The sequence below is a fragment of the Bos taurus genome, chromosome 4 (genome assembly GCF_002263795.3).
Source record: "Bos taurus isolate L1 Dominette 01449 registration number 42190680 breed Hereford chromosome 4, ARS-UCD2.0, whole genome shotgun sequence".
NCBI classification, from domain to species: domain Eukaryota; kingdom Metazoa; phylum Chordata; class Mammalia; order Artiodactyla; family Bovidae; genus Bos; species Bos taurus.
In genome coordinates this window covers 5,330,035-5,474,213 of record NC_037331.1, presented here as the reverse complement: position 1 = coordinate 5,474,213, position 144,179 = coordinate 5,330,035, and the positions used below count along the sequence as shown (strand labels likewise).

General features: G+C 45.9%; 2 protein-coding genes across 13 annotated transcripts; both read right to left on the bottom strand.

Annotated features, from left to right (window-relative positions):
- Nucleotides 1-15,183: 15,183 nt before the first annotated feature.
- On the bottom strand, nt 15,184-19,812 carry FIGNL1 (fidgetin like 1). 6 transcript variants are annotated; one of them, XM_005205094.4, is made up of 4 exons: nt 19,590-19,700; nt 18,610-18,685; nt 17,881-17,975; nt 15,184-17,405 (listed from the first exon to the last, which is right to left on the bottom strand). In XM_005205094.4, exon 4 carries the CDS (start codon nt 17,393-17,395, stop codon nt 15,362-15,364), a length of 2,034 nt encoding a protein of 677 aa, XP_005205151.1. In that variant the 5' UTR covers nt 17,396-17,405; nt 17,881-17,975; nt 18,610-18,685; nt 19,590-19,700; the 3' UTR covers nt 15,184-15,361. The 6 variants fall into 6 exon arrangements, with proteins under 6 accessions (XP_005205151.1, XP_005205152.1, XP_005205154.1 ...); XM_005205095.5 differs by lacking the exon at nt 19,590-19,700 and adding an exon at nt 19,085-19,476; NM_001206714.1 differs by lacking the exon at nt 19,590-19,700 and adding an exon at nt 19,707-19,745 and having other exon boundaries at nt 15,212-17,405.
- Nucleotides 19,813-32,910: 13,098 nt separating this feature from the next.
- On the bottom strand, nt 32,911-138,694 carry DDC (dopa decarboxylase). 7 transcript variants are annotated; one of them, XM_024990403.2, is made up of 16 exons: nt 127,802-127,906; nt 126,831-126,936; nt 114,366-114,594; nt 111,989-112,102; nt 109,192-109,311; nt 98,618-98,752; nt 95,486-95,629; nt 84,873-84,939; nt 77,798-77,892; nt 72,702-72,769; nt 51,148-51,224; nt 45,982-46,001; nt 43,898-43,996; nt 41,298-41,399; nt 36,398-36,605; nt 32,911-33,476 (listed from the first exon to the last, which is right to left on the bottom strand). In XM_024990403.2, the coding sequence occupies exons 3-16, from the start codon at nt 114,564-114,566 to the stop codon at nt 33,463-33,465; spliced, it is 1,464 nt and encodes a 487-aa protein (XP_024846171.1). In that variant the 5' UTR covers nt 114,567-114,594; nt 126,831-126,936; nt 127,802-127,906; the 3' UTR covers nt 32,911-33,462. The 7 variants fall into 7 exon arrangements, with proteins under 7 accessions (XP_024846171.1, XP_059741358.1, XP_024846172.1 ...); XM_059885375.1 differs by having other exon boundaries at nt 126,831-126,873; nt 127,802-127,903; XM_024990404.2 differs by lacking the exons at nt 126,831-126,936; nt 127,802-127,906 and adding an exon at nt 138,588-138,694.
- Nucleotides 138,695-144,179: the final 5,485 nt, after the last annotated feature.

Below are 144,179 nucleotides of genomic sequence, written 5' to 3'. Positions count from 1 at the left end.
TTCCATACAAATTGTGAAATTATTTGTTCTAGTTCTCTGAAAAGTACTGTTGGTAGCTTGATAGGGATTGCATTGAATTTATAGATTGCTTTCAGTAGTATACTTATATTCATTATATTGAGTCTTCTGATCCATAAACATGGTATATTTCTCCATCTATTTGTGTCAGGGGTGGCGGCCGGGAGGAGCTACCCGACACCCCCACACCCAAGGCCAGGGGCGGCAGCCAGGAGGAGCAACACACGCCCGAGGCCAGGGGCGGCGACGAGAGGAGTTACCCGGAGCTGTGGCTGCACGGGCACAGGAGGGCCTAGAGGAGCTATCCCACATTGAAGGTCAGGAAGGGCGGCAGTGAGGAGATACCCCTCGTCCAAGGTAAGGAGCAATGGCTGCGCTTTGCTGGAGCAGCCATGAAGAGATACCCCACGCCCAAGGTAAGAGAAACCCAAGTAAGATAGTAGGTGTTGCAAGAGGGCATCAGAGGGCAAACACACTGAAACCATAATCACAGAAAACTAGTCAATCTAATCACACTAGGACCACAGCCTTGTCTAACTCAATGAAACTAAGCCATGCCCGTGGGGCAGCCCAAGATGGGTGGGTCATGGTGGAGAGATGTGACAGAATGTGGTCCACTGGAGAAGGGAATGGCAAACCACTTCAGTATTCTTGCCTTGAGAACCCCATGAACAGTATAAAAAGGCAAAATGATAGGATACTGAAAGAGAAACTCCCCAGGTCAGTAGGTCCTGATCCCAATATGCTACTGGAGATCAGTGGAGAAATAACTCCAGAAAGAATGAAGGGTTGGAGCCAAAGCAAAAACAATACCCAGCTGTGGATGTGACTGGTGATAGAAGCAAGGTCCGATACTGTAAAGAGCAATATTGCATAGGAACCTGGAATGTCAAGTCCATGAATCAAGGCAAATTGGAAGTGGTCAAACAAGAGATGGCAAGAGTGAATGTCGACATTCTAGGAATCAGTGAACTAAAATGGACTCGAATGGGTGAATTTAACTCAGATGACCATTATATCTACTATTGCGGGCAAGAATCCCTCAGAAGAAATGGAGTGGCCATCAAGGTCAACAAAAGAGTCTGAAATGCAGTACTTGGATGCAATCTCAAAAACGACAGAATGATCTCTGTTTGTTTCCAAGGCAAACCATTCAATATCACAGTAATCCAAGTCTATGCCCCAACAAGTAATGCTGAAGAAGCTGAAGTTGAACGGTTCTATGAAGACCTACAAGACCTTTTAGAACTAACACCCAAAAAAGACGTCCTTTTCATTATAGGGGACTGGAATGCAAAAGTAGGAAGTCAAGAAACACCTGGAGTAACAGGCAAATTTGGCCTTGGAATAGGGAATGAAGCAGGGCAAAGACTAATAGAGTTTTGCCGAGAAAACGCACTGGTCATAACAAACACCCTCTTCCAACAACACAAGAGAAGACTCTATACATGGACATCACCAGATGGTCAACACCGAAATCAGATTGATTATATTCTTTGCAACCAAAGATGGAGAAGCTCTATACAGTCAGCAAAAACAAGACCAGGAGCTGACTGTGGCTCAGACCATGAACTCCTTATTGCCAAATTCAGATGTAAATTGAAGAAAGTAGGGAAAACCACTAGACCATTCAGGTATGACCTAAATGAAATCCCTTATGATTATACAGTGGAAGTGAGAAATAGATTTAAGGGCCTAGATCTGATAGATAGAGTGCCTGATGAACTATGGAATGAGGTTCGTGACATTGTACAGGAGACAGGGATCAAGACCATTCCCATAGAAAAGAAATGCAAAAAAGCAAAATGGCTGTCTGGGGAGGCCTTGAAAATAGCTGTGAAAAGAAGAGAAGTGAAAAGCACAGGAGAAAAGGAAAGATATAAACACCTGAATGCAGAGTTCCAAAGAATAGCAAGAAGAGATAAGACAGCCTTCTTCAGCGATCAATGCAAAGAAATAGAGGAAAACAACAGAATGGGAAAGACTAGGGATCTCTTCAAGAAAATCTGAGATACCAAAGGAACATTTCATGCAAAGATGAGCTCAATAAAGGACAGAAATGGTATGGACCTAACAGAAGCAGAAGATATTAAGAAGAGATGGCAAGAATACACAGAAGAACTGTACAAAAAAGATCTTCACGACCCAGATAATCACGATGGTGTGATCACTCACCTAGAGCCAGACATCCTGGAATGTGAAGTCAAATGGGCCTTAGAAAGCATCACTACGAACAAAGCTAGTGGAGGTGATGGAATTCCAGTTGAGCTATTCCAAATCCTGAAAGATGATGCTGTGAAAGTGCCACACTCAGTATGCCAGCAAATTTGGAAAACTCAGCAGTGGCCACAGGACTGGAAAATGTCAGTTTTCATTCCAATCCCAAAGAAAGGCATTATCAAAGAATGCTCAAACTACCGTACAATTGCACTCATCTCACACGCTAGTAAAGTAATGCTCAAAATTCTCCAGGCCAGGTTTCAGCAATATGTGAACCGTGAACTTCTTGATGTTCAAGCTGGTTTTAGAATAGGCAGAGGAACCAGAGATCAAATTGCCAACATCTGCTGGATCATTGAAAAAGCAAGAGAGTTCCAGAAAAACATCTATTTCTGCTTTATTGACTATGCCAAAGCCTTTGACTGAGTGGATCATAATAAACTGTGGAAAATTCTGAAAGAGATGGGAATACCAGACCACCTGATCTGCCTCTTGAGAAACTTGTATGCAGGTCAGGAAGCAACAGTTAGAACTGGACATGGAACAACAGACTGGTTCCAAATAGGAAAAGGAGTTCGTCAAGGCTGTGTATTATCACCCTGCTTATTTAACTTATATGCAGAGTACATCATGAGAAACGCTGGACTGGAAGAAACACAAGCTGGAGTCAAGATTGCTGGGAGAAATATCAATAACTTCAGATATGCAGATGACACCACCTTTATGGCAGAAAGTGAAGAGGAACTAAAAAGCCTCTTGAGGAAAGTGAAAGTGGAGAATGAAAAAGTTGGCTTAAAGCTCAACATTCAGAAAACAAAGATCATGGCATCCGATCCCACCCCTTCATGGGAAATAGATGGGGAAACAGTGGAAACAGTGTCAGACTTTATTTTTCTGGGCTCCAAAATCACTGCAGATGGTGACTGCAGCCATGAAATTAAAAGATGCTTACTCCTTGGAAGGAAAGTTATGACCAACCTAGATAGCATATTAAAAAGCAGAGACATTACTTTGCCAACAAAGGTCCATCTAGTCAAGGCTATGGTTTTTCCTGTGGTCATGTATGGATGTGAGAGTTGGACTGTGAAGAAGGCTGAGCACCGAAGAATTGATTCTTTTGAACTGTGGTGTTGGAGAAGACTCTTGAGAGTCCCTTGGACTGCAAGGAGATCCAAGCAGTCCATTCTGAAGGAGATCAGCCCTGGGATTTCTTTGGAAGGAATGATGCTGAAGCTGAAAGTCCAGTACTTTGGCCACCTCATGCGAAGAGTTGACTCATTGGCAAAGACACTGATGCTGGGAGGGATTGGGGGCAGGAGGAGAAGGGGACGACAGAGGATGAGATGGCTGGGTGGCATCACTGACTCGATGGACGTGAGTCTGAGTGAACTCCGGGAGTTGGTGATGGACAGGGAGGCCTGGCGTGCTGCGATTCATGGGGTCGCAAAGAGTCGGACACGACTGAGCAACTGATCTGATCTGATCTGATTTCTTTCATCGGTCTTTTATAGTTTTCTATATATAGGTCTTTTGTTTCTTTAAGTAGATTTATTCCTAAATATTTTATTCTTTTTGTTGCAATGGTGAATGGAATTGTTTTCTTAATTTCTCTGTTTTCTCATTGTTAGTGTATAGGAATGCAAGGGATTTCTCAGCGTTAATTTTATATCCTGTAACTGTACTATATTCATTGATTACCTCTAGTCATTTTCTGGCGGAGTCTTTAGGGTTTACTATGTAGAGGATCATGTCATCTGCAAAGAGTGAGAGTTTTACTTCTTATTTTCCATCTGGATTCCTTTTATTTCTTTTTTTTCTCTGATTGCTGGGCTAAAACTTCCAAAACTATGTTGAATAGTAGTGGTGAGAGTGGGCATCCTTGTCTTGTTACTGACTTTAAGGCAAGTGCTTTCAATTTTTCACCTTTGAGGATAATGTTTGCTGTGGGTTTATCATAGATGGCTTTTATTATTTTGAGGTATGTTTCTTCTATACCTTCTTTCCGGAGGGTTTTTAATCATAAATGGATGTTGAATTTGGTCGAAGGCTTTCTCTGCATGTATTGAGATAATCATATGATATTTATCATTCAAATTGTTAATGCAGTGTATCACATTGGTTGATTTGCAAATATTGAAGAATCCTTGCATCCCTGGGATAAAGCCCACTTGGCCATGATATATGATCTTTTTAATATGTTGTTGGATTCTGTTTGCTAGAATTTTGTTGAGGACTTTTGCATCTATATTCATCAGTGATATTGGCTTGTAGTTTTCTTTATTTGTGGCATCTTTGTCTGGTTTTGGTATCAGGGTGATGGTGACCTCATAGAATGAGTTAAGAAGTTTACCTTCCTCTGCAATTTTCTGGAAGAGTTTGAGTAAGATAGGTGTTAGCTCTTGTCTAAATTTTTGGTAGAATTCACCTGTGAAGCCATCTGGTCCTGGTCTTTTTTTGTTGTTGTTGGAAGATTTCTGATTATAGTTTGGATTTCTGTGCTTGTGATGGATCTGTTAAGATTTCTATTTCTTCCTGGTTCAGTTTTGGAAAGTTATACTTTTCTAAGAATCTGTCCATTTCTTCCAAGTTGTTCATTTTATTGGTATATAGTTGCTGATAGTAGTATCTTATGATTCTTTGTATTTCTGTGTTTTCTGTTGTGACTTCTCCATTTTCATATCTAATTTTGTTAATTTGATTCTTCTTCCTTTTGTTTCTTGATGAGTCTGGCTAATGGTTTGTCTATTTTATTTATCTTCTCAAAGAACCAGCTTTTAGCTTTGTTGATTTTTGCTATGGTCTCCTTTGTTTCTTTTGCATTTATTTCTTCCCTGATTTTTATGATTTCTTTCCTTCTACTAACCCTGGGGTTCTTCTTTTTCTAGTTGCTTTTTGTATAGAGTTAGGTTATTTATTTGATTTTTCTCCTGTGTCTTGAGGTAGGCTTGTATTGCTATGAACCTTCCCCTTAGCACTGCTTTTACTGAATCCCATAGGTTTTGGGTTGTTCTGTTTTCATTTTCATTTGTTTCCATGCATATTTTGATTTCTTTTTTCATTTCTTCTGTGATATGTTGGTTATTCAGAAGTTTGTTGTTCAGCCTCCATGTGTTTGTATTTTTAATAGTTTTTTTCTTGTCAGTTCAATTCAGTTCAGTCACTCAGTCGTGTCCAACTCTGTGCGACCCCATGAATTGCAGCACACCAGGCCTCCATGTACATCACCAACTCCCAGAGTTCACTCAGACTCACGTCCATCGAGTCAGTGAAGCCATGCAGCCATCTCATCCTCTGCCGTCCCCTTCTCCTCCTGCCCCCAATCCCTCCCAGCATCAGAGTCTTTTCCAATGAGTCAACTCTTTACATGAGGTGGCCAGAGTACTGCAGTTTCAGCTTTAGCATCATTCCTTCCAAAGAAATCCCAGGGCTGGTCTCCTTCAGAATGGACTGGTTGGATCTCCTTGCAGTCCAAGGAACTCTCAAGAGTCTTCTCCAACACCACAGTTCAAAAGCATCAATTCTTCGGTGCTCAGCCTTCTTCACAGTCCAACTCTCACATTCATACATGACCACAGGAAAAACCATAGCCTTGACTAGACGGACCTTTGTTGACAAAGTAATGTCTCTGCTTTTGAATATGCTATCTAGGTTGGTCATAACTTCCCTTCCAAGTTTTGAAGTTCCTTCCAAGTTCCTTCCAAGTCCAAAACTACAACTTTTCTTGTAGTTGACATCTAATCTTACTGTATTGTGATCAGAAAAGATGCTTGAGATGATTTCAATGTTTTTTAATTTACCAAGGCTAGATTTATGGCCCAGGATGTGATCTATCCTGGAGAAGGTTCCGTGTGCACTTGAGAAAAAGGTGAAAATCATTGTTTTGGGGTGAAATGTCCTATCGATAGCAATTATGTATAAGTAGTCCATTGTGCAATGGCACCCCACTCCAGTACTGTTGCCTGGAAAATCCCATGGATGGAGGAGCCTGGTAGGCTGCAGTCCATGGGGTCGCACAGAGTCGGACACGACTGAAGCGACTTGGCAGGCACGCAGTCCATTGTATCATTTAAAGTTTGTGTTTCCTTGCTAATTTTCTGTTTAGTTGATCTATACATAGGTGTGAGTGGGGTATTAGGTCTCCCACTATTTTGTGTTACTGTTAATTTTCCCTTTCATACTTGTTAGCATTTGCCTTACATATTGCAGTGCTCCTATGTTGGGTGCATATATATTTATAATTGTTATATGTTCTTCTTGGATTGGTCTTTTGATCACTTTGTAGTGTCCTTCGTTGTCTCTTTTCACCGCCTTTATTTCAAAGTATATTTTATCTGATATGAGTATTGCTACTCCTGCTTTCTTTTGGTCTCCATTTGTGTGAAAGATCTTTTTCCAGCCCTTCACTTTCCATCTGTATGTGTCCCCTGTTTTGAGGTGGGTCTTTTGTAGACAGCATATATAGGGGTCTTGTTTTTGTATCCGTTCAGCCAGTCTTTGTCTTTTGGTTGGGGCATTCAACCCATTTACATTTAAGGTAATTATTGATAAGTATGATCCCACTGCCATTTACTTTGTTGTTTTGGGTTCGAGTTTATACAGTTTTCTGTGTTTCCTGTCTAGAGAAGATCCTTTAGCATTTGTTAAAGAGCTGGTTTGGTGGTGCTGAATTCTATCAGCTTTTGCTTGTCTGTAAAGCTTTGGATTTCTCCTTCATATTTGAATGAGATCCTTCCTGGGTACAGTAATCTGGATTGTAGGTTTTTCTCTTTCATCACTTTAAGTAGGTCCTGCCATTTCCTTCTGGCCTGAAGAGTTTCTACCGAAAGTTCAGCTGTTATCCTTATGGGCATCCCTTTGTGTGTTATTTGTTGTTTTTCCCTTGCTGCTTTTAATATTTGTTGTGTTTGATCTTCATTAATTAGATTAATATGTGTCTTGGGGTGTTTCACCTTGGATTTAACCTGTTTGGGACTCTTTGGGTTTCTTGGACTTGGGTGGCTATTTCCTTCCTTATTTTAGGGAAGTTTTCAACTATTGTCTCCTCAAGTATTTTCTCAAAGCCTTTCTTTTTGTCTTCTTCTTCTGGGACTCCTATGATTTGAATGTTGGGGCATTTAACATTGTCCCAGAGGTCCCTGAGTTTGTCCTTATTTATTTTAATTCTTTTTTCTTTTTCCTTCTCTGCTTCATTTAATTCTACCATTCTATCTTCCACCTCACTTATCCTATCTTCTGCCTCAGTTATTCTACTCTTGGCTCCCCCAGAGTGCTTTTGATCTCAGTTATTGCATTATTCATTATTGATTGACTCTTTTTTATTTCTTCTAGGTCCTTGTTAAACTTTTCTTGCATCTTCTCAATCCTTGTCTCCAGACTATTTACCTGTAACTCCATTTTGTTTTCAAGATTTTGGATCATCTTTACTATCATTATTCTGAATTCTTTTTCAGGTAGACTCCCTATTTCCTCCTCTTTTGTTTGTTCGCTTTTATCATGTTCCGATACCTGCTGAATATTTCTCTTCCTTTTCATCTTGTTTAGATTGCTGTGTTTGGGGTGGCCTTTCTGTATGCTGGGAGTTTGTGGCTCTTTATTGTGGAGGTTCCTCCCTGTGGGTGTAGTTGGACGAGTGTCTTGTCAAGGTTTCCTGGTTAGGGAAGCTTGCATCGGTGTTCTGGAGGGTGAAGCTGGATCTCTTCTTTCTGGAGTGCAATGAAGTGTCCAATAGTAAGTTTTGAAGTGTCTATGGGTTTGGTGTGATTTTGGGCAGCCTGCATTTTAATGCTCAGAGTTGTGTTCCTGCATTGCTGGAGAATTAGCGTAGTATGTCTTGCTCTGAAACTTGTTGGCTCTAGGGTGGAGCTTGGTTTTAGTGTAGGTATGGAGGCTTTTGCATGAGCTCTTGTTGATTAATGTTCCCTGGAGTCAGGAGTTTTCTGGTGTTCTCACGTTTTGGAGAACCTCCTGCCTCTGGCATTCAGTCTTATTCTTACAGGAGCCTCAGGACTTCTCCATCCATACAGCACCAATGATAAAACATCTAGGCCCATGGTGAAAAGATTCTGCATAGTGAGGGACACCCAGAGAGGTTCACAGAATTACATAGAGAAGAGAAGAGGGAGGAGGGAGATAGAAGTGACCAGGAGGAGAAGAGGGGGAATCAAAAGGGGAGAGAGCAATTTAGCCAGTAATCAATTCCCTATTTGCTCTCCACAGTCTGGAACACCCAGAGAGGTTCATGAAGTTACATAGAGAAGAGTAGAGGGAGGAAGGAGATAGAGGCGACCAGGAGGAGAGGAGGTGGAGTCAAAACAAGAGAGACCAATCTAGCCTGTGATCAGTTCCCTAGGTGTTCTCCACAGCCTGGAACACCCAAAGAGATCACACAGTTAAGTAGAGAAGAGAAGGGGGAGGGAGGAGATAGAGGTGACCTGGGGGAGAAAAAGGAGAGTCAAAAGGGGAGAAAGCAATCAAGCCAGTAACCACACTCCTAAGTAAAAATGGGTTCTGAAGAATGGATTCTTAAAGGTATAAAATTGATAACAATTACCAAAAAGCAAAGATTAAAAATCTAGAGTTGAGGTTAGACTCTCAAAAATACATTACTTAAAAAAATCGCAAAAATTATGAAAAATATATATATTAAATTTGCTTTGATAATAGGGTCTTTTTTTTTTTACAGCATGTAATAGTAGGTTTTAAAAATGAAAATCAAAGGAGTAAAAGAACTTAAAAATAAAAAATTTTTTTAATAAAAAATGATAATAGTAAAAGTGTCAGGCTTTATTTTTTTGGGCTCCAAAATCACTGCAGACAGTGATTGCAGCCATAAAATTAAAAGACACTTACTCCTTGGAAGGAAAGTTATGACCAACTTAGATAGCATACTCAAAAGCAGAGACATTACTTTGCCAACAAAGGTCCATCTAGTCAAGGCTATAGTTTTTCCAGTGGTCAGGTATGGATGTGAGAGTTGGACTATAAAGAAAGCTTAATGGCACCCCACTCCAGTACTCTTGCCTGGAAAATCCCATGGACGGAGGAGCCTGGTGGGTTGCAGTCCATGGGGTCACTAAGAGTCAGACACGACTGAGGCGACCTAGCAGCAGCAGTCGGACATGACTGAAGCGACATAGCTGCTGCTGCTAAGTCGCCTCAGGCGTGTCCAACTCTGTGCGACCCCATAGACGGCAGCCCACCAGGCTCCCCCATCCCTGAGATTCTCCAGGCAAGAACACTGGAGTGGGTTGCCATTTCCTTCTCCAATGCATGAAAGTGAAAAGTGAAAATGAAGTCGCTCAGTCCTGTCCGACTCTTAGTGACCCCATGGACTGCAGCCCACCAGGCTCCTCAGTCCATGGGATTTTCCAGGCAAGAGTACTGGAGTGGGGTGCCATTGCCTTCTCTGAAAGAAATCTGAGCGCCAAAGAATTGATGCTTTTGAACTGTGGTGTTGGAGAAGACTCTTGAGAGTCCCTTGGACTGCAAGGAGATCCAAATAGTCCATCCTAAAGGAGATCAGTCCTGGGTGTTCTTTGGAAGGACTGATGCTAAAGCTGAAACTCCAATACTTTGGCCACCTCATGCAAAGAGTTGACTCATTGGAAAAGACCCTGATGCTGGGAGGGATTGGGGGCAGGAGGAGAAGGGGACGACAGAGGATGAGATGGCTGGAGGGCATCACCGACTCGATGGACATGAGTTTGAGTGAACTCCTGGAGTTGGTGATGGACAGAGAGGCCTGGCATGCTTCGATTCATGGGGTCACAGTCAGACACGACTGAGCGACTGAACTGAATAGTAAAATATATCTAGGAATTCCTCTGGAGCTGTTGAGGGCAGTGTGGGGTCTGTTCAGTTTCAGACAGTTCCTTTTTCCAGCTTATACCTCTTCTCAAGGTCTGTAGGCCTCTTCCAATGTAGTCAATGCTAACTACAGGGTTTTATTTGTTGCACCTGTCACTTCCAAAACAGTCCCCTCTTCTCTGCTTATTTTGGCTTCCTCTGTTTGCAAGTATTTTCAGTGTCTAATTTCTGCCCTGACACAAGGGCAGTCACTTATTGAGGCTCACTTGTTCAATTGTGCTGTGGGGAGGGAGGAACATTGCAAACAAATATCACTGGCATGTGTGGGGAGTGCTCACAGTGTCTGGGCCACACTGGGTTTGCCCCTGCTCACGGCAAACTCTAGGTTGCTCTGCAGGGGAACTGTCTAGACTGGGCCCTGGGTTGTGTGCACATCCCAGGTCTAAGCCACTCAGGTTCAGATTCTCGGGTATCCCACAAATGCACAGACTTGGTTGGGCTTGTGTTTTGTGCCGTTTCCAGGTCTGAGAAGCTCAGGTGACCAGGTGCTTAGCAAGCACACACTCCCCAGGTGGGCAGTGCATCTTATCAACGCCCCCCACCCCGCCCTTTTCCCTGCTCTGTTTCCTGGGAGCACTGTCTCAAGTGTGCCGTGTATCTTCTCTGGGGAGCTGATCTCTGGCTGCAACCCTCCTGGCGGATGTCAACCGCCAGGACTTGGTTAGCAACTGTGAGCCTGCTCACCGTTTGGTAGAGGATGCCATCTCTGGGGCCGAGTTTGCCCCCTCGCCTTCCAGCTCTGGCTATCGCTCACCTGCCTCTCTGCCTCCAGTGGGGGAAGGACTGGTCTGTAGCTGGCTAGGTCTCCTCTGGTACTCGCTCAATCCTTTATTCTGTGAGCGGCCCAGCAGTGCCTTAGGTTAGACCTTTTCATGGGAAAGTTCTTTTTTACTCTCTCTCTCTGGCTATCCCACGGTTTGGGTTGTTAGCTCCCTCAGATTGTCCTCAGGGCATTCAGGCCTGGTCCTTACCCTAAGCAATGAAGCCCAAGCCTCCCTGTTCAGCCCCTGCTTGATGGCGGTGCATGTGAGCATCTGTCTGGGCTACTTCTCCTCTGGGAGTTGCAGTTGTGTGTGTAATCTGTGGGTTTTATTTTTTCCTCCCAGTTATGTTGCCCTCTGAGATTCCAAAACTCCCCACAGAACCACCGGTGAGAGGATTTCCTGGTGTTTGGAAACTTCTCTTTTACGATTCCCTCCCTGGGACGGGCCTCCATCCCTCTTTTGTCTCTTTTTATCTTTTATATTTTGTCCTACCTCCTTTCGAAGACAATGGGCTGCCTTTCTGGGTACCTGGTGTTCTCCAACAGCGTTCAAAAGTTGTTTCGTGGTGTTTGCTTAGCATTCAAATGATCTTTCGATGAATTTGTCAGGGAGAAAGTGATCTCCCCGTCCTATTCCTCTGCCATCTGAGGACCACCCCCTATTGGTAGACTTTTTGATCATGGCCATTCTGATCAGTGTGAGGTGATGCCTTAGTTTTCATTTGCATTTCTCTAATTACTGGTGGTGAGCATTTTTTCATGTGCCTGTCAGCCATCCATATGTCTTTCAGTTCAGTTCAGTCACTTAGTCTTGTCCGATTCTTTGTGACCCCATGAATTGCAGCACGCCAGGCCTCCCTGTCCATCACCAACTCCCAGAGTTCACTCAAACTCACGTCCACTGAGTCAGTGATGCCATCCAGCCATCTCATCCTCTTTCATCCCCTTCTCCTCCTGCCCCCAATCCCTCCCAGCATCAGTCTTTTCCAATGAGTCAACTCTTCGCATGAGGTGGCCAAAGTACTGGAGTTTCAGCTTTAGCATCATTCCTTCCGAAGAACACCCAGGACTGATCTCCTTTAGAATGGACTTGTTGGATCTCCTTGCAGCCCAAGGGACTCTCAAGAGTCTTCTCTATGTCTTTAGAGAAATGCCTATTTAGACCTTCCAAGTAGGTTTTTTTTTAATTGAGCTGTATAAGCTGCTTATACATTTTGAAGTTTAATTCCTTGTTGATTGACTCATTTGCAAATATTTTCTCCCATTTTATAGGTTGTCTTTTTCTTTGCTTGGGTCCTATTTATTTTTATTTCTATTTGGGAGACTGAACTAAGAAAACACTGACAAGATTTGTCAGAGAATGTTTTGCCTATGTTCTCTTCTAGTTTTATGGTGTCATGTCTTACATTTGTCTTAAAGCCATTTTATTTCTGTGTATGTTGTGACAGTGTGCTCTCACTTCGTTGATTTATGTGTCACTGTCCAACCTTTCCAGCACCACTTGCTGAAGAGGCTTTTCTTTTGTCCATTGTATATTCTTGTCTCCTTTGACACAGATTAATTGACCATAGGTGTGTGGGTTTATTTCTGGGCTCTATTCTGTTCCATTGATCCATATATCTGTTTTTGTGCAATACCACACTGGATTAAGGTAGAATTAAGAATAAGCTAGAATGAACAACCACATGAAACAGTTGAAAAGAAAATGATCCTTCAAAGCAATGAAGGCAGAATCAAGCTAGAAAGAGGAGGATGCACAATTATTGAGCAATCAGGCTTTGTAAAACCTATATTGTACCACAGGATTCTCATTCTCCAACAAGATAGGTACAGATTACTCTCATTTCACAACCAAGACTGAAGAGTCATGGGGGCTATAGTCCCAGTCAGTCAGTGACAGACTCAGAGTCTAACAACATGTCCCTCTGGTTCCAGTCCATGCCCTTTACAAGTACTCCACCTTATCAACTGGTTGACATGGAGGTAGACTGGATAAGTATTTTGGAAGTGAGAAAATGAATTAGAATTTCAAAAGGATGGCAAAGACAGTAAGTTGGAATAGAATTTCCCAAAGAATACACACTAAAGAACCATAATCAGATGAAGAAGAAAAACATTTAAAAATCCCTGATACTAAAAACGCAGATACTGTACCTACCAATATTTTTAAGCATTGATATACAAATGAGTTACATCTGTTGGTAAAATGTGTGTATTTCCACAGAGGAAATGTATCTTTCAATGACATTAAATACAGGTAATGTTTACTTCTCAAAAATAATGGATAAGGATAGTGACACACAAAACACTTGGAAGCAAAGAATTCAACCAAACAATACCATATTCAATCAAGAGAATACTCATAATGTAGAGATACAAAGAAATTTCAAGTCTAAGTTTCAGGAAACTTCCTACCCAAATGCCTCAAGAAACATACTGCAAATCACAAAAAGCTGACAGAAAGAATGCTTCTAGTATAACGTAGAAACAACTGCCAAGTAACTCCCTAGCTCAAATTTTCTACAAAAATCCAATGTTATAGTGCTGTTATGTTGAATGGAAAGGGACATACATAGATAGTAAGAAATATGGTGAAATGCTTAAAGCTTTTAAAAGATACAACAAAAAATTAGGACAAAAGATTTAATACCCAAATTATAATAAAAGATATATCTCAAAGGCAAAAATTAAAAGTTGGAGAAATAAAGCTTTTAAAAGAGCACAAAAACAGCAGGCAGACCAAGAATAAAAATTAATATATAAATTGCCTAAATTCATCTACTAAAAATTTCAAATTTCATTTCTAAAGTTGTATTGTTCTCAAAACATTAGAACATGAAAGTAATCTCCATGAAAACTGTGTTGTTCACCGGTCTATTTTCACCACCTAGAACACTGCCTGGCATCTGATAGTTTTTTGAATGAACAGATGCAAAAGAATGCTAACAAAACTTGAATCTGTCCAGCTGGTACAGGTAAACAGGCACTTTGATTCAGTGCATGTGGGAATTTTACACAGGGTGTCACTGTTTCAGAGGGCAATTTATAATAGAGCACATGCTAGAAGCCTGAAAAATCCTTAATCCAAGAATTTTACTCAAGAAATGTATATAATTTTTAAAAGATCACCAAGGCATTTAATATATCTTTGTTTACAATAAACAAAAGGTGAACCTAATGACCTGATTTAAATGTCCTCCAACAGAGGGCTGAATAAATTATAGGCCACTCATACCACAGGATCCCAGGCACTTACATAAGGAAGATGTCATAGATGTCAATGTGGAAGATGATGAGGACTCATATACTTTAAAGAAAAAAGTGAACTACAAACGGGAACACAGAGCACAACCCTACTGCCATATAAAACATCTGGAAGAAGCAATACAAATGTTAATAGTGTGTTCTTCAAAATGGTAAGGTAACAGTGATTTTTATTTTCTTTTGTTCACCTCTATTTTGTAATGTTTCTACACAGAACATATATTATTTATAATATGAAACAGTCTATTTGAAAAACCTAAAAACATTTTTCAATTAGATGGACCCTACAGGCTATAAAGTAGTGTCAAATAAAATATTAATTGTAAACATCACCTACCCCCTGGAAAAACACATTCTTCCCCTTTCTGTTTTGTGGATGCCTCTGATATTAGATTACACCCATTTCTGAACACGCTTAGTCTTGGTAAAGGAAGGAAACCATAAGAGGTTACATGGCAGAACAAAGTAAAAACTAGCACTTTTACTCTAGCTTTGGTTGAGATCATTAAACAACAGTAAACAACAGTTTCTAATGTAAACCACTACACTAGGCAACACTATGGAGAAGGCAATGGCACCCCACTCCAGTACTCTTGCCTGGAAAATCCCATGGATGGAGGAGCCTGGTAGGCTGCAGACCATAGGGTCGTGAAGAGTCGGACACGACTGAGCGACTTCACTTTCACTTTTCCCTTTCATGCATTGGAGAAGGAAATGGCAACCCACTCCAGTGTTCTTGCCTGGAGAATCCCAGGGACAGGGGAGCCTGGTGGGCCGCCATCTATGGGGTTGCACAGAGTCGGACACAACTGAAGCGACTTAGCAGTAGCAGCCAACACTAAGCATGATGTGATCCTCACAAGAAACCTTCTTCAATAAAACATGCATGTAAGTCAGATACATTCTCATACAGAAATCACATTTTTTTTAAGTTTCTGTTTGAGCTTACTATTCATCACAGTATACATCGTGAAAAGACCTCTTAGCAACAAAACAAAAAAGTGCATTCCTATCTTGTATGTATAGGCTTAAATATCAGGAAACAACTGGAATGAAAATTGAGCTTATATTAATATAGTCTAAGTCAATCAATTGTAAAAGTCAACATATTGTTATCCTATTTTAAGGTACAGATTCAGAATATACATTTCACAAACAATTCATTAATTTCCTTGCTATAATAAAAAGTGGAAAGACAAGACTACAAAGATGCCATCCTAAGTGTCCCATTTATTTTCCACAACCAAAAGTCCTGTTCCAGTTTTCATAAAGCTCTAAATCTTCAGGAGATACACTAGGTCGCACAGTTCTGAAAGCATTTTCAAAGTCACTGTAAGCTATTGGGCGAACTTGATCAGGTGTTATGGTGGCAATGTCAACAGCCTGCAAACTGCGAATAGGACCCAGAGATGCCTCCCGGCACAGCTGAGTCATGTCTGCCCCAGAGAACCCATCAGAATGCTGCACCACCAGCTCGAGCTCCTCCTCACTGAGGCAGCACTGCTCCTTGGACATCAGATTAACTACTATCTGTTTCCTGGCTGAAGCTTCTGGGAGGGGAATATACAGCCTTTTCACCAGCCTTCTCCGGGCAGCCTCGTCAATTTCTTGTGGCCGGTTGGTCGCTCCCACCACTAGAATACGGTCTTCAGAAGATGTGGCTGCCCCATCTAACTGAACTAGAAATTCGGTTTTTATCCTTCTAGAAGATTCGTGCTCACCATCTCCGCGTTGAGATAACAAGGAATCAATTTCATCAATAAATATCACAGCTGGTTGCTGACATCTTGCTACAGCAAACAATGCACGGACCATTTTCTCCCCTTCACCCACCCACTTGGAAGTCAAGGAGGAAGCAGAGATACTGAAGAATGTTGCCCCAGCCTGACTAGCAATGCACTTGCCAATCAGAGTCTTACCAGTGCCAGGAGGACCGAAGAGCAGAATGCCTTTAGGGGGTCCTCGTAGGCCAGTGAATATGTCTGGCCGCAACATGGGCCACACAACTATCTCCTTTATTGTGGTCTTGGCAAATTCCACGCCTGCGATATCTTCCCAATTTACTGGAGGTCCCTGATCCATAATCTCATTCATAATAAGTTCAATCATTCTGGGCTCCAAGTTTTTCAGACGCTCGTCCATGGGATGTGCTGGGTCTGCAGTACCTGCACCCTGAGGCTTATACTGCATCCCCCCACCCGGATCTCCCCCATCTTGCTTAGGTACAGGAGGAACAAACTTTCCAAATATCCCTCGGGATCTACCAGCCCCCAGAGACTTTTTCACTCCACCATATGAAGACCCTGATGCACGTTGGGGCTGGTGGTGCTTTTTCTGCTGATCTACCCATAACTGTTCCTTTGCAGTTTTAAAAGCAGGCAGGCTGCTCTCCCCTCTTTGGCCATTATCTTCTGTTTTACTAAAAGCCTTATTCAGTATTGGGGTGGAAAGTGCATCAATGGTGCCAGCACCATAAAAAGCTTTTTTGTCCCGTGCATTGTCACAGAAAGAAGGAAAACAAGACTGATTAGATGAGAACACATTGAGACCTATATTGCCTTTTACAAAGCTGTTATTTTCCTTTTTGACATTCCCAAATAATGGTTTGGCATGGAACTTTGCAAGGCCTGACTCACCAAAAGGTGCTGAGGCTACAGGACACGTCTTAGTGGTGTTATTGACCAGAGGTGGCTGGGCACTCTGAGGGCACGTCAAAGAAGGACCACCCTCTGGAAACTCTTGAGTCCTGTCAGCACTATGGGCTGAGTTAGTCAACAGGTTGCTCTCCCCAGAACCACCACAAACGCTAAATGTAGGAAGGTCAAAGACAGTGGCCTCTTTGTGGATGACTAGTGATGCATCAGCAGGCGCCAACAGAGAGTCTTTGGATTTCTTGCCAGCACGCATCATCTCCTGCACACTGCTCAGTTTGAACACATTATTTACTGACAATCCAGACTTCCATTTGTCACTGTCAGTTTGCTGAGATCTTGCAAGAGTTAAAATGCTTTCTGCATAGTTATTCAAGCCAGTTTCAACATTGTCAGAATCAATAACTGCAGAATATTTCTCTGCGTATTTTCTGAACAGTGTAGTAGCACAGACCTGGGAGATATCAGAGTTTGCCCATGCATACTGAATGCGGAGTATTTGCGCTCGGTAGGCATCTGCCTTCTGTCCAGGTGTACACGTACCAGATGTAAGTGCAAAGTAATTCTTCTGCCAGTCACTCAGGTGTACAGACCTGGAGCTGGAGGCCTGCATTTTAGAGGCTCTATGATAAATAACAAAGATGAAAAAAATTCAGTTTAGAAGGAAACAAAGACATAACACTTTAAACATACTTTTAAAATCTTTGCCCATCTTAAGGAAAACACACTGGACTTTTTATTTATAAATTTATAAAGAAAGGCTATTTATAGTGGAAACATCTATTTAAAACATTAAAGAGTTAATACTGCTCTGTTATGGGTTAAACTGTTTTAGTTATATAACAATTTTCCATGTGAATAGGAAAAACATTCACAAGGTTTAGAGGGTGGTGTTAGTGACCAGAGGTGGCTGGGCATTCTGAGGGCACTTCAAAGGACCGCCCTCTGCAAAGTCTTGGGTCCTGTCAGGGCCATGGGCCTAGTTAGTTAATAGGTCACTCTCCCCAGAACCACCACAAACACTAAATGCAAAAGATCAAAGACAGTGGCAGCAACATGGAAAACAATGGAACCAGAGATAAGCAAAGCAAAACAAACCAAGTCAAGCAGATAGGTGTAAGTCTGGTCTCTAAGGACAATCAGAGGAACAATGTCATGGTAGCTTCTTCCTATTGCTGGGCCATCAGTTTTATCTGTAAAATGAGAGAAATCATTGTGAGAATCAAGTCAAATAATGAATACGAAAATACCTGAAAATTACTATTTGCCTCTTTACTGCACAAATGCACACTGAGGCTGAGAGTTCAGAAACTTAAGTTGAGGTCACACAGCCATTGAGCAATGGTGCCAGAATTCACACATGAGCAGTTTCACGAAGTTCATGTCCACTTTACCCTGGACAAAATGCCCCTTCACAGTGCCACCAAAAGTCACAGATAACAAACATGAACAATTATCACATACTAAATGTTTCCAAGGATTTGGAACAGGTAGATGAGCACTTAAAACAGGATGCCCCAGAATCTCTCACCATTTCCCAGTTTCACAAGATGCTTTATAAAGCGAAGCTGTTGTGATGAAATGAGAACGAGTGGGTAGTAAGGTGCTTTATTTTAGATCTTTTTCCCCTCATGTTAGTCTTACAAGCCTCCTTACATTAAGTTAAAATTATTTTTACAGAACTGTAGATGAATGTTGGTGGATGTGTAGAATTCACCTGACAATCCACAAGAAAAATGTGAAGAAAATGTTGAAGCTTCCTAAGGGTACTGCAGTGAAGTAAAAACCAAGAACTTTATGTATTTTAAATTTTACCTTCGAAATTACCTGTAAATATAGCTTAATAATCAGCAGGTTCTTTTGGTGCAAGAGCCATGCTTAATACAGCTTTCTCCCATGAACCCTACAAAGAACCAGTCATATTTTAAGTAGGTGTTCATAAACCTCTGTAATATTTTTGGAAAAAATAAACTTAACACTCAGAGAGATCCTAATTTGCTTACAGCTATAAAGTCAAAACTAGAACTGACATCTCGTGACAATTTATCCCTCTTTCCACTATTCCATTTTACCCTATTTTAATCCCACAATACGAGAAATGAGAAATTGCAAGAGAGGTGACTTGGAAGTCACTTACAACCAACTTTCTTGTTACCATGAACATCCTATTCCTCTCCCACGGCTTCATCCCATCTTATCATCTGCAACCCTGGGATTCTTCCAAAGTCTCAGCGTTCTAATCACTGTCCCCCCAGTTCCCTGCTCTTTCCTTTCCACCCTCTCCGATTTATTCAACATTCACCTCTCAAGTCTTCCCTTTTCCTTTCAACGCAATCATTCACCCAAGGACTACGGACACACAAACCAAAGACAGCTTGGCCAGTGCCCCTCAGCAGCACAGCCTGGTCCGGGGCACCGCTTCCTAGATCTCTACAACGGTTACTCGGCAGTGATGTGTGAGCTGCAGTCCCATCTGCTGGGGTTTTCCCTGCCTGTTGTAGGATGCGGTGTTGATCCAGACGGTAGGTGCTCCCCACCACACGGACCCTCCCCCTGAACCCGGAGGAGTGTCCCCGGGGACAGTGGTCACCCCGCTGACCGGGCTGCGGATGGCGGACCCTGCGGCGCTCACAGGGAGGGACCGCCCATTGCCCGCTGGCCCTGACCTCGGGTGCAGGCCCACCCTTCTGGCCCCAGGCCCGGCCCCGCCTCCCCCCGCGGAGCCTCCGCAGATCGCCGCCCGCCCGGCCCCCGGGACACCGCCTCCTCAGAGGCCGGCTCCGGACCCGCTGCTGCCGGAGCCTTACCAGCCGCGAGACCACACTCCCGGGTCGGCCTGCCCGCACGTGGAGCCACTCGCCCTTCAGCCTTCCCGGCCCCACGCCCCACCCCAGCCTTAGCCTCCCAAAGCTCTCCCCGCCGACCTGCGGCTTCCGAAAAGCGCGCGGACTGTGTGCGCCTGCGCACTGCTGCCGGTTCAGCCCCGCCTTGCGTGCGTGCGTGCATCCCGGCGTGCGTGAGTCTGTGAGACACTGAGAGCGCGGGCGGGGAAACGCTGTAGGCTTCCGGGGGCGGGGTCTGAGCTCGCAGTCCCGCCCCGGCCCCGCCCCCGTGTCTCCGTTACCAAGCTCTGACTAGCTCCCTAGGTAAGTTGGTCTGGTTATTTCCTTTGGGAACGGGACTCCCTCACACACATTTTTAGACTCAATCTGGGAGTTAGAATCCGCATCTCAGATCCCCCCGTCACTCAGGCAGCGCGTCCTTTTCTTCCGTTGGCCCTGGAGGACTTGCTCCTGGAAGACTGGGAAGCATGCCCTTCTTCCCAGGGACTGTCCTGGCGCAGAACAAGGAACGCAATACCCCTCACAGCCACCTCTGGGTATTCAGTTCAGTTCAGTTCAGTCGCTCAGTCGTGTCCGACTCTTTGTGACCCCATGAACCGCAGCACGCCAGGCCTCCCTGTCCATCACCATCACCTGGAGTTCACTCAAACTCACATCCATCAAGTCGGTGATTCCATCCAGCTATCTCATCCTCTGTCGTCCCCTTTTCCTACTGCCCCCAATCCCTCCCAGCATCAGGGTCTTTTCCAATGAGTCAACTCTTCGCATAAAGTGGCCAAAGTACTGGAATTTCAGCTTTAGCATCATTCCTTCCAAAGAAATCCCAGGGCTGATCTCCTTCAGAATGGACTGCTTGGATCTCCTTGCAGTCCAAGGGACTCTCAAGAGTATTCTCCAACACCACAGTTCAAAAGCATCAATTCTTCGGCGCTCAGCTTTCTTCACAGTCCAACTCTCACATCCATACATGACCACTGGAAAAACCATAGCCTTGACTAGATGGACCTCTGTTGGCAAAGTAATGTCTCTGCTTTTCAATATACTATATAGGTTGGTCATAACTCTTCTTCCAAGGAGTAAGCGTCTTTTAATTTCATGGCTGCAGTCACCATCTGCAGTGATTTTGGAGCCCCCCAAAATAAAGTCTGACACTGTTTCCACTGTTTCCCCATCTATTTGCCATGAAGTGATGGGACCAGATGCCATGATCTTCGTTTTCTGAATGTTGAGCTTTAAGCCAACTTTTTTATTCTCCTCTTTCACTTTCATCAAGAGGCTTTTTAGTTCCTCTTCACTTTCTGCCATAAGGGTGGTGTCATCTGCATATCTGAGGTTATTGATATTTCTCCCGGCAATCTTGATTCCAGCTTGTGCTTCTTCCATCCCAGAGTTTCTCATAATGCACTCTGCATATAAGTTAAATAAGCAGGGTGACAATATACAGCCTTGACGTACTCCTTTTCCTACTTGGAACCAGTCTGTTGTTCCATGTCCAGTTCTAACTGTTGCTTCCTGACCTGCATACAAGTTTCTCAAGAGGCAGATCAGGTGGTCTGGTATTCCCATCTCTTTCAGAATTTTCCACAGTTTGTTGTGATCCACACAGTCAAAGGCTTTGGCATAGTCAACAAAACAGAAATAGATGTTTTTCTGGAACTCTCTTGCTTTTTCCATGATCCAGCAGATGTTGGCAATTTGATCTCTGGTTCCTCTGCCTTTTCTAAAACCAGCTTGAATATCTGGAAGTTCACGGTTCACATATTGCTGAAGCCTGGCTTGGAGAATCTTGAGCATTACCTTACTAGCCTGTGAGATGACTGCAATTGTGCGGTAGTTTGAGCATTCTTTAGCATTGCTTTTCTTTGGGATTGGAATGAAATCTGACCTTTTCCAGTCCTGGAAGAAACACTTGGAGTAACAGGCAAATTTGGCCTTGGAATACGGAATGAAACAGGGCAAAGGCTAATAGAGTTTTGCCAAGAGAATGCACTGGTCATAGCAAACACCCTCTTCCAACAACACAAGAGAAGACTCTACACATGGACATCACCAGATGGTCAACACCGAAATCAGATTGATTATATTCTTTGCAGCCAAAGATGGAGAAGCTCTATATAGTCAGCAAAAACAAGACCGGGAGCTGACTGTGGCTCAGATCATGAGCTCCTCTGGGTATTAGGTTGGTGCAAAAGTAATTATGGTTTCAGACCTTGAATTTTAAATCATTATAACTAGGTTCAAACATATTGTGACTAATTAAAATAGGAACCATTGCAATCAACATGTTCTTGCCAACCAGAAATGTTTGTTTATTCCCATTGCATAAAAATCTGTACTTCGGGATTCAACAGACTCTTGGAAAGCATTTTCTGAGTCTTGCTGCTTGTGGAAGCATTTCCCCTGGAAAAAGTTGCTGAGATGCTTGAAGAAATGGTATTTGGTCAGGGATGAGGCAAAACTTCATAGCCCAACTTGTTTAACTTTTGAAGTGTTGGTTGTGGTAGGGCATTGTTGTGGAGAAGAATTGGGGCCTTTCTGTTGACCATTGCTGGCTGCAGCTTTGTAGTTTTGGGTGCATCTCATTGATTCTCTGAGCATACTTCTCAGACATGTTTTTGCTGGGATTCAGGAAGCTGTAGTGGATCAGATGGGCAGCAGACCACCTAACAGTGACCATGACCCCCTTTTTGGTGCAAGTTTGGCTTTTGGAAGTGCTATGGAGCTTTTTCTAGGTCCAACCACTGACCTGGTTGTCATATAAAACCCAGTTTTCTTCACACATTGCAATCTGAGAAATGGTCCATTGTTGTTGAATAGAATAAGAGAAGATGACATTTTAAAATGATGATTTTTTTGGGGGGGGGATTTGTAGTCAGCTCATGAGGTACCCACTTACCAAACATTTTTACCTTTCCAACTTGCTTCAAATGCCAAATGACCGTAGAATAGTCGACATTGAGTTCTTGGGCACCTCCTCATATAGTTGTAAGAGGATCAGGTTCAACGATGCCCTCAGCTTGTCATTGTCAGACTCTGATCAGCTTTCATGATGGCTCTCAATCGCTCATTGTCAACTTCTGATGGCAGGCCGCTACATTCCTCATCTTCAGGGCTCTCGTCTCCTTTGCAAAACTTCCTGAACCACCACTGCATTGTACGTCTGTTAACAGTTCCTGGGCCAAGTGTGTTGTCGATGTTGCAAGTTGTCTCTGCTGCTTTATGACCCATTTTGAACTCAAATAAGAAAATCACTCAAATTTGTTTTTTGTCTTGCATCATTTCCATAGTCTAAAATACATATAAAGTAAACAGCCAGTAATAATTCATTAGCAAAAAACATGAAGCAAAAATGAGCATGAAAATGGTGTATAATATAACCACATTTAAAAATGTATTCCAGTATCAAATGGCAGAGTTCAACGAAGTAAAAACCACACTTTTGCACCAACTTAATAGTTCATGCCATGAGTCACTTGAGAAGTGTGGAGTCGATGGAATGAGCTGAGGGGGTCACACAAAGGACCATCTTCCCACCTTCTCATCCTGCCATCATCCTACCTGGGCTCATCACCTCAGTGTCCCAAGGGCACACCTACAACCCCAGGAACCTGCTGACATACTCTGGTTTAAAGCAAGAAGGGGCCGCGCTGGGGAAGATCGTGCCCTCCTGAGCACCTCTCTCAGAGAGGAAAGAGAAGACACTCCTTGGGAAGCCACAGGGCCTCCTCCTCTCCTGCCTGTGGGCACTGCTTCTCCAGAAAGTGAGCGCCTGGCACCAGGGCTGGAGAAAACGACTGTGCAGTTCCTGGAGCAACTAACAGCACATGACATTGAAATGCAAGGCCTAAAGGAGTGTGAGATGGAACACTTCTTTTAGGACCTTTCTTTAAAAATTTTTTAAAGTGGAAATAAAATAAAAGGGAATGATTGGACAATACCTTTTAAAAATAAACAAGGGAAAAGGGTAGCTCACAATTCATCTCTTGGATTAGATAGTAACAAAAGACTTTTTATTGTAATTCTTCATAATATACTAAATAATTCACTAATTATTATAATTACCCAGAATAAAATGAAAATTAAAAACATTATCTTAAGACCAGCTTAATAGCTTTGTTTACTAGCTGTTTTTCTACTTGTATATTTAGAAATCATGTCAATACTACATATTTGGGTAATAGCAATTGTCAGTGATTTTCATCACCAAAGTTTTAGTGATAGCATTTTGGAGAATTTGTATTATATAAACCACCACCTTAGCCTCCTAAGAGTACTGTTCATGCGTGTGAGTGTGTGCTAAGTCACTTGAGTCGTATCTGATCTGTGCGACCCTATGGATTGTAGCCTGCCAGGCTCCTCTGTCCATGGGATTTCCCAGGCAAGAATACTGGAGTGGATTGCTTTGCCCTCCTCCAGGAGATCTTCCAGGCCCAGGATTGAACTTGTGTCTCTTGCGTCTCCTGCGTTGGCAGGCGAGTTCTTTACCACAGTGCCATCTGGGAATCCCATTGTTCACATATTAAAATTTCTCCAAGTGACTCTAGCGTTGCCACTTTACTTTTCACATTTGACAGAAAAGCATTTCCCAATCCAGTAGTTTTTTCTTCCTGCATAGTTGGCAAAAATCTAACTCAATTCCATGCCCTGTCTGAATTTCAACCTCCTCCTCACCTATAAAACAAGAATAAGCATCTCTAACCCAAAATGTTATTGTAAGAGTTATGGTTAGTATGAGCTCTAATACTTAAATTGTCAAAGCAGAAGCTTGCACATTGCAGACACTCAGCAGAAGCTGTGCTGCTGTATTATATTTATTGGTACCACTAGTGTTATTAGTGATATTTGGGGGATTCAAGCCCTAATCTAAAGCAAGACCTTTTCTGTTACAAATGGGATATTTTAGAATACTGTCCTAATACTTTAGCATAATTTGTAAGAGTGTAGTGCTTGAGCTAAGCAGGTCTTCCACTTTCCTCCTGAGACCATACACTGTTTTTTTTTTGTTGTTGTTGTTTTTCTGCTTAGTAAAAAATTTTAAACCTGCAAGGGAAGAAGTTTTCACTTACAGTGAACAGAGTGCAAGCTCTTGGTGTGAGGGATTCTGGGAGCTGGCCTCTCATTTTCATATTCATGAATATTATAAACATGATCAACAAATGCCAATGCACACTTCAGTAATCTCATTTGTTTTTAAGCAGAGGGAGAATATGACCTCAAATAATGTGCATCTTCGTCTGCCAGGAGAGTCACTTTAATTTTAAAAGTGGTGTGTTTGTAGATCCTGGGAAATGGATGTGGTGGAGGGGAGGTGGAAGCAGATGGAACAAGAGTCAATTCCTTCTGCGTGGGATTCCTGATTGTGGCTGGACTCTGACCAAGTTCCCACCTTTCACCTCCTTAACTCAGCATTCAGGAAGAAGGCAGAGTGAAAATTGAGGGTGGAGGGCATGGGTCCCTGCCTCCATCAGAGAAGTAAAGGGTGGGTGGACCTGGAGTGAATGAGACATGCAATTTCAGTAACAGGTTTTCCCTAGCTCACTGGATGAACCGTGAGGCTCTGACAGGCTCCCTGGCATCAGCAACATGAATGGAGCTGGTGAGTGGGGAGATGGGCCTCCCCTGAAATGAGTGGACAGAGCAGGAAAGGAACGACCCACTTCTATTGTTTTCCTCCTGAATCTACTGCCAACATGAGTCCATACCTCTGGCACTTCCAGTTTAATACTGTATGTTGTGAGTTGAATTGTATCCCCCCCTCTAAAAAAAACATACATACATCCAGTATCTGTGAATGTCACCTTATTTGGAAATAAGGTCTTTGCAGATGTAACTGAGCTAACCTGAGGTCATACAGGATTGAGATGGACCCTAATCCAGGGAACCGATGCTTCAATAGAGAAGAAGAGACAGAGAGAGAAGACACCCACCTGAAGATGAGGCAGAAGTAGGAGGTATGCAGCCACATGCCACGAACACCTGGGCTGCCAGAGGCTGGAACAGACGGGGAAGGATCCTCCGTGGGGCTTTGGAGGGAGTGTGGCCTGGCTGGCCTCTCCACTTCTGGATCCTGGCCTCCAGAACTCTGAGAGCAAATTTCTTTTCTTTTCAGCAGCCCTAGGAAGCTAACACAAGGTATTCTTTTTTTTTTTTTTTTCCAGTTTTCTGACACTTATTCCCTGGAATTTGAGAATTTTTATCTATTTATTTTTTAATATAAATTTATTTTAATTGGAGGCTAATTACTTTACAATATTGTATTGGTTTTGCCATACATTGACATGAATCCACAACAGGTGTACATGTGTCCCCCATCCTGAACCCCCCTCCCACTTCTCTCCCCATCCCATCCTTCTGGATCATCCCAGTGCACCAGCCCCGAGCATCCTGTCTCATGCATCGAACCTGGACTGGTGATTCATTTCACATATGATAATATACATGCAATGCCATTCTCCCAAATCATCCCACCCTCACCCTCTCCCACAGAGTCCAAAAGACTGTTCTATACGTCTGTGTCTCTTTTGCTGTCTCGCATACAGGGTTATCGTTACTATCTTTCTAAATTCCATATATATGCGTTAGTATACTGTATTGGTGTTTTTCTTTCTGTCTTACTTACCAGTTTCATCCACCTCATTAGAACTGATTCAAATGTATTCTTTGTAATGGCTGAGTAATACTCCATTATGTATATGTACCACAGCTTCTTATCCACTCATTTGCTGATGGACATCTAGGTTGCTTCCATGTCCTGGCTATTGTAAACACTGCTGCGATGAACATTGGGGTACACGTGTATATTTCAATTCTAGTTTCCTCGGTGTGTATGCCCAGCAGTGGAATTGCTGGGTCATATGGCAGTTCTATTTCCAGTTTTTTAAGGAATCTCCACACTGTTCTCCATAGTGGCTGTACTAGTTTGCATTCCCACCAACAGTGTAAGAGGGTTCCCTTTTCTCCACACCCTCTCCAGCATTTATGGCTTGTAGACTTTTGGATCGCAGCCATTCTGACTGGCGTGAAATGGTACCTCATTGTGGTTTTGATTTGCATTTCTCTGATAATGAGTGATGTTGAGCATCTTTTCGTGTGTTTGTTAGCCATCTGGATGTCTTCTTTGGAGAAATGTCTGCTTAGTTCTCTGGCCCATTTTTTGATTGGGTCATTTATTTTTCTGGAATTGAGCTGCAGGAGTTTCCTGCATATTTTTGAGATTAATTCTTTGTCAGTTGCTTCATTTGCTATTATTTCCTCCCATTCTGAAGGCTGTCTTTTCACCTTGCTTATAGTTTCCTTTGTTGTGCAGAAGCTTAAAGATCTAAATGTAAGACCAGAAACTATAAAACTCCTAGAGGAGAACATAGGCAAAACACTCTCTGACATAAATCACAGCAGTATCCTCTTATGATCCACCTCCCAGAATTTTGGAAATAAAAGCAAAAATAAACAAATGGGGCCTAATTAAAATGAAAAGCTTCTGCACAACAAAGGGAACACATGGTGTTCTTATGCCAGAGGGGCTGGTGCTAGGTGATGGAGGCAGAGTCCAGATCCTGACCCCACTACTCATAATCTACCTCCAAGGACTGTGGGGGGATAAATGCAGCTGACCTCTAAGGCATCGAGGCCAGAGCCCGACCCCAGGAAACAGCGCCCAAGTGATAGGTGTGGTTATGGGCAAGTCCTTTGCCAGACATGGGTTGCACAGATTAGAGCTTCTCACAGAAAAATAACCCATGCTGTTGGTGGTATTTCTACCGTGTAATTTAGCCAGATTCTCTTATTTTCATAGACTGTTGGAATCTCAGATACAGAAGAGAGATTAAAGGTCACGTACTGTAGTTTTCAGTCTCTTGGAGGTGTTTCCCCCACTATTTCTCAACTGTTGATTTTCCTGTCTCCAGCCAGCACCCACCGAGAGGAGCATTTACTGACCTGTGAGAAATCACATTCTATTTGCTGATAAGTTGACTTTTCACATTGAAAATAACTGTCCCTTTGTGTCACTTGCTGTTTGAGGCACAGACTCTTCATGTCAGAGTGAGGGTAACATTTGAAGACAGTTACCAAGTAAGGCCTCTCTGTGTCTTTCCCAATAAAATATTCCTCCATTTTAACACTCCTCATTGTGACTTGGCTCCTCTCTAATGCCTGGAGATGTCGCTGAAACTTGTACTCTGTTCACCTGTGCTGAATAGAAATGCAGAGACAGAGTTTTGGGTGAAGCAGAAAAGAACAGGTTTATTGTTTTGCCAGGCAAAGGGGACCATGGGAGGCTAATGCCCTCAAAATTATGTGTCCTGCCCTGGACGGGGTAGTGAGGAGTCGTGTAGTGTTCAAGGACAGGGTGTGATCAACTTGTGGACATTCTTCCGGTGGGCTGGTGGTGAGGTAATTAGGAGTCAGCGTCATCATCAGGGACCTTCTGGTTCCCTCTGGTCTGGGTTCCATGTGCTTGTGAGCAGCACACAGTTAATTTCTCTCACCTGGTGGGGGTCTCAGCCTCTGCAAAACAGCTCAAAGGACATGGCTCAGAGTATTAGCTACAGTCCTTGAGGAAGAACTAAAGTCTTTGACTTTGTTTATTGCCTAATCTATTATCATTTTGTCTTGCTTGAGTTTTCCTTTCTGTATTTTCTCACTTCTCTGAATAAATTTATTCTTAGACTAAAGTTTTTCTATAGACAAAAGGCAGGTGGAAGACATGTGTGGGGGTCTGTTCTGGGAAGGCCTCATAGGGTCTTGCTCTTATCAATGGCAGGGTCCGGATTTGACTTCAACATTCTGGACATTTTTGGAGTCTTCTGTATATGGGGTGTATATGTATAGTCTTCTATATATGTCATGGGTCTTCTCTATATGAATCCATTGTTCTTTTCTTCCTCCTTTCTTCTTTCCTCAACCATCCATTTTGCATCTCTACCTGTGGAATCACACTCAACTTTCTCCAAAATGATAGTTCCAAATTTATCCAATTCATACAAGCAACTTACTCTCACAGTACTTTCTTATTTTTTCTACTATTTATGACAGGTGTAGGTGATGGCAGGTGATACAGGAATACTGAAGAAATAAGTACTGATATCAAATGCAGTTTTAAAAAAAGCAAAAAATGTTCTTATATATTTGGAGATTTCCATGATTGAGAAAAGCAACGAAACAATTCTTCGATCAAAAAGCCATTAGGCAAGCTCCATTCCTTTCCTCGAATACAGGCCTTCTGAATAAAAGACCAGCAATATTTGTTGCTAACCTGGACTCTCAGGTTAAGGGGCACAGGTGTGAAGTCAATGGATGGTTGGAACCTGCTTCCTCTGGGGTCTTCCTCCTTATCCCTTGGGATAATCAGCTCACCTCTCCTTTGTTTTCAATTTATTAGTTTTTAATTTAATTTTTATTTTCTACTGAAGCAACTCACTCCAGTATTCATGCTTAGAAAATTCCATGGACAGAGAAGCCTGACAGGCTACTGTCCAAAGGGTCGCAAAGAGTCAGACATAACAGCATGAGCACACAGATAGTTGGTTTACAATGTTGTGTTTGTTCCAGATACACAACAAAGTGATTCTGATATACAGATTCTTTTCCAGGTTCTTTCCCATATAGATTATTACGGTTCCCTGTGCTATAAAATGGGCTTTCCAGATGTCTCAGTGGTAAAGAATCCGCCTGCAATGCGGGAGACCTGGGTTTGATCCCTGGGTTGGGAAGATCCCCTGGAGAAATGAATGGCTTCCTACTCTAGTATTCTTGCCTGGAGAATTCCATGGACAGAGGAGCCTGGTGGTCTACAATCCATGGGGTTGCAAAGAGTTGGGCACTAATGAGCTATTGAGCACACACACACGTGCTGTGTAATAGGCCCTTAAGTTTATCTATTTTCTATATAGTAGTGTATATATTTTAATCCCAAACTCCCAGTTTATCCCTCTCCCTTCCTTTCCCATTTGTTAACCATAAGTGTGTTTTCCGTGTCTGTTTTGTAAATAAGTTCCCCTGTATCATCTTTCTGAATTCCACATGTAAGTGATCTCATATGATACTTGTCATTCTCTTTCTGACTTACTTCACTTAGTATGATCACTTTTAGGTCCATTTATATTGTTGCAAATGTCATTATGTCATTCTTTTATAGAGCCGAGTAATATTCCTGCCTCTTTTTTTTTTAATCTTGGCTTTTCTACAAATTCCTCCTGTGTCAGGCATGGAGTCAGCAGGAATGAGATTCTCTGTTGTCAGGAAATTTGGCTGCTTTCTGCATTTTAGGGAGGAGGTATATGATTCCAGGAGGTATCTTAGGTCTGATATAATAAGAGTTATGTATTAGGTCTATGTCCCTGGCTCCTGACACAGAGCTCCTAAATCCTCTGGATTCTGTGGGTATCAGGAATCTCTTTCATTCTAGGGAGGCTACTCCTGGCAGGTCCACAGACAGAGTAAAGATGGAGGTAGTCACCATAGTGAGAAGGGGGGAACCTTCAGCACCATCCCATTCCCACCTCCAGTGGGGGAAGGGGACCAGAGACTTGGGTTAATCACAATGGCCAGTGATTTAATCAACTAGTGATGTACTGGAATCTCCATGAAAACTCCTAATCCATAGGGTTTGGAGCACTTTCACATTGGTGATGGCATCACTGACTCGATGGACATGAGTTTCAGCAAGCTCTGGGAGTTGGAGATGGACAGGGAAGCCTGGCATGCTGCAGTCCATGGGGTCACAAGGAGTTGGACACGACTGAGCAGCTGAACTGACTGACTGACTGAGCACATCAGGCTGCTTGGAGAGCCGTGCCCTCGAGGGAGTGGGGGTGGGGAATGGAAGCCCCCACTCCCTCCCCCTGCCCCACCCTATGTCTCTCTGCTATCTGGTTGTCCCTGAGTCGGATACTTCATGTGAAACTTGAGGATGCAAATAAAGTAACTTCCTGAGTTCTGTAAACTGTTCTGGCCAACAGCGGATCCTGACAAGGGAGTGGTGGGGACCCCCAATATATAGCAGGTCAGGTAGGAGGCCAGGAGGCCCGGGCTGGTAGTGAGGTGAGGGTATTTGAGGGACTGAGCCCTTAACAGATGGGGTTGGATGCTGACTCCAGGCAGTGCTGTCAGACAGGTGGGAAACTGCTGTTGGAAAACAGTCCATGTTTTTGGTGCCAGGAGGGAAAACCCTTTCATCTGTGGACCGAAGTGTCATAAGCAAAAACAGATTTCTTGGCATCAAGATGTTAGGTGTGTACAGATGGATCTAGGATTTTCCCAGTGCTAATTGGAGGTGCCTGTTATCAGGAGATGCTAGCTGGTTCCAGGGCCAGCAGTGGTCTGTGCGCTGCATCCTGAAACTGGATTGGTTATGAAGATGCTGCACAGATGGGTTAGGCTGCACAGTGCAGACCTTCAGAAACTTCCCCACATTGGGCTGTTTGGGGATTGCCTGGTTAAGGTCAGGGTCCAAGACTCTACCCTGGGAGGCAAAGATGGGCTTTTCCCAGAAGGGAATGAAAGTTCCTCACTGCCAGTTATCCTGAGAAATGTCTTATCTGGGCAAGAGACAGCACACTTGGAATTGAATGGCTAAGACAGTGTGAATCCCAGACTGCCATGTTCCAGACCTCATGCAGAAAAGTCACTAGACCTCTTTCTCATCTGTAAAATGGGAATAATAGTTGATAACTTTAAAATAAGTATTAAATAAGTTAATATTAAAATATTTACAACATAGAGACCATGCCATGAGGATGTGCGTTAAATAAACTGGGAGGAAGTATGTCCATCTGTTCCGAGGCTAGGTAATTTGGGGTTTGATCACTGTGCTATGGAAATGCCTAGAGAGGTCAGGGGTGGGGGGAACTGCCACGAGTTAGCTAGAAATGAGCCAGAAGTGGGCAAGCTGCAGTCTCTCCTGGGTCTACATTCCAGCTGAGGTCTGAGATTCCCTGACACAAAGACCCAGCCTGGTCAGTGGGGACCTCTTCGTTCATCCACCAGCTTCCTGCTCCCTGTCTGCCCATGTCGCCCGGCAGCATCTCTGCTGTCACCTGCTGCCCTGTCTCCTGCCTCAAACACAAATCTGGGTCGTCTTTCCAAAGTGCATTTGTGGATTGGCTCAGTGGAGCCACTCCCAAAGGCTGCGGGCTGCGGCTGCGGCTGCGTTGGTGACTCAGGCCCCACGTAGGGGGCCCTGCAGCAATCTTAACTCCAGAGCACACTCGGGGCAGACAACCTCACTGTACGAGGCAGGCACCTCGGCCTCCACACTGTGATCTGAGCTCAGAGCACCGCCCTCTGTGGCTCCTGACGTGGTGGCACCAGTGGGTCCCCGTGGCCCATCCCACGTCCCCACGCTGTGCTGGAGGCCAGGTCTGTCCACTGATGGGCAGAGAACAAATGACCTGACCAAATGAGAGGGGGACCACATGGCATCTGATGTGTTAACAGATTTCAAAAACACAGATAATTCAACTACATGCATGTAGACCTCAGAGATCTATAAAATTTAAATAGCCCTAATAATAATTCAAGGTACCATTCTGAGAGTGTTTTTGACAATTCTATAGTCTCCAAAGAATAAAAACTTGTCTTGGGATTAAAATATATGTGTTTCTAAGAATAAAAATAGTTTCAAATAAAGATCAGTTATTTGGACAAAAACTGCATCTTCCTGATATTTATGTGTAAAGAGAATCTTCAGGTGTTTATTAGTCATGATACCACAGGGCAGGTGGACTAATCAGATGAGGAGACCAAGGCCCCAGAAGTCTTTCTCACCACACCAGCAGAATTTGATCTCTGGCTGTGTCTTGATTCTAAATTTACTGATATTACTTTAGAAGTTGAAGTCATTTCCAAATAAAACTCATGTTGTTATTACATAAAGAACAGTGACTGACATATACTGCATGCATATGTGCTAAGTCGCTTTAGTCATGTCCGACTCTTTCAGACCCTATGGGCCATAGAGTGCCAGGCTCCTCCGTCCAAGGGATTCTCCAGGAAAGAATACTGGCCTGGGTTGCCATGCCCTCCTCCAGGGAATCTTCTGACCCAGGGGATCAAACCTGCATCTCCTGCATCTCCCGCATTAGCGGGCAGGTTCTTTACCACCAGCACCACAGGGAAGCCCACCAGACATATACTAGGCAATCCCTAAATGCTTGTTGACTAAATAAATGTCATTTAAAAATATCCGGGAACGTCATATCTTTAGCTGTTTTGAAAGGATAAGTCCACGTTATAACAATCGATTTTCTACGGTATAGAACAAGATGCTCATCAGACACAATGCGCATAACACTTCACACTGTTTATTAAGCATTAAGCCACATGACAGGACAATTTAAACACCACAGGTATATATCCCATAATCATAGATCACCCTGGACGATATTTCAATAAGGCTTTACCCCACTGACAACTTCAAAGGCATAGAAACATGTGATTTTTTAATCAACAGAAGTCACAGCCAAATAATGGAGAAAAGCTATATTCACTGAGGTTAACTTGTAGCAAATAATATTTCTTCATTGATGAGTGGCTGAAAAGGTGCAATCATGGGATTCTTTCTGGATAACTCTGGGGAAAGACTGAAGGCAGGAGGAAAAGGGGATGACAGAGGATGAGATGGTTGGGTGGCATCACTGGCTTGATGAACATGAGTTTGAGTAAACTCCGGGAGTTGGTGATGGACAGTAAAGCCTGGCGTGCTGCAGTCCATGGGGTCACAAAGAGTCAGATACGACTGAGCCACTGAACTGAACTGGAGAAGCATGTGCCACATACAGGCTGGGTTCCAAGGAGCTGGGCTGATACAGTTTCCTCTCATCCCAGTCTTCAGATAATTTCAATTTTTGATCTCTACAGGGGAAAAAAAGAACAGGAACATATGGCTATGTTTTAAAAATGTGAAAGAATTTTGTATACTCCTCCCTGGAACACAGAGAAGGAATATACTTTCTCCATCTGTGAAACAGAAAAGAGTTTGAACTGGAAGAAATGAGGTTTTATTGCCAGTCTGGCTTCTCTATGATTGTTGTTGTTTTGTTGCAAAGTTATGTCTGACTCTTTTGCAACCCCATGGACCGTAGCCCACCAGGTTTCTCTGTCCATTGGATTTCCCGGGCAAGAATACTGGAGTGGGTTGCCATTTCATTCTTCAAAGGATCTTCCTGACACAGGGATTGAACCCATGTCTCCTGTGTCTCCTGCACTGACAAGTGGATTTTTTACCACTGAGTCACCTGGGAAGCCCCTTCTCTGTGATACATTTTACTAATGCCAACTAGAGTCTTGGCCCCATTTCCTACCTTATGTGGAATAGGGTAGTTCCTTCTTTCCTTCAGAACTGTGACCATTGCATTTGATATAAACTTACATAAGCACAAGGGGCTTCCGCTGTGACTCAGTGGTAAAGAATCTGCCTGCCAACGCAGGAGACAGGGGATTGATCCTTGGGTTGGGAAGACCCCCTGGAGGAGGGCATGGCAACCCACTCCAGTATTCTTGCCTGGAGAATCCCATGGACAGAGAGGCATGATGCACTGAAGCCCATGGGGATCACAAAAAGTCAGACATGGCTGAGCACGTGTAAACATAAGCACAAGTAAAACCAAGGTATTAAGATTTTCATCACTTTAATTAATCTGACTAAAACATATATGCATTGTGATTTACTATTGTATCCTGCATTTTTTAAAAATTTACTTTCTGTTACCTTTGGAATTGATGGCAAGTATAGTGAAGGACAGGGAAGCTCAGTCCAGGGGGTCACAGAGCCGGACATGATTTAGTGACTAAACAACAAATAACGACTTCACATGGGCTTCCCAGGTGGCGCTAGTGCTAAAGATTCTGCCTGCCTATGCAAGAGACAGGAGGCCTGGGTTCGATCCCGGAGGGAAGATCCCCTGGAGGAGGGCGTGGCAACCCACTCCAGTATTCTTGCCTGAAGAATCCCCATGGACAGAGGAGCCTGGCGGGCTACAGTCCATGGGGTCGCAAAGAGTTGGACACGACTGAAGCAACATAGCTCTTGCACACATGCATAGTAACTCCAGGGTAACTGTTTTGTCTATCAGAGACCTGTCTCTGCTTAGATGAGTTTTCTGAGCTACAGTCTCCTGTGTTGTTCCAGGCATAGGGGAATAAGACATGATAAGATACACAAACACAGAGTCGCAGAAATGTTCCTCTAGAGTGTTTGCCTGTGTGGTTTTGCTTTGAATTTATCTTATTCCCCCTACATACACACACACCCCCACCACACACAGAGATGTTTATTGTGGAGCAGTGGAATAATCTGGAACTATAGGCCTCTTCCCAGCGCCTTCCCGAGATGCTCAAGCTGTAACTGGGGTGTTGCTCCCTGAAGGGTGATCCCTCAGCTTATGAGCAGCAGCCCTTTAGGAAAGGGGTTTGCCGAGCCAGGAAAAGGACCTGATATTTCAGGACACACACTGACAGAGGGGTCTCTGACCTCTTGGGCCAGAAGCCTGGGATGGAGCTCTCACATAAATTAAATGCAATATTTAACTTCTGATTTTTTTGAGCACTACACAGCAGTCCCCAACCTTTTCAGCACTGGGAACTGGTTTTGTTGAGGACAACTTTTCCACCAACCATTTGTGGGGGGATGGTTTCAGGATGATTCAAATGTGTTTCATTTATTGTGTACCTTATTTGTATAATTATTATATTAGCTCCACCTCAGATCATCAGGCATTAGATCCTAGAGGTTGAGGACCACTGCGCCTATAGTATTAATATCTCAGGTACTCATAATTAAAATTAAGAGCCCAGAAGATCAAGTTGTATGCACTCAGCAAACTAATTCCCTCACACATTTAGGTTTTGCATCCCCTGTTGATGATGACAGATGGGCATAAAGCAGAAAATGAAAGAAAGAAAAGTTGGAATGAGGATGCAATGGCTGGAGCATGAACAACCATTTTGGGCCATAAGACAGATGTTCTATGTTGATGCTAAAAATAGCAGGGAAGCAAGAAGGAAGGATCCTGAGATCCTGATGATTCTTGAAACCCCACTCTTGCCCCTTGATTGCCTTTCTTTAAACTCTTTTTCAGTTCAGTTCAGTTACTCACTTGTGTCCGACTGTTTGCAACCCCATGAATTGCTCTTTTCAGAGAGATATAAATCTCTTATTTGTTTAATATAAAAAAGAAGGAAAAGCAGAAGCTCCTACCACCTACCTCCCCCAAGTGGGGCAAAAGGAAAAAGAAAGAAATCAAAGTGGTGGAAAAACTCCAATGGAATGACATTCATAAAATAACCTAATGCCAAGGCTCTAAAGATCCTTGCAGTTCAACAGACATTATTCCAACTTGTTGTCAATGCTGTGTTTGTGCAGATGCTTTTCTTACAAGTCACCTGCCCACTGTCTTCAGGGTTTCTATAACTGATGCACAATAGTTTAACATTTTCTTTCTCTAAATCAACATGAACTTGGTCCTTTCTGACAGCAAACCAGCAGTCATGTCAAATTCCTTTTTGAGTGTTTTCACCCATTTTCATTTATCTACCATTTGCCAGTTTATAAGTTGCTATGATTATAAGTTGGGGGAACACTAAAGAAAGCTGAGGGGATATTACAGAGATGCATGACTGACAGTCTCAAATAAAAGAGTACAAAGGAGAAATCCATCAAAGTTTCTAAAGACTCCCTATGTGGTATGTTCCCTCTACTTCTCCAGACCAGACAGGGCTGGTTCTCTCTCCCTCTCTTTAGGGTGGAGGGAATTCGGCCCCACAGGGCGGCTTACCTGCCTTTTCCTCCCCCTGTGCTCTTAACACTGTGGCCGCCATCTCCTGGATGTGCTCCCAGGCCAGCTGTACGTGGGCCAGCTCCACTGTGCGTGAGCAGATGGCGAAGCGCAGCACGAACCGGTCTCTCAGGGAACAAGGGACCAAGTGGATTTTTTTGGCACTGTTTATGCTTTCCAGAAGAGCTTCGTTCAGTTTGTTGGAACCCTGCAGATTGAGAAAGGCAGTACTCAAATCTTTGGAGGCTCAAATGTGCAACACGAAGCCAGGTAGATGTTGGGTGATACAGTCCCAGGTCAGCGGGAGAGCCACCTCACCACAGGCCTTTCATTCACAGTCATAAAAAATTCAACTAAGTAACCGTGACGTGGGCCCGAGAGAGGGCTGCCTCCCCTGCACAATTCCTCCTGTTCCAGCGCTGCCAAAAGGTGAGCCTTCTGTGACCCAGGTTTACAGAGAAAAAAGGAAGCTTCCTAGACTGTCACCTGTAAGTTGAAGAGCTTATCAATAACCTCAGATATGCAGATGGCACCACCCTTATGGCAGAAAGTTGAGGAAAGTGAAAGAGGAGAGTGAAAAAGTTGGCTTAAAGCTGAATATTCAGAAAACAAAGATCATGGCATCTGGTCCCATCACTTCATGGCAAATAGGTGGGGAAACAGTGGAAACAGTGGCTGACTTTATTTTTCTGGGCTCCAAAATCACTGCAGATGGTGATTGCAGCCATGAAATTAAAAGATGCTTACTCCTTGGAAGGAAAGTTATGACCAACCTAGACAGTATATTAAAACGCAGAGAATCAACAAAGGTCCGTCTAGTCAAGGCTATGGTTTTTCCAGTAGTCATGTATGAATGTGAAAGTTGGACTGTGAAGAAGGCTGAGCGCCGAAGAATTGATGCTTTTGAACTATGGTGTTGGAGAAGACTCTTGAGAGTTCCTTGGACTGCAAGGAGATCCAACCGGTCCATCCTAAAGGAGATCAGTCCTGGGTGTTCATTGGAAGGACTGATGTTGAAGCTGAAACTCCAATACTTTGGCCACCTCATGCAAAGAGCTGACTCATTTGAAAAGACCCTGATGCTGGGAGAGATTGGGGGCAGGAGGAGAAGGGGACGGCAGAGGATGAGATGGTTGGATGGCATCACCGACTCAATGGACCTGAGTTTGAGTAAACTCCAGGAGATGGTGATGGACAGGGAGGCCTGGCGGGCAGCCGTTCATGGGGTCGCAAAGAGTCGGACACGACTGAGCGACTGAACTGATGAGCTTAAACAGCAGAACTGTATAATGGCACCAGGGAATGGAAACATACAGAAGAAATCTCACAATACAGTAAGTGTCCTGCATACGAACCTTGAAGTTGTGAAATTTCCAAGATGAGAGTGTGCATTCACTCTCACGTCAGCGTGTGTGGTGCACCGTGTCGCGTGCCTGCATGCTCTGCAGGCTGTGCTCTTGGGTCCTTTGCTGCACAGTCGTGGGTACAGTGCAGTAGGTGAGTGAAGTGAAGGTCACTCACTCGTGTCTGACTTTTGCGAGCCCATGGACTATACAGCCCACGGAATTCTCCAGGCCAGAACACTGGAGTGGGTAGCCTTTCCCTTCCCCAGGGGATCAGAGTGTGGCAGGGAGGTATCTTTATTTCACGCCCAGGAAGTCTGGAAGCAAGCACAGAAGCAGTGGCGCTACACCTGGGCCTACCGTGCTGTTCAAGCTCCTGTACTATGAGATCAGAGAGGTTTTCTCTATGTTTTATTTTTTAATGTAATATTTGTGTGAAAAGTTACAAACCTATTACAGTACAGTGCTCTATAGCCGATTGTGTTAGCTGGGTGCCTAGGCTAATTTCACTAAACCTACATACAGACTAAACTCAGTGAATGCATCCTCGCAATGGAACTCCTTCCTATGTAGGCAATTGCTGTGTAGAAAATGAAGCGTTGATAGTCAGCTTCTGGCTGGAGTGTTGGAAAACTGTCCTTGAACTATGGACCGAAGTACCATCAGTGGCCCCCCTCTGGAGGGGAGCAGCCCACCAGCCTTGGACGGGGGGCCGGGGGCCCGCGCCCCACACCGAGAGGACCAGACAGGGGGCATGTGTTACAGACTGGGGGCCGTGCCCCTCCCGTCTGGTCGGTCCAGTTCCCCTTCGCATCCCCGCCCACCTCTCAGCCTTCGTTCTGTCCCCAGGCAGTCACTCCAGCCCCACATGCCTCATGGTTGATGTAGAGGGCCAGCACGTGGGGCCAGCATGGGAGACTGTCCTGTTCTTGTCCATCTTGAGAGCAGGGAGCACAGTGGGAAGAGAAAAGTCCTGGTCGGCCGGAGGTGGGACCTGGGCCTCACGTCTCTGCAGTCTGCAGGTCGCCGACTGGCGTGAGGCTCTGACCAGTGGCCTGTGGACAGCGTGTGGGCCCAAGGCCACCTAGGAACTGCTGCTGCACACCAGATCCAGTTAGGGCCGGTTCCGCTCCAGGATGAGGGTGAGAGGGTGGGAATGATGCTTTGAAAGGATGGAACTTCACCATAAAGACGTAACGGAAGAGCAAACGCCTGAAAGTGCCAAACGCAGGAAATAAAAGCAAGCAACTCGGAAAAAACTTTGCTCACCATTTTCAAATGGATCGGACAAGATTTGTTTTCTACTAAACAGACGCAAAGACAGAAAGCAGTCTGAGGTGTAACAACAGTAGCAACAGCAGAGACTTGACATCCAGAGCAGACGGCAACTGGGCAAAGAAAAGCAGCAAGATGGTAGATGCGGAGGCAGGAAAGGAGCGATAATGCCTGCACAGCATGCTTCCTGAAAGAGAAACTGGATTCATGCAATAGAAGTAACAAGTTTCACAGAAGAAACATTTCGCTTTCTGAGGAGCCCCTAGGCTTGCAGGGCGGGAAGGGACATGCAGGTAGGTTTGCCCAAGTAAATGGGGAGGAGAAAATAAAAGTCTTGACTTTGACAACATGGTGCTCGTTGAAAGAAGCCAGTCACAGAAGCCAGCACAGTGATGATCCCGTTAACACAAATGTCTGGAGCAGACAGATCCACAGAGAGAAGTAGATCCATGGCCCTAGGGATGGGGCTGGGGCTTCTCTGGGGGAGAATGAAGATGTTCTCAAGCTAGACTGTGGGGATGGCGGTGCAACCCCAGGGACAGGCTAGACATCAAAGAAATGTATACTTTATATAGACAGAGAGTATGGTATGGGGATGATATCTCAATAAAACTGCAAAAAACTAAAAAAATTAAAATCCTTCAGTAACACTGGTGGTAAAAACAAAAACAACTGCATGATGGCAAACACATCACAGCACATTTTCTGTGAACACCAGCGCAGACGGAATCACAACTCTGCTCACCCTCTGGGCCCTGCGCCTAGCACCAGAGGAGACTTCTGCCCTCCTGCGCTCAGCTGTGTGTGTGATGCCCTGCCCTCCTGTGCTCAGGTGTCTCTGTGATGCTCTGCCCTCCTGCGCTCAGCTGTGTGTGTGATGCCCTGCCCTCCTGTGCTCAGGGGTTTCTGTGATGCTCTGCCCTCCTGCGCTCAGGTGTGTGTGTGATGCCCTGCCCACCTGTCCTCAGGTGTCTCTGTGATGCTCTGCCCTCCTGTGCTCAGGTGTGTGTGTGATGCTCTACCGTCAGGTGCTCAGGTGTCTCTGTGATGTTCTGCCCTCCTGTTCTCATGTGTGTGTGTGATGCTCTGCCATCCTGTGCTCAGGCGTGTGTGTGATGCTCTGCCCTCCTGTGCTCAGGTGTGTGTGTGATGCCCTGCCCTCCTGCACTCAGGTGTCTCTGTGATGCCCTGCCCTCCTGTGCTCAGATGTCTCTATGATGCCTTGCCTTCCTGTGCTCAGGTGTCTCTGTGATGCTGTGCCCTCCTGTGCTCAGGTGTCTTGTGATGCTCTGCCCTCCTGTGCTCATGTGTGTGTGTCATGCCCTGCCCTCCTGTGCTCAGGTGTCTCTGTAATGCCCTGCCCTCCTGTGCTTAGGCGTGTGTGTGATGCCCTGCCCTCCTGTGCTCAGGTGTTACTGTGTGAGGCTCACAGCCCTCTGACAGCTTTTGTGTCAGGACTCTACCCTCTTGCTTCCAGGTTTTTGCATGAGTGGTTCTCAGCAGGCCTCAAAGCCTGAAGAATCGGTGTGGGGAAGGAAAGGGGAAGACCAGGGCCACGTGTGGATGGGCAGCACCTTAGCAAGGCAACTGAGTCCATGGTGCTTTCTCCTGCCTCCCTTTATGTACTTGAACATGGAGGCCTGTGGACAGGTTCGAGTCTGCAAATGGCAAGATAGTCAGAGAGTGGTCAGGGCGTTAGAGCTAAGGTAATGGCTTTCTCCACACGAGGCTGGTTGATAAGGGCCTGTGTGAGCAGTGCCCCTTGGCACCTGTGGAAAACATGGTTGTGATTCTCAGCACACGTGCCTGACACCCTCAGATGGCAGAACCACAGAGCCCCAGGGAACAGCGCCCCTCAAACCCCTGTTGCACCAGCAGCTGGGGGGCATACAGGGTGCAAGTCAGCGGGTCCCAAGTGAGCCGGGACTGGCTCCTCGCAGGCTCCCAGGTGATGCAGTGCTGGTCCAGGGACCACGCTTGGGCCGGTGAGCCCATGCATGGCTGAGTTCTTCAGGGATTCCAGTGGTACAGCTGGATTGACGGGGAAAATGTCCAGCACTCTCCCCCCAGGTACACACGGGCAGGGAGTCCGAGTACCAGGGAGAAGGGTGGGGGTTGTGGGAAGTCAGGCTCGGGAGCTGGGACCAGCAGACTGGAGAACTGGTGGGGAGCAACGCAAGGTCTCTGGGGAGCTCAGTCAGTGTGTGGATGGATGTAATGAATGACCACTTCCTCTCGTCCCAGTCAAGAAAACGCAGACAATGAAGTCGACTTAGACATACCTTTAGCCGGAAACAGACCAGTCCCAGAATGACTTCTGCACAGATTTCAAAGCGGGTGTCCTGGCGCACCAATGCCTCGAATGCATGGGACAGCTGGACATGCTGGAAAGGGAAGAGACATTTGTCTGAGTCTCTTGTCACGACTTGATTCAGAACTTCACCACCTAGAGAACAGTATCAGACCATGCATCTGTAACTCATTACTAAGCTTTAACCATTTTCTTCCAGCGTCGATGTCACCCACGTCCCGGCTGTCCCCACAGAGGGTGAGAAACTTGTTACTAGGAGAAAGGGGCCACCGTCTTCCGAAAAACACCTCTTGTCTTCTTCTGCTCAGAGGACCGTGTTCATCACACCCCATCTTTTAGAATTTTAGGCTAAATGTTGTCAGGAGGGATTTCAACTTTTCAGAAGAGAGGTGGCGCTAGTGGTAAAGAATGCGCCTGCCAATGCAGGAGACAGAAGAGACGTGGGTTCGATCCCTGGGATGGGAAGATCCCCTGGAGGAGGGCATGGCAACCCACTCCAGTATTTGTGCCTGGAGAATCCTATGGACAGAGGAGCCTGGCGGGCTACAGTTCATGGGGCTGCAAAGAGTTGGTCACAGCTGAGCACAAGCACACACACTTTTGAAGAGAGAGAGCGGACAACATCAGCTGGGGAGCTGGGCACTTCACCATCCTCTCCTGGTGCTGGCCCATGGTGTAGGGGTGTGCTCAGTCGCTTCAGTCGAGTCCAGCTCTTTGTGACCCCATGGACCTTAGCCTGCCAGGCTCCTCTGTCCATAGGATTCTCCAGGCAAGGATACTGGAGTACTGGAGTGCATTGCCATTTCTTCCTCCAAGGGAGCTTCCTGACTCATGGATCTAACCCGCATCTCTTGCATCTCCTGTGTTGACAGGTGGATTCTTTATCATTAGCACCACCTGGGAAGCCCAATAACACCACAATCATGCCCATTCTGCAGACCAGGAGACTGAGGCTGGTTCTAACGCAGTTGCCCAGCACCAGAGCTCCCGCTCTGCAGCTGTTTGTTATTCCACAGCATCTGCTGCTCTGAGACCCTCGTCAGCCCCAGGCTGCTGCCTCTCCCCGAACCAGCCCGAACTAAACATGGAGGTGTTTACAGAGACCAAGAGCTGGTTTACACAGTATGTGATCTGAGAACCAGCTCACCCAGGTCTCAGTGCCCATGGAGCTCATCCTGAACCCTGGCATCCAGTGTCAGGCTCACTAACAGCTATCCAGGGAGCATCTGAGCAGAGGTCACATTGCTCAAAGTGTTGGGACAGAAACATCATTTATTTATTTATTTTTGGAATATAGTTGCTTCACAATGCTGTGTTAGTGTCTGCTGTAAAACAACGTGAATCAGCCATATGTGTACCTATCTCCTCTCCCTTGGAGCCTCCCTCCCTTGCAGCCCACTCCTCCAGGCCATCGCAGGGCACTGAGCTGAGCTCCCTGCACTGAACAGCAGCTTCCCACTAGCTGTCTATTGCACACGTGGTAGTGTGTGTATGTCAGTCCTAATCTCCCAATTCGTTCCCCCTCCCCTCTCCCCACTGTGTCCTCTGTCTGTATCTCTATTCCTGCCCTGCAAATAGGTTCCTCTGTACCATTTTTCTAGATTCCATATGTATGAGAAACATCATCGTTTACATGAGGGGTCCCCAGGCGGTGATGGATCTGGTGCCACTAGAGGGCTCCAGAGACTGCTGGCAGGGGATCCCCTCAAGCTGGATCCTGGGGAGCTGGTCACCTGCCGGGGTGTATCTGGCTCCTAGGAGGGCCCCTAGGTCAGTTGGTCCCCCTCAGGGAATCCCGAAGCGCTTGCTTCCCGGAGCTTCCAGCGGGAATCACCCTCGTGAGATGAACTACTTGTGCTTTGCCTTCTTTCCCCAGAGCAGCTGAATCTTCATTCAGCTTCTGAGCACAGGCTCCCCGCGGGAGAACTCATGGGCCCGCTTCCATGTCCTTTCCCAGTTCTCTTCCCACAGAGATGCTCCAGACCCTTTACAGCCCCCAGCAGCCTCGTGAGCCAGAAGGGTGCAGGTGTGCATGGCGCCGTGGGGCCGAGCCGGCGCCCGCTCCACGCACTCTGCCACAGGGAGGGGCCTGGAGCCGTTCGCCCTGCCCGCAGCCGCCTGGCACCTCTGCAGGGCTGCCCCGCTCCCGTGCAGCCTGAGGGCCTCCATCCATCAGGTTGGGGCCACAGCTGAGGACACCAGCACCAGAGGACCGGCTGGAAACTGGCAGGCCGTCCACAGGCAGCTAAGTGAGCGGGTCTCTGCTGGCCTGCTTCCTCAGTTGCTTCAAAAAGGAAAAGAGCAGGGTATACATACTGCTATTGGAGAAGGGAATGGCAACCCACTCCAGTACTCTTGCCTGGAGAATCCCACGGATGGAGGAGCCTGGCGGGCTGCGGTCCGTGGGGTCGCGCAGCGTCGGACGCGACTGAGCGACTTCACTTACACACACTGCGCTGTGCTGTGCTTAGCCGCTCAGTTTCCTGTGCCCTGCTTGACAACATCTTACTTCATCTCTCAGGTCTAAGACCTCCCTAATGTCAGCTGGATAAATAATGACAGCACACTCACCTTGCGGATATAGGCCTGCAGTCCCTTGACTCCGTACATCCTAAAAACAAACCACATCTTCAAAGAGCGGAACCTCCGGCCCAGTGGCAGCTGCCAGTGCTGAAATCAGACACAAGACGGCAGCTCGGTGAGGACTGTGCCAAGGGCCGGCTTCCTTTTCAACTCATGGACTGACTTGTTTCTCCTGAAGGCAGTTAGTTCCCTGGAGACCAACCCTCTGGCTGCCACAAGGGCAAAGCTGACAGCAGAGGAGTGAGCGCTGCAGACAGAAGCTCTCTTTACAAAGCTCTGAGATGCCTGTGGAGTGTTCAGGGACCAGACCAGTGTCGGGCTCAGATGCCACTGAGAGCAGATCGGGGAGTGTGGCCCCTCGGGCCTACAACCCAGGAGGGGTGGGAGGGGGAACTTCACTGATTTCTCTGCCTACAGGAAACAAGAAGGGCGCAGCAGATTCCCATGCCCTCTGCTGCACATGCCCCGTGACATCGTTCTCTAGAGCGACATGCATCTTCTTCCTGCCCCGCAGGCCGCCATGGAACACGTGGGACATCGGACGAGCCTTCCTGAGTTTTCCTGCATTTGTCAGCTGCCCGGGTGTGACACTCTCCAATGGTTGTCAAGGTACCAAAGCGAGCAGGAGTGGACACAGAGGGGACAGGGTGCAGGGACATTTGGGAAGATAAAGATAAAACCATCCTGATTTTACATGGCCACTTCCTATTGGAGCTTCTAAAGGAGATGGGGAGCACAGGGGGTTTCTCTCCACCTTCGTTCTCCGCTGGCTGCCCGCAGAGCCCAGAGACGAACTTCCTGCTGGGCAGGGGGCAATGCCACTCAGGGGGTTGGGGTGCAGGGTGGCTGCATGAGGGGCACAGCAGGCTTGGGGGGCACTGCTGCTCTAGGGAGTGCACCCCTGGCCATTGCACCCCACTTCTGAACTGCAATGAAAGCACCAGGGGTTCCGCAGAAGCTTCTCGAGTTGCAAAGAGAAACGTGGGTCCAAGATTGAGGTGCAGAAGCATCCAGCACAGTGTCACTGCTGTTTACAGCGGGCACTGTGTGGATGCACAGGCCGTCTCACTTTATCTTCCTAACCGTGCTGGGAGCACGGGTTAGTAGCTCTGTTTTATCCGTGAGAAAGCAGGCATCTAGGTGCTAACGATGCGCCAGGCCAGAGAGCCCCAGTCGTGCCCACTGACGCCCGCTGTCCTCTGTGTAGCTGTACGTTTGCAAGCTGTTGGGGAATCTTGGTAAAAATTAACCTCCTGTGCCTTTTTAGAAAACCCACTGTCGCCCCACTGAGTAACTAACTAACTAGAGCCCAGTGGCCCCTTGCTTACAGGCTGCTGCACTCCCCGGCAGCCTCCGAGAAACCAAAGTGTGAATGAAATCGAACACTGGAAAGGATAGCGAGGGGAAATTAATCTCTATGGCATGAGGGTAAACATGCACACAGTGTAACTGTGTTCATTCCGCGTCACCCTAAAATGCTGTCCCTGCCTCTCTGGGGCCTGAGGTGGGACTGGGCCAGCGTCCCCGGGAGCAGGGCCTGTGCACCCAGGCTTTCCCCCCAGCCCTGACCAGACGTAAGTCCGGGGAGGAGAGGGCTGCTCTTTTAGCCACTTTACTCCCAGCTTCGCTCCCAGCTCAGAGCAGCACCACAGCAGCACAGTGCTCCTGCCTGGGGAAGGAGGCTCAACATGAGGGCTGCCGTCTGCGGACTTCTGATGTCCCCTGACCCTTGTTCTCCCGCTGCTCTGGGAACAGTGGCTCAGGCACACAGCCTGAGCGAGGAACACAGGGCCCACATGATCTGAGGATACTTCTCTGCCTCACAGAGGAATATGGGCAGGGGCAGCAGCATTCCATCCAAACCTCACATCCGCTGTCAGTGGGCTCAGTGCAGCTGCCCCCTGCCTGGCCAGACTGCTAGTGAGGACCCAGTTGGAGGGTGTCCTCTTGCGGGACCCTAGTTCCAAGAGGACCGGGAGGCAGCAGGAGTGACAGCCCGGGACGGCCCCACACGGCACTCACAGTTTAGATGACCTTGGACCTGGACTTGGGAAGATAACTCTCCCACTTACCCTGTAGTCAGTGATAAGCCCTGCAAAGGAGAAAGAAAAAAGGAACCATTAGACACATGGGTCAATTACCTGCCTCATTCTTTTCCATCATCTCTTGAACCAGACCAGAGACCACTGAGGGCAGGGGCTGGGTGTTCTTTGAGGTGATTCCCCAAGGTATCAGATTCAAGGGGGTTCCAGAGAGCAAAGCACAAGAGGAAATGCTGAATTAGCAGTGGATTCCCACTCATTTCACTTTCTGCAGTTACACAACCAGGGAAATCTGAGATTTCTTCTGTGCCCTGGGGTAAATTGGCATTCAGACTCTGTGAAGTCTTCAGCATCCATTCATTCATGTGTGGGAAGGTGAATTTGTGATACAGAAGTGATTTGAATGTAAAAAACATCAAACTTTTGATGGGAGTTTATCTCCGTGTTCTCCTTTCTTAGTCCGGATTCTGGAGCTGTGTAAATACCCAGTGAGTATCTTCCGAGTTGGCTTCACAGGGGTTATGAACAAGGCCTCGTTTGCATTTAGGTCTCCTCTCGTGCCAAAAGCAGTAAAGTCAAAGCTGTGTATAGGGAAGAACAGTGGATGAAGAATCTCGCAGTCGGGAGTCTCCACATGGGAATCTTGGGCACAGCCATCAGGTGGGAATTAGAAAGCTGTGTGTTGCAATCTGATCCTCCAGTGTCATCCTGGCTGTCCACCTGCCACAATCCTCCACCCACCCTGGTAAAATGTGCTTGGTCCACTGGGCGCATGGGTCTGCCTTACATTTACAGGAAAACCTAAAATTGCAGCTTGTTAGGACTTCCCAGCTGACAGCTGGAGAGACCAGATGGATTAGGATCATACCAGTTAGGATCATAGTACAGTTATAGTAACAGAGGAATATGCAGGGCCATTTTGCAGGGCTCAACCTCCTCATTTCATCTGGTACCCCGAGTGGAAGCCATAAGTCACGCAGCCTAAGTCAATTCCCAAATGATGCTTTTCTTCTCTTCATGCCCCTTGGAACAGGCTCATTAACAAACACCAACAGCAGTCATCAGAGGTAACCGCACCCAAGAGTGTCCTTGGCAGGTAATAAACACCCAGTAAGAAGGTGATGTTGTAAAGGAGGATGAATGAAACACTGCCGAGTTCAGGTCCCTGCCCCGTCCTGATAGTCACTAGTCAGTTTACACTGAATTACTATTCAGAAAACTAAGACAACTGTTCAGTCACAGCAGCCACATTGCCAGTGCTCAAAAGCCACCTGTGGCTAGTGACTGCCACATGGGACAGCACAGAACCACAGGACACATCCATCATTGCAGAAAATTCCACTGGACTGTGCGATAAGAAGCCTTAAAGAAGAGGAGTCAGATCAGAAGCTTCTACAGCTGAACGCCGTGGTTAGAGATGGAGCCTGTGTCCCAGAGAACCTGCTTCCCTGAGGACTGGCTGAAGACCTGGTCCAGCTAGGTGCTGCCCGGTACAAGTGTTTCCTGTTAACATAAAGAATGCTAAAGCCCTCTCCAGCAGCAAGTCCCGATGATGGTGTCACTTACACTGTGGACTACTTACTACATCCCACATGCCTCAGTTCAGTTCAGTTGCTTAGTCGTGTCAGACTCTTTGAGACACCATGGACTGCAGCATGCCAGGCTTCCCTGTTCATCCCTAACTCCAGGAGCTTACTCAAACTCATGTCCATCTAGTTGGTGATGCCATCCAACCATCTCATCCTCTGTCGTCCCCTTCTCACACCTTCAATCTTTCCCAGCATCAGGGTCTTTTCTAATGAGTTAGTTCTTCGCACCAGGTGGCCAAAGTATTGGAGTTTCAGCTTCAGCAGCAGTCCTTTCAATGAACACCCAGGACTGATCTCCTTTAGGATGGACTGGTTGGATCTCCTTGCAGACCAAGGGACTCTCAAGAGTCTTCTCCAACACCACAGTTCAAAAGCATCAACTCTTCAACGCTCAGCTTTCTTTATAGTCCAACTCACATCCATACATGACTACTGGAAAAACCATAGCCCTGACTAGATGGATCTTTGTTGGCGAAGTAATGTCTCTGCTTTTTAATATGTTGTCTAGCTTGGTCATAACTTTTCTTCCAAGGAGCAAGTGTCTTTTAATTTTGTGGCTGCAGTCACCATCTGCAGTGATTTTGGAGCCCCAAAAATAAAGTCTGTCACCGTTTCCCCTGTCTATTTGCCATGAAGTGATGAGACTGGATGACATGATCTTAGTTTTCTGAATGTTGACTTTTAAGCCAACTTTTTCACTCTCCTCTTTCACTTTCATCAAGAGGCTTTTTAGTTCTTCTTTGCTTTCTGCCATAAGGGTCGTGTCATCTGCATATCTGAGGTTATTGATATTTTTCCCAGCAATCTTGATTCCAGCTTGTGCTTCATCCAGCCCAGCATTTCTCATGATGTACTCTGCATATAAGTTAAATAAGCAGGGTGACAATATACAGCCTTGACATACTCTTTTCCTGATTAGGAACCAGTCTGCTGTTCCATGTCCAGTTCTGATTGTTGCTTCTTGATCTGCTTAAAGATTTCTCAAGAGGCAGGTCAGGTGGTCTGGTATTCCCATCTCTTTCATAATTTTCCACAGTTTGTTGTGATCCACACAGTCAAAGGCTTTGGCATAGTCAATAAATCAGATGTAGATGTTTTTCTGGAACTCTCTTGCTTTTTCGATGATCCAATGGATGTTGGCAATTTGATGTGTGGCTCCTTTGCCTTTTCTAAAACCAGCTTGAACATCTAGAAGTTCACAGTTCACGTACTGTTTAAGCCTGGCTTGGAGAATTTTGAGCATCACTTTGCTAGCATGTGATGAGTGCAATTGTGCAGTAGTTTGAACATTCTTTGGCAGTGCCTTTCCTAGTATGTCTTTAAACTACTTAAGATGTAAGTGGGGTGAGCAGCTTCTAAATCTGCATATAGTAAAAACAATAAAACCAAGCAATGCATATAAGAAGACTGGTGAGAAACACAGTCACATATTAACAGGATCAACATCTGGGTGGAGGGTTAAATTCAGGGGTATGCTTCTGGCCCACCTCTTTTCTATTGTCCAGATGTACAGTTTTTGTAATGAAAGAATTGATTTGAAAATCTATATACCAGGTATGACTACTATTTTCCTATTATCTGTTTTGTGACAGAAATTTCTGTCCTCAAAATAAAAAATCCCATGTTTTTTGGTTGCTCTCTGGCACAAGTCCAATGAAACAATGTCTATAAAAGTGAAAAGCAAACGTGGGAACACGTGGGGGCCACCATCACTCCTAATGCTGTTGCCAGGGCACTGACCAGTCTAGGAGCAGCAGAGCGAGTCCCCCCACTCCAGGGATCGTTGGTTCTAGTGACAGATAAGTGACCAGTGAAGGAGCCGTGGGGAGATGCGAGGGGCAGATGACTGAGCGGAAGGGCCTGGCTCATGGGGAGAGGTCTGGGAGGACATTTGTCCCGGACCCAAGTGTTGGGGGAGGAGTCCCCCAGACCCGCAGGAGGGTCGTGGCCACAGCCTCGGGGGCTGCAGTGTGAGGGGTGAAGAGCAGGGCCATGTGCGCAGACCTGAGCGGTCTTGTTTTTGACAGTTAAATAATGAAGAGATTTCTTTTTTGAGTAGAAAGGCTTTTGAAACACTCTAAACATATTTCACTTAAAATTACAGGAAGATTAGCAGGTGAGTGATATACTATATCAGATAAAATACACCCTTACATCCACTGGCCATAGAAGTTTAAAGCTGATTTTGGGTGGTTTACCTGCTAAACACAAAATAGGTCATTGCTTTCATTGATTCATAGTTTTTAAGGGGAAAAAACACAAATAACTCAGGTTGTTCATCTCTAACAGCCATAGCTGTTTTGTCAGTCAGAAACTGCCTTTCCTTAAACATAGAGTAAAATTACTTTAAAGAAATTCCTGGAGTAATAAACTTTACTCAGTTGCCTTTGGCTCAAACTCTTTCTGTGGCTTGCAGGCTTTTAGTTTCCTGACCAGGGATGGAACCAGGGCTCTGGCAGTGAAAGCAATGGGTCCTAACCACTGGACCGCCAGGGGATTTCTGAGAATTCCTTCATTGTTGAAGAGCAGCATTTTGCAAGATGTCATGATCACTGAGGTTTTCATCATTCAAACATGAAATGCACTTTTAAATAGAAGAGTTTTTGACAGTTGGGTCATAATTCCTCACGGCTTCATGCCAATGCCATTACAAAAAACTAGAGTTTATTTTTTAGAGCAGTTTTAAGTTCTGAGCAAACCTAATCAGAGGGTGAGTGTTTGCAACTGATGTGCTCCATGAGATGGTGGGGAATGTTAGGAAGGTGAACGCAGGTCTGATCTTCCCATGGAGATAGCACAGGGTGGGGTCTGGGCAGGAGGGAACGGGCTGTGCCCTGACTTCCATCCCTGCTGCTCAGTGTTCCTGCCACCGTCACCAAAGCTGCCTCAGTTTCCAACCCATCCATTCCCACTCTTTAGGGGGAGGGTGGGGTCGAGTGATCCCTGGTGTCCTCTGTCATCCGAGGAAACTTGAGGAGAAGCTGGCACGAGTTCCCAGACTCAGCCTGTCCTTCCTTCCTGGGGCTCACAGTGGTCAGCATGGCACCAGCCGGGGACTCTGCGGGTTGGGGAGTGAGAGAGCCCCCTCCCACCTGGAGGCTGAGTCTTACGGGGACAGACAGGCGAGTATTAATAAATAAGCTCCCCAGCCTGTGTATGACCATGAACGGGCACAGTGGACAGGGTGTCTGTGCGGGTCGCCTCATGCATCTTATCTTGTCTGGATCTCAAGTAATCATGATTTTTTTTTTAACAGAGAGACTTAATTTTTAGAGATCACATTCACGTGTCGATCCCACCCCAGCCTCGCCCACATCCTCTTCCCTGGCCCTTGGCCCACGTCTTCCTTTCCTTTTCTGCCCTGATGGTGTCAGCTGCTGTTGCTCAGTTGCTACATTGTTCCTGACTCCTTGCGACTTCATGGACTGCAGCACGCCAGGCTTCCCAGCCCTTCACCATCTCCCAGAGTTTGCTCAAACTCGTGTGCAGTCTGCCCGGCTCTGCCCCGGCCCCCCAGGACTGTGGCTGTGATGCTTGACCCTGGCTCCCGGATGCTGCGGCCGCGGCCGTGATGGGAACAGACTGGAGGAAGCTGGGCCCAGCTCACCTGAGTCCTGGTGGCTGTGCCTCAGATAGACTGGGTCCAGCCTGAAGGCTCCGGTCAGGTCTGTCCTCTTTTTCACCCTGGTTCGAGACAATAAGCAACAGGACTTAATGAGGGGGCATCTTAGGGTCCTCTCCTCCTGCACTTTCTCCTCCCAGCTCAGTTGGGGCCTACTGCTCCCTGACACCCTTCCTAACACCCCCACCCAGAATGTGCATGCCCCTTCCCTAGCCTGCAACACACATTAATCTCCAGAGCCCTGGGCCCCTGCAGTGGGGGAGGCATGGTATAATAAAAAAAATAAGTAGTTAGCCTTTGTCCCTGGTTCTGGCACCCAGCTCCTGAAACCCTCGGGACAACAGCTGGATGGGATCAAGCCTGGGCAATTGGGTGGCTTCAGGGTCCAGGTTGGCTGCCAGGAAACTAAGTCTTGATTGGAAGGGCAGAAGTTTGAATTCTGCCCCCTGATCTCCGAGAAAGGACTTGAGATAGATCATCACCAACAGCTAGTGATTTAATCAGTCATACCTGTATGGGAAAGACTCCCTAAACCCCTACACGATGGGGCGCAGAGAGCTTTGGGGCAGCTGAACCACATGGGCAGGCTGGGAGGGACCCATGCCAGGCAGGTACTGGGGCTCTGTGCCCCCCAATCCCACCCCTGCCTTGTCGTAGACATCCCTTCCATGAGCCATTCATTCAGGTCCTTATAATACACCACTAAATATAAATGAGTTGTTCTAACCAACTGTCAAACCTGAAGGAGCAGGGGAAGGAGTTGTAGGAACCCCCAACTTTACAGCCAAGGTGAATGCAAGCGTGGGTGGTTGGGACCCGGGACGTGTGACTGTCTTGCCAGGTCTGTGCTTACTCGGGTGTCAGAGCTGCATCGGGTTCAGGGACATCCTGCTGGTGTCTGGAGAGCAGGGGAACCGGGGTCTGGAAGAGGAACCCAGCAGGTTGGAGTCTGTCCCTCTCTGTCCTTCCAGGCCTGGCACAGCCCCCGCCGTTGATGGGCATCACAGGCAGGTGTGGGATGAACAGGGACTGTCAGGCAGGAGGCACTGCCTGAGCCATCCCAGACCTTCCCTTCATGCCTCTGGGCACCTCAAAGCCATTGTGTGCAAATGCAATCCTGGAGGCAAACTAGAGGAAGAGCCAAGTCTGGTGGCACTGAGGCTGGAAGCAAATGAGAGTCCCTGGAAGGTGAAACCCACGGGCATGAAGTAGGAAGCCAGGATGCAGCTCACAGAGGAGGATCAGGGAGCAAGGGGCTCGAGCTGATTAGAAGTGACTGCTTCAAAGCCTTAGAAGACAGTGAATTCCAATAGTGCGCCACGTTGCATCCTGCAACGTCCTGAGACCAAAGACTTTGTCCCCTTCCCAGAAGCAGCAGAGGAGGCTGGGAAGGGCAGGAAAGGAAACTGGAGACGTGAAATTGACAGCCAGGGTATGGGATCTGAGATTATGGAGATGAGAATTTCTTCCACCCAGATGGAATCATGTTTATTTTTTCAGCTGTACCTTTTATCACCATTCACTATCCTCCTCCCTCAATTTTCATGAAGTTGAAAATGGTTGCAATTTATTTTTTTCTGTGAGACCATGTTTTTAAAAAGTGTCTTTTGCAGAGTGAAAAAAAAGAAACCCAAAACAAAAAACTGCAGTGAGCAGTCACAAGCTGTTTGGGGCTGACCTGGGGGAGAACCCGAAGCAGGGGCTACGTGTGAGTAGTGTGTACATGGGCCAGGCTGCCTCCCTGGCCTTGGGGGACCATTTCCTCTGGCCTCTCCATGCTGGGGAAGGTTAGGCCAGGACACAGAGAGACAGGAGAGAAAGGGGGTAGAAAGAGTATTGCTCTCAGCAGACCTCTGCCCTTTCTATGTAAAGTCACACTGCCCTCTCCATTGACACTAGCAATGACTTTGTAGCTGCTTTTTTTAAATTAAAAATACTATACGCCGTGTTAAAGCGATGCAGAAAGGTATAAATAATAATATATCCACCTCATCACATGTGAAACAAAAGTTGCCCACAGGTTAGATCTCCCCTACACGTCCCTCCCCTCACCGCCCGCCCCTCAGGAGGCCATGAGGCAGCATGGGGGTTTATCACGCCATTGGGTTCTACCGAATTTTCTGTGCAAATCACTAAGTAATCTAAGGTATTGTTTCACACATTTCTAAGTAAAACACAATGCAAACATAAGTTGTTTAAAGGTAAACGGCACCTCTCTGTGTAATTTTTAGAATTTGCTTTTTCTCCTAAAACTATACCTGTGGGCTCCTGACCTGGTCATCCACAAGGTCCTTGCTCACTTATCCACTTTTGCCAGCTCCCCGCAGGGCACTGCAGTAGTGGATCCCAACCTGTCCCTTCCCTTACTGTGCTCCATGTGCCCTTGGACGGACGACACTGTGTGGATGCTCCTGGTGTGTCAGGGACAAGCTAGGGACGGCAGCCTAGTCGTGGGCCAGCAGGAAAGGTGTGGTCCTGCAGCCTCGTGGGGCAATGACAGGTGCTCCTAAGGGCCGGCAGCCCACGAGCCCGATGATCCGCGTCCCAGCCGACTTCTAGCCAGGGAGACTCTTTTCCACCATTGGCAGTGCTTCCTATGCCTCAACGTGCATTTCTAATCACTAACAAAGTTGAGTAGCTTTGCCTCTATGAAGAGGCCACTCCCATTTCCTGTCTGGTGAGGACACATTTGTTCATTTACTGATTAGGCTGTGTGCCTCCGTGTGGTAGACAGGATCGTAAAAATGTGGTAAATATTAGGAATGCTGATCCAAAGGCTTGTTTGTGGGCCTCTGCTGGCCTCTGCCTGGCTGTGTCCCTCCAGCGAGCGTGGCTCGGTCAGTGTGGGGAGGGGCGTGGTCCTCACCAGTCCCGTGTTCATGCTTCTCTTGGTGTCCTGGGCCCCTGCAGATATTAGGCTCCACTTTCTCGAGCCCCACAGCAGCGGCCAGAATACTTACTAGAATCGCACTGAGACCTGATATTGAGTCCGCATCTCTGTTTAGTTAGATCTCCTGGAATGACTTCCCAAAAACTGTGTCCTTTTCTTCATAAAAATCTTCACAGATTGCAACCTATTTATTCACAGTAACTTTTCTTGCTATTATAAAAATATTTTCTAAAAATTTTGACAGCAAACAGTAAAATTCTGTAAAGCAATTATCCTTCAATGAAAAATAATTTTTAAAAAGACATAGAAAAAAAATTTACACATGCTGTTAATCATACATGTAAATAAATGCAACCTTAAAAGTGTTGTGTATCTAGAAACCTTGCTGTCTTCTCTCATTAGTACCTTCTTAGAAGATTCTGTTTTCACTGGCAGACACTCACCCCATCTGGGAAGTGCGAGTTCTGTGGCTTGCAATCTAATCCTTACACTGTCGCTTCTCCGTTGGGTCCAACTGTGCAGGTTGGGAAAGCACAGTGCAGCCGAGGGTGGGCATTACAGGGATTGTGATTTTCTTTCTTTAAAGGCATTGCTTCTAATATTTTACCACCATGAATATGTTTGCTGTAGCTTTTTTGGTAGATTTTCTTTCTTTATTGGATCAAGAAAGTTCGTTTCAGTTCCTCTTTTACTAAGAGCTTTTGTTCTGTATGTTTTAGAATTTTTATCTATTGCTTTTTCCATATTTAATGTGATGATAACCTTTTTCCTCCTTTACTGTTAAACATGATCAACGACATTTAAAAATCTGATAGGTTTAAACCACCCTGGGGTATCTGGAATGAACACATTTTGGTCATGATACACCAGCTTTTGTTTTCCTTTCAGTTTAGTTCAGTTCAGTCACTCAGTCGTGTCTGACTCTTCGCGACCCCATGAATCGCAGCACGCCAGGCCTCCCTGTCCATCACCAACTCCCGGAATTCACCCAGACCCATGTCCATCGAGTCAGTGATGCCATCCAGCCATCTCATCCTCTGTCGTCCCCTTCTCCTCCTGCCCCCAATCCCTCCCAGCATCAGAGTCTTTTCCAAGGAGTCAACTCTTCACATGAGGTGGCCAAAGTACTGGAGTTTCAGCTTCAGCATCATTCCCTCCAAAGAAATCCCAGGGCTGATCTCCTTCAGAATGGACTGGTTGGATCTCCTTGCAGTGCAAGGGACTCTCAAGAGTCTTCTCCAACACCACAGTTCAAAAGCATCAATTCTTCGGCGCTCAGCCTTCTTCACAGTCCAACTCTCACATCCATACATGACCACAGGAAAACCATAGCCTTGACTAGATGGACCTTTGTCGGCAAAGTAATGTCTCTGCTTTTGAATATGCTATCTAGGTTGGTCATAACTTTCCTTCCAAGGAGTAAGCGTCTTTTAATTTCATGGCTGCAGTCATCATCTGCAGTGATTTTGGAGCCCCAAAAATAAAGTCTGACACTGTTTCCACTGTTTCCCCATCTATTTCCCATGAAGTGATGGGACCAGATGCCATGATCTTTGTTTTCTGAATGTTGAGCTTTAAGCCAACTTTTTCACTCTCCACTCTCACTTTCATCAAGAGGCTTTTTAGTTCCTCTTCACTTTCTGCCATAAGGGTGGTATCATCTGCATATCTGAGGTTATTGATATTTCTCCCAGCAATCTTGATTCCAGCTTGTGTTTCTTCCAGTTCAGCGTTTCTCATGATGTACTCTGCATGTAAGTTAAATAAGCAGGGTGACAATATACAGCCTTGATGTACCCCTTTTCTAATTTGGAACCAGTCTGTTGTTCCATGTTCAGTTCTAACTGTTGCTTCTTGACCTGCATACACATTTCTCAAGAGGCAGATCAGGTGGTCTGGTATTCCCATCTCTTTCAGGATTTTCCACAGTTTATTGTGATCCACTCAGTTAAAGGCTTTGGCATAGTCAATAAAGCAGAAATAGATGTTTTTCTGGAACTCTCTTGCTTTTTCGATGATCCAGCAGATGTTGGCAGTTTGATCTCTGGTTCCTCTGCCTCTTCTAAAACCAGCTTGAACATTAGGAAGTTCACGGTTCACGTATTGCTGAAGCCTGGCCTGGAGAATTTTGAACATTACTTTACTAGTGTGTGAGATGCGTGCAATTGTGTGGTAGTTTGAGCATTCTTTGGCATTGCCTTTCTTTGGGATTGGAATGAAAACTGACCTTTTCCAGTCCTGTGGCTACTGCTGAGTTTTCCAAATTTGTTGGCATCTTGAGTGCAGCACTTTCACAGCATCATCTTTCAGGATTTGAAATAGCTCAACTGGAATTCCATCACCTCCACTAGCTTTGTTCATAGTGATGCTTTCTAAGGCCCACTTGACTTCATATTCCAGGATGTCTGGCTCTAGGTGAGTGATCACACCATCGTGATTATCTGGGTCGGGAAGATCTTTTTTGTACAGTTCTTCTGTGTATTCTTGCCATCTCTTCTTAATATCTTCTGCTTCTGTTAGGTCCATACCATTTCTGTCCTTTATCGAGCCCATCTTTGCATGAAATGTCCCCTTGGTATCTCTAATTTTCTTGAAGAGATCTCTAGTCTTTCCCATTCTGTTTTTTCCTCTATTTCTTTGCATTGATCACTGAGGAAGTTTGCCTTTAAACATCATTGAATTTTGTTTGCTAAAATTTGACTTAGAATTTCCACATGTAATTTTACAAGCTTGTCCTGCAGCTTTTCTTTCTCAGCTTCTCATGTTTTTTTGAGATTTTTTGATGTGGACCATTTTAAAGTCTTTATTGAATTTGTTACAATATTGCCTCTGTTTTATGTTTTGGTTTTTTGGTATGCAGATCCTAGCTTTCCAACCAGGAATGAAATCTGCACCCCCCACATTGGAAGGCGAAGTCTTCCACTATGATTGATAAAGGCTTGAGAAAGAACATCAAGAAAAGAAGAAGAGATGGAGAAATTGGAAAACATGAACTAAATGAAATGGGATCACTGAATGTAAAACAGACAAAGTGAAACAAACTAGATAAAAGATCACCAAATAGTCCAGTTGTTTTAAGACATGGCTGCTCATTAGAAACATACCTGGAGTTTTGGAGAAAATTGTAGAATCTAGATGCATAGCAGAATTATCTTGGAATTTTTTGAAAAATAAAATGCCCAGGTATTGCTTTTTTTTTTCTTGGGAGGCTGTCTTAGCCACTGAACCACCAGGGAAATCCTTTTATCTGGTTTTAGAACCAAAGTGACACTAACTTCATGATAAGTCTATGAATTACATTTGTAATTAGACCTGTAGATGCCTTGACAGTTTGGTAGGACTTGCTGTTAGAAGAATCTGAAGGTTTCTGTTGTGTAAACTGTCCCTATTGACACATTTTCCTTAGGGCTATGAGATGTTTTGGATTTCCTGTTATTCTGATGACATGTTTTGTAGTTACTGCATTGCACATGGTAGGCAGTTCTGGAGTGCTGTTGCGCACGTGCTCTCTGTTGTCTAAGACCCTGAGCGTCTGTGGTGTGTCCTTCTTGTGTTTCCAGCGCGGCTGACTGCACCCTCTCCTCTATTCTGGCCCCTCTTTCTGGAGATCATCTGTTTTACGAGGCAGGGCGAGGGCCAGCACGTGGCTCTGTTGACCTCGGCTCCTGTTGCCTCACTTCCTGTTTCATGAGCGTCTCTTCGTCTTCAGTACCTCCCTCCTTCCAGTTTGGGAGTGTCTATTCTGCGGCTGTTTTTTGCTTCCTTTGGGCTCTCAGTTCATTACTTCTTGGCTCTGGTCTTTTCTGTTTAAGTCTGTTCTCCAAGCCCTGCTTTACTGTGGGCCACGACTTCTGTCCCACCTGCATATTCATTCAAGTCTTGGGATTTCCAACAACCTGTTTCCTTTTGTCCACTGGGCCATGGCTCCAGTGGTCTGTGGTGGTCTGCTCTTCAAAATGTAGGTCCCAGCCTTGCTTTTCCTTATGAAGTTTCATGATACTACAATGAGGAACATTTTATTTAAACCAACGAATGGGCGTGTACATGCATGTGTGCAGACATGCACACTCACACACACACATGAACAGAAACACTCTTTATAGGTACCAAAGTCGCCCCACCTCGGATGGGCCTGACAGTGAGGAAAACCTGTCCCTGTCACCAGACACATTCCTGAGGGAGGATCCTGAGGAGGAGGGGCAGGGGCTCCTGTTTTGTGCAGAAAGTATGGCTTCTTACATTTTTTAAAAAAAATCTACACCACCTTATGTGTAGGGCTCCCTGAATGAGGGCTCATGTTAGCTCTTCATGCCAATAATGCCATCAAGAATCCAAGATGCCAAAAGCACCAAGACCACAATGCAAAGAGAGATTAACAGAAAACTGTGCCGCCCTGCACAGCATCTAATATTACATCTTACCATAACCAAGGTGATTAAAAATCTTCCCAAGTAACTGAACTTTTAAAAAGTCCACTGTGACAGGAGTATACAAAAGCTTTAAAACTAAAAAAAAATGATTTTATTTGGGAAAAAAAACAAGTATTTTTAAAGGCAGAGTAAAACATGCCCTTGGTGGAATTTGAGACTTTCTTTGGAGAAAATCTACTTTTAAGAGACAATAAGGTCTTATCACTGACCTAGAGCCAGACATCCTGGAATGTGAAGTCAAGTGGGCCTTAGAAAGCATCACTACGAACAAAGCTAGTGGAGGTGATGGAATTCCAGTTGAGCTATTTCAAATCCTGAAAGATGATGCTGCACTCAATATGCCAGCAAATTTGGAAAACTCAGCAGTAGCCACAGGACTGGAAAAGGTCAGTTTTCATTCCAATCCCAAAGAAAGGCAATGCCAAAGAATGCTCAAACTACTGCACAATTGCACTCATCTCACACGCTAGTAAAGTAATGCTCAAAATTCTCCAGGCCAGGCTTCAGCAGTATGTGAACCGTGAACTTCCTAATGTTCAAGCTGGTTTTAGAAAAGGCAGAGGAACCAGAGATCAAATTGCCAACATCTGCTGGATCATTGAAAAAGCAAGAGAGTTCCAGAAAAACATCTATTTCTGCTTTATTGACTATGCCAAAGCCTTTGACTGTGTGGATCACAATAAACTGTGGAAAATCCTGAAAGAGATGGGAATACCAGACCACCTGATCTGCCTCTTAAGAAATGTGTATGCAGGTCAAGAAGCAACAGTTAGAACTGGACATGGAACAACAGACTGGTTCCAAATAGGAAAAGGAGTACGTCAAGGCTGTATATTGTCACCCTGCTTATTTAACTTCTATGCAGAGTACATCATGAGAAACACTGAACTGGAAGAAACACAAGCTGGAATCAAGATTGCTGGGAGAAATATCAATAACCTCAGATATGCAGAGGATACCAGCCTTATGGCAGAAAGTGAAGAGGAACTAAAAAGCCTCTTGATGAAAGTGAGAGTGGAGAGTGAAAAAGTTGGCTTAAAGCTCAACATTCAGAAAACGAAGATCATGGCATCTGGTCCCATCACTTCATGGGAAATAGATGGGGAAACAGTGGAAACAGTGTCAGACTTTATTTTTGGGGCTCCAAAATCACTGCAGATGATGACTGCAGCCATGAAATTAAAAGACGCTTACTCCTTGGAAGGAAAGTTATGACCAACCTAGATAGCATATTCAAAAGCAGAGACATTACTTTGCCAACAAAGGTCCGTCTAGTCAAGGCTATGGTTTTCCTGTGGTCATGTATGCATGTGAGAGTTGGACTGTGAAGAAGGCTGAGCACCAAAGAATGGATGCTTTTGAACTGTGGTGTTGGAGAAGACTCTTGAGAGTCCCTTGGACTGCAAGGAGATCCAACCAGTCCATTCTGAAGGAGATCAGCCCTGGGATTTCTTTGGAGGGAATGATGCTGAAGCTGAAACTCCAGTACTTTGGCTACCTCATGTGAATAGTTGACTCCTTGGAAAAGACTCTGATGCTGGGAGGGATTGAGGGCAGGAGGAGAAGGGGACGACAGAGGATGAGATGGCTGGATGGCATCACTGACTCAATGGACGTGGGTCTGGGTGAACTCTGGGAGTTGGTGATGGACAGGGAGGCCTGGCATGCTGCGATTCACGGGGTCACAAAAAGTCGGACACTACTGAGCGACTGAACTGACTGACTGAAGGTCAGAGCAGTGGTGGCTGCAGCCATGAAATTAAAAGACGCTTACTCCTTGGAAGGAAAGTTATGACCAACCTAGATAGCATATTCAAAAGCAGAGACATTACTTTGCCAACAAAAGTCCGTCTAGTCAAGCCTATGGTTTTTCTAGTGGTCATGTATGGATGTGAGAGTTGGACTGTGAAGAAAGCTGAGTGTGGAAGAATTGATGCTTTTGAACTGTGGTGTTGGAGAAGACTCCTGAGAGTCCCTTGGACTGCAAGGAGATCCAACCAGTCCATTCTGAAGGAGATCAGCCCTGGGTGTTCTTTGGAGGGAATGATGTTAAAGCTGAAACTCCAGTACTGTGGCCACCTCATGTGAATAGTTGACTCTTTGGAAAAGACTCTGATGCTGGGAGGGATTGGGGGAAGGAGAAAAAGGGGATGACAGAGGATGAGACGGCTGGATGGCATCACTGACTCAATGGACGTGAGTCTGAGTGAACTCTGGGAGTTGGTGATGGACAGGGAGGCCGGGCGTGCTGCGATTCATGGGGTCTCAAAGAGTCGGACACGACTGAGTGACTGAACTGAACTGAACTGAACTGAACTGAAGGTCAGAGCACACTGGTTCATATTTACATAGAAAACATTCAAAATACCCAAATGAACAATAAAAAGCTAATGAACAGAATAATGAAATCATTATAAAACGTATTTCCTATGCTTGTAATGAGGGCAAGTTTAAAAACTTCAATTATCTTGTCCATTTCAATATTTAGAGATTATAGTCAACAAGTTTGTTTTAAATTACAGATTAACCATTGGTAAAATTTCATTAAACCAAAAAGAGATGCTTCTGATTTTGAGGAATACAAAAAAGCCAGAGCAATAAAAAATATCCATTTTTATCTTATGTGTTGTGTTAGCAAAATCTTTAAACATATCTATAAAAGAAAAATTCAAGGGTTCCCTGGTGGCTCAGCAGTGAAGAATCCTTCTGCCAATGCAGGAGACTTGGGTTTGATCCCTGGGTCAGGAAGATACCCTGGAGGAGGATATGGCAACCTACTCCAGTATTCTTGCCTGGAGAATCCCATGGACAGAGGAGGCTGGCGGGCTACAGTCCATAGGGTCACAAAGAATCAGACATGACTCAGCAGCTAAACAACAACATAAAAAAATGTACAACATAAAGCTGTGTGTTTGCTTGTTTTCATCTCTGAGGTGTTGAAGGATACCTGGCCTTTCCCAAAATCCAGTTCTTACAAGCGTCCTTATTGTCTCTGTCCTATTGTGTTAGGATAGCTCATTTTTACTGCAATACCTCTTAGAATAGCAAAATAGCTTAACATGATTCCCTGGATATACAGCACAGGGCAAAAAGCCTCTGAACAGACTCTTAGCCCCGCTCCCTGTCACCAGGCTGCAAGATGCGCTCATATCCTCTGAAAACACTCAGGGGTCCCTAATTAGGGATCTGCTCAGTGGATTTGCCACTCAGGTAGGTGAAGGGGCAGCTGCCCTGAAACAGGAGAGAGATGCTGTGGTCCATCCACTCTCCTCTACCTCTAGATTGTACATGCCAGGGCTAAAGTCCAGGACTGTTTTCAGTATATGAAGAGAAAGCGGAATCAGAGTCAGCTTGAACAAAAGTGGGCATAGAATCTAGGCTCTATTTTGCCTCATTCACCCCAAGAAAGCTCTTTTTTATACCCAATTGGAACAAGTCCAATGAATTTGCTGTGTATCCTTTTGTGTGTGTTTGTAAAATGTATATCGTTTTGCGTGCCTGTGATCAGTTGCATCCTGGGAGATACATAATTCTGTCTCTGACTCTTTTTACTCAGTTATAGTTTCTAACACTTTGCCCCTATCGTATCAAACATGTGGCTCTAGCATGGATGGTTGTCTGCTGCTAGTGATCCCATGCATGTCTCAGAACCCCAGTACCCTCAGCTAAGAAACCAGGATAATTCCTGTACCAACAAGGCTGCAATAGGATTAGATGAGGTGATGTATGAAGAAGAAAAGGGCACCTAATAGCAGATAATATCTTGAGTGTAAAATTTGTACTCAAGCATCTTTATTGCCATGAAGATGCTTTATGGGCACCCCTGGATGTGGGTTTAGGTATGTCCCCCTCTGCTGCCAGTGAGGGTAGGGGAATTCTCTCCAGACAGCCCAAGAACTTAGGTTTATATGTCACTTCTTGATAGAATCCAGTGCTGTAATTTAAGTTGGCACATCATTTCTTCAAGCTGGAAGTTTCTGGAAAGCATCACTCATGTATGCATGCTCTGGAAGCCTGGTGCCCACAGGAGCACAGGGCCAGGCTGTGTGTGGGGCCACTGGATTGTGCCAGGTGGGAAGGACACCCCAGCAACTGAGACCCACGGAAATGACTCTTTAAAGGCTCTCAGTAATTGATGAAACTTTGTAAAGTTGCAAGCATATGGAAAAACACCAACTTTAAAATGTAAACAGCTTATTTTAAACAAATTCAAAATCCATGTGGACCACAGAAAACCATCTGCAGTACCTGTGACCTATTCTGAGTTCTCTGCTGTGCACATTCATGTCTCAGGGCCTTTGCCCTGGCTACCTCTCCCCCTGGCCCTCAGGACGCTTGTTGCCTGGACCCTCCTCATGAGCCTTCTTTCAGATACCACGTCACCAAACACAGACAGGCATGGAGAACAGACCATATGAAAACCCAGGGAGAAGACAGCCATCTATACACCAAGGAGAGAGGTCTCAGGGGGATCCAGCCCTTCTCACACCTTGACCTTGGACTTCCAGCCTCCAGAATGAGGTTTCTATTGTTTAAACTGCCCAATATATGGTTCTTTGTTATGGCAGCCCTAGAAAAGTAATGTAAGCACAGGGCCAAAAATAGTAGATGTTAGTAATTACTATGTTAAAACAAAAATCCTTCCAGATCAAATTCCATCAATCAATGTTCATATTATCATTATGATATTGTGGGATGAACCCCTGGGTTTAGGAGAGACCCGATTCTCCTGGATGGACGAAATCACCTCAAAACCCCTGACAATCATTCTGTTCAGGACCGCACCGACTCAGGAGAGAGGAGGCATATCCTCTCTTATAATTTAAATCTTTACTCATTTGTTTATTTAGCCTTTCAAACTAGCTGGTAGGAAGCTCCTGCATCTTCACCCAGCATCCATGGAAGCCTTGGCCATCACACCAGGCTCTGAGACAAGCCCCTGATGAAGCAGGTCTTCTCTTATCCTTTACTCGCTCCCCAGCTTTCTGGACACTGGCGTGCAATGCTGCTTTCATTGTATTCACCCTTACCACGTCTCAACATCTGGGTCATACATGAGTGGTCTCTGATAGCTGCAGTCTCTGCATCTGAAAGACGGGGCAGCGAAGTCAATGTCCCCCTCACAGGGCCAATGGCAGGGCCACTGACTTCGGCTAATTAGTGTGTTGATGGACTGCATCTGCCGGGACTCGTTGAACATCCATTTCTGATATTATTTTACCCAGGAAATGAGTAAAACACCACAGCTTACCACGAGATCATCTGGAGTCATCTTGTTCCTTCCCCCAGCAGCCATCAGCTGGTCTGTCTAGGCTGATTTTGTGGCTTTTCTCAGTCAAATGGATCACTGGCCACTGAGGACCCCTTAACTGCTAGTTAATCTGCTCTGAGGCCAGCCCTTCTCCCAGAACCGAGGCCTCTGGGATACACACGGGGACTCATATTGACTCCATACCAGATGGGTACTCTGGAGCCACATTCCATCCACCAACTCCTTCAGATAGCATCTGTGTCTGTGTGTTAGTCACTCAATAGCATCTGACCCCATGGACTGTAACCCACCAGGCTCCTCTGTCCATGGAATTCTCCACGCAAGACTACTGGAGTTGGCCATTTTTACCTAGGGGTGTGATTACTGGTTTGATTGCTCTCTCCCCTTTTGACACTCCCTTTTCTCCTCTAGGTCACCTCTATCTCCTCCCTCCCTCTTCTCTTCTCTACTTAACTCTGTGAAACTCTCTGGGTGTTACAGGCTGTGAAGAACACTTAGGGAATTGATTACTGGCTAGATTACTCTCTCCCCTTTTGATTCCCCCTCTTCTCTTCCTGGTCACCTCTATCTCCCTCCTCCTTCTTCTCTTGTCCATGTAACTTTGTGAACCTCTCTGGGTGTCCCTCACTATGCCGAATCTTTTCACCATTAACCTAGAAGTTTTATCATCAGTGCTGTACGGATGGAGAAGTCAAGAAGCTACTGTAAGAATAAGACTGAGAGCCAGAGGCAGGAGGCTTAAATCCAAAACTTCAGAACACCAGAAAATTCCTGACTCCAGGAAACATTAATTGACAAGAGCTCATCAAAAGCCTCCATACCTACACTGAAAGCAAGCTCCACCCAAGAGCCAGCAAGTTCCAGAGCAAGACATACCAAGCTAATTCTCCAACAACGCAGGAACATAACACTGAACATTAAAATACAGGCAGCCAAAAGTCACACCAAACCCACAGACACCTCAAAACTCACTAAGGACACTTCATTGCACTCCAGAGAGAAGAGATCCAGCTCTACTCACCAGAACACAGACACAAGCTTCCCTAACCAGGAAACCTTGACAAGCCACTAGTCCAACCCCATCCACAGGGAGGAACCTCCACAATAAAGAGGAACCATAAACTTCCAGCATACAGAAAGGCCACCCCAAACACAGCAATCTAAACAAGATGAAAAGGAAGAGAAATTTTCAGCAGGTAAAGGAACATGATAAACGCCCACCAAATAAAACAAAAGAGGAAGAGATAGGGAGTCGACCTGACAAAGAATTAAGAATAATGATTGTAAAGATGATCCAAAATCTTGAAAAAAAATGGAGTTACAGATAAAGAGACTAGAGACAAGGATTGAGAAGATGCAATAAATGTTTAACAAGGACTAGAAGAAATAAAAAAGAGTCAATCAATAGTGAATAATGCAGTAACTGAGATCAAAAGCATGCTGGAGGGAACCAACAGTAGAATAACTGAGGCAGAAGATAGGATAAGTGAGGTGGAAGATATAATGGTGGAAATAAATGAAGCAGAGAGGAAAAAAGAGTTAAATGAGGACAACCTCAGAGACTTCTAGGACAATGTTAAATGCCCCAACATTCAAATCATGGGGGTCCCAGAAGAAGAAGACAAAAAGAAAGGTCATGAGAAATACTTGAGGAGATAAGAGTTGAAAACTTCCCTTAAATGGGGAAGGAAATACACACTCAAGTCCAAGAAACCCAGAGGGTCCCAAACAGGAATAACCCAAGGCAAAACACCCCAAGACACATATTAATCAAATTAATGAAGATCAAACAAAAAGAGCAAATATTAAAGGTAGCAAGGGAAAAGCAACAAATAACACACAAGGGGATTTCCATAAGGATAACATCTAATCTTTCAATAGAAACTCCTCAGGCCAGAAGGGAATGGCAGGAGACACTTAAAGTGATGAAAGAGAAAAACCTATAATCCATATTACTGTACCCAGCAAGGATCTCATTTAAATATGAAGGAGAAATCCAAAGCTTTACAGACAAGCAAAAGATAAGAGAATTCAGCACCACCAAATCAGCTATTTAACAAATGCTAAAGGATCTTCTCTAGATAGGAAACACAGAAAAGTTTTATAAACTTGAACCCAAAACAACAAAGTAAATGGCAATGGGATCATACTTATCAATAATTACCTTAAATGTAAATGGGTTGAATGCCCTAACCAAAAGACAAAGACTGGCTGAATGGATACAAAAACAAGACCGCTATATGCCGGGGTCCTGCCCCGGCTGATCCAGGGTGTTCGAAGCGGGGACGGCATCAGTGACCTATTTATTTAAATATTTTATCAAAGATATACAGAGTAATAGGATGAGGATAGCTCAGTAGGAAAATTCAGTGGAGAAAAGAGGCTGAGTAGCTTGGTTTACGCGGGAGACCAATAAAACTTCAAGACAAGAAGTTTGCACCACTTACGTAGGCCACAGGCGTCCTTCCGTTCTCCTGAAGGAGAGGAGACACTGAGGCCTCCCCGGTCGGATCTTAGAAGCCCAGGCATAATTAGTAAGCATGGCGGGTTCCGCGCTCCAGATGGAGACTCAACCAGAGTCAGAGAGAGAGCGACATGGGGAGACCAGTATTTCGAGAAACTGATCCCAATTCTTTATTTCCCATGGTCTACTTTTATACACTGAGATGTTATGCAAAAGTCACGTGGGGACAGCAGTCCTGACTTTTATCAAAGTCAGGTGCTTCACACAAATGCATACAGAGGTCTTAGGGGTGTTACATCATCTTCTGGCCAGGGGGCCTGCTGACAATTTATGACCCTCTCCTTGTGACAATGGTCAGTCAACCAGGACACTTATTTCTCCAGGGGTGATTATTCTTAAAACAGACGCCACCCAAATAAAGTTACATTCCTATAGGGTGAGGGTGTAGTGGGTTTTAGTTAAGGAAAGAATTTACTTAGCCTAAGATCTAACGTGATTAATATCAAAGGTTAATACTTATTTCTTCTATATACTCATTAATGTGTGTAAGGGCAGGGGATGTGGAAACTTAGCAACAAACATTGGCTCAACAAATGAAAAACCCTTCACCAATACAATTTCTAATCAGCCCATTATACTTATACTAATAGTTTTCTAACTTTTCTAAGGAACCTGTTTTTAGAAGGTTTAAAGCATCTCATGCCTCTCACGGTTGGGAGGCTGTGAGCAATCACATGTGGCCGGACAAGCCTGTCAGGCAGGCTAGAGAACCTTCAGAGGAGTTTGTAGGTTAAAACACTCTTATCACACCCAGGAATTATTATTAACTGGAGCTTTAAGTTAACTCCTTCTCCGAAAGAGGTGGTGGGGGACAGCCCCCCGTAAAGTCAGAGATGTAGGTGAGAGCACAAACTAGTAAAGTAGGCAGGCTCTGGTTATGGGGGTAGATGCTTGAGGATTTCCAGGGGGACTCCTGGGGCTCAATCCCGCCTTTGCGTATGTTGAGCCTCCTTCCTCATGACCTTTGTCATGGGCGGAGTACCTCACTCTGGCCCCCAACAGCTATATATGCTGCCTACAAGAGATCCACCTCAAATCTAGGGACACATACAGATGGAAAGTGAAGGGCTGGCAAAAGATATTTCATGCAAATGGAGACCAAAAGAAAGCAGGAGTAGCAATACTCTTATCAGATAAAATAGACTGAAATAAAGGCTGTGAAAAGAGACAAAGAAGGACACTACATAATGATCAAAGGATCAATCCAAGAAGAAGATATAACAATTATAAATATATATGCACCCAACATAGATAGGAGCACCGGAATATGTAAGGCAAATGCTAACAAGTATGAAAGGGGAAGTTAACAGTAACACAATAATAATGGGAAACTTTAATATCCCACTCACACCTATGGATAGACCAATTAAACAGAAAATTAGCAAAGAAACACAAACTTTAAATGATACAATGGGCCAGTTAGACCTAATTGATATCTATAGGACATTTCACCCCAAAACAATGAATTTCACCTATTTCTCAAGTGCACACGGAACTTTCTCCAGGACAGGTCACATCCTGGGCCATAAATCTAGCCTTGGTAAATTCAAAAACATTGAAATCATCTCAAGCATCTTTTCTGATCACAATGAAGTAAGATTAGATGTCAACTACAAGGAAAAAAAACTATTAAAAATACAGACATATGGAGGCTAAATAACACACTTCTGAATAATCAACAAATCACAGAAGAAATCAAAAAAGAAATAAAAATATGCATAGAAATGAATGAAGATGAAAACACAGCAACCCCAAACCTATGGGATTCAGTAAAAGCAGTGCTAAGGGGAAGGTTCATAGCAATACAAGCCTAACTCAAGAAACAGAAGAAAAATCAAATAAATAACCTAACTTTACACCTAAAGCAACTAGAAAAAGAAGAACCCCAGGGTTAGTAGAAGGAAAGAAATCATAAAAATTAGGGCAGAAATAAATGAAAGAGAAACAAAGGAGACTATAGCAAAAACAGCAAAACTAAAAGCTGATTCTTTGAGAAGATAAATAAAATAGACAAACCATTAGCCAGACTCATCAAGAAAAAAGGAGAAGAATCAAGTCAACATAATTAGAAATGAAAATGGAGAAATCGCAACAGACAACACAGAAATACAAAGGATCATAAGAGACTACTATCAGCAACTATATGCCAATGAAATGGACAACTTGGAAGAAATGGATGAATTCTTAGAAAAGTATAACCTTCCAAAACTGAACCAGGAAGAAATAGAAAATCTTAACAGGCCCATCACAAGCACAGAAATCAAAACCGTCATAAAAAATCTTCCAACAAACAAATACCCAGGACCCGATGGCTTCACAGATGAATTCTACCAAAAATTTAGAGAAGAGCTAACACCTATCCTACTCAAACTCTTCCAGAAATTTGCAGAGGAAGGTAAACTGCCAAACTCATTCTATGAAGCCATCATCACCCTAATACCAAATCCAGACAAAGATGCCACAACTAAAGAAAACTACAGGCCAATATCACTAATAAACATAGATGCAAAAGTCCTCAACAAAATTTTAGCAAACAGAATCCAACAACATATTAAAAAGATCATACATTCTGGCCAAGTGGGCTTTATCCCAGGGATGCAAGGATTCTTCAATATTTGCAAATCAATCAATGTGATACACTGCATTAACAATTTGAATGATAAATATCATATGATTATCTCAATACATGCAGAGAAAGCCTTTGACAAAATTCAACATCCATTTATGACTAAAAAAAAAAAAAGCCTTCAGACAGCAGGTATAGAAGGAACATACCTCAACATAATAAAAGCCATCTATGATAAACCCACAGCAAACATTATCTTCAGTGGTGAAAAATTGAAAGCATTTCCCCTAAAGTCTGGAACAAGATGAGCTTGCCCACTCTCACCACTACTATTCAACATAGTTTTGGAAGTTTTAGCCACAGCAATCAGAGAGGAAAAACAAAAAAGGAATCCAGATTGGAAAAGAAGAAGTAAAACTCTCACTGTTTGCAGATGACATGATCTACACAGAAAACCCTAAAGACACCACCAGAAAATTACTAGAGCTAATCAATGAATATAGTAAAGTTGGAGGATATAAAATTAATGCTCAGAAATCTCTTGCATTCCTATACACTAACAATGAGGAAACAGAAAGAGAAATTTAGGAAACAGTTCCATTTACCATTGCAACGAAAATAATAAAATACTTAGGAATAAATCTACCCAAAGAACAAAAGACCTATATATAGAAAACTATAAAACACTGATGAAAGAAATCAAAGAGGACACAAATAGAGAAATACACCATGTTCATGGATCAGAAGAATCAGTATAGTGAAAATGAGTATACTACCCAAAGAAATCTATAGATTCAATACAATCCCTATCAAATTACCAATGGTATTTTTCAGAGAATTAGAACAAATAATTTCACAATTTGTATGGAAATACACAAAAACCTTGAATAGCCAAAGCAATCTTGAGAAAGAAGAATGGAACAGGAGGAATCAACCTGCCTGACTTCAGGCTATGCTACAAAGCTATAGTCATCAAGACAGTATGGTACTGGCACAAAGACAGAAATATAGATCAATGGAACAAAATAGAAAGCCCATAGATAAATCCACACACCTATGGACACCCTATCTTTGACAAAGGAGGCAAGGCTACACAATGGAGAAAAGACAATCTCTTTAACAAGTGGTGCTGGGAAAACTGGTCAACCAAGTGCAAAAGAATGAAACTTTCTAACACCATATACAACTTCCAACACCATACACAAAAATAAACTCAAAATGGATTAAAGATCTCAACGTAAGACCAGAAACTATAAAACTCCTAGAGGGGAACATAGGCAAAACACTCTCTGACATAAACCACAGCAGGATCCTCTATGACCCACCTCCCAGAATATGGAAATAAAAGCAAAAATAAACAAATGGGACCTAATTAAACTTAAAAGCTTTTGCACAACAAGGAAACTATAATCAAGGTAAAAAGACAGCCTTCAGAATGGGAGAAAATAATAGCAAACGAAATAACTGACAAAGAATTAATCTCAAAAATATACAGGCAGCTCCTGCAGCTCAATCCCAGAAAAATAAATGACCCAATCAAAAAATGGGCCAAACAGCTGAACAGACATTTCTCCAAAGAAGACATACAGATGGCTAACAAACACATGAAAAGATGCTCAACATCACCCATTATCAGAGAAATGCAAATCAAAACCACAGTGAGGTACCATCTCATGCCAGTCAGGATGGCTGCTATCCAAAAGTCTACAAGCAATAAATGCTGGAGAGGGTGTGGAGAAAAGGGGACCCTCTTACACTGTTAGTGGGAATTCAAACTAGTACAGACACTATGGAGAACAGAGTGGAGATTCCTTAAAAAACTGGAAATAGAACTGCCATATGACCCAGCAATCCCACTGCTGGGCATACACACCGAGGAAACCAGAATTGAAAGAGACATGTGTACCCCAATGTTCATTGCAGCACTGTTTACAATAGCTAGGGCATGGAAGCCACCTAGATGCCTATCGGCATATGAATGGATAAGAAAGCTGTGGTACATATACACATGGAATATTACTCAGCTATTAAAAAGAATGCATTTGCATCAGTTCTGATGAGGTGGATGAAACTGGAGCCTATTGTACAGAGTGAAGTAAGTCAGAAAGAAAAACACCAATACAATATATTAATGTATATATATGGAATTCAGAAAGATGAAAACGATGGCCCTATATGTGAGACAGCAAAAGAGACAGAGATGTAAAGAACAGACTTTTGGACTCTGTGGGAGAAGGCAAGGGTGGGATGATTTGAAAGAATAGCATTGAAACATGTATATTACCAAATATGAAATAGATCACCAGTCCAGATTCGATGCATAAGACAGGGTGCTCAGGGCCGGTGTACTGGGATGACCTTGAGGGATGGGATGAAGAGGGAGGTGGGAGGAGGTTCAGGATGGGGAACATATGTACACCCATGGCTGATTCATGTCAACATATGGCAAAACATTACAACACTATAAAGTAATTAGCCTCCAATTAAAAAAATAATTACTTAAAAAAAATACTGGAGTTGGTAGCAACTCCAGGGGATCTTCCTGATTCAGGGATCAAACCCAGGTCTGCTGCATTGCAGGCAGATTCTTTACTGTCTTTACAGGGAAGCCCTCAGACAGTGTCTGACCTGATCAAATACCCCAGCAGAAAAGAATTCCATCTCAACCCAATTTAAAGTTAGAGCAAAGGGAGTTTTGACCTGCTATACAAACTCTCCTCAAAGTGTTCTCCTTTAGGTAAAATAGGCAAACACAACCACAAGAACACTAACATTCATAAAAGCTATAGCTTTTCTAAGTTCTTATTCGCATTTCTGACAAACTTTCACCCAAATACAAAAGGGTTTTAAAATCATGTATCAGAGTTTGGGGCTAAGACTGACCAAAAAGGACCTAAAACAGTGGTAAAGAACTTGCCTGCCAATGCAGGAGACGCAAGTTCAATTCCCAGACTGGGAAGATCCTGTGGAGAAGGAAAAGGCAAGGCACTCCAATATTCTTGCCTTAGAAATCCCATGAACAGTGGAGCCTGGCGGGCTACAGTCCATGGGCTCGCGAAGGGTTAGACATGCTTTAGTGACTAAACGACAACAACAAAGCACTGAGTGCAGCTTATCATTAGATAGATAAGTTAAGGTGAACTTGGAGAACTGACTTCAGTTGCTTTCCTCAACTTTTTAAGGTGGAACTCCATTTCCCTTAATTACACAATAAACAATTTTGCACAAAATTCATGCGAAACTCCTAGATCTAAGGATTCATTAACCAACTTCTTACTCTAATAAACTAAGAAGCAACATTTTCTAGTGATCCCATTCTACTCTGGTCTTCATTATTTCTTTAAACATCATCAGTGCAGTGAAATGTCATCCCCTTTAATTTCTGAATTCTTTTTTCTTGTTCTAAATATAACCAATGTGCTGATGGTATGGCTATTAAGAATTTCCAGGGAACTTCTTAGAAAACAAAATTACTTTTCTTTTTGCTTAGCAAATGCTTTTAAACATTTAGACTTAGATTTATTAAACATTTAAGAATAAAAACATAGAAGCAAATGAATTACAAATATGTAGTAAGGTTAATTTGTATTGTTTTTTTGTTGTTGTTAATACTAGGTAAATTAGATCAGATATTTTCTCTGTTAAACTTCTCTTGTGCCAATATGTTCTAGATGACAGCATACAACAGGGTAAGATTTAGTAAGAACTCTACCCATTGTGTAGAAATGCAGGCAGGCAGTGTTTTTTGTGTTTCCCCAGCAATGTCACTTCACCTGCCAGGTTTCTTTCATATGAACTTGTCTAGGAAGCAGGGTAAATTGCATGGTAATTGACATCTAGTGAACAGGGAAACTTACCACATGGCAGAGCAGTCAAAATTCACCAAGAGCCATTTGTGGGGATTAAAGTTAAATGAATCTGCAAACTGCCAAGGAATAAGAACAACAAAAAGAAAACACTTCAATTATTAATGCTTAGCTAAAAACAAGACCTCATGCATAGTAATTAACAGTTTGTATTCTCAAATTAAAATTGTCTGATCAGTCAGACAGAATGGGAATCAGGTGAAACTGTGGGGTCTGGGGCTCATGGGCACTTGGGCAGCTATCCCAAGCTACCTGAGCCTCATTTCATCCATTTCAAATCCTATCTCATGAAACATGAAGCTAATATATCTGATTCTGGGCTGAGGCACAAAGGGAGGAAAAGCGCTTTGGAGCCAGAGAATCTGGGCTGGCATCTGGGCACAACTGCTTCTCCGTGTGTCCGGATGGGAGTCCTGCTTTGTAGAAAAGTCATGAGATAACAGCCGTGAACGCCTCAGCATGGGTCCTGAGGGTGATGCAGAAACCGTCTGGTGCAAACCCTGTAACTGCTCTGTTGTTGTAGGGCCATACAGGTTGGGGAGCCATGTGATGAAAAGTGGCTGTGATCTCAAGCAGCTCTGGTTATGTCCAGAGAACTGGTGAGAGCAGTCATTGGGCAGGGCTTATAAAATGACGTCCCAGGCGGCCCTAAACCAGGCTTTGCTCATAGAGGGCGAGGGGAGGGACTCGTTGAGCTGGTAGGGCTGTGCCTTGGGCACCCTGCAGGGCACACCCACAGAACCAGAATGAGACTGTGGTCCACTGGGCATAAAAGGTACCAGGTTGTCGGCTGGAAAAAAAAGCACAAGCTAAAAGCTGAGAGTTTTGCTTTATTTGACAGACTTTCCCAGGACTCCAAGCCCAGAAGACAGCATCTCAGGTCACTCTGAGGGACGGCCCTGAAGAGGGAAGGGGGAGGCCAAGCTATATAGGGGTTTTTGCAACAAAGATCAGGTAGTTGGAACATCAAAACATTACTGTCAATTAAAGGAAATCAAGGGCTTCCCTGGTGGTTCAGTGGTAAAGAATCTGCCTGTAATGCAGGAGATGCAGGGGACGAGGGTTTGATCCCTGGGTCAGAAGCCCACTCTGGTATTCTTGCCTGGAGAATCCCATGGACAGAGGAGCCTGGCAGGCTATAGTCTATAGGGTCGCAAAGAGTCAGACATGACTGAAGTGACTTATCACACAGGCCAAGGAAACCAAATATGTCAAGTTAAGGAATTTAGGGCTTTTCTTTGTGTGGGAAGATGCATGAGTCTGGGCTCAATGAAATCATTACCTTGATGGGCATCTCAGCTACCTGGGGCCAGTGTGCTGGGCATTCCTATCCCGAGTCCCCACAAGGCTCACTTTCTGGGGCGGCTGTGAGGTGATGTCTGGATGGCTGTAACACCCTTTATTTACTGATGTGGCCGCAGCATTTTTCCATGGGAATTTATGTGAGGGATAGGAATTAGATAATATCTAAGGCCTTCCTAAAAATATATGCAAAAATAAATGTGTTAATCCTAATTTGGTGTGGGGCTATCACATTTGGATCAAGGGATGCATTTCAAAGACCTTGGATAATATAAAACACACAGAATTTCAAAGCATATGAAAGGTCATGGGATTTCTATCATCCATGAGGATGCCCACCCCCAAGAAGCAACACAAACACACTTTATAGTTCAGTGGGCTCTCCTGCTTTGACACTGGTGAATCCCAATTTGTTTTTGAGGAAAGTCATAGTTCTACTTTTCCACATAAAATGAGATGTTATTCATATTTTATGCTGTGTACTTTCAATTTTGCATAGTCCGAAGTCACATAAAATTTATCCACACTTCAAACTACTAGACTATTTGACAATCGGAATTTTAATTCACAGGTGCTATGGAAGAAAATTGGACTGATTCAGCTTAGAAAATACTTTGTGCATGTTTCCCAAACTTTATGAACTAGCAAAGTTCTCCGAGTATACATACCATGATCAACAATAGGAAATGAAAATATCGTAACTAATATACAGCAATCAGGATCAGCCCATTTTTCATTGAATTGACTTCCCTGGTGGCTCAGACGGTAAAGCATCTGTCTACAATGCGGGAGACCCGGGTTCGAGCCCTGGGTTGGGAAGATCCCCTGGAGAAGGAAATGGCAATCCACTCCAGTACTATTGCCTGGAAAATCCCATGGACAGAGGAGCCTGGTAGGCTACAGTCTATGGAGTCGCAAAGAGTCGGACACGACTTCAATTTTCACTTTACCAATATGGATGTAATAGAGCAACAACTGTTCTTGTTTCTCTAAATATTTTCTTCGTTCCAAAGACACCACATTCATTATACTCAAAACAGTGAGAGGATCTCTGGACACCAGTGGTAACAACTGCCAACAACTGGCTCTAGGGTCACTCGTCAAGTTCAAGTGTCAACCTATTTTCAAGTAGGACAAATAAGAGATTTCAACCAGCAAGACTGACTAGGGCAGTCTGTGTTTTCACTGACTTGTCAGAGCACGTGCCCCTGGCTTGTCCTCTGGCTGAGTGACAGGACCTGGGTCCACCTGAGGCCATGTGCCTGCATCTATAATTGAAGCAGATGACGACAGTAGCCATGCCGAGACCCCAGTTGGGAGGAATCTCCTGGGGGGAAAGCTTCAAAGTCTTTTGAAGGACAAAGGCTTTGGAACACCTCTCCTCCATCCTGACGAGTGGGGGAGCAGGAGGGGCCAGGAGGGGCCGGAGGGCAGACACTGGAGCTGCTGATGGCCACCTCACCCCTCCACCCACTCTAGGGGCGCAGATTCATTTCCCTCCAGGTTCCAATAAAAAGCAGAGTTGAGAAAGAGACAGGAAATGACAAGGAGCTTCATTTGTTGATAATGAGAAATAAAAGGTGAAAGAAGGGCTTTGTTTGCTAGGAATTTCATTAATTTCCTCCTGGGGGCTGATCTCTTTAAACCTCTCGGTCTTTCGGTCTTTCGTTACCCACAGGGATGTTTCTTCCTGCTGATGGAGAGGAAGGCGCTTATCAGCAGGCCTGGGCCGGGTAGACAGGATATTACAGTCCCTTATCTGCCAGCTGAGCAGCCAGCCCTCCCAGCCCAGCGACCATAGGAGGTTGGATGGCGTTACTCATTGTTGGGTATGAAACCCTATCTGATACTGATAGGAACTCACTGCAGAGAGGTGCTGCCCCACCTCTGTGGTGGTCTGACAATTAGACACCACCTCATGAAAGTGAAACTTTGAGTTGTTGGTTCATAAGGAAGAGAAGAGTGTAGTGGGAACAGATCATGAAATTCTACACTAGACACTCAGAAAAGACCAGGCCTTGGGAGGGGCACATACATCCTGATGGATGCTTTGCCCCTGATCTCTTGAGGTCCCAGGGGAGGGAGACATTCCCAGTAATAGGTATCATCACACACAGGACCACAACAAAATGCATTTACATGGTGGAAAGATGTCTTCTTCATTTCCCAGCACCAAACACCCACCTAACTATCAGCCATGAACTACAGGAGTCAGTGTGAGCACCCGGTTACCAGAACTTCTCATGTACTTTCACCCCTTCCCAAGATTTCCAGAGGCCTCCATGTACCCTCGAGGATTGATCTAAGCCCTTGCACACATTCAGAGATCAATAAGTAATTACTGAATGAATGAGTGAATGAATGGATGGATGTGATGGAGGCATAAACCAGAATGCATCTTCATTCATCAGTGACAAAAGGCTTACTCATTTCAAAGATGAGAATTTTGTATTATATACCACTGATACCTACTTTTCTAGTATTATGGCGTTATGAGGATTCAAATCAGTCATTAGGAAATTGATTGGCAGCAGACAACAGATCAGAGAGAGGCTTGGAGGGACAGTCTCTCCAGGCTGTAGTGAGAAATGAGAACAACATGTACTGTGTGCACAGCTTGCTGTGTGTGGGTGCTGCTTCTCAGCCCTTTAAATATGATTAACGCTTCTGACTTTTATAATGACCCCTCAAAGGAGGCTTGATTACGAAATCCATTTTGTGAGGTATGGAGAGGTTACTAGCCTGCCCAAGCGCTCAAGGCTGGTCTTGGCGCAAAGCCAGGATGCAAACCAGCTGTTCAATCCCAAGACAACACCCTTGATTCCTGCACCACATGAGGCCATGGTCTCCAGAAACCCCTGTCTCTGAGCATGAAATCATTACTGACAAAGCCTGCTGCTCTGGGCCCTTCGCTGCATGTACATCTGAGTCCCTGGCAAGAAGGAACCTCCTGCCCTGCGAGCTGCTGACAGTGAAAACCTGCTTGGGTCTGGAATAATTTATTAGGATCTGTCCCTAAGATCATCTCTGTGCGTTAAGTCTGCACCCTGGAGAAGCAGATCATCGGTCAACCATTTTGATTGCTGTTTCTCAAAAGAATCAGATGTTTTAGGAGGCATTTCAGGCCATATATTCCAAATTCTGAGTGTGCGCAGGACATTTAAATGCATTGATGGCTGCTCGTTCCATCTCTATGAACGTGAACATCATGCTCAGTCGCATGATCAGAACACGACTGTGACATTGACCTAGATTGAATAGAATGGTGGGCTGGTTTTTAAAAACTACCCATTGATCTGAAATGCATTAAGATTTTATTTTCTTCCTAAATATTTCCCCATCATCTTATGAACTAAAAATCTATCCTATAATGACAGCTCTGCCCAGGATCTGCAGACTGAGAAATAGTATGAACATCAGGTGTGTCTTCTTTGAGAAGACAGTTTTTGGAACCAGGAAGGTTCTCACCCCCGTCACAGGGAGGTGTAACTTCTAATCATCAGAGAAATGGGTATGGGAATGACTTGCTGAAATGAACCACAGTAGCGAAAAATAAAAGTATCACATCCTTATAAAGACAAATCACTGATCACAGTATATATACCTTTTAAAAATGGTCTTGTTGATTTCCTGCCCATTGAGCTCGTCGCAGAGCACTGACTATGTGTAACTGATTCACTTTGCTATACAGCAGAAACTAACACAAGAGTGTAAAGCAACTACCCTCCAATAAAAACTTTAATAAGTAAATAAATAAAAGTGATCTTGTTAAAGAGAACACTCACCTCCACGCCATTCAGAAGATGCCGGAACTCAGGGCAGATGAAGGCACTGCCTGCGTAGGCGGCGTCCACGTGCAGCCACAAGCCCTCCTTGTGACCTGAAGCCCAGAAATGACCTGTGAGTTCTTAGAGGGATGTCCCCGTGCTGGAGTCAAGCACCTGTCCCATCCCGGCACCTTTTCAACATCGTCTGTCAATAGCATTTGTCGGTCTGATGTCTGCATCCCTGACAGGCAGTGATGCTGAGGCAGCACCCCTTCATTGTTGCTGGCCCGACAGCGCCGGGCACAGGGACCAGTAAGCAGCACGCGCATGGAGGCAAGGGGAGCACCTGGACTTTCGGAGTTGACCCTCAGGCCCAGCAGAGCTCCATGAGACCAGCATATCCCACTCGCATCCCACTGTCCACATCAACTCCAGGTATGCACTCTGCTCTGCTCTCCCCGCCTCACTCACTGCAAACTTTCTTTCCAATTCTCTGGGCTCTGAAGCCCTTCCCACAAGCATCTCTTGAGGTTGGGACCAACCACAGTCCCCAGTGGTCTCTCTACCCCGCTCCATCTCCACAGGAAGTTCAGGCACCTATTTTATGCTTCCTGAATCTTCTCAGCTCCTTTCATGAGTGTGAATTTTATGTTCCAGCCATGCTAGAAGGGCCTCACAGTACAGGAACCTTCTAGCATTGAGCTGGGAGAGAGTCCTGTCTGAACGTGCTCCTCAATTCATGTGCATCTGGGTTCAAATCCCTCCCCCAGGTGCCCAGCTGCCGTGTGGCCTTCCTGCCATGCTGCACGCTCCTCTGCTCTCAGCAAATGGAGATAAAGCAGCACTCAGACCCTGAGGGATAAACCAGATGACACTCATACTGTACCCATCACAACACTAGGGCAGACTCAGTGAGGAACAACATGATCACTGTGACTTTCCCCAGCCTCAGCACTGGGTGCTTCCCATGGCTGTGAAATACGCAAGCAGGAGAGCTGGTGGCTCTAGATCAAGGGGTGGGCTCCTTCCTTTATGGGGGCAGATGCTGCCTCAGGAGACCTGGATCAGGGCACCCTTGCAGGGGCCGGTCAGGACCTGCCAATGCATCTGTGCAGGTGAATAGATTCACAATTCACTTTTGCCTGCGTGATGCTGGTTCATCACACACAATGCTATGAGGAGTGAGGAGCAGTTCTGAATTCTGCTGATAAAAGATGGAAGAGACATTTCAAAGCTGTGATTCAGTTTGAACTTCAGAATGGAAGGAACGAAAGCCCTCAGTTGGATTAAGATCAAATGTGTCCTGGGACAATGATAATTAACACAGAGGGTCACAGTGGGTGAGGCCTAAAGTGCCTGCCCCCAGGTGCCCTCAGAGACAGATGTGGCTGTGTGCCAGAAAGGGCACGAAGCCTTAGGAGAAATGGGATCAGGAAAGGACGCAATGGCCAGCACCGCTGCAGCAATGCTGTCCTCTGTCGCTGCTATAGCTCAGCTCTACTGAGGGAGGAAGGAGCTTCAGACACGCGTACAGGATGGACACAAACTCTCAGGGCGAGTTTGGGTTCTCCATGGGGCCACAGAGGCTGCTGTCAGAGAACTGTATTTTCTGCTAGACGCACCTGGGTAGAGTCTGACAGATGCCAGGGTCTGTGCCCAGCTCAGGCAGACAAGGCAGGAAGGAATATAGCCATGAGGGCAGGAGGAGGGGGATGGAGTTCTGGGGACCCCTCAGCCCTCACCCCCTGAGAAAGATGCTTGTCACACAGTAAAACCACAGCCCCTTTCCTTAGCTGGGCCTCACCTGGGAAGACGAGGAGAGGAGATCTGACCTTAGACCCCAAGGAGGGGGCTGGAATGATGCCAGCCCCCAAGGCTGTGTCACTGCAGAGAGTACAGGAGATCTTGGAGTGGGCAGTGAGTGGGGAAAGGCAGAGGGGCCTCAGGTGGGAAGGGGGTCCCCAGAAAGAAGGCTGCAGAGAGAACTAGCCTCACCCCAAGGAGCTCTGGCCTTTGCCCTTGGCTCTGGGGAGGGGAAGGCTGTGTCTGCTAGGACTCATCCCCCAGACAGTGCAACAGCAGGGTTTACAATGGGGGCTTTGGGTCACTTCATATCAGTTCTGAGTCCTGGAGGACTGGGAACTAGAAGTATTCACTGGATCTCCCAGAGGGGCCAGGAAATGTAGGCAGCCTCCCGGCCAGCGTGCGACAGCCCCAGGGACACACCCTGACTGACACTACAGGCTGAGTGAGCATCCCTGGCAGGGAGGGTCCCACCCTGTGCCTACCATCCTGCTGTGGGACTGGAGGACCGCACAGGCGAGGATGACCAGAAGCCCCCAGGCTGGACCACGCCCCACTCTGCCCCGGGCACCTCCTCTCTGCTCCCAGGTGTGGAGTGTCAAACCCGCAAACCCGAGGGAGGAAGCCCTGACCTGGGAACTGGTGTCAGGACCAAGGGCAGCTCTGGGGGACTGGCTTCCCTCCAACTGCGAACTTGGCCTAAAACTCCTGCAGACAAGCGAAAAATCATAAACGACAAGGGATTCTTGTGGCAACGGAACCATTCAGCACCTTGACTGCAGTGGCAGATACATAAACCTATACCAGTGATGATGAAATTGTCCCAGGCTTAATAAACACCCCCTACACACAAATAAGGACAAACGTAATTGGGGAAATCTGAATAAGATGACCTCCCAGATTGCACTATGTCAGTTTTCTGGTTGTGAAATGTATTGCAGTTTTGCAAAATGTTACCATCAGAACAAACTGGGAAAAGTACACAGAGGCTGTCTATTATTTCTGATAACTGCACATGGCTCTGTTGTTCATTTGCTAAGTCATGTCTGATTCTTTGTGATCCCATGGACTGCAGTACTCCAGGCTTCCCTGTCCATCACCAACTCCTGGCATTTGCTCAAACTCGTGTCTATCGAGTCAGTGATGCCATCCAACCATCTCATCTTCTGTCATCCCCTTCTCCTCTCACCTTCAATCTTTCCCAGCATCAGGGTCTTTTCCAACAAGTTGACTCTTTGCATGAGGTGGCCAAAGTACTGGAGTTTCAGCATCTTTCCCTCCAAAGAAATCCCAGGGCTGATCTCCTTCAGAATGGACTGGTTGGATCTCCTTGCAGTCCAAGGGACTCTCAAGAGTCTTCTCCAACACCACAGTTCAAAAGCATCAATTCTTCAGCACTCAGCCTTTTCTATGATCCAGCTCTCACATCCATAGATGACTACTGGTAAAACCACAGCTTTGGCTAGATGGACCTTTGTTGGCAAAGTGATGTCTCTGCTTTTTAATATGTTTGTCTAGGTTTGTCATAGCTTTGCCTCCAAGGAGCAAGCATCTTTTAATTTCATGGCTGCAGTCACCATCTACAGTGATTTTGGAGCCCAAGAAAATAAAATCTGTCACTGTTCCCACTTTATCCCTTTCTACATGTGATGAAGTGATTAGACCAGATGCATGTGGCTCTATCATTATTTCAATAAATATTTCAATTGAAAAAGGAAAAGACTAAACATAAACTCCTGCAGAAGGAACTTCCGGATACCCTTGCTGAGTGGATTCCCCATGGGGTTCTCCTCTCTCCATGAGGAAAGGGAGAGCCAAGGGCCACATCCTGAGTCTCATATGTGATTATCCAACAGCACAACTTGCCTTGCAGCCTCTTCAAGCACTGAGGGTATCTGTAGGAGTCAGGGGTCCTGGAGACCCCATGGCTGGAACACAGGAGTTGCACGCCCCAGGACCAGGCCCACCCAGCACCCAGGTGAGGCTGCCTGGACAGAGAGATTTCTGCTCCGCCCACAAAGGAGGAGGCTGCCTCTGTCCCTCTCGAGCCCCCGCTGCCTGCATGTTTCCTTGCAAGGCTTCCATGGCCCCACGGATAGAAGCGGCAGACCTCTGGAACTGTCTGCTGCGTCCTCACCAGCCATTCCATCCTGCCTGCCCTGTACCCCGTCCCACACCCCCGGGACCTCCGCCTCATCTTCCCACCTTCATACCTTCTGTCTGTCTGCCTTCAACTCTCTGCTTTCTGTTTCTTACCCTTTTCTCAATAAAATCTGCCAGGAATTTCCACTGATCACTCCAATGTGACCAACTGAAACAGTCTCACTGGCAAATTGTTTCAGAAGAAACTAAACAGAAAGTGTCTTTCCTGGGACTTCCCTAGTGATCCAGTGCCTAAGACTCTGCGCTCCCAATGCAGGGGACTATCCCTGGTCAGGGAACTAGATCACACATGCTGTAAATAGAGTTCACACAGGACTTCCCTGACCATCCAGTGGTTAAGAATCCACCTGCCAATGCAGGGAACATGGGTTCAACCCCTGGTCCAGGAAGATCCCATATGCTGTGGAACAAGTAAGCCTGTGGGTCACTGCTCTGAGGCCCAAGGCCCCGAGAGCCTGTGCTCTGCAACAGGAGAAGCCCCCGCCAGGAGAAGCAGGTGCACAGCAACTGGAGGGTAGGCCCTGCCGGCAGCAACTGGAGAAAGTCCGTGCACAGCAGTGAAGAACCAGTGCAGCCATAGAGAAATAATCAATTTTAAAAAAGAGTCTGTATGCTGAAACCAAAGATCCCACATGCCTCAATGAGGACTGAAGAGCCCATGTATATAACTAAGACTTGGAGCAGCCAAACACATACATAAATAATAAACATTGCTTTTCAAAAAGGCATCTTTCCTAAAGCAGTAGTTGGGAGAAGACCAGGTTCTGATGAGCCTCTTGGTCAAATACTGGCCAAGATAACTAATCTGAATTATTTTAATGGTTTTCTCTGATTGCACTATGGAACCAGGTTGACCTGGTCTTGTCCAAAGTTGAAGAATGCTAAATATTTGGTGACAAGCAAGAAAATGACACTCAGAGGAGGGCAAGCAGGTAAAAGGTGCTCATTCACTGTGAAGACACCACCCATGGTTCATAAGAGCCTTGCCAATAATAAATAGAATTGTCCAAATTGCCCTCGTGGATAAGCCTGGGCAGTGAGTGGAGGGTAGTGGTGCTCATTGGATCCCTCAGCCCCCCGGGAACAGCCTCTATGTTTGGCACCAAAAGCCCCTCAATGATCCAGCTCTTCCCACAGCCCCCAGCCCCGGGAGCATGGGAGCCCCAGGACAGGACAGCAGCCAGTGCTGAGGGGCAGGGTCCTGTGGGCTGTGTCCCGTGGGGCTCTTAGCCCTCTAATCTGATAGCTGTGGACTGCTGTCAGCTGGCCAGGGCCCGGATGTCCAGTTCCCAGCCTGACATCTGGATCCAGTGGCCCAGCACCTTGCCCAGGATCAGGGTTTGCAGCCCGTGAAGCCACACCTATGGACATAGCCAGCTTGTCCCTCCTCCCTGGCCTCAAACCCGGCCTTGCACCTCTGACTCCAGCCAGCCGGTAGAACAGCCATCTGCCATGGTCACGGCTAGGGAGCTAGAGCCCATGGACACAGGCCAGGAACGCCCGGGGCCACCTGGTGGGCCAGCCAACAGCCTCACATCTCCTGAATCCCAAGGGCTCCCCCTACCCTCCTGCCTCACGCCCTCTCTGTGTGGTAACTCAGTCATTCAGAATCCCATCAGTTCACAATGACAGGTTCTTCGGACTGCACTTTGCAGGTGGGGACAGAGCTCAGAACTGAAGCCACAAGGGCGGCTGGGCTGCAGCACAGCTGCTGTGACTGCGGCCGGCTCGACGCACGCCACCCAGCCATCATTCATGGTGGGGGGGAGACGGTCACTCCTGCATCCCCTGAGTGTGGTCCACAGGTGGACCCAGGTGAGGAGAGCTGAGAAAGCCCTGGAGCTCCACAAATGGGCAGTGAGCCAGGCCCAGCAGCCGGCTGGATGCCTGGCACAAGCCACAGCGTGGCCAGGAAACATCTAGACCCTCCAGGGGGCTCCTGCTACCTGCCTCCTCCCACCCTGGGCAGCGGCTCCGCCTGCAGCTAAGGAGCTGGTTCTCCTGCCCCGAGGACAGAGAGGATGCTCATAAGCCGGGCCCTTGCCTGAGGAGAGGCCTTCCAGCAACAAAAAGCCCTGCTGTGTTCTGGGAGCCTCAGGTCCAAGACACTTATTCCCCGCTCACCTCTGAATTCTCTGAATTCTGTCTAAGAAAACCTCAATGCTCCACTGAGGGAGGAGGGAAGTTAAGTGAACTGTTAGCCGCTCAGTTGCGTCCGATTCTTTGTGACCCCATGGACTGTAGCCCGCCAGGCTCCTCTGTCCACAGGATTCTCCAGGCAAGAATATTCAAGTGGGTTGCCATGCCTTCCTCCAGGGAGGCTCCCAGTAAACACACAAAGCTCACTTCTTGCGAGGAATCTAGTTGTTTTTTTTTTTTTTTTAATTGATTTGCTTAATTGCTTTATTTGCTCACCTATATTCAGGAATTCCAAGAAGGCAAAAAAAAAAAAAAAAAAAAAAATATGCTGGAAGACTTACTCCAAGGACAAGAAATTCTCCTGCCGTCCTACACACAACCCTCTGAGAATCTGCAAAGTTGGTTCTCTTCAGTGGGACAACACAGCCTTCGCGATCTGATATCACTGTGGTATTTTACTTATTAACACTGTGCTGGTACAGCTAAGGTTAACTGTTGTCCAGTTAGCCCAAATTCTGAGTTTTTGGAGTTCAAGCTTAAGATTTGTGCCACTGTAAACATGAGAAGTGTTTGGCAGATTATCCCACAATAAGTTCCTGATGTTAATATTATAATATGGTGTATTACTATATAATTATATTACATTTACATAATATATTATCAGTCAGTTGCTCAGTCATGTCCATCTCTCTGCAACTCCATCACCAACTCCGGAACTTGCTCAAACTCATGTCCATTGACTTGGTGATGCCATCCAACCATCACATCCTCTGTCATCCATTTCTCCTCCTGCCTTCAATCTTTCCCAGCATCAGGGTCTTTTCCAATGAGTCAGTTATATATTATCATAATATTATAATATATTATTATATAATGGTATAATATAATATTAAGTTAATATTATAAAGGAGAGCCCAAAGAGGCAGCTCACTAAAGTCTTTGGATATCAGGAAAATTTTTTCCAAATAAAATTTAATCAGATACTTACAAATGGGCCCCACTTCTAAGAGGTTGTCAAAGGAGCAGCAGGACGTGGTCCCCAGTGTAGCCACCACCTGGAGGGTAAGAAGCAAATGTCCTTTGTTCAGTCCTACATCACAGTCCCTGCTGTCACCTCCACACACACAGCCACACCCCCAGGCCCAGCCCTGGCAACCCACGAAACTCTTGAGACCAGGGTCTGCATCTTATTTGTTCATGTTGCTAGCAACTCACACTTTGCTGGCACAGATTGGGTGCTGAAACATTCACTGCATGCAAACACCCTCCAAACACCCTCCAGATCAAAAAGCATCTGATGTTTTCAAAACCAAAGAGCCTAATTGATCTATGGTGGCGGGTGCTGTCTAAATAATGAAATTTCTCTTTCAATGTGACAAGACTGAAATTTCATTCAGTCTGTGTAGCCTTTATGCAGCCTCCAGCAATTATCTGTGCCCCGAGAATAGAGATGGAAGAATCAGAAAAACAAAGCTAGTAAACTTGAGATCCAGGCTGGAGGCCTCCCTGGTTGCATTTCACCTATAACCACCTGTGTTTAATCTGAAAACTGAATGTGTCTCAGCGTTAAAGCGGTCTGACCAGGGAGGTGTGGGGCTCTGCCCTGGGATGGCTCCGCTGACATAGTCGCCTGAGCCGGAGAGAGCGATGCTTTGTTATTCAGGTCAGGGAAGGCCAACAGTGTGGGAGCCTATGGCCACTGAAGAGATAGCTTGTGATACCCACAGGGAGAGGGGATGCCGTGCCATGCAGGGCCACACAGGGAAGCACCAGTGTTGATCAGGAGGTAGAGGAAGGGATGGAGAGAGGGGAACGGGTGGGCAGGAACTCCAGGTTCCAGCAGAAAGGAACAGGCGAGGCAGCTTAATACTGACAAGCGTGAGTCATTTCAGATTACTGCAATGGGCTGTGGGCACAAGAGCTGCTCTGGTTGTCTGGTCCCTGGTTCTGGGGAATCAGGGCAGGAGAACAGTGGCCTGGAGCGTGAGAGCCCCGTAGGGGATGTTGGCGAGGTGTGTGGGCTCTATGAGTGCTGGTTTGCTTAGGAAAGGGTCACTTTCCTTTCAGGTCCCCAGGAGCTGGCTAGACCTCCAGGGTCAGCAAGCTTCTTGAGACATCCAGTTACCAGCAAGACAGAAAATGAAAAGGCAAGATGGATACACAGACGTTGAAGCCAAGCACGTAGGACAAAGAGGCCAGATTGGAGGCCCAGCTCTGCATCATGTGGACACCTGCTGGGTGTTAGTTTTCTCATTTACACCACAAACACACTGGACCAGGATATGCCCAGAGCCTAAGGTCTGTGAGTTTAGACCCTTTCCTAAGCAAACCAGCACTCTCAGAGCCCACACACCTTGCCACATCCCCTACGGGGCTCTCACACTCCAGGCTGCTAGTCTCCTGGCCTGATCCCCCAGAACCAGGAACCAGACAACCAGAGCAGCTCTTGTGCCCACAGCCCATTGCAGTAATCTGAAATGACTCATGCTTGTCAGTATTAAGCCTGCCTCGCCTGTTCCTTTCTGCTGGAACCTGGAGTTCCTGCCCACCCGTTCCCCTCTCTCCATCCCTTCCTCTACCTCCTGATCAACACTGGTGCTTCCCTGTGTGGCCCTGCATGGCACGGCATCCCCTCTCCCTGTGGGTATCACAAGCTATCTCTTCAGTGGCCATAGGCTCCCACACTGTTGGCCTTCCCTGACCTGAATAACAAAGCATCGCTCTCTCCAGCTTTGACCTTTCCCATGGCTTCTTAGTCCCTCTCCTCCCACCTCTGTGCCCACCCCTCACACCCCTCCCCACCCCAGTCCAAGCACCAGCCATTCTCCAAGCCTGCTCAATCCTGACCATATGAGTCACTGAGTGGGAATCTGAGTCAGTGAGCCATTTTCCTCTGGTGTTTGCAATTCCTTCCAAAAATATAACTGAATATTAAAACACTTTGTCTAAGGGTCCTGGTTTCGTAGGTAGAACGAGACCCATAAAATGCTTTGTCTATGTCATAAAGCTTGTGTAGCTTTAAAAAAAACCCACAGGATGATTCAACCATCTTAATATCACTTGCAAATTATTTTCTCAACTTAAGAGTCTCTTAGGAATGACACTTCTGACATCCAGGAATTCCTTTCATTTCATCTCATGTTCCTCAGTAAAATCCTAATGGAAATAAATGCCATACCATCTGTTTTTAAAATGCAACCTGAATATCCTCTTGTTAAAATTATTTTCTATTAATGTGTATATGGCAGTGAGTCTAGAATAATTTCACCAAATATTAGTACTGTTTGTCTCTTATGATGAGATTTGGTTAATATTACATCTTTTATTCTGTGATTCTTACGTTAGTATTGATATTTTCATTCTGCCGTGGAGCATTTTGTAAAATCAAGAAAACACTGCCCAGTCCTGGGAGTGGCCTCAGCTGAGAACATGTCTCAGCTTTGCAGACATTATATTCACTCATCAGGACCCTCCTGATTTGGGTGTCTTTGGGACCCCCTACTTTACTGTTAGCTTAAGTGAGACACTCAGCGTGGGGTCTGGGGATAAACAGGCAGGACCAGACCAAGAAGAGAGCGCAGGTATGCTTAGCTCTGGTTCTGCCAGTTAAAGAACCCCGCACACTGGCCATGCTGGAGGCCCTTCCAACCAAGCCCATCCCTGGGCAGCTCCCTGCACAGCATGTGGGCAGCATGGGACCCAGGGTCCCAGGAAGATGTGCCAGGCTGGTGACGGCAGGGCCCATGTATTCGTGTTTTGAGGGCTGTGAGTCAGCTTGTCCTCATTCTCAGAAGCCGCTTTAACCCCAGCACCTGCTCTGCTCCGGGCTGTGATTACTGGGCTCGGCTCAGAGATGCTAACCTGATTTCAGCTGCTCTGCAGAGACCTAATCACATTTGCAAAGGGGGAGGCGGGCTGGGCGCCCCACCTCTGAGAGCCTGGGGCTGTCCTGCTACCCTACTCTGCCCCCCTCCCTCGTCTGTCAATCTCACCACTGCCCGCTAGGCTCTGCCCTCTGCCTTGGGCCTGATCTTATCAGGTCAGGAAAGCAAACCACCAAGAGTAAGAAACCGGCGAGTGCCTGGAGGGCTTCCAGCTCAGATCTGCCCCATGTGCCCCCTACTTTCCACAGCAGGTCACACTTTGAAGGGGCTGTAGCCCCTTTGTGAACCATGAAGGAGGTGGGCAGGGCTCGTGGGCTTAGGAAAGGCTCACGTGCCTTTCAGGTCTCCAGCACTGGCTAGACTTCCAGGGTCAGCAAGCTCCCTGAGACATCCAGGCATCAGGGTCTGCATCTCAGGATTGGGCACAGAGTCACACATGTGAAGGATGATAACCACCAGGCATTCGTTTCAATGGGAACCAGCAAATGTGTCAAAGCTCAAGCAACACTCTTGCCTGGTCCAGGCAGCCTCTGCTTCCAGCTTCACGGACCCTTGGCTGCCCCTTTAAGACAACGGAGAAGAAAATGGCAACCCACTCCAGTACTCTTGCCTGGAAAATTCCACGGACTGAGAAGCCTGGTAGGCTACAGTCCATGGGGTTGCAAAGAGTCGGACACGACTGAGCGACTTCACTTTCACTTTAAGACAACGGCCAGCTGCATCTCCTCATGCCTCCAGTGATCCTCCCCATCTCTGTGCTGTTGCAATATTGTTTTCTTCCACAAGACAGGCTCGTGATGCATGTCCTCCAGGACAGGGGGCTTATATGTTAACTCTCAGCAAAGACTTCACTGACACCCCGCTGCTGAGCTCATCATCCCTCTGCCCCTTGTCCTTGTGCATGTGTGTCCGTTAGTTGCTTCAGCCGTGTCCAGCTCTTTGCGACCCCATGGACTGTAACCCTCCAGGCTCCTCTGTCCATGCAGTTCTCCAGGCATGAATACTGGAGTGGGTCGCCATTCCTTTCTCCATGGGATCTTCCTGAACCAGGGATCAAACCAGGGGTCTCCTGCCTTGCAGACAGATTCCTTGCCATCTGAGCCATCAGGGAAGCACTGTCCGCATGCATAGTCCTCACCAAATGGCACAAAGATCAGTGGACATGTGTATCTGTCACCAGGAGCATTGCAAGAGGAAAGCAACCATGCCTACGCACGGATCCCCGGGGCTGGCAAAGGGAGGGCTCTAAGGAAGTAGGCGTTTCATACAGGTTGAAATATGAGCTCTGATGAAACCCTCTGCTCCAAATCGCTGGACCTCTAATGCCGATTACACTGCACCCTGGTGCAGACTGTTACCTTCGTATCTCCACTCCAGCCAGTAGGATGCTTGAGGGCCCTTCTCAATCTCAGTCCCACAGGCCCAGTATGTTATGGGTGTTCATTTGTCAAACAAGTGAGTGACTTAGTGAATTAGCATGGAATTGTTACTTATTCCATCATGATAGGTTTTGAAGTGCAATGAGTGTGAGTATTTGGCCCTTGCTCTGAAGACTGTGAACTTGTCACCTTTTGCTTGAGAGCCCACCATAAGGATAGTGAAATGTAACTGATGGAGGTGTAGATAGCTCTTAAATGGTGCATATAAAATGCCCCAACAGAGGTCTTGGCCACCCTGAAGAGCACATAGATGATGCTTATTTCAAAGTCTTCATCAACACAAAGACATAGAGTAGCAGCCAAAATGAAACACTGTGCTGCCTCTGAATTTCCACCACCAGGTTATGAGGGTATAAACAAGAATGCTGCCTGCCACATCAGTAAGCAAACAAGGCTGTGGCCACCAAGCCATCGGCCACTGCAGCTGCCCCAGACTGTGCCCCCTGAGTGGATTCAGGACGGAGAAAAGCCAGATGCTGACCCTGGATGGTTAAGGTGTGTATCAAAGGAGTGGTTTCCATGAACGCAGACTCTTGCTTCTTCCCATATACAGAACAGTGCTAACTTCAAAATGAGATGTTTAAAGTAGAATTAGCATCAATTCTATACAATCTCTTTCAGAAAATAGAAGAGGAAGGAACTGCTTCTCAAGTCTTTTTATGAAGTCTGTATTACCCTAACATCAAAACAAGACTATAAAAAGGGAAAACTACAAACCAATATTACTTATTCATATAGAAGCAAAAGTCCATAAATGTTAGTAATTAGAATCTAGCAATAGGAATTACATTATGAACAAATGAGATTTACTCCAGGAATTCAAGGCTGGTTTAATATTTGAAATCCACTGTAATCCACCTTGTTAACAGACTTAATAAAACCACTCAACCACATCGATCAGCAATGAAAAATAATTTGACAAAATTCAACACTAATTCATGATAAAAATTCTCAGAACTTCAGGAATGGAGAAAACTTTCTCAATTTGATAATGAACATCTACAAAGCCTAAAGATAACATCACACTTAATGGTTAAAAACTACATTCATTTCACTTTAACGTTGGAAACCAGATAAGAATGCCTACCTTCATCACTGCCAAACAAATAGTACTTGAAATTCTATCCAGTGCAAAAAGGCATGAAAAATAAATAAAAGGCAAACAGGTCAGAAGGGAAGAATACAGTTGTACCTGTTTGCATATGACATGGTTATCTAGACAGAAAAATCCATAAAATTCATTTTTAAAAAACCCTCCTAGAACTAACAAGTGAGTTCAGCAGCATTACAGGATACAAGGTCAACATAAAAAATTAACTGTGTTTCTGTAAGCTGCAATAAACACATGGACACCTAGATTAAACATACAATGCTGTTTATAACTGTTCCAAAAAGAATTATGTAGGTATAAATCTAGCAAAGCAAGTATAGGCTTATATGATGAAAGAAATTAAAGAAGATTTAAATAAACAGAGAGACATATCATGTTTATGGCTTGACAACATAGTAAAGATTTTAATTAACATATAGGGCAAAGAGAAAGTCTCAAGGGAAATTTTCAAAATATTTTTAACTCAATGAAAATACAACTTACCAAAATGTGTGGAATGCAGTGAAAATAATGTTTAGGGGGAGCTCTATAGCATTAAATGAATACGTACACTAGAAAAGAAAGAAAATTTTCAACCCAGAATGTAAGCTTCCACCTTAGGAGACTAGAAAACAAAGAGAAAATTAAATCCAAAGGGCCTAAAAGAAAATAAATAATAAAAATTAGAGTAGACATCAATGAAATTAGAAACAGGAAATCAATAGTGAGAATCAACAAACCCAAATGCTGGTACTTTGAAAAGATCGATAAAATTGATAAACATCTAACTAGGTTAACTAAGAAAAAAGAGAGGACACAAGTTTCTAGTATTAGAAATGAAAGGCCCATCACTACTGATTCCCTGGGTGGTAAAAGGATAATATTTAAATAATATTATGAATAACTCTACGCCCACAAATTTGAAAATCTGAATGAAATGGATCAATTCTTTGAAAGACATAATTTTACAAAAACTCACATAAAGAAAAATCGATGCTCTCAACAGGTCTGTGCAAAACCACTGAAATCCAATGGTTGGGATTAAGAGGCGGGGCCTTTGGGGGATCGTGAGGACGAGGGCCTTGAGAATGGGATTAGTGCTTCTATAAAAGGGCCCCCACAGAGCTCCTGAGCCCTTCCTCCATATGCGGACACGCCGGAAGTCCTGAGCCCTTCCTCCATATGAGGACACGCCGGAAGTCAGCTGTCTGCACCCAGGAGAGGGCCCCCACAGAGCTCCTGAGTCCTTCCTCCATATGAGGACACGCCGGAAGTCAGCTGTCTGCACCCAGGAGAGGACCGCCACAGAGCTCCTGAGCCCTTCCTCCATATGCGGACACGCCGGAAGTCCTGAGCCCTTCCTCCATATGAGGACACGCCGGAAGTCAGCTGTCTGCACCCAGGAGAGGGCCCCCACAGAGCTCCTGAGCCCTTCCTCCATATGAGGACACGCCGGAAGTCAGCTGTCTGCACCCAGGAGAGGACCCCCACAGAGCTCCTGAGTCCTTCCTCCATATGAGGACACGCCAGAAGTCAGCTGTCTGCACCCAGGAGAGGACCCCCACAGAGCTCCTGAGCCGCTTCCTCCATATGAGGACACGCCGGAAGTCCTGAGCCCTTCCTCCATATGAGGACACACCGGAAGTCAGCTGTCTGCACCCAGGGGAGGACCCCCACAGAGCTCCTGAGCCCTTCCTCCATATGAGGACACGCCGGAAGTCAGCTGTCTGCACCCAGGAGAGGACCCTGAGTAGCACCCACACTGGCACCCTGATCTCAGACTTCCCGCCTCCACAGCTGGGGGAAATAAAGTTTTGTTGTTCATCAGGCACCTGGTCTGTGGTAGCTTATTGTAGCAACCTGAACAGACTAAGATGGCCTGTATCTATCAAAAAATAAAATCAATAAATTAATAGCCCCCCAAAACAGGCAGCAACCAGCCCAGGTGGGTTCACTCGTAAAATCTACCCAACGTTTAAGAAAGGAATTAAACTAGATACAGAAAACAAATTCGTGGTTACCAGCAGGGAGAGGGAAGTGGGGGGAGAAATGGTAAGGGCAGGGGATTAAGAGGTGCAAACTACTATGGATAAACCAGACAAGCAAGTATTGGGACACACAAGGAAATATAGCATTATATGATAATAAGTGTCAATGGTGCATAACCTGTAAAAATGCTGAACCGCTATGCTGTATACCTGAAACTAGCAAAATATTGTAAACCAGCTATATTTCAGTTTAAAAAAGAGACAAATAAAACTAATTCTCTATTATCTCTTCCAGAAAACGGAGGAAAACAGAATGTTTCCTAACTCATTCTGTGAGGCCAGTCTCACCCAAGTTCCAAAATCAGACAAAACATTAAAAGAAAGAACCATAGACAAATATCTCTTATGGATAGATGTGAAAATTCTCAACAAAACACAAGCAAATTGTATTTAATAATATATACAAAATAACAACCAAGTGGGACTATAGGTATGCAAGACTGACTCAGCACTGAAAATCAATTAATATAATCTATCATGTCAAAAGGCTAAAGAAGAAAAAAATCACATGATCATATCAATAGATAAACAAAAACTATTTGACAAAATCCAGCAAAATTTTAAAAATCCTAGCCAATAGGATAGAGCAGATGTTTTGATAGATGTTCTACCTCAACTTGATAAAGAACATCTATTAAAAACCTGACATCAGAGTTAATAGTGAGAAACTAGAGGTTTTCCTGATAAGAACAGAAACGAGGCAAGGATATTTGCTTTCACCATGCCGACAAAAAAGGGTCTAAAGATACGCAGATTGAGAGGGGAAGATGACACAATTATCTATATAGAAATACACCTCCCAAATCAAAATCAAACCGAAAATCTCCTGAAACTAGTAAGCAATTACAACAATACAGAGAACAAAGGATAATATACAAAAGTCAGTTTCTTTCTCATACTCCAGCAATGAAAAATTTGAGTTTGAAATTAAGAACACAATACTATGTACACTAACACCAAACTAGAGAGGCAAAGCGAGAGAGGGAGGGAGAAATACTTAGATAAAAATCTAACAAAATATGTATAAGATCTATATGGTGGTGGTTTACTTGGGAAGTCGTGCCCAACTCTTGCAAACCCATGGACTGTAGCCTGCCAGGCTCCTCTGTCCGTGGGATTCTCCAGGCAAGAATACTGGAGTGGGTTGCCATTTCCTTCTCCAGGAGATCTTCCTGATCCAAGAATTGAACCTGGGTCTCCTGCATTGATTCTTTACCAACTGAGCTACAAGGGAAGCTCAAAATATATATGAGGAAAACTATAAAACTCTGATGAAAGAGTTTATCAAAATAAATGGAAAAATATTCTATGTACATGGGTAGGAAGACTCAACATTGTCAAGATGTCAGTACTTCCTAATTTGATCTATAAATTCAATGCAATCTCATTCAAATTCTAGCCAATTATGTTATGGCTATTGACAAACCACATCCAAAATTTATAGAGAGAAGCAAAAGAATGCAGAATACACAACACAGTATTGAAGGAGAAAAAAAAGTCAGAGGATTGACACTACCCAACTTCAAGCCTTAGCAAAAGCTACAGTAATCAGGACAGTGTTGTATTGGGGCAGGATACACAGACAGATCAATGGATCAAAACAGAGAACCCAAAAATAGACATACACAAATATGGTCACCTGATCTGTGACGAAGGAGCAAAGGCAGTTTAATGGGAAAAGAAGAGTCTTTTCAACAAATAGTGCTGGAACAGACATTCACATGCAAGAAATGGATTTGGATACAGACTCACACCATCTACAAAAAACAGTTCAAAATGAACCATAGATATAAAGGTAAAACGCAAAACTATAAAACTCCTAGAAGCTAACACAGGAGAAAATCTGAAACATATTGGGTTTGCGGATGAGTTTTTAGGTGTTACTGACATAGTCCATGAAAAAAATTGATGAGATGAACTTAAAAACTTCTTTGTGGTAGATACTTTCTAAGAATGAAACAACATGTCTCCAACTTGGAGAAAACATTGGCAAAGCATACCTCTTGATAAAGGGACTGGTTTCCAACAATAGTCCAAAATATAGAAAGAAATCTTCAGACTCAACAACCTGACATTTGTTGATGTTTCTACAATTATTTATGCTCCTTATTCCCTTGGAAAATCCTTGAATCAAGATCAAATTATGTATAAAATCATGCCTTCTGTCCCTCCCCCAGACTACATGTTAGTTATTCAACAAATGGTGGTAAATTTGAATTGATCAAAACAATTTTTGGATAAAAAAGCTCATCTCAAAGAGTAACTCTTAAAAAGTAATGGAAGTTATAAACATGTGGCACCTAGAGTCTGTTGAATCTAGCTTGCTCTACAACTCGGAAGTACCCAGATTTGGATGGGTGCCTAGGAGCATGGAATCCTGGGTGCACAGCAGAATCTGGAAGCTGCTGGGAAGCGACTCCAATATCTACCATTGTCCCCAGAGAGGCTGGAGCAGGGCCTGGGCATCGGCATTCTACTTAGCTCCCCAGGTGACTCCAAAGTGTAGCCAGATGACCCCACGGGGCCAGTGCCACAATCCCACCCGACATCCCAGTGCAGCCGTGAGACGAAGTCGTGGCACACCAGGCAGGGTGGCTCCCAGGCTCCGGTTGTAACAGCAACTGCTTCCTCCCCACTGGAAAAGGCCCAGCCATGTACAGCGAAACTAGCTGATGTTTGGTTAGTCAGATGTTTTAATGATATCCTATTTAATTGTATTTTAAATTAATCACTGCTGGCTTGCAACACCTCTCTCACAAGCGATGCATCTTAGTATCTTCTGAGGACAGGCCTCTAGGTGGAAAGCGCACTTTATTTTTAACTCAGCTAACTCCGATGTCCGTCACTCATCTACCATGTCAAGGGTGTGCCCTATGGTGTCATTTTTAACAGGAAGCAGAAGCAAGACTTTTTGGTTTAGCAGTATCCCCTGGGCTGGGTACTCTGTGTTTCTGAGATTCACGCAAGCGGAAGGGAAAATCATTGGCGTTTTGCTCCAGCCGCACTGAAGGAGAGGAGCGCTGACCTGAGTATGCCTGGCCCGTGACCAACGTGGCAGCCAGGAAATGATCGTGTCACCACAGGCCCGACCCACTGCCCCAGCAGGGCCCAGACACTCTTGTGGGGCCCGGGGAACTTACGAAGAAAGGAATCAGGCCGGCTGCCTTGTCTCTCTCCAGGGCCTCCTGCAGCGCGGAAGCTCGCATGGCAAACTTGCCATCGGAAGGGATGGCTTTTAATCTCACTCCGCCAATTAAGCCGGCTTTTTCCACGGAGGAGTGTGCCTGCAAGAGAGGGCCAGGTTAGACTCTGCAGCAGCTTCTGCATGCCTCCTGAGCATCAGGAGGCAGAGCCTCAATCCCCCCCAACTCCCTGCACCTTCAGGCCAGGAGCTGTTTCAGGTCCTGAGGGCTCTACTTCCAAGTTTCATGATTCCAACTCAGATGGCAGAGTGCTGGGCTGTGCTCGCAGGCGAGCGTGGGATCGTGCTCAGTTGTGTTCGACTCTTTGCGACCCCATGGACTGTACCCCGCCAGTCTCCTCTGTCCATGGGATTTCCCAGGCGAGAGTACTGGAGTGGGTTGCCATTTCCTCTTCCAGAGGATCTTGCCAACCCAGGAATTGAAGCCCCATCTCCTGTGTCTCCTGCATTGCAGGCAGATTCTTTACCTGCTGAGCCATCAGGGCAGTCTTATACGGAGCTGTATTGAGGGCTTTTCAGCCCACTGGTTTGAATTCAACAGAAGCAGTGGATGCTCATTTGGAAGCACAGCTGGGAAAATGACACCTGGTAACATCACCTGATGATGATATTACTTTATAAGTGTTCTTAGTAAGCTCCTAGTCCCACTCTTATCATCTGAGGCTCTAAAATTGCACGCAAAATATATGACGATGCTCAAAAGTAGCTCTCCTTGTGGTTTGTGCGTCCTCTTTGCCCTCAGATGAGGAGCAAGGTGATAGAGTTATGTATTTACAACCAGCACCTTGACCCCATGCTCCTGGGGGCTAATGCTCACCTGAAATGTAGATTCCACTCAGGAGGAGCTGATGGGAGGTGACTCTCCCAGAGGGCACATCCTTGCTCATTCCTTCCCTGTGTATGTGGCTTCCCTAACTCCTACAATCTTCCCCAAAGAGCATCCCTCAATAAATGGTGAACCCCTAAAGCCCCGCATCAGACCCTGCTCCTTGGAAACCTGAACCCAAAGCCACAGAATTGAGCCCTAGAGCCCATGGCTGTCCACTCGATGTAATGAACCCACCTGACTCCTGTCATCTAGGATAGTACTAGCCACACAGCATCCTTGTGAGAATCTAGAGACCACCATGGATCACTTCTCTTGGGTGAAATTCCCTCATGAAAACCCTGCTGGGAAAGGCTACCACCTAACATTCATAGCAACTTATCTCAACATAGATACATAGAGACCTACACATGCATTTTTAAAAGTTTTCTCATGTCTGTCTGGGAAACAAGGGAGAAATAAATAGAAGTGAATAATTTTCTTCCTCTGTGGGCAGCTCTAGTGCCAGGAGTTAGAGTACACACAGAGACAATCCTCCCAACAATGCATCAAAGTATGCATATTATATTTGATTTCAGGCTACATATGTTTATTCCCTAGAACAAAGTTGTCACAGTTGAAGTGCCTGGCTTAACAAATTCATTAAAAATATTACATCAGTGATACAGAGAACAAACTTTCGGACATCAAGGGGGGAAAGGGGGGTAGGATAAAGTGGAAGATTGGGATTGAAGTATACGCATGACTACATATAAAATAGATGACTGATGAGAACATACTGCACAGCGCAGGGGAAGAGAAGGTACAGTCTATTTATAGGGTGTGCACTAAGTCACCCTTAAACACGCTCCAAAGTACAGTCTGAGCAGGCAAAAACTGTTTGATCCCACTTGCATGAGGTACCTAGAAGTCAATTTCATAGAGTCAGCAAGTATGTAGATGCCAGGGGCTCCCCCTCCTCCAGGGGTATGGAGGGAAGGTATAATGGGGACTTAGTGTTTAATGGGTCAGAGTTGCAGTTTAGGAAGGCGAAAAATCTGGGAGACGGACGACAGCGAGAGTTGCATGACAGTGTGAATGTCCTTAGTGCCACTGAACTGTATAGCGTGTGTTAGTCGCTCGTTGAGTCCAACTCTTTGTGACCTTATGGGCTGTAGCCCACCAGGCTCCGCTGTCCATGGAATTCTCCAGGCAAGAGCACTGGAATGGGTAGCCATTCCCTCCTCCAGGGATCTTCCTGACCCAGGAACAGAACCTGGATGTCCCACATCGCATGCAGATTCTTTACCATCTGAGCCACTAGGGAAGCCTGAACTGCACAGTTAAATATGGTTAAAATAGCACGTTTTATGTTATGTGACTTTTGCCACAATAAAAAGATTTTAAAAGTACTATGTGGGCAAAGCTAAATCAGCTATTCCTTGTGGAACCAAAACCTCTGGTGGTACCATTTTTTGGGTGCCCTCTTGACTCCCGGTTCACTCGTGGAGCTGCTGCTCAAGGCTCTTTCCTTCTGTTCTCTCTCACACAATTGCGCTTTGCTTTGGCTTTTAACCTTTTTCAAGAAGGCTGATCATGGGAACTGATCATGGCCTAGATATCCCCACTTGCAGAGATCTCTAAACCTTACAGAACACTGCGTCATCCCTCATCTTGGGTCAACAGCTAGCTGGCAGAGCGGCAGCACCAGGTGGCAGGCCCTTTTGACCCTGTCTGGTGGTTTAAAAAAGGCTTTGAGAACTGACGTGATTGGCCTGAGATCACAGAATTTAAAATAGCAGGGCTGGGACGTGAGCCCAGGTCTTTGAGCCCTTAGCCCCACATGGGGCTCCACTACGCCGTGCTGAAGGCAGCCAGATGGCCTCAACATGAGCTGGGACAGGTGGGGTTGGGGTGATTTCACGGCACGATTATTCTCTTTCCAACCTAATCTGCTAAGTTCCCACTGGCAGCCTATATCTTTTCTTTAGCAGAGGTCCCTGGCTTAGTGACACCTGGGGGACTGTTCTTGGATTGGAAAGGATACTGCAAGCCCTATAGTTTTTTCTTTTTTAATTTTTGGACACACCCTGAGGCATATGGAACCTTAGTTCCCCGACCAGGGACAGAACCCACAGCCCCTGCAATGGGAGACAGAGTCTTAACCACTGGACCACCAGGAAGTCATCAGTGTGGTTTTGACTTGACACCACACAAACCATTCCACCCCAGGAGGCTCAAGGGGGCTCTGGGCACCGCACTCACCTGGTCAGATGCGTAGGCCACCAACTTCTCCATGATGGCAGCCTGCGTCAGCTCTGGGGAGGCAGCCTGCAGGTGTCGGGTCACTTTGGTCCGAGCGGCCAGCAGGGCCACAAGGGTAGCTTCACTGGCAGTTCCCTAAGTCAAAGAAAAGGTCAACAGGACCTTCCAACTGCAGCCAGGGAATCATCTCTAAATGTGAGAGATGTGATGTGGCATCTTCCTATTTTCTTAGAAGACACATCTGAAATTGTCAAGTCCATTCTCCCATGCATGGGGAAAAGGCTGTACATCCGTGACTGACACTGCAGCTCTTATTATCAATTCAGCATTGCTTTGCCTGCTTCATAAAATACCCACCAGCACTTACTGGCACTTACTAGGCATCACTGGTACCAGACTTGGCAGACACATTCCCATGGACACTTTCTAGTCTGGACAGGAGGTGCTGGTCCATTTCCCCCAGAGGAGGAAATGGGACCCAGGGCACAGCTCCCGGCACAGCTGCACACACACCGCAACTTGGACAGACATATTTGTCTGTTTTCACAAAGGGGCTGCCCCTTCTTTAAGACCCAGAAATTGCCCTGGAGGGTGTTCCCCAGTCACTAATGTTACAGACTGAATCCCTCTCCCCCAGATTTCATATGTTGGAGCCCTAACTCCGAATTTCTCAGGACGTGACCACATATGGAGACAAAATCTTTGAAGGGGTAACAGAGTCAAAATGAGCCTTTTAGAGGGTCCCATGGTCCAGCCTGGCTGGTGTCCTCATAGGATGAGGAGCTGAACACATGTGCCTGCGTGCACGCATGCGCATGTGTGCACATGCACATACACACACACACACGCAGAGGTGAGGCCACATGAGCACACAGGGAGGAGATGGTTGCGTGCAAGCTACGGGCAGAGGCCTCGGGGATGTCAGCCGCGCCACCACCGTGATCTCAGATGTCTTGGCTCTGGATGATGAGACAACCCTGTCTGCTGCCTGGGTCATCTGGTCTCTGCCTCTTCCTTGTGGCAGCCTTATCAAGCTAACACAATGACTGCCAACAACTTATTTTGGCAAAGGAATCAAGGATGCAAAATTCACTCCTATGAGGGTGGGCGGCGGTGAAAGAGAATATAAATTCAGCACCCAGTCCGTCAGCCCATCTATGTTGCAAACTAAGCTCATTTTTAATTGTATCATCTTCGGTTGGCAAACCTATGTTCAGAGAGTTTAGGTAACTTGCCCCAAATCAACAGTAAATGAGCAGTATGGTTAGAAGCAAACCCACATCTGTCTGCAGGGACTACTCCACTTGTGATCACGGAATCTTGTGTAAACCCTGAAAGAGACCATGAGCTGAATAGTATTACCGTTAGGAAGAAAAAGTGTAAAAGGTAAAAATTTTGTTGACTGTGAGAAAGAAATTCATAAAATAAAAACACTCATAGTTCTGTAGAACTGTGTAGCTCTAATGCATAAATTCTTACATACACATCTGTAATCTTAATTCCAAGAAAACACACTGGTCATAGCAAACACCCTCTTCCCACAACACAAGAGATTACCCTACACATGGACATCACCAGATGGTCAGTACCAAAATCTGATTATATACTTTCCAGCCAAAGAAGGAGAAGCTCTATACAGTCAGCAAAAACAAGATCGAGAGCTGACTGCGGCTCAGATCATGAACTCCTTATTGCCAAATTCAGACTTAAATTGAAGAAAGTAGGGAAATCCACTGCCTCCTTCATACACACTGACTTGGGAAGCTCATTGAAAGGCGCGGGCCCAGGGGTGCACGTCCTTGTCTTCCCCTGACACTCCTGTGAGAGCGCAGCTCGCCCTCAACATCACCCTCTGTCGGAGGCCTTGGAACTCCCACTACCCCCCAGCGTCCATGCTTCTCTGAACCATATTCTAAGGAAAGGCTTGAATCACCACAGAAGTTCACAGTGGGTTTTCCTTTAGGCGTTGTCCATGCCTTGAAAGAAAACTCCCCTTCTTCAGGCAACGAAAAGCGATTTTTCAAAAATATGCCTGATGAAAAAACTGTCAGCCAAGCATCCATAAGTACAATGGCTCAAGGAGGCATGGCTTCATTGTAGGAAATCTGTTTCTTTTACTTTAACCTTTGCTTCCCATTGCTTTTTTCACTAAAAGGATACTGTTTATACACAAGGACCTGCCCCAGGGAACCCTGCCCTCCTGCTTGAATATTAAACCAAAGTACCTTTGTTCAGGACCCTGTCCACCTGTGGATGGGAGTGCTCAGTCGCTCACTTGTGTCCAACTGTTTGTGACCCCATGGACTGTAGCCCACCAGGCTCCTCTGTCCATGGAATTTTTCAGGCAAGAATACTGGAGTGGGTTGCCATTTCCTTCTCCAGGGGAATCTTCCCGACCCAGGGATCAAAGCACTGACTCCTGCATCTCCTGTATTGGCAGGCAGATTCTTTTACCACTGAACCACCTGGGAAGGAAGGAAGAAAGTAACACATCCTCTGCCCGAGGCATGCCATTCTAGGAGGTAAGTGCAAGATTGTTTTGTTTTGTTTTACTTTGCTTCCTCAACTCCTCTCCCTTTCTGTTCTATAAAAGAACTTGGCATCCAGACCCCCAACAAGAAGGCTGAGACATTATTCTTCCATCTTCTTGGCCAGCCAGCTTTCCCAATAAAGATACATTCCTTGCCTCAACAGCAGGTCTCTCAGTTAATTGGCCTGTAGTGCAGCGAGCAGAGTAGGCTTGGACTGGGTAACAGCTTGGTGACAGGGGCAGCAGGACAAGTGGGTCTCTGGCCTCCGCTGGAAGCAGGTTTCGGCTAAGGAAGGGACGGGGCGCCTGCTCTTGCACAGAGAGCAGTAAGGATACCTCTGTTTTCTTGCTGCAGACAAAGGTTGCCATGGTGAGGCTGCGGCAAGGCAGAAAGAACCGCGGTGAACATTGCCACTGGCTGCTGATGCTGGAGCAGGAACATCCTTTCATTTTCTTGGTTTTCAAGTGTCACCCCACACACAGCACGAAACTGGCTTTTCTTCCACAAGAGCTTTCAGAGCCAATTAAGAGACTATTTCCATGGCCCTGTTTGTCCAGCTCAAAGGACGGGTTGCCATTTGACGCAGACACCTATCACAGGGCCGACGCCTGGCAGCTGTGATTATGGCTCTGAGGGGCCAGCATCCCCCACATCCGAGGGCCCCCCGGCTGTCACCAGGCTCAGGCACTCTGAGCCCTTGCAAATTAGAGACAATCAGCCTTGTCAGAGGGAAGGGTGTGCTTCCTGCCTCACACACAGACACGATCGACTGCTTTCCTTGACCAAACTGGGTGGACAGGGCTCCAAGAGGGGTTGTATTGAGTCTTGGGCCGAGGGGTGTCAGAATTAGTCCCAAACAAATGCCTGGGCTTCTGCTGTTTCTAGAAAATGGAAGTGTCTTTAAAGGAAAAGGTAATTTAAAGATGAAGCCCATGGCAGCATGCCCATCTCTGGACACTCACACCGCAGCCAAGGGCCTGGGACAGGCTGGTGGGACACCCTGGTCTCCAGCTCACCTGTGTACCAGCTTCGCCTCCAACTAGCTCAAGCCCTGGGGCCCCAGGCACTATGCTTCTGAGCCTTGGGTTGTTGATAACCCAATCCTCATAAATATTTGGAGGTTGAGAAATGAACACCGAAAACAGAAGAAATAAAGCTAAAACCCAGCCTAACTCAGAGTGGGTGTTCAACACAAAGTTGGTATTATTGTGATGTACACGCCTTGGATGATGAGGTATCTGTAAGATTTTTGAGTAGTATCAAATGAGAGAAATCAGCTCGGGCTGCTGAAAAGAATCAAACATGAAACTGTTTCTGTCATGATCTCCAGTGACCCAGAAAAACTCTTTTTAAACATTTTTGTTTGTTTTTGATTTTTGGTGGAGCTGGAGCATTTGTGCTGAATATGGACTCAACCAGACGAGACTCAGCAGAAAGCTGAGGCTCCTCTTAGGAGATTGTTGACCTTCATCCTAAAGAGTATCCTTTGAAATATGACTCACGAGTGAAAGATGTGATACTATACATATTTTTATATATATTCCATTTATATAAATTGTGACACCATAGAAAGTCATGCAAATGGAAGGAGATCATGCATGTTAAACATACCATACTTAATTAAAAAAATAAAAGAGAAAATCATGCAATAATAATATTCTCAAAGACTAAACAATAGGAGGACTTCCCTGGTGGGCCAGGGGTTAAGAATTCACCTGCCAGTGCAGGGGACACGGGTTCAGTCCTAGTCTGGAAAGACTCCACATGCAGGACACTTGAGCCTATTTGCTACCACTACTGAGCCTGCTCCCTAGAGCCCGGGCTCTGCAACAAGAGAAGCCACCACAGTGAGAAGCCTTCACACAGTGACTAGAGAGGAGCCCCTGCTCACCGCAGCCCGTGGGCAACAGCACAGATCAGGCACGGCCAAAACTGTTTACAGATGAAATAGATAAACAGTGGGAAACGCCCACACAAAACAGTAAGTAAAACACCACACAGGAAATGTACATGATGTATTATCCCAGTTTTGTTTCTATTATGTACATATGTATGTATACCCACACTCACAGCTATTGAAATAACACTGGGAGGAAGCTGCCGCAGAGTGTTTCTGCATCTCTTCTATTTATCTAACGGATGTCCAGGTTTTGTTAGTGGAAAGGAGATGATGCTTTTAAGTTGAATAGCAGACAGAATGATCTCTTTTCGCTTTCAAGGCAAACCATTCAATATCACAGTAATCCAAGTCTATGCCCCAACCAGTAATGCTGAAGAAGATGAAGTTGAACGGTTCTATGAAGACCTACAAGACCTTTTACAACTAACACCCAAAAAAGATGTCCTTTTCATTATAGGAGACTGGAATGCAAAAGTAGGAAGTCAAGAAACACCTGGAGTAACAGGCAAATTTGGCCTTGGAATATGGAATGAAGCAGGGTAAAGACTAACAGAGTTTTGCCAAGAAACTGCACTGGTCATAGCAAACACCCTATTCGAACAACACAAGAGAAGACTCTACACATGGATATCACCAGATGGTCAACACCGAAATCAGATTGATTATATTCTTTGCAGCCAAAGATGGACAAGCTCTATACAGTCAATAAAAACAAAACCAGGAGCTGACTGTGGCTCAGATCATGAACTCCTTATTACCAAATTCAGACTTAAATTGAAGAAAGTAGGAAAAACCACTAGACCATTCAGGTATGACCTAAATCAAATCCCTTATGATTATCCAGGGAAGTGAGAAATAGATTTAAGGGCCTAGATCTGATAGATAGAGTGCCTGATGAACTATGGAATGAGGTTCGTGACATTGTACAGGAGACAGGGATCAAGACCATTCCCATGGAAAAGAAATGCAAAAAAACAAAATGGCTGTCTGGGGAGGCCTTACAAATAGCTGTGAAAAGAAGAGAAGCAAAAAGCAAAGGAGAAAATGAAAGATATAAGCATCTGAATTCAGAGTTCCAAAGAATAGCAAGAAGAGATAAGAAAGCCTTCTTCAGCGATCAATGCAAAGAAATAGAGGAAAACAACAGAATGGGAAAGATTAGAGATCTCTTCAAGAAAATTAGCGATACCAAGGGGACATTTCATGCAAAGATGGGCTCGATAAAGGACAGAAATGGTATGGACCTAACAGAAGCAGAAGATATTAAGAAGAGGTGGCAAGAATACATAGAAGAACTGTACAAAAAAGATCTTTATGACCCAGATAATCCCGATGATGTGATTTCTGACCTAGAGCCAGACATCCTGGAATGTGAAGTCAAGTGGGCCTTAGGAAGCATCACTACAAACAAAGCTAGTGGAGGTGATGGAATTCCAGTTGAGCTATTTCAAATCCTGAAAGATGATGCTGTGAAAGTGCTGCACTCAAGATGCCAGCAAATTTGGAAAACTCAGCAGTGGCCACAGGACTGGAAAAGGTCCGTTTTCATTCCAATTCCAAAGAAAGGCAATGCCAAAGAATGCTCAAACTACCACACAATTGCACTCATCTCACACGCTAGTAAAGTAATGCTCAAAATTCTCCAAGCCAGGCTTCAGCAATATGTGAACTGTGAATTTCCAGATGTTCAAGCTGGTTTTAGAAAAGGCAGAGGAACCAGAGATCAAATTGCCAATATCCGCTGGATCATGGAAAAAGCAAGAGAGTTCCAGAAAAACATCTATTTCTGCTTTATTGACTATGCCAAAGCCTTTGACTGTGTGGATCACAATAAACTGTGGAAAATTCTGAAAGAGATGGGAATACCAGACCACCTGACCTACCTCTTGAGAAATCTGTATGCAGGTCAGGAGGCAACAGTTAGAACTGGACATGGAATAACAGACTGGTTCCAAATAGGAAAAGGAGTACATCAAGGCTGTATATTGTCACCCTGCTTATTTAACTTATATGCAGAGTACATCATGAGAAACTCTGGACAGGAAGAAACACAAGCTGGAATCAAGATTTCGGGGAAAAATATCAATAACCTCAGATATGCATATAACAGCACCCTTATGGCAGAAAGTGAAGAGGAACTAAAAAGCCTCTTGATGAAAGTGAAAGTGGAGAGTGAAAAAGTTGGCTTAAAGCTCAACATTCAGAAAACAAAGATCATGGCATCCAGTCCCATCACATCATGGGAAATAGATGGGGAAACAGTGGAAACAGTGTCAGACTTTATTTTGGGGGGCTCCAAAATCACTGCAGATGGTGACTGCAGCCATGAAATTAAAAGACGCTTACTCCTTGGAAGGAAAGTTATGACCAACCTAGATAGCATATTCAAAAGCAGAGACATTACTTTGCCAACAAAGGTCCATCTAGTCAAGGCTATGGTTTTTCCAGTGGTCATGTATGGATGTGAGAGTTGGACTGTGAAGAAGGCTGAGCGCCGAAGAATGGATGCTTTTGAACCGTGGTGTTGGAGAAGACTCTTGGAGTCCCTTGGACTGCAAGGAGATCCAACCAGTCCATTCTGAAGGAGATCAGCTCTGGGATTTCTTTGGAGGGAATGATGCTGAGACTGAAACTCCAGTACTTTGGCCACCTCATGCGAAGAGTTGACTCCTTGGAAAAGACTCTGATGCTGGGAGGGATTGGGGGCAGGAGGAGAAGGGGACGACAGAGGATGAGATGGCTGGATGGCATCACTGACTTGATGGACGTGAGTCTGAGTGAACTCTGGGAGTTGGTGATGGACAGGGAGGCCTGGCGTGCTGCGATTCATGGGGTCGCAAAGAGTCAGACACGACTGCGCGACTGAACTGAACTGAACTGAGCAGAGCCAAGATTGACAATGAAGGTAATCAATTGACAGTGTGGAAAAATGGAGTAGTGATATAAATAAAACCACAAGAAATTCCCCCAAAATACAGAGGAGAAAATGACCAAAAAAAAGGGGGAAATGCCAAATAAAAGTGGAAAGTTATGGAAGAGGTACCCAAACCATGGAAAGCTAAAGTTCCTCAAAAACAGAGTATAAGGGACCCAGAGACAATGAGTAAATTATAGTGGGAGGAAAATGTCCCCGGGTGAGGGAAGAGCTGAGTCTCAGATTAACTGGGCTTCCCAGATGCTGGGACGTGGGGTCAAAATGAATAGCAGAAAGGGAAAAAGTGTATCTTGACAAAAATTGTGGAATCAGAAAGAAAAAGTAGGTCTATCATGAGGGTCTATCTTGTCATGAAGTGTCAGATCACCTGCAGGGCTGGAATTCAGTCAGACAGAATTCACCAAGGTCCCCATGGCAGCCTGCCTCTCTCAGAAAGCCACCTGACTCCCCAGCAAGGGGAGATGCAGCTGCAGGGGCATGGGCTGGGGCTGTGGGCAGCAGCCCCTTCCCCAGGCTGGAAGCGGCTTGGAGCTCAGACCTTTGTGTGTGGTTTTTCCCAGGTTGTCCCAGGCTGCGTCACCTTGACCAACAGAAAGCTGTCCAAGGTGGCCGAAATGTTTGCCATTGTGAGAAAAGTCACTGTTGCCGCTGTGTCTAAGTCCCGTTCACAGCACCATATTGAAGATTTGCATACTCAGAGTGAAGGATTCATTTCCATCAGCCACCACTCAGAAGTGCTGTTGGAGGAGGGAACCGGCTATAAGCAGAGAGGTGAGACAGGAGGGGACGAGGGAGTGCGGTTGAGCCTGGCCAGGCTGGGCAGGAGACAGACGGTTTCATATAGAGTGACCCAGCAATTCTCTTATCAGTCCTGCTAATAAATGGTTCGGTGACGCTCTCAACCATAGTCCTTTCACAAGAACATCTGTGACTGATTTTCCCATCATGACCCCGAGCCGGGACGTGATTTACCTCCACACTGGCAGAAACCGCAGGGCCCCAGTTGAGCTGACAGAAGGAGAATTCTCCTCCGGCTTTAGCGGGGGCCGTGCAGCAGGTCCGTTTGTTCTATTTTTCCCTAGAAGGATCTGCCAATATCGTCACCACAAACATTTTCACGACCGTCCTAATCTTGGGAGCATTCCATAATCCTAAGCTGCCGGAATGATGCAGTCAACTTCATGATCAAAACTCTCATCCTGGCCATCTCCTTTTTATGAATCTGAGCATCACAGCCAGGACTGCAATACAATCCATATCCAGATCAGTTGCTCAGTCGTGTCCGACTCTTTGCGACCCCATGAATCGCAGCACGCCAGGCCTCCCTGTCCATCACCAACTCCCAGAGTTCACTCAGACTCACGTCCATCAAGTCAGTGATGCCATCCAGCCATCTCATCCTCTGACGTCAGTCTATATCATATCTCTGTCTGCCACTAACATCGGTCCTGTGAATATGCCATGCCTCACTGTCCATCATCACATCAGCCATCCCATCGCAACCATCAGAAAGAGATCTGGCAAAAGAGTTACTCTGACAGAGGAAGCAGACTGTAGGTCACAGAAAAGTCAGCCCTGGGTCATGCCACAAGGCTTGTTTATCGAAGAGTATTTCAACATCTCCGAATGAGATGACATGAATGCAGCATCAGGACGACCTGACATGCAGGTTAGAATGCTTATTCCTGGGCCCACCAAAGACTTGTTGACCCAGATCTGTGAGGGTAGAAGTCAGACTCCCTCTGTGGGTCCCTCCCTCCATGACGCTGACCCACACTGGTTTTGTTTGGGAGAATAAAAGATGCCACACTTTCATCCTGGAAGCTGAGAATCCCCACTGTATTTGGAGGAGGGACCCTGCTAGTGTGATTAAGTTAAGAACCTTGACAGGAGGGGGAGGGGGTTATCTTGGATTATCTGGATGGACTCTCTCTAATTTCGTGGGTCCTGAAAAGTGAAGACGCTTTCCCATTTGTGGTCAGAGGAGAGGTGACCTGAAAGAAGGGTCAGAGAGATGGGACACAGCCACTTTGCAGACAGACAAGGTGCCATGGCACAGGAATGTGGGAAACTTCTAGAAACTAGAAGAGGCAAGGACAGAGTCTTGCTTGGGACTTACAAGGGATCAACCCTGATTTTAGCTGTGAGATCCATCAGGCTTCCACCAGAAAGAACTGTAAAATAATAGGGGTAGTCAGCAGATTAACACACTAGCATGTAAGAACCCCAGTGAGTCGAGCAGTCTCGAGCCTGGAGATAGGCTTGCCCCCATCTCATCTGGCCACACCAGCAGGTGACCTCACACTGAGGCATCCAGGCCTCAGCTCCCATCAGCCAAGTGGACACAAACACAGCTGCTGCGACTGACTCTCAGAACCTTTGAGAAGTCGATATCTGAAAAAGGAAATTCTTCTTTTCCCAAAGTATCGGAGGCGTTCCCTGCGAGGGCGGTGGGTTGATTGGTGTCCCTCTTCGCTGCTAAGAACGGAAACGGCTGGGCAGCCCTAGTTTCATGAGTGGCATTCATGCCATAGACGTCCAGCCATGCCTGTCATCGTGTGTCCCATTCCCTGACGCGTCGTCTGGCTCGTAGACACGCTCAAGGGCACGTGCTAGATGAAGAATACATTTAATCATCACACCGCAGAGGCAGCATCTTTAGGTGAATGGTGGGTCCCCGTGGGTGCAGCTCTTTCCAGAAGGCTCCGCAGCACTGGGTCACAGCTGCCACTGCGGACGGCCCTGCGTGATTGTCAGCTTGCGGCTCTGTGGTCAGATGGGTGTGGACTCAGACCCTAGCTGTAGAACTTACCTGCTGGGCATCGACGGGCAAGTTACCTGACTGCTCTGAGCCCTAGTTTCCTTGCCTGTAAAACGGGGGTTGGGAAATGGTCCCTCATCAGAGCGCTGTTGTGAAAATTAAGTTTGGGCCTCGGAAGCACTCTGGTAGATGGGCAAGCAATGGGGAACCACACACGTCTCCACAGCTGTGTGTATACTTCTGTGCACCAGCCAAGCGACAGCCACCATGCTGCCCACCATCAATGGCGGCCTGGAAGTGAGAGATGGCTGGGGAGCCAAACCAGATGCAGAGCTTTCCTAGGGCTCTGCTCTGCTCATTCTCCAGAAGAAATGAGGACCCAAGACGCTTGCGGGCCTCTTGCCCACCTGCACCCCCAGAATCCGGACCCTGCCCTCTCCACCTTACCTGGATCACCCCGCCGCCTTCTCCAGCTTCTCCAGCCAGAAACGCCTCTGGCAGCTGCAGCATCTTCCCCAGCCAGTCCATCATCACCGTCTCGAGCTCTGTGCACGCCGGGCTGGCAGCCTGTGGGCAGGAGGAAAGGATGAACCACAGGCGGCTGCCCTCAGCTTCCCGCCAGCTTGGGATCCAGGGGTATGACAAGCAGGGGAAACTTCCTTACTGCCCTTGATCAATTGAGCGAAAGGTTTCGAACATTTTCAAAAGGCCCATCCCTGGATGGGACTCACTTTGAAGGTGGGCTTGCACAAGGTGGAGCTTCTGGAGCAGCAGCGGCTGGACTTTCCCCCCCAGCAGCCCCAAGTCGCTGGCAGGACTTCGTGCTGAGAGCTGGCGCCCATAACCTGCTCCATCTGGCCCTGGAGAGCCAGGAAGGAGCCATGCTCTCTGGGGCCCAGGTTGGCTGCTGGAGTCCATGTTCTCTGCACAGGGTTTGCAAGTCTCTACCTGCCTCACCCACAGGCTTGGGTCCTCTGCCCTCCAGGGCTTCTCCATCATAAACCTTTAGGGGCTGGTGCCAGAACAAGGGCCTAGATCTGGCTGAATTTCAGAAGCAACAGCAGGCTTTATTCAGTTACTGACCTCTAGATTAAAATTGCCTGATCCCAGGTGCTATTCAAACATCTCCCAAAGTTTCAAACATGGTCTCCAGCCACGACTTGGGAGGATAGCGGGGCAGGAAGGCATCGACCTCTGCGATGACCTGCCCCACAGCCGCATGTTCCCAGGCCAGCTTCCTCATTCAGCCGTCTGTTTGTTTATAGAAGGACCTAGTAAGACTCTCTGGTGGACCCCGGTCCACAGTCACAGTGAGAGGAATGAGATGGGCTGAGTGGAGGAGGTGAAGCCCCAGGAACCTCCCAGTCTCTGATCTTGCCTTCCAAGCTCTGGGATGGTTCTCCTTGGGCTCAGAGGGGGTGAGCTGGCCATAGGCCCCACCTGCAGATGAACCAGCCTTTCCAACCATGTGGGTCTCACTGTGGTGCTCTGGGTGCCCTTGGCCCTCACACGTGCCCCAGTTCCCCACATACTGTGGGGCAGCACCATCCAGAGGGCCCCCCCTCCATCCCATCCTGGCCAAGGCCCACTCCAGGCATGGGAACCTGCCTCACTGCTCAGAGCCCAGGGCTCGGCCAGTGCCTCTCAGAGACAGTGAGGCAGCCCTCCAAGCCCCAGGGCACCAGACCATCCTCAGAAGAACAGACCCGGAAGGACAGCTGCCATCACCCTGAGGGACAGGGGGCTCTGGGTTGGAGTCCGAGTGGAGTCCACTGTCCTGTCTGATGTAAGGAATGTGCTTTAGGGGACATGTGCTCTGAGGGTCCCCGAGGCCACATGGGCAGCACCCAGGCTGCTCTTCCAAAGAGAAATCCCTGCAACCAAGGCAAGAGTTGAGGGCTTACCCTCCAAGTCTGCCTCTGGGACGCTGAGGCCCCCTTCCCAGCAACTGTGGACCCCAGGCTAGAGAGGAGCAATGAGGGAGGGGGCCGGAGCCGGGAGTCAGGGGGCGGCAGAGGCTCCGAAGCTTGGGCGTTTAGGAACTCACAACTTCTTAGTGCCTGAGGCCATTATTCAGCACAAGTCAGGAGTTAGGAGTCTGCTCAGCTACTTAGCACAAGCAAGCAGGCACCCTGGGCCCAGAAGGCTGAGTACAGACCCTGGCCTGGAGAGAGGCCCTCAAACATGGGCAGCGCTGGGGTCCCTCACACGGTCAGCAGGCGGCCCTTCTCTGGAGCACTCTGCATGGGGGAGGCCAGGAATCTTTCCTGTGGTGCTGGGCTGGGATCTTTCTAGGCCTTTTTACAAAAAAGTTTTTATTGGAGCATAGTTGATTTAGAATGTGGTGTTAGTTCTGCTGTACAGCGAGAGAATCAGTTATATGTATACCTATATCCCTTCTTCCTTAGATTTTATTCCCATATGGGTCATTATGGAATATTCAAGAGTTCCCTGTGTTATATAGCAGGTTTTTATTAGTTATCCACTTTATATGTAGTAGTGTATATATGTTAATCCCCAGCTCCTAATTTATTCCTTCCCCACCTTACCCCCTGCTAAACACAAGTTTGTTTTCTATGTTTGGGATTCTAGTTCTGTTTTGTAAATAAGATCGTTTGTACCATTTTTAAGATCCCACCTATAAGCGACATCATATGATGCCTGTCTTGGTCTGCCTGCCTTACTTCACTTAGTATAATAATCTCTACGTCCATCCACATTGCTGTGAATGGCATTACTGCGTTTTTTTTTTAACAGATGAGTAATATTCCATTGTATATAAAGACGCCCCAGGGTTGGTGTGGAGGCAGGGCCGATCCCCTGCTCTTGGCAGCGGCACTTCTGTTGGGTTGGGGTCCGTCCTTGGACAGCATCCATAGCCAAGAACAGAGCGCATGGGACCAGGGCAGTCATGTTTCTCAAACTGCAGATGGTCTAGAAACCCCTCGTTCTGCTTGGGAGACATGCAGGTCCCCAGGCTTGGGCTGCAGAAACTCCAGGGCCTCTGCTGTGGTTTGAATTCAAACCAAGCACCTCTAAACACACTGCTGTGCAGAACTGGCTTTTGGATATAGACAGACTCCGCCCCTGCTTCCCTGAACTCCAAATTCCCACGCAAGGCCCCTCTGCCCAGACCTAAGTTTCTCTCTTCCCACAGGGGTGGCGCCACCTGCTCACTGCCTGAGTCCTGGCTGCATGTCCCATGTGGGAACCCCAGGACCCCTGCACCCCCACCAACACTCACCCAGGAGAAGCCGATGCAGCCGATGGCCCCACACAGCATGTCCGCGAGCATGGCCGGGTACGAACTGGCCGTGGGGAAGTAGGCGAAGAAGTAGGGACTGTGCCAGTGGGTCACCTGTGTGGGACACGGGCAGTCACTTGGGGCCGGGGGGCAGCCCTGCAGGCAGGGGCCAGGGTGCTTGGGTTTGCCACAGAGAGTCAAGTCTCTATTAATAGAAAAACCTTGTTTTAACTGCTGGCCACAAGTGTCAGCAAGGGGGCTGCTCCTGAGATCCCATCTCTTTGTGTTATAAGACTGCTTTTCCTAAAACTGCTCCAAAAAATAGTCTATATCAGAAAAGGAAAAAAAGAGAGAGAGATTTGATTTTTGAGGTTTCCTCAGCCACCTACTCAGAGAAGGCAATGGCAGCCCACTCCAGTACTCTCGCCTGGAAAATCCCATGGATGGAGGAGCCTGGAAGGCTGCAGTTCATGGGGTCACTGAGGGTCGGACAGGATTGAGCGACTTCACTTTCACTTTTCACTTTCATGCATTGGAGAAGGAAATGGCAACCCACTCCAGTGTTCTTGCCTGGAGAATCCCAGGGATGGGGGAGCCTGGTGGGCTGCCGTCTATGGGGTCGCACAGAGTTGGACACGACTGAAGTGACTTAGCAGCAGCAGCCGCCTACTGCAGCATCCTCACTCTCCTGTCCAATCCATTCCCAGCTAATGGAGCAGAAACTCCTGGGTTTGGCAGTCTCATGGAAACCCTGTGAAATGGTGCCTACAGGTGGGACCTTTGGGAGGTAAGGGGTTGGAGGCAATGGAAAGGGCGGACCCTCTGTGCGGAAGAAAGGCTGGGATGAGAACCTCCCAGGATCCAAATCTGTGGGAACCTTGACCTTGAATACCCAGCCTTCGCCCCATGAGAAGAGGATGCACCTATCCAAGCTGCCAGCAATGGGATCTGCTGCTGCAGAGCAGCTGGGCCATCCCCGGCTCTGACATTTAACTGCACTCATGGGAGGGATTTCGTGCTGAGCAGCTTGTCACATTGGCATAACCTCTGGGCTGGTGAGAACCAGAATCCTGCTCTCTGCTCAAAGCGCAAATGTCACAGGAACTCCTGGGAGGAGGAGGGCGGGGAGGTGCCCTGGACTTAAGGAACCCATCAGGAACCCCATGGGCGGGGGCGCCTCATCCTGAGTGTCAGGGTCTGAAATTCCAGGCCCTGGGCTCCTGACTAGAGCTGAGGGGGTGAGGCTAAGGGTCTGAGACCCCCCACCACAGCAGTGAACATGCCTTTAGGTAAGTCCAAGGAAAACCTCACCATGCAAGCATGGAGCTGCAGTGGAGTTTCCTTTGAACTTGAGCTGTCTGCTTCCCTCCAAGTGACTCTTGGGAGACAGCTGTCCTGGGTGCTCCCCAGGTCTGTCTGCAGCCCCGAGTATACCCCACGCCCAGGCTCATGGACCACAGACAAAGAGGCCCACTTTGGTGATCCACGCTGGGCAGTCTCAGCACCACGCAGCCCACTCTTAGATAAAATAAACGAAATATTTTTTCTGCACACTGATCGCCCCTCTGCTGATTTAACTTATTTGAAACTAACCATCTCTCTCATGTCCCAGGGTCTCAGGGCAGGGGACTGACCTTGTAACCGAGCAGGATCCTATGGGGCTGGGAACAGACCCCTCCCCCATAGCCTTTGCGGTGGCTCCTCTCTGCAGTACCCAGATAATAGTATCTGACGTGCACTTCCTGAGTTGTTTTACAGATGATAAAATCCCTACCACATGGAAGAAATTAACTACCTAATGACCATGAGCACATAGCTCCCAGCCTTTCGGCATCTGAGAATTGATCATGTGAACCCCTGTGATCCTACCCCGTGGCCTCACCATCAACCAACAAGAGGAGGAGCTGATCACTACCTTGAGACTTTAACAATGCTTTCCAGAAACCCACCGGGAGTTCGGGTGTTTTGAACGTTAGCTGTCCTGGACTCCTTGCTGGAGGCCTGCAAGAAATACGGCACTATCCTTCACCACAACCTGTGTCAGATGACTTGCTTTACTGAACAGGGGCCAGTGGACCCAGGTTGGCTCAGTAACAACCTAGGCGGCTGGAGGGAAATCAGAGTCGCCACGTTTGGAGCCCACACGATCTGGACTGCAGTCCTGCTTCCATCACTTACTAGCTGTGTGACCTTAGGCAGATCACTCAACCTCTCTGGGCTTCAGTTGTTTCAGCTATAAAAGAGAAAATAACAAAGTTTCTCCCCAAGAAAATGACTGTGAGGATTGGGGGCAATGATACAAGTGCATTGCCTGACAGCCAACAGGTGCTAAGCTGACAGCTGCCCTCCCCTTCTTCAACCATGGATGTAGGCTTACCCCCGGCATGATGATCTTCTCGATGTCCTCGATGATGGCCTCAAATGTCTCTGGCTCCTGCGGGGCGGTGGTGGGGATCAGGGGGCGCAGGTAGCCTGGATCCACGTCAGGGAACACCTGGCGCCCTTCAATGCCCTCCAAGTAGTCAGCCACGTAATCCACCATCTCCTTCCCCCGCCTGCGGAACTCGCTTGCATTCATGGTAACTGGCCTTCCTCAGACGCAAAAGCTGCACAGAGAGAAGAGAAATCAGTTGCAGATGTGACGATGCCTCATCTGTAGTGGAGCAGATCCAAGCCAACCACGGGGGCTCCCGGGGCAGAGAACCAAACACCCCTGACTCCACCCAGACTCTGAGTCAGTTACACTTTTCCATGTCCATATGGGTTTGGAGACTGTAGCAAAGTACTTATTCTACTATTCACCAGCTACTCAGCTAACCACAATGCCACGTCTCTGTCTCATTTCTTTTCCTGTCTGTATCATGAAATGGACCAGGCACACATTTATTTCCATGGTCCATTGCAACTTTAATAACAAGCCTTGGTTTCCAAATCATGCCTTATTCTTCATGGGCTGTGGGACAGAGACTCTCTGAGTCTCCCTTTATCTGAGAAAAGCAGATGACCATGCTGATCTTTCCGGAAGGTAGAAAGGCAGCCACGTGGCTGGTGTCCAGCATGAGCACAGCCTGGATAGGATAAGCCCCATCAGCAAGTCTTCTATCTCTATCTTGACTTTCTATATCATCACCAGATGGGACCACACCTCTCCATACAACCTGCTTCTTTCCTCATCACATAACATCCAGGTGATCTGGTCTTCTGTGGTGGTAACATTCCATAAAGAGTCCATGAACTCTGAATTAGCAAACACTGGACCTTTCCCAGGGAAAATGCAAGGTTACATTTATGTGCATTTCTAGTCACATTTTTGTCAATCAATCAATACATAATCTTTTTTCTGTTCCCTTTGGTGCGTTAGTCGCTCAGTTGTGTCTGACTCTTTGAGATCCCATGGACTGTAACCCGCCAGGATAGACTGTCCATAGAATGTTATTGGCAAGAGTGGGCAGCCATTCCCTTCTCCAGAGGATCTTCCCAACCCAGGGACTGAACCGAGGTCTTCCACATTGCAGGCAGATTCTTTACCATCTGAGCCTCCAGGGAAGGCCCAAGAAAGCTGGAATTAGCTTTGATTTGTAACCAGGCCTATTGAATCCTACTACTGTTGTCCAGAGACATTAACATTTGCCATTTGAAATCAGGCATGTATGCATGCTAAGTCACTTCAGCTGTGTTGGACTCTTTGCTACCCTATGGACTGTAGCCCACCAGGCTCCTCTGTCCATGGGATTCTCCTGGCAAGAATACTGGAGTGGGTTGCCATTTTCTTCTCCAGGGGATCTTCCCCACCCAGGAGTCAAACGCATGTCTTTATGTCTCCTGCATTGGCAGGCAGGTTCTTTACCACTAGCACCACCTGGGAAACCCTGCCGCTGCTGCTAAGTCGCTTCAGTCGTGTCCGACTCTGTGCGACCCCATAGACGGCAGCCCACCAGGCTCCCCTGTCCCTGGGATTCTCCAGGAAAGAACACTGGAGTGGGTTGCCATTTCCTTCTCCAATGCATGAAAGTGAAAAGTCAAAGTGAAGTCGCTCAGTCGTGTCCGACTCTTCACAACCCCATGGACTGCAGCCTACCTGGCCCCTCCGTCCATGGGATTTTCCAGGCAAGAGTACTGGAGTGGGGTGCCATCGCCTTCTCCATGGGAAACCCTATTTCCTTTTAAATACACTTTATTTAATACACCTTGGCCGCACTGACTTTGAACTTCTGGCCAACAAGTCTTTAACTCATGAATGTCACTTATCTAATACATGTGTTTTCTCCCTAAGGCACATCACAGCCTTCTTGCATGTAGGACCCCTGGAATGCACGTCAGCACTATATTTGGGGGCCATTTTTAATAGTCAGGTAACCAAGAATAACATAAAGACACAGCAGTAATTAGACCACTTGCTGAAGCAACTAGGCAGAGTGTTGCCTTATTAGATTCTGCTGGCAACAAGCCCCTTGGGCAACTTAAATTTTTAATCCTTTTATGTCTGTGTGCCCAAGAATGATCATAAAGGCACCACTGTGGCAACTAATAATACAAATGAATTGTTGAAAACAGTTGCACCTGCATATAGAAAATCTATGAATAGTAAGCATGGACTATATTTTCCAAACTGGAAATGTGGACAACACAAAGAAAGAAAAATATTCATCTAGAATCCCACCACTCAAAAATTCTGGCACACACCCTTCCCTGTTGTTTCTTATAAGAGACAATTGTATGCTAAGTCATGGATACATTTCTTAATTCTAATAGTTCAAAGATTCATAAATCAAGATTAGTTTTCCTGTGGGAGTAAGTGTTGGGAGATGGCTCTACAAGCCACTGTATCTAGCTGATGATCTTGAGATCATGTTCTCAGCACTTCTTCCATCGTTTCCCATCATCTGTGTTGCTTTTCTTTTATTTTTTTTGACAATTTTAATGTTAAACATATCAAGACAGGTTTTACTCAAGACTATTGCAATAGGAGAGGGAGACTGTCTCCCAAATACAACAGGGGTCAGTGGGGATTTCCAGAAGACAGGTAGAGCTAGGAAGCACATGGTACTTTACTAAGAATAGTTTGGCTGGGTGTCCAGGAGGAGGAAGAAGAGCTGAATTGTATCCCAAGGGCAGAAGCTCTCTAGATAAACCAACTTAGCGTGGTTTTCTGCTACAGCTGGGCTCAGCTCCCTGAGGCCAGGAGGAGGAAGAAGAGCTGAATTGTATCCCAAGGGCAGAAGCTCTCTAGATAAACCAACTTAGCGTGGTTTTCTGCTACAGCTGGGCTCAGCTCCCTGAGGTGCAAACCTGCACTCAGGAGTGGGCTCAGAGAAGCCTGAGTGAGTCTGGCTGAGGAGAGTGTCTCTGAAACGGGAATCAGCCTGTGGTGGCTCTCCTCTCTTGGCCTTCTCTCCAAAGTTCTCTGTTCAGATATCCTCCAGGAATAGTATAGAAGCCACCCATGGAAGGTTCCAGGCTCCATCAAGGTTACTGACTGGGTCAAACCTCCACATCCAGATGATTGTTTGGGGGTACAATTTTCACATAGTGAACGCATGAGTGACGGTGACTGGATATGATATAGGATTTGATTCAAAATTTCAGCAACAGCAAAGGCTAAAATAATAGCATGAGAAACACCAAACTGAGTCTTTGAGTTTCCATTGCACCTTTGTGTTTCATAAGCTGCAGGTCAAGGGGGCTTATCCAAAATATCGTGGCCAGAATTTCCAAAGGCTCTGAGTGCAAAGCCATGAAGCCTTCATTATATGTACACTTTTGGGTTCATAATTCCTTGGGCCTGAAGGCTTCTAAATTTATTTTTCACTTGGAACAACTCTGATTATGTCAAATGTCACACATAGAGTAAAACTAGGTTTTACTTCAAATTGCCGTATTTTAAATTGACTTGATTCAAATTCAACCAAAATTGCATCAAACAGCTGATCTTTTTGCTAGCTTGTTTTCTTTCACGAAGTAATTATGAGTACATTTCCCAGGTTGATAAATACTTTTCTATTGCATGATTTCTCCCAATTGCATAGTGTTCCAGAGGGTGAATGTGCTGTGTTCACAACGTACCTCACTATTGTTGAATATCTATGTCATCCCTGGTTATCACCTACGTTAGTGGGGACAGTTGGTGTAGCCTAACGGCCAACCCTGCACGATCAAGAACTAAGACTCTGCACAGCATGACATAGATGCCACTGTGGTTTCCTTTTCCTCAACTGAACACAAACACAATAATAAAGCTCTGTCTCAAATAATTTTTATCATAATTAGATAAGTACATGGGAACAGCTGAGGAAAAGAAGCACAAAATAAGCATTCAATACATGTTAGATTTTCTATAAAGCACTGAAATATACAACCTCAATCTTTTGTTTCTTCACTGTTTTGTGTCAACATTTTCTTAGGAAAAGTATTTATTCTATAATTCCTTTAGAACAAATTATTATAGAGATACGTATTTTGTGTGCATGCTCGGTCATTCCATCATGTCCAACTCTCTGCCACCCCATGGACTGTAGCCCGCCAGGCTCCTCTGTCCATGCGATTTCCCAGGCAAGAATACTGGACTGAGTTGCCATTTCCTCCTCCAGGGGATCTTCCCAACCCAGGGATTGAACCCAAGTTCCCTATGTCTCCTGTGTCCATTGGCAAGTGGATTCTTTACCGCTGGGCCACCTGGTTAAAATTATATGGCCAGACTTGTCCCCAGAAAATATTTTTGCCAAATTACTCACTCATAGGGACTGTATAAAAACTCTAGATTTGCCACACAATGGCAAGCACTGGGCTTGATATACGTTTTCAGCTTTGCCAGTCAGGCAAAGTTTCGTGATTTTCTTTCATGTTGATCTATGAAGACAAATAGTTTTCTCACACGACTTTGGATAGTGGTGTGAGATTTCTTTTCTTGGATTTCCTTTTTAATGAACTGCTTGTTCATTACATTTTTAGATGTTTTCTTTTTTAATTACAAGAACACTAATATAATAAATACTTGCACCCTATGTGTGATATATTTTGCAGACATTTTCCTCATTTTTATTTGACATAGTTTTGCTTTTAATTTTATTCTGACCTATAAGAATTCTAATGTAGTCAGATCTCAGGATCTGTTTCTTTGTGATTTGTTCCTTGTGCAAGATTATTAAAAAAGGCTTCTTAGAGTAAATATTCTCACAACTTCTATTTGCCCTACTAAGGCTCCAGGGATGCTCTGAGGCTTCAGAAGGACGCTTAGGTTCCTGGAGTATCAGCCGCTCTCTTCTAATGGGAATACATGAGTATGGATAGCCAAATGGGAGGTCTTGGGAAAAATAAACTGACAGATGCACCAACTTACCCTTCCGAAGAAATATTCCCAGTCAAATTGTAAGATAAGACCTGATTATTATTTTCTAATCATTCTGTCCTTTATTTGCCAATTCTTTCCCACAAAGACTTTTCCAGAAGACTTTTAGTACAAAGTCACAGAGAATCTTGTGTTCATTGTGGAGCTGTTTGCTGTCTCAGCCCTCAAGCTGAGCAAATATTGTCTAGAAGATGTAGGCGATGATAAAGGTTATGACTGATGCCTTTCCGGGCCTTGGAACGGTGGCTGTTGACATTATCTGGTCGCAGCTGCAGCCCTGTGGTGAGCCCCACCTGCTCGAGGCCGTATGAACCCGTCTGCAGGCCCCCAGGCCTCCTGACTGACCCTTAGGCCATTCGTTTTTGTATTGCATCATTTCACTGTCATCCCCTGCTAACTGCGGGCTTCTCTAAGCAGAGTTCTCAACTCTTTATTTTGGTTTCTCAGGACCAATCAGACCCTACACCACAGTAAGTACCGTGACTGTTTTCTGAATGAGGAATGAGAAAATGAATGAATGGAAGATCTTTTTGTCCTCTGAACATTTTCTTTCTGACATATTAGATCCTACTCTCTACCTTTAAGACAACCATAAACCAGCTCATCATGTACCTCCCACAAAAACAGGAGACAGTTTGCCCTTTCCCCAGGGAATCCTGAGCCTTCTCCCAGACTCCTGTGTACAGTTCACGCTGAGCCTTTAACCCTGCAGGTTTAGAACTGACCTGGTTTCCCCAGTCTTGCACCCAGAAGTTCATTTTGGATTTGAGCTACCCTCTGCTCTGGCCCCAGCAGTCCTTGTGGTCCTAGTTGAAAATATTCCCCTTCCTGGACTCCTGGAATTCTGCCTTTGCCACAGGTGTTTGGAGAGAGCTGGGTGCAGGCTCCAGCCAATTCTTCCCTGGTGGTGGGGGTTGGGTGGGCCCTGTGCAGAGCTTACGAGGTGACTGCACAGCCAGCCCTGAACACACAGGGCCAGCCACTCCCACCGCACAGGGCTCTGAGTATGGTCATGCCTCTGGGCGGAAGATCAGAACCAAGGTGGTTTGCATCTGTCCATGGTCCTGCCTGTGGATTCAGACAAACCTTTATTTTGGTTTCAAACCCTGGGACAGCAGACTCTTCAATCAACCTTTCCTGGCTTTCCTTCTCTATCAGGATAAAAAGAGAAGTGCTTACTTTAAAAAAAAAAAAAACAAAAAACCACTATTCCAGGAAAAACAAACCATAATTTATGTTTCAAAAAACACTTCTCCCTCTGGAACTGTGAGGTCTTGTCTCTTTTTTAAAACCTCAAGCACATGAATACTGGGCGCAAAACTAAATTGGCTCATCTCCCCCTAAATTGACTGGTTTCTGGATGATCATCCTCTCTATGGGCACAAAGAGAATAAACAATCCTGACGGGAGAAAGGCTTCTAGCCAAGGCTGTCAGCAAGCCTCTAGCAATGAGACCTATCTAACACTAAGGATGGTGATCTGTTAACCTGTTTGGGAAAAAAAAAAATCCTCTAACATCGTTTGTGCCACTTAACACGCTAACTAACAGTGAGATATTTAGGGGCCTTAAGGCCAGGTGGGGGGTGCAGACTGTGTTCTGGAGCTGGGACTCGGGCCATTAGTGCAAAGCCACAACTTTGTTAGGCTCACCCAGGGGGAGCTGGTACCGTGGAGGAGACGACCAGCATCACAAAGGAGGTGGGTACCTCTGCTCTTCAACCTCCCACCAGCACCCTCCATTGGCAAAATGCTCCCAGGACCCAGGTGCCCTTGTAATTGGGGAAACACAGCCTCTGAGGGCCCCAGGGGAGCAGGGAGAGGCAGGAACAGAGGCCCCAAAAGGCAGTCCTGACTTGCTGCATGCTTTACCACATCTGTGCCACTGCTACCCTCATCGTACAGGAGGAAGAGGTGCTGAGAGTCTTCCCAGGGATGAATGCAGAGCTGAGGCAGAGCCCATGTATCCTGCCAAGCACTCTGTCCTCTCTATACTCTCTTACCACTTTCTTACACTCATACAACTACTTTACCTAAGCTGAGGTGTTCTTGGTGAAATAGGGACTCTTGCATCAGTTTAAAAATGGTCAACATTACCATGCATGCTGGAGACTGTGTGGAAAAAAGGGAATCCTCCTACATTATCAGTGGGAATGTGATTGGTGCAGCCACTATGGAGAACAGTATGGAGGGTCCTTAAACAAACTAAAAATAAAGCTACCATATGATCCTTCAATCCTACTCCTGGGCAAATATCTGGCTTCAAAAAGATACATGCACCCCAACGTTCACTGCAGCACTATTTACAATAGCCAAGATATGGAAGCAGCCTAGATACCCACTGTCAGCTGAATGGATAAAGAAGACGGGGTACATATATTGAAGGGAACAGTAAAAAGTGAAACAGTGAAGTCGTGTCTGACTCTTTGCGACCCCATGGACTGTAGCCTACCAGGATCCTCCGTCCATGGGATTTTCCAGGCAAGAGTACCAGAGTGGGTTGCCATTTCCTTTTCCAGGGGATCTTCCCAATCCAGAGATCGAACCTGGGTCTCCTGCATTGTAGGCAGATGCTTTGCTCTCTGAGCCACCGGAATGGAATAGTACTCAGCCATTAAAAAGAATGAAATCATGTCATTTGCAGCAACATGGATGGACCTGAGATTAGCATATTAAGTGACAAATGAATTTATCCACAAAACAGAAATAGACTCAGAGAAGATGGACTTGTGGGTGCCAAGGGGGAGGGGCAGCGGGGGCAGGGTGGACTAGAAGCTTGGGGTTAGCAGACACGAACTATTATATGCAGGGTGGATAAACACCAGGGTCTACTATGCAGCACAGGGAGCTATAATCAATATCCCGTGATAAAGCATAAAAGAAAACAGTATTTTAAAAAATATATGTACGTGTAACAGAATCACTTTACTGCACAGCAAAACTTACAACATTGTAAATCAAGTACAGTTCAACACAATTTTTCTTTTAAAAAATGGTCAACATTTACATTAACTTACATGTACTAAGTGCAATGTCAACTTTTTGCAGGGGCTCCAGTTAATCTTCCTAACAATCTTATCAAGACTATTATCACCTCCTGAGCAATAAATCCACTGAGGCTCAGAGAGACAGGACGCAGCACTCTGACCCCTGACCCACCACAAACTGAATGCACTGGACTCAAACACAGGCACAGTGCATCTCCAACAGCTTGGGGGTTTCCTGGAAACAGTACGATCAACCCTCTAGATCAGAATGAAAAACCAGTTTTTCCCTGAGATTCCGGGAATGATTTCCTAGATGCTCCCTAGAGGCCAGGAGGAGGCAGTCTCCAAGGGCACCTCCCTTCTCCGATTGCATCCCTGACACAGGGTAACTAGGAGGACAAGCTGCTTGCCACATTTCACTGCAGGTGGGCCTCTGGCCAGGCCACTGGGCCTCCACGCCTCCGTCTTCAGTCTGTAAAATGGCACAGCGCTAAGCATCACATAGGGTTCTAAGTAGGGCACACTATCGCTTCTGTGGTCCATGCCATGGCAACATCACCAGGAGTTTGCTGTCAGAGGGGAACCCCACAGAAGCCTGAGCGATGGGCAGTGGGCTCTCCCTGTCAGGGCTGGACACCAGGGGGCACCTCCTCTCTGGCCAGCTGGGTCTGGATTAGAGAGGTTCCCTACTGCACTTCATAAAACCAGAGTCTTCCTCTCTGCCATCCCTCGACCGTGCTCCTCTTCCCAGCAGTCGTGAGAAGCAGAGAGAGCAGGGGTTAAGGTCAGAGCAACAAACATGAGTCCTGGCTCTGCTGTAAGTGGCTGGGTAGCCGCCGGCTGGCTCCACGACCTCTGGAGTCCTGGTTTGGCCCCTTGTAATCGGGCAGCGAGATGCTGCAGGCACAGGACACTGCAATTCTCAGACTCAGAATGCTGGCTAAGTCTGGCATTTATGCATCCTTATGTTAGGAAAGAAGCAGGTCAGATCATCACGGGGTCAGACAGAGTGCCAGGGAAGTAGGAGAGAAATGGAGGGTGAGGAGAGAGCATGCCCGCCCTGGATGCAGATCAAACTTAGAGAGGAAAGCCTCGCTCCTCTGACATGAGAATCTCGCATCTGTTTCTGATTCAGTCCCTGCTTAATGAACAGTCCCCATCTTAGTATTTTCCTGGCCAGAAACTCTTTATGAGAAGGAGCCATAAAGAAAGGCACAGCACAATTTTTCAATCTTACTCTCATGGGAAGATACTGATTTCACTCATGCTCCTGCAGATGGGTTGGGATGGAATACAAAGCTGGCTGAAAAACTCACAATTTAAGCAACTTCAAAAGTAGAGAATTATTGGTGACATTTAGCCAGTTAATAGTATTTTACTTTATCCCTGAGCTCAGACCATTCAAACAGCTGTCGTCAGGACATGTGTGTCGTTTAGCAGCCTCTTACCACCTATTTTCCCCGAAGCCTAATGACACCGTGTGCAATTACATTAATATCGTGCTCATATGTACCTTATCAATACCTGCTGATTTCAAAGTGTCACATCCCACATTAATTGCAGTTTGTTGGCTGTTGTGAACAGCACTCCTGTGGGGAAAGCAGCCGTGAGCTACCCACCATAGGGCCAAGCACTTCTCCCCTGTTGAATCTGTCCCTCAGAGATAATCATTCCCAATGGGATTCAAAGGTGTGAGTTTTACAGTTCTTTGGTATGTTGCCAAATTTCTTTCCAGAAAAACTAGAATTAAAAAAAATGTCACCCATCAGGCTTCATAGGCATGAACACGCCATCCCTGCTAGCTTTTCAAATTAAGTTTAAAGTTTTCAAATTTAAGCTTCAAATTAAGCTTAAAATTTTATTGTTTTCACTCCTGTTTACTCTTCTAGGATAGTCACATAAGAACCATCAGTCACTTGAATCTGAACTTTCCTCTTCTGTTTCCATTTTAATTTAGTGTCAGACTAGACCTCCTCCCCCTTAACTTTTTTCCTTATTTTTTTCTCGATCCTTCACCCTACCCCCTTCTCTTATTCTCTTGGAGTCACGTTAATAATTGATAAAAGGTCACAACCTTCTGCCTTTTTTATAGACTTGAGACGATGTTTTAGCTGCCTGCTTCTTTTCATCACAGGCAGGATGCCCTGTGACTACAATACATATTGACTTCCCAGCTAGAATAAACACCTGCCACCTGCCACTGTGCGTCTAGGCAGTATCTCTGGCACAAGCTTTATGAAGTCCCCACTTTTTCCCACAAATTGGGTCAGGAGTAAACACTGACTTTCTGGATTCACTGTGAACACTCACTCCTTGGGCACGGGTGCAGGCCTGTCACCACATCGCTCACGAGCCTGCAACTGAGGATCCCCCAAGTCAAATCCTGGGAACGCTTGCCACTTGGTGGCTCCATCCTATGTTCCAAGAAAACAAAGGAATCGGTGTTGCCTGGCCTTCTGCTGAGTTCGTTGGATGCCTTACATCATTCACACTCTCAGCACCCTGGCCAGTGTTAACACTGCCATCTTGCTAAGGCTCTGAGGGGCGGATGCTCCTATCGAGGCCAGAGCTGGTAAGAGGAACAGCTCTGCTGGCATTTCCAACCCTGAAGCCAGCCTCCTCCTGACCCCTGTGGCTGGACAGCCACACACACACCTGGGCTGTCTGCCACCTGCGTTCTCACGTGGCCTGAGGAGTCAGAGTGCCCATCCCTAGGGGCTCCCACCTGGGCTGGGGAGACAGAGCCAGTGTTGTCAGGGTCCTGCCTGGTCACCAGAAGACGCTCCAGGTGAGGGCACTGGCCCCAACCTGCGCTGGTCCCAACACGACAGAAACAGGCAGAGGCTGAACGACCCTGCAGAAGCACTTCTCCCCCAGCTCCTCCAAACCCTGACAAATGCTCAATGGTGACCGTCCATGGCCTGGGGTAGCCCTTCACCTCTGCCCTAAATCTCCACAGCAGCTCCGCAAAGCAGCAAAATTATCCCCACTCTCGAGATGAGGAGATGGGCTCAGGGAAGCAGGTGGCTGGACTAAGCCCCTCAGCTCATCAGTGGTTTCACACGTGGTCTGTGAGCTCAGGACACCATCCAATTCCCTTTGGTCTGGGGTCCCCCACACCCCTCACTTACAGGGAACCTCGCTGGATGCAGAGCACAGGGGGACTTTAACCTTTCCTCTGAGGCCGTATTGCTGCCCTCCTGCGCCCCGAGTGTCCTCCTCCAGAAATGCCGAAGAGATCCAAGAGACTGAGGACAGCTTTTCTGAAATATGGAGGGAGTCAAATTTTCCTGCAGTCTCTCCCTAAACTTGCCACCAGACTCAGATGACGAGTTAACAAGGTAAGACCTTCAGAATAAACATCATGAAGAGGGGAAAGTGCATAAATAAACTGCCCAGCTATTTATTTGAATTCGTGGAAGTTTAAGGAAATGGCAACCCTCTCCAGTGCTCTTGCCTGGAGAAGCCCATGGACCGAAGAGCCTGGTGGACTAAAGTCTCTGTGGTTGCAAAGAGTCAGACACAACTGAGTGGCTAACACTTTCACAAAGGGATTTTGTTTTATTTTGATCATTGTAAGCAAACCGCCAGCCCACCTGCCATGGACCTGGGAGACACAGAGAGGCTGCTGTGAATGTCACGATTTTTTTCAGGAAACACCCAGATTCTCCTCATCTTGCCTGTCTTAACCATTCCAGGGTGACCATTGTCCTGGCTGCTTTTTATGTGGCAACGGTCCCCTCTGTTTTTGGTTCTGTCTCAGAAGAAAAACACTGCTATTTAAATAAGAAATCAACTGTAAAGACCCAACTCTTGGAGCCTGTGAGAGAAATAGGATGAAGGAGAAAACCCAAGTCGCCTACTTGAATTTCCCTTGAAAACGGGAGAAAATAACATACCCTGAGCAGATGGTTCCCTCACCAGAATTAGAATCCCCGCGTTTTCCCACCTGCAGTTTACTTACTTGCTTATTAGTAATATAGATCACATTAATGACCACCTACTGTGTACTTAGCCCTTTGTAAACATCGGACCCAATTGATTTTTACAAGCATCGTGCAGGAGGATGCCCTTCACAGCAGAGGACAAGAGGGGTCCATATTCTCCCCGGGTCTCCATCTCCTGGCCTCTGTGCGCTTCAGATGCACCACGAACCAGCCTGAGAAATCATTTCTACTCGCTCTGTTCTGTTGCTATTATGGCTCAGAGATCACGGGCTAAAAATTATCAGAAGTTTCTGATTCTTTATCTCACCTGTTGCTTAGACATGCCACACACAAAAGCAGGGAACTTAGATTGGCACCAATCTTCTCAAAAAGTTCCGGTAGCCTGCCACACCTGCACACAGCTGATGCACCCCTCCCAGCTGGCCAGAGGAGATCCACCCAGCTGCAATCAACAGGCAAACCTCCCATCCCCAGCATCCCCAAACTTAAGGGCCCCCAGCACCAGGAACTGGCTTCCCCTCTGAGTCTGGTCCCCCCAGGCTATGAGGACAAAGAGCGGTACTCACAGGCAGCCCGAGGTGATTGCTCTCTGTCTCTTCCTCTCTCCTCCTTGGTGACAGTTAAAAGGCACAGAGGATGCAATTGCCATTTATGTAGACAGTGTCCGCCTCCCTAAAGCCAATCAGAGCAGCTCGCTCTGATTATTTACTCTGCAGCATCTCCCCCCACCCCCCGTCCTCCTGCTCCCCACCCTCCGCAGGACGTGAGGGTCCTGAAGGGAAGAGCAGGGACCAGGGACAGCGGAGCCTGCAGGGCCTGGGAGCGGGGAGGGCAAGAAGACAAGGAAAGGGGCTCAGGGTTCCAGGGCCCTGTACAGGAGCCAGACCGGGGCCAGTTCTTCTGGAGTCTCTCCAGGCAACCTCTGATCAGCAGAAGGCTCCTGGCTCTCCCAAGGGGCAAAGAAAGGCCGGCCTGGGCAAGGCAAGTGAGAGGACTTGCCCTGTGTCAGTGCTGTACCTGCTTGGGGCCACCGGGCCCCACTGTGCTGTGCAGGGGACTGCCCTGGCCACAGGAGGCTGCAAGGGCCAATCCCAGGAGCCCAGATGGAGAAACAGAGACAGAGGCAGGCAAAGATTTGAATCCTGGATTCAACACTGAACAGAATTCAATGTCCTGTTCTTTTAGCCCTGAAGCTGACCAGCATTCAAATCAGGGATTTCTTTGAACTTGGGCTTCCCATCTCATCCACCTCACTGCGCAGGCTGATCCAGGCCTTATGGAGCAGGGCTCCTTCCTCAGTTAAGGCGAGCTTAGGTCCCAAGGGCCTGGGTCACCTAGGCCAGAGCCCACCTAGGCTTGAGACCAGGGCCCACCTTGGCCGGAGCCCACGTAGGCCAGCAGGGCACCAGCTTCCCCGGCTCCCGCCATCCACTCTCTTATGGCACACATGCTCAGGCACACACACACACACATAAACTACACAGGGCACACATACACAGCCATGTACACACACACACCATCACAAACATATACACACGTGGCATGTGGTGCAGCCAGGAGCTGGGAACTCCGCACAGACCACAGACAGCCATTCCCCCTTGGCTTTAATGACACAGCATCTGCTCAAAGGGGCATCTGTTTTGCTGGGTTCCCAGCAGGCTGGGGCCAAGGCAGTGGGCGGGGCCAAGGCTGGGCCGGTGGGCTGGGCTTGTGGGCGGGCCGATGGGCGGGGCCTTTAGGGACCCGGGCCCGCCCCGCGCAGCTTCCTCCCTCCCTCCGCCCTGCTCTGAGTGCAGGGATCAGACCTCAGGGTGCTGTGCCGACTGAGCTCGGAACCACCTCGCCAGGAGCCACAGAGGATCTGGTCTCCCGGCCCCGCTCTGCACGATTAGAGGCCTGGAAGGGAGGGGGAAAGTTGGACGGGATGGCTGGAAAGCTTGGCTCCAGCGGGATCTGCACGCGGTGCCCGCTGAGCCGGGAGCCTGGCCCAGCGCAGACTCTTGTGAATCCTGTATCACCGTGGAGGCTGAGTGGAGGGATCCAGATGTGATGACCGACCTCTGCGAGAGGGCGCCGTGAGACCAGAGTGAAACCTCCAGTTTCATAGTGACTGCAATAATACTACATTTAGCGTTTAAAAAGTTTCTTGTATAGGCGTTTTTTTTTTTCCTATTACACAGAATCACTCAGTCCCTCACAACTCCCATAAGAAGGTAAATATGATCAGCACCCCCAGTTTATAGATAAGGAAATGGAGGCCCAGAGAGGCTCAGAAATTTGTCCAGGGTCACACAGCTAGCACACGTGACCTAGCAGGGCATCCTTCACCAGGCAGGCTGGGCACTGCCAGATGAGCTTGCTGTGTGGCACCTCAGGAGTGGATGCAGATGGTGAGTGAATAAGCCGAGAGAAAGCCACAGTGGCCAGTTGTGACCAGGGCTAAGAAGCCAAGCCTGTGAGAAGGGAACCGCCCAGAAGGGAGCCCCAACATGGGGCCTGACTGCTCTTGGAGGGCATTTCCAGTTACTGAAGTCTTGGAGGCTGAGAAATGTTGTTCCTGAGGGTTTAAATGTTCCACCAACTGTTGCTTGGAGAGTAAATTGTAGGGAAGAGACTAAATAGATATGAATTGATTTGGAAGGTAGAAACAAGAATTTTTGACTGTGGACATCGGTTTGAGCAAACTCCAGGAGATGGTGAAGGACAGGGAAGCCTGGCGTGCTGCAGTTATGGGGTTGCAAAGAGTCGGACACAACTGAGCGACTGAACAACATCAAGAAACAAGATGTGAAGTTTCCTGAAGATGCAGTGCAGGCTTTAGACATCAGGCCCCAGGTCTGAGCTTGGACCTGCTTCTCACCCTGCTGGTAACCTGGGTGGCTTCTTCCCCGTCCCAGGGACATGACAAGCTCTGACTCAGTCAGGAACAGGACACTAGGAATGGCCATAACAAAATCTTACAAAAGGTGTGCAAAACTTGTATGAAGAGACACAAAAGCTCCTAGGAGGACACTCAAGAAGACCTAAATAAATGGAAATAAATGGCCACTCACCTGTAAGAACACTCCACATTGTAAATATTTCCATTTCACTCAAACTGATTAACAAATTCAACAGCACTTTAATCAAAATCCCACCCAGATATCTGACTCTAAAATATGAATGGAAAAGCATAAGTCTGAGAATGACCAGCATGTTCTTGAGAAAAAAGAGTATTACATTTCTGCTCTACTCTTACCAACACAGATGAAGCTGCAGAACTGTAACAGTTTTGATATAAGGATAGGCATCTGGCAAAGCTAACAGAATAGAGAGGCCAGGAAAAAATGCCACAAAAATTTAGAAAATAAACTTGTGGAATTGCAAATCAATGGAGTAAGGTTAAACTATTAAATGGTTCTAGAACAATTGGTTGGCTGCTTGGAAAAAATAAAATTGAATCCATTTCTCACTCTATATACAAAACTAAATTCCTGATAGATTAAATTCTTAACCATTAAGGCAAACTTCTTAGGATAATAGAGAAAAATAGACATATTTTTATGAATGTAGAGGAAAAAGATTTCTTAAATGGTTTCCTTAATCAGCTAACCATAAAACCCTGACAAATTTGATTACGTTACTGTTAAAAATATCTGTTCTTCAAACTACATAAACTAGGAAGACAACCTGTAGAGTGGAATGACGGGTTTAGAAATATGCATTTATTTCCAGTTTTTTAAGGAACCTACACACTGTTCTCCATAGTGGCTGTACTAGTTTGCATTCCCACCAACAGTGTAAGAGGGTTCCCTTTCCTCCACACCCTCTCCAACATTTATTATTTGTAGACTTTTGGATTGCAGCCATTCTGACTGGTGTGAAATGGTACCTCATAGTGGTAAAATATCATGTATGAAACGAGATGCCCCAGGTTCAATGCACGATACTGGATGCTTGGGGCTAGTGCACTGGGACGACCCAGAGGGATGGTATGGGGAGGGAGGAGGGAGGAGGGTTCAGGATGGGGAGCACATGTATACCTGTGATGGATTCATTTTGATATTTGGCAAAACTAATACAATTATGTAAAGTTTAAAAATAAAATAAAATTAAAAAAAAAAAGAAAGAAATATGCATTTAAAAAGAACTTTTCAGTAAAGAACACAATTCAGTAGAAACACAAGCATTTACCAGAAATGGAAACAAAATGTCTCATAAATATGTGAAAAAGTGATTTTTCTTGTTCATAATCCAAGAAAATAGATGTTTATTGCCAACATATGGAATTGCAATTGATTTTGTGTTTGATGTTTTTTCTGGCCGCCTAACTATATTCTCAGAATTTTCAATAATTTGTTAATTCAGGTGGATTTCAATGTAATCAGTCGTATCATCTGTGAATCATGAAAGTGTTCTTTCTAGTTCTTTTACATATTTGTTTTTCTTGTCTCATTGCACTGTCTAAGATGCACTGTCCCACATCAGAGATATGAACCATATCTGGCTACTGAGCTCTTGAAGTGCAGCCAGTGCTCCTGTGGAAGTGAATGCTTCTGTTAACTTTATTTAATAATTTAAATTTAAATCTAAAAACTGAAGCAATGTGGAAATTTTCTCCACTACATAATTTGAATGCAGGGCTACGTTTCACTTTGTTGTTCTAACTAAAATATTCTACTCCAGTGCACACATATTTTTAATTTTGCTAATGTGATTGCTAGAAAACTTAACTTTTAAAATTCTTTATGTGCCTGTCACTGTTCTAGGTAGGGCCTTTGACGCAGTATTAATAGAAGCAGTGGTGGTGAACATCTCATCCCATTGACTTTAAAAGGACCACTTCTAACATTGCACTATTCACAGCCAGGTTTTATTGAATAGCCTTTAAAAAAATTTTTTTTGGGGCCATGCTGAATGGAAGGATATTGTTCCACAACCAGGGACTGAACCTGTTCCCCTGCCTTTGAAGTGTGGAGTCTTAACCACTGGACCGCCAGGGAACTCCCCGGATATTCTTTATTAGATGATTTCTTCTATTCCTAGTTTAAAAATTAATAGATGTTTAATTTTATCAAAATATTTTCTGCACCAAAAGTAAAAAATCTTATGGTTTTCCTACTCTGAATTGTTAAGTGATGAGTCACATTAATAAATTTTCTAATTTTCAAATATCTTTTTATTCTTGGGATAAAACTGTGGTGCATTAACATTTTGTATAGAATTTTTTCTCTAGTTTTATTGTCAGATTCTATGGTCTCACAGACTGATCTGAAGGTAATTTCTTCTTTTTTGATTCTCTGAAACAGTCATATAATTTTGAAATTTGGAATTTTGCAGTTGCTGAAAGAGTGTAAGAAATCATACATAAAATCATTGGCCCCTCCCCTTCATTTCTGCGGATATGTTTTAATGTCAATTTATTTTTATTATAGGACTCTTCAGGATTTCTATTTCTCCTTGAACCCAATTTGATATTATTTCATCAGCTTTTTAGATTTAATGACAAGAATTCTTTTTTATGATACAGTCATTAGCTTTTTAGTTTGTTGGGTTTATAATTATATCCCCTTTTATTACTGTATTATTTATCTATTCCTGTCTCTTTTTGTCTTTAGCTAATATTACGAAAATTGTGTCTATTATACTAGTTAAAAAAAAAAAAACCACTGGGCTTTGTTAATCCTCTTTAGTTTACATTTATTTTGTTTTTCACTGATTTATCTTCTTTGTCTTTATTGTTGCCTGCATGCAGTGATCTTTATCCTGTTGTTCTTTTACTAACATCTTTAGTTGACGGATTACCTCATTATTTTTTTGGCCTTTTTACTTTCTAATATAAGCATTTAAAACTATTTTCTTTCTTCTATGTGCTGCTTTCAATATGCAGTTCAAGTTTTATAATTAGTATATTTCCTTATCACTTATTTCCAGTTCAGTTCAGTTCAGTCGCGCAGTCGTGTCCGACTCTGTCACCCCATGAATAGCAGCACGCCAGGCCTCCCTGCCTGTCACCAACTCCCGGAGTTTACTCAAACTCATGTCCGTCGAGTCGGTGATGCCATCCAACCATCCCATCCTCTGTTGTCCCCTTCTCCTCCTGCCCCCAATCCCTCCCAGCATCAGGGTCTTTTCCAATGAGTCAACTCTTCGCATGAGGTGGCCAAAGTATTGGAGTTTCAGCTTTAGCATCAGTCCTTCCAAAGAAATCCAAGGGCTGATCTCCTTCAGAATGGACTGGTTGGATCTCCTTGCAGTCCGAGGGGCTCTCAAGAGTCTTCTCCAACACCACAGTTCAAAAGCATCAATTCTTCAGTGCTCAGCCTTCTTCATAGTCCAACCCTCACATCCATCCATGACCACAGGAAAAACCATAGCCTTGACTAGACGAACCTTCGTTGGCAAAGTAATGTCTCTGCTTTTGAATATGCTATCTGGGTTGGTCATAACTTTCCTTCCAAGGAGTAAGCGTCTTTTAATTTCATGGTTGCAATCACCATCTACAGTGATTTTGGAGCCCAAAAAAATAAAGTCTGACACTGTTTCCCCATCTATTTCCCATGAAGTGATGGGACCGGATGCCATGATCTTCGTTTTCTGAATGTTGACCTTTAAGCCAACTTTTTCACTCTCCTCTTTCACTTTCATCAAGAGGCTCTTTAGTTCCTCTTCACTTTCTGCCATAAGGGGGGTGTCATCTCCATATCTGAGGTTATTGATATTTCTCCCGACAATCTTGATTCCAGCTTGTGCTTCTTCCAGTCCAGCGTTTCTCTTGATGTACTCTGCATATAAGTTAAATAAGCAGGGTGACAATATACAGCCTTGATGTACTCCTTTTCCTATTTGGAACCAGTCTGTTGTTCCATGTCCAGTTCTAACTGTTGCTTTCTGACCTGCATATAGGTTTCTCAAGAGGCAGGTCAGGTGGTCTGGCATTCCCATCTCTTTCAGAATTTTCCACAATTTGTTGTGATCCACACAGTCAAAGGCTTTGGCATAGTCAATAAAGCAGAAGTAGGTGTTTTTCTGGAACTCTCTTGCTTTTTTTATGATCCAGTGGATGTTGGCAATTTGATCTCTCATTCCTCTGCCTTTTCTAAAATCAGCTTGAACATCTGGAAGTTCACGGTTCACATATTGCTGAAGCCTGGCTTGGAGAATTTTGAGTATTGCTTTATTACTGTGTGAGATGAGTGCAATTGTGTGGTAGTTTGAGCATTCTTTGGCATTGCCTTTCTTTGGGATTGGAATGAAAACTGACCTTTTACAGTCCTGTGGCTGAGTTTTCCAAATTTGCTGGCATATTGAGTGCAGCAGTTTCACAGCATCATCTTTTAGGACTTGAAATAGCTCAACTGGAATTCCATCACCTCCACTAGCTTTGTTCATAGCGATGCTTTCTAAGGCCCACTTGACTTCACATTCCAGGATGTCTGGCTCTAGGTCAGTGATCACACCATCGTGATTATCTGGTCTGTACAAAGATCTTTTTTGTACAGTTCTTCTGTGTATTCTTGCCATCTCTTCTTAATATCTTCTGCTTCTGTTAGGTCCATACCATTTCTGTCCTTTATCGAGCCCATCTTTGCATGAAATGTTCCCTTGGTATTTTCTTGAAGAGATCTCTAGTCTTTCCCATTCTGTTGTTTTCCTGTATTTCTTTGCATTGATTGCTGAGGAAGGCTTTCTTATCTCTCCTTGCTATTCTTTGGAACTTTGCATTCAGATGCTTATATCTTTCCTTTTCTCCTTTGCTTTTTGCTTCTCTTCTTTTCACAGCTATTTGTAAGGCCTCCTCAGACAGCCATTTTGCTTTTTTGCATTTCTTTTTCTTGGGGATGGTCTTGATCCCTGTCTCCTGTACAATGTCATGAACCTCTGTCCATAGTTCATCAGGCACTCTATCTATCAGATCTAGTCCCTTAAATCTATTTCTCACTTCCACTGTATAATCATAAGGGATTTGATTTAGGTCATACCTGAATGGTTTAGTGGTTTTCCCTACTTTCTTCAATTTAAGTCTAAATTTGGCAATAAGAATTTCATGATCTGAGCCACAGTCAGCTCCTGGTCTTGTTTTTGCTGACTATATAGAGCTTCCCCATCTTTGGCTGCAAAGAATATAATCAATCTGATTTCGGTGTTGACCATCTGGTGATGTACATGTGTAGAGTCTTCTCTTGTGTGTTTGGAAGAGGATGTTTGCTATGACCAGTGCGTTCTCTTGGCAAAACTCTATTAGTCTTTGCCCTGCTTCATTCCCTATTCCAAGGCCAAATTTGCCTGTTACTCCAGGTGTTTCTTGACTTCCTACTTTTGCATTCCAGTCCCCTATAATGAAAAGGACGTCTTTTTTGGGTGTTAGTTCTAAAAGGTCTTGTAGGTCTTCATAGAACCATTCAACTTCAACTTCTTCAGCATTACTGGTTGGGGCATAGGCTTGGATTACCGTGATATTGAATGGTTTGCCTTGGAAATGAACAGAGATCATTCTGTCATTTTTGAGATTGAATCCAAGTACTGCATTTCACACTCTTTTGTTGACCATGATGGCTACTCCATTTCTTCTGAGGGATTCCTGCCTGCAGTAGTAGATATAATGGTCATCTGAGTTAAATTCACCCATTCCAGTCCATTTCAGTTCGCTGATTCCTAGAATGTCGATATTCACTCTTGCCATCTCTTGTTTGAGCACTTCCAATTTGCCTTGATTCATGGACCTGACATTCCAGGTTCCTATGCAGTATTGCTCTTTAGAGCATTGGACCTTGCTTCCACCACCAGTCCCATCCACAATTGGGTATTGTTTTTGCTTTGTCTCCATCCTTTCATTCTTTCTGGAGTTATTTCTCTACTGATCTCCAGTAGCATATTGGGCACCTACTGACCTGGGGAGTTCATCTTCCAGTATCCTATCATTTTGCCTTTTCATACTGTTCATGGGGTTCTCAAGGCAAGAATACTGGAGTAATTGGTCATTCCCTTCTCCAGTGGACCACATTCTGTCAGATCTCTCCATCATGACCCGTCCATCTTGGGTGGCCCCACACAGCATGGCTTAGTTTCATTGAGTTAGACAAGGCTGTGGTCCGTGTGATCAGCTTGGCTAGTTTTCTGTGATTATGGTTTCAGTGTGTCTGCCCTCTGATGCTCTCTCGCAACATCTACCGTCTTATACTTGGGTTTCTCTTACCTCGGATATGGGGTATCTCTTCAAGGTGCTCCAGCAAAGCACAGCCACTGCTCCTTACCTTGGACGAGGGGTATTTCCTTGTGGCCGCCCCTCCTTGGCTACTTATTTCCAAGCATTATTTAATTTCTGTTACATTTTAAATTTGATTCATGAGTTAAATTGTAGCTTCCCCCAAATTTTCAGACATGCACAGCAATTTTTACTTATTTTTTTCTTCAGTTGTAATTTAATTAACTGAATTGAACTGTGGTTGGAAAGCGACTGGTATTTTAGCAATTCTCTGACCGACACTGAAACTCTCCTTCAGCCTGCTATGAATACATCCTGAAGTTTTGTAAACATTTCCTGTACTCTAGAGAAGAAAGTGTGTTTTCTAATATTGGGTGGAGGGTTATTCTAATCATTGGGTAGACAGTACATCAAATAAACCAAGACTCTTACTTGTTGACATATTTTAAATCTTTACTAATGTTCTTGTTAGCTTGTTCTATCATCCAGCTCACAGTCATTGCTGAAGATGTGTTGAAGTCTGTTATGGTGGTGAATTTGCTGATTTCTCTCCATAGTTGTGCCAAAATTTGCTTAATATATTTAAGGCTTTTCCATTAGGTCTACATGTGTTTAGAAATACATTACTTCTTGGTGGACTGAACCTTTTATCATTTTATAAAGTCATGCCGCTTAATAGATTACTTGTTAATGACCTTGCTGTAAAGTGAAACACCCCTGCTCTTCCTCAGTCATCAGAGGCCCAGGTGCATTGAAACTCAGGGCTCTACTTCTTTACGCATCATTTAGTAATTTTTAAAAGTCTGGAAGTTATGATTTAAATTTTAAGCAGCACCAACATTTTCCTGGTTTCAGAATGTCATCAATCCACTCTGAGTGGAGTTCTCTGGGGCATGTCTGTCCCAAGCCTTCATACAAGTGAGCCCAAAGGGCAGGGGTGAACTCCTTCAGACCTGTCATCTGGCCCCATCACAAGGGATCGCGAGGCTGACTGAGAGCCTCCTGAGGTCCTCAGAAGATGGCCATCAGGACCTCTCCTAAGAGATCCTCAAGGACTGGGAGCACCGGGCCCCCCGGCCAGGTACAGGGAGACTTCCCAAGAAGACTATGCCCATGTGCCCTCACCCGCTTTGGAACCCGAAGCCTCCCACTTCTTGTTCAGCCCTGCACTCTCCACCTCCCAGCTGTGCCCTGAATTTCGCCCTCCCACTTTTTCCATTCCCACCACAACCTCCTCCCATCCAATCCCTCCAGACCGTGCTCCTTGGTCTCCAAGCAGCTCCTATTAACTCTTCCTGGGGCACTCACTACAAGCCCCAGGCTTCATAGGTGCTTTAAAAAGGCACCACTCTCCCAGGGTAGCAGGACAGAAAACTTCAGATGGTACAGGAAGGTCCCAGTCCTTGGTCACGAGTTCTGAGGTCTTGGACCACGTCTCTCACCTCCTCTGTCTCGGTTTTCTCCCTTGTGAAATGAGGATATGACTGGGGACCAAGTTTGTGAGTCTCAGCACACAAAATACACCTAGAAGTTCTTGTTTGAATGCCAGCTGGATGGAGAAGCAAAGGTTTCTCCTCCAGAATTGCATCTTCCGATGGGATTATAGTGAGCCTGCTAGGTTGGCAGGGAAGATCCTTCAACTCTCTCAAATCCCACTGCACAGTTAGATTCTGAATTTACCTCTGAGGAGACTACACCACATGTCACGAAGGGACAGCCTTGCAGAGTCACAGTTGTTAGAAATGTAAAGGAAGAGCTAATATTTACTCAGCATCTCCGATATGCTGAGTATTTCCCATACATTATGAGAATCAGTGCTCCCCCAAATCTGACAAGGTAGGTACAGTTAAAACCCCCATCTTAGAGAGGAAGAGACAGGGCTCGGAGCCCCAGACCCCATGGGTGGCACGTGGCAGAGAGCAGAGGAGTCCACGTGTGTCCTGTGCTCGCTGTGAGCGGCCGTCTGGAGACGGCGCCCCGTGTCTGCGTCATCACGCGGTGGCGCATGCCCCTGTGAGCACCCGCATGTCAGCTCAGCACCCCCAGGCTCACAGCCGGCGCACTGCCGCTTTACGCCAAAGCCCAGCACTGGGGCGACAGAGTAAAGCCATTCCCAACAGTTGTAATCAAGTTAGAAAGCAGGACTTACTTGCTGGGAATTCTGGCCCTGTTGGGTCTCCACTCCTGTCTGAGATTTGCCAGCTTTGGGGGTTGGGGAGAACACGTGGGAGCAGCCGGGTAGCTGGGCTGAAGCCCTGCACTCTTCTCACTGCTTCAGGTCCGTGAGCCCTTGCCTTTCCAGCGTCATACGCTGGTTAAACATTAATTTCTAATAGTGATAAAGGTCAAGGAAATCTTGAGAAATCTCTGGGGAACCTGGGAAACGATTCTTCACTCAGAATGTATACACATTTACTTCTGTTTCCTTTTAGTATTTTATACTTTTAGATATTTATCTTTAGAACTTTCCTCCATCTGAAATTTATTTTAGGGTAAGTCTTAGGATAAAGTTCTGATTTTTTTTTCCCTCGATAGAGTAATCCTTCCAACATGATTTTTGAAAAATATTTGTGTTTCTTGAGTTTGTTGTTTTGATCCTGTGAAATTGTTCTTTCATTTCTGTGCCAGGGCTACAGTGTGTAAACTTTGCCTCTTTCCTTTTTAAGATATTCTTGTTATTTTTAATTTTTTAAATTGAAGTATAGTTGATTTACAATGTTGGGTTAATTTCAGGCATACATACAAATGCATCACTTTCTAGTGTATTTGGGTTCTTGAAAGGCAAGAAACCCCTTATCATTTTTCTTAAAAAAGAATCCTTGCTGCTTTCATATATATTTCTTTCAAGAGGAACTTTAAAATCATTTGTTCAAAAATAAATCATATTTAAAATATTTGTTCATCAAATATTCTGCTGAGGTCTGGGTTGCAAGCACACTGATGGAGTTAAATTGTGAGGATCTGACCTTTGGGAAGGGCGTTTTCCCTTCTATAGCCCCGTCGTCTCACTCCAGGGACATTCTTGTCTTAGTTTGGGTTCGTCCAAAGCTGCCCTAAGACACAGACTGGAGTGCAAGTTGTTTATTTTGTTAGTTGTTATTTTGTTAGGCAGCACCGGGCACACTTCCAAGCCACTTACCCCTGTGGTGGCCAGGTGGGCAGGCCCCACACCGCAGGACTAAGGAGGTAGGACAGACTGCCCGCCTGTCAAGGCTGGTAATTCCCCTGCTCAGCCCTCACTCAGGCACAGCAGGCTCCAGTGCCGAGGGGCAGCCTTGGGCAGAGTCACCGGACGTCAGCTGTGTGCGCAAAAGTGATGAGTCATGGACAGCCTCTGCCAAGCCTCCTTAACTAAGTCCTGTGTCCATAGGTCAGAGTTGGAGGCTCGCTGATGCTGGAGTGGGGATTCTAGGTACTTTCACTGTACCGTGTGGACTGGAACTTTTCTACAGAACACATCTCCAACGGAATGCAGCTCGGAGGTGAAGAATCCCTTCTGGTGCTGTCGTGGGTGGATCTTCCAGGCAGATGCAGTAAAGCTGCCCCCAGTCCATGGTCTTAAGAAGACTTTTCCTCTCCCAGCGACAGTCGTGCCTTGGTCACACTGAGCAACTCTCTGCAGGGTCAAAGCCACGCCATCTGGTCTGGAGACACCTTTGCATGCGTGCTAAGCTGCTTCAGTTGTGGCCAACTCTTTGTGACCCTGTGGACTATAGCCGACCACAATCCTCTATCCATGGGATTCTTCAGGAAAGAATACTGGAGTGGGTTGCTGTGCCCTCCACCAGGGAATTTCCCGACCCAGAGATCAAACGGGTGTCTCTTATGTCTCTTGCATTGGCAGATGGGTTCTTTACCACTAGCATCACCTGGGAAGCCCTGGAGACACATGTAGGAACTTCAATATCCCTACTTGGTGGAGAGCAGCAAGAGAGCCCTGGAGACTCCAGTGAAGCAGGTGGTGGAAAGCCAAGGGGCCACACTAATGATGACTATGACCCCAACTCTGACCCCCACCCCAACCCTATAACCCTAAACACTTCAACCTAAATCCTAACTCGAACCCCAACCCTAAACAGACTTAACCTCTAACCCCTTACCCTTAACCCCTAAGCCCTAGTCCTAATCCTAGCCCGAACCCTGAGACTGAATCTGCAGAGGAGAAATATCCAAGAAGTCAAATTTTCTTGGAAAAGCCACTCTTCTTAGGAGTAGTTGACAATGTCAGTTCCGTATTTTCTGCTGAGTGGAAGTTTTTAAATTTAATGGAGTCCAGCTTGCTTTCTACTTCTGTGGACTGTGCCTATGGTATTGTGGCCAAAATGCCATCGCTAACTCCTCTATTCATCTAGGTTGTCTCTCACGTCATAGTGTGGGAGTTTTGTGGTTTTGCGTCCTACATCCAGGTCTGTGATCCATGTGGAGTCAGTTTTTGTGACGGTGTGATGTCTGTGCCTAGATTTATCTTTTGCTCGTGGGTGGCAGTTGTTTTAGCTTCGTTTGTTGAAAAGACTGTCTCTGCTCTGCTGTGCTGCCTTCGGTCTTGTGTCAGAGATGAGTTGATTCTCTTTGTGCCAGTGTTTCCAGGCTCTCTGTTCTGTTCTGTCGATCCTCTTCTCTCTGCTTCCAGCAAGTCCGCACGGCCTTGGTCACTGCAGTTTCAGAGCAAGTCTGAGGTTGGGTGTGTCAGCCCTTCAACATGGTTCTCCAATTCAGTGCTTTCTGATTCACTGGGATCGACCTATTGTTGAATCATGAAACCAGTCTGGAGACTTCATGACCAGCATTTTAAAAAAGGAAAGCAGATAGAACAGAACAGAATGGGAAAGAGGGGGCTTTGCACCTAACAAGGGAAACGGCGCTTCCTGAAATTTCTGTTCAATTACTGTGTGTGTGCACGCTGGGCCACTAGATGACAGCGTTTCTTACCATAGGTTATGATCAAAGACGACAGCTGGCACCTCTTTCTCTCTTTCTCTCTCTAGAGAAATAAAGGAGGCTGGGGTTTGTAAAATCTGCAAGTGAGGATTCAAGAGTAACTACAAAAGCTGGAGGAGGCAGCCTTTAATGGCAAACAGCTATTCCAGTACTTATTGTTCATTTCATTCAAAAAGTGGTGCTCATATGTTCCTTAGCAATTTGTAGTTTTCTTCTGGGAATTTCAGGCTTCTATCTCCTGTATTATTTCAAGCTCTGAAGGGAGCAGGACTCAGCCTGGGAGGGGCCAGGCCTCAGCAGGACCTGAGGGCAGGGGGGGAGCCCCGGGAGGGGGCTGGTTGGCTCGGCTGAGCACAGACAGAGCTATACGCTGCTCAGCTACTCAAACTAATTATAGTTAGGCTAATACATTCCACTGGGCTTCAGCACATTCTTCTTTCTTTTGGCTGCACTGCCATGGCTTGCAAGATCTTACATGATCTGAGTTCCCTGACTAGGAATCGAACCCTGGGCCCCAGGAGCGAAAGCACCACGTCCTAACCACTGGACCACTAGGGAATTCCCTCTCGCATTGGCTTTTTCACCTCATTTGGGGTGCAGATGTAGTGTTAGTGGCCAGATTGCAAAGGAGGGGTGGGGTAAAGGCCAGAAGAGGCTCCTGCTGGGTGCTCAGGCAGGGGGTGCAGATGTAGTGTTAGTGGCCAGATTGCAAAGGAGGAGGTGGGGTAAAGGCCAGAAGAGGCTCCTGCTGGGTGCTCAGGCAGGCAGGAGAGAGGACGGTTCCGTGCCTCAGGAGGCCTTGATTTTGCCCAGTTACCTGGCCACAGACTCCCCGTGGATTCTGTACGACGTCATGCAGGCTGTTGCCAGCCTCTGCGAGTGACTCAGTGCGAAAAGAGTGGTGGGAAGGTGCCAGAGGATCCCTGAGCGGCAATCGGGCTGGTGTGAGGGGGTGGGGAGGGGGCACCGTGGGGGCTGCATGGCTTCCACCACATGGGGCCTGTCAGTGGGCGGAGAGTCTGGAGGTGCCTGAGTCCCCAGGGGCCCTCCAGTTATGCCGGCTGTGTGCTCACTGGGTGCTCTCCAAGACAGCTTCAGGGATTTTTGGATTTAATTCTAAGCCTTTCCCATCACATTCTACCAAGATCACTATCTTAGGAGCTGAAAACTCTGGTGGCTTGGAAGGGATGAAAACAAAGAGAGTACGTGGACCCTAAAATCCTGACGCTCATTGTAAGTTGGGGACGGTCCCACCCCCCTGTGCTGGCCAAATGCTTTTATCACCAAGTCAGAGATTTTAATTCTGTAGGTTTAAGAGAGGCCTGAGGATGTGGAACACACAAGCCTGGCTCTTGGGGCAGCTTCTAGAATTCTCCTTCCCCATGGGAGCTGCACTGAATCTTGCTGAGCTGGCACAGAGGCATGGGTCTGTCTCCTACCCAGCCTTCTGAGTCAGGACCCCTGGGAGTAAGACCAGGAATACACTTGCCCTGCCTCATCTTGAAGGTGTCCATTCTGGAGAGGAAGTGTCAGAAACACAGGTTTGGTACAGCTGTGCAGCCCACCCTTAAAGCAAGGTTCAGCTGTCGACTCAGCAATGCAGCAGAAAACCATCGATGTTCTGAATGACCTTAGACTCTACCTCAGTCCTCCCAGAAAGTTCCGTGAAATCATATTTTATGTACAATAGAAGTGGTGCAACGACAAAATATCAACATAATTTCACTTTTTGTACAAAATAAAAAGACGTTAGTCTCCTTCCTCCAATAAGAAATACACCCAGCATTGCATATTTTTGAATCTAGTTGGCTGGATGAATCCTCCACGATGCTTTAGTTCATCCACAGAAATTCCAACACTTTGTCCAGATTGGTTTTGAATTAGTGTCAAAGTGTCAGGAATGATCCCTGTGTTCCGTGTAATCACGCTGGACAAAGCCATCTCCGAGAGGTCCCACGTGGCTCGTTCTTACCCCTGCAGATATGTGGCTGTCTTTTCAGATGCACAGCAATAGAGCCCTGCTTACATTTAGAGTCGTGTGTAAACACATGCACTTTATATTTAGACATTAAAGCTGCACTCAGTCTGGGGAGATGCTCACAGTAGTGGTGATTATTTTGGGAAATACAAAAGGTAGAGTTTCTACCTCTGGCTCACTCCAGGAGATCTGGTCACTGGATAGGCTGATGTCAAATTGGGAAGCATGCTTTTTCTCAGTGGAGTCATGTTGGTGGGGGGCTAAGTGGACATCACTGAGCTTTGTATACAGTGTATGCCTATGATGTGAAACCATTCAATTATAATTGGAAAGCAAAGTGTACCCAAACAAACTGGAGACAGCGGATGGTGTCACCCTGCTCTGGCAAACGAGAAGTTAGTATTGTCTTACCCACGGGGTGAGGCAGAGATGCCCCACGGGTGCAGGTGCCCTTAGCCTTGGACCTGGCTTCGTTAATTCAGAACATCACCCAGACACAGGGAGACTGACTCTCAAGGGAACTGCCCCCGCCTTCCAACCATCCATCCCCACGTCTCTAATTTAGCCTCTCATTCCGGCTCCCATAAGACCAGCCGTGTCCAACAAGATTTCCTGTGATGACAACGTCCTATCAACGCACTGTCCAGTGTGGTGGCCGCTGGACACCACCACCACCATCCATACACTATGGATAGCCACACGTGGCTATCGAGGATTTGAAATGAGGGTGATGTAACCAAGAAACCGAAGTGTTCATTTTATTTTTTATTGCAGTTTAAATAATGGTCATGCGTACCTACTGCTATCAAATTGGACAACACACACCTGCATAAGGGCACATTCTCCATCCACTTGTGCTCAGACCCACCTTTGCCTTCATTCTTCACACACCTTCCAGATGAGTCCCCAGCTGGGCCCCGGTCTTCCCTAGGAATCCTGTGCTATAGCCCGTGTAGACATCTATGCTCATGTGTGTGCACGAGTTTGTATAAGAATGTAAAATTACAATAGAATCTTTTTTATTTTTAAGAGACTTTTTCATAACTTTTATTTCAAATGACAAAACTCCATAATTATCAAAAATGACATTGCATAATTTGCCATAGAACAACCAAGGGGGAAAAGTTGTTGCATTGCAAAATAATATGAAATCATTTGGGGACATTTGTCTGGAAGGTGTGTGAGGCTGAATGAAAAGGCAGGTGTGACCCCAGGGAGGGAGAGGAGTGGGCTGGAAGATCAATCTTGATGACTAATATTGTCAAGGTCTTGGAATTCACATCCATGACCCTTTGTGTTTATTGATAAGAAAGTTGCACACTGAAGAACTGATGCTTTTGAATTGTGGTGTTGGAGAAGACTCTTGAGAGTCCCTTGGACTGCAAGGAGATCAAACCAGTCTACCCTAAAGGAGATTAGTCCTGAGTTTTCATTGGAAGGACTGATGTTGAAGCTGAAACTCCAATACTTTGGCCACCTCATGAAAAGAGTTGACTCTTTGGAAAAGACCTTGATGCTGGGAAAGATTGAGGGCAGGAGGAGTAGGGGACAACAGAGGATGAGATGGCTGGATGGCATCACCGACTCAATGGACATGAGTTTGGGTGGACTCCGGGAGTTGGTGATGGACAGGGAGGCCTGGCGTGCTACAGTTCATGGGGTCGCAAAGAGTTGGACACGACTGAGCGACTGAACTGAACTGAATTGAAATCGCATTCATTTACTTTGTCCTGCTAGCATCAGACACAATTCTTGCTTTCTTTCCTACACAAACTTCCTATGAATGACTCGGCCAAGAAGAACCCACATTCTTCA

Bases quoted from the DNA above. Each gene is read 5' to 3' on its own strand.
- DDC (XM_024990404.2), bottom strand. From the start codon at position 114,566: ATGAATGCAAGCGAGTTCCGCAGGCGGGGGAAGGAGATGGTGGATTAC. The intron at 77,893-84,872 runs GTAAGTATCTGA...TCTGGGCTTCAG, and splicing joins CTTAGAAGTGGGGCCCATTT to GTCACAAGGAGGGCTTGTGG. The intron at 36,606-41,297 runs GTATGTCTAAGT...CTCAATCTGCAG, and splicing joins TGGTCTGTTTCCGGCTAAAG to GGTTCCAACAAACTGAACGA.
- FIGNL1 (XM_005205097.5), bottom strand. From the start codon at position 17,395: ATGCAGGCCTCCAGCTCCAGGTCTGTACACCTGAGTGACTGGCAGAAG.